The sequence below is a fragment of the Microcebus murinus genome, chromosome 18, assembly GCF_040939455.1.
Source record: "Microcebus murinus isolate Inina chromosome 18, M.murinus_Inina_mat1.0, whole genome shotgun sequence".
In the NCBI taxonomy this organism is placed as follows: domain Eukaryota; kingdom Metazoa; phylum Chordata; class Mammalia; order Primates; family Cheirogaleidae; genus Microcebus; species Microcebus murinus.
The window spans coordinates 22,514,321-22,617,957 of NC_134121.1; the positions used below are offsets into that span (position 1 = coordinate 22,514,321).

The 103,637-nt window shown below is 50.4% G+C and overlaps 9 protein-coding genes, 2 non-coding genes and 1 pseudogene across 21 annotated transcripts; 8 read left to right on the forward strand and 4 right to left on the reverse strand.

Moving 5' to 3' along the window:
* The first annotated feature begins 344 nt into the window (after positions 1-344).
* Positions 345-1,499, forward strand: LOC105857864 (large ribosomal subunit protein uL30-like; annotated as a pseudogene).
* A 6,114-nt stretch (positions 1,500-7,613) lies between these two features.
* On the forward strand, positions 7,614-28,906 carry SLC46A1 (solute carrier family 46 member 1). Of its 5 annotated transcripts, none has more exons than XM_075994321.1 (6): positions 7,614-7,928; positions 22,092-22,202; positions 22,571-23,423; positions 26,016-26,099; positions 27,560-27,716; positions 28,286-28,906. In XM_075994321.1, the coding sequence occupies exons 3-6, from the start codon at positions 22,607-22,609 to the stop codon at positions 28,341-28,343; spliced, it is 1,116 nt and encodes a 371-aa protein (XP_075850436.1). In that variant the 5' UTR covers positions 7,614-7,928; positions 22,092-22,202; positions 22,571-22,606; the 3' UTR covers positions 28,344-28,906. The 5 variants fall into 5 exon arrangements, with proteins under 5 accessions (XP_075850436.1, XP_075850435.1, XP_012596261.2 ...); XM_012740807.3 differs by lacking the exon at positions 7,614-7,928 and adding an exon at positions 21,723-21,822; XM_075994320.1 differs by lacking the exons at positions 7,614-7,928; positions 27,560-27,716 and adding an exon at positions 21,718-21,822.
* A 2,030-nt stretch (positions 28,907-30,936) lies between these two features.
* On the reverse strand, positions 30,937-49,732 carry SARM1 (sterile alpha and TIR motif containing 1). The gene is made up of 9 exons (XM_012740670.3): positions 48,890-49,732; positions 42,323-42,941; positions 39,381-39,593; positions 39,028-39,119; positions 38,682-38,917; positions 36,837-36,939; positions 36,575-36,764; positions 32,752-32,873; positions 30,937-32,645 (listed from the first exon to the last, which is right to left on the reverse strand). The coding sequence occupies exons 1-9, from the start codon at positions 49,357-49,359 to the stop codon at positions 32,516-32,518; spliced, it is 2,175 nt and encodes a 724-aa protein (XP_012596124.1). The 5' UTR covers positions 49,360-49,732; the 3' UTR covers positions 30,937-32,515.
* A 1,668-nt stretch (positions 49,733-51,400) lies between these two features.
* Positions 51,401-54,182, forward strand: VTN (vitronectin). Its single transcript, XM_012740671.3, has 8 exons — positions 51,401-51,534; positions 51,622-51,741; positions 51,819-52,124; positions 52,204-52,343; positions 52,526-52,682; positions 52,867-53,019; positions 53,426-53,770; positions 53,997-54,182. The coding sequence occupies exons 1-8, from the start codon at positions 51,471-51,473 to the stop codon at positions 54,107-54,109; spliced, it is 1,398 nt and encodes a 465-aa protein (XP_012596125.1). The 5' UTR covers positions 51,401-51,470; the 3' UTR covers positions 54,110-54,182.
* Positions 54,183-54,201: 19 nt separating this feature from the next.
* On the forward strand, positions 54,202-54,300 carry LOC142862356 (small nucleolar RNA U13). Its single transcript, XR_012913418.1, has one exon. It is a non-coding gene; the product is annotated as a small nucleolar RNA U13 (small nucleolar RNA).
* Positions 54,301-55,541: 1,241 nt separating this feature from the next.
* Positions 55,542-57,543, forward strand: SEBOX (SEBOX homeobox). The gene is made up of 3 exons (XM_012740681.3): positions 55,542-55,638; positions 55,802-55,962; positions 56,126-57,543. Exons 1-3 carry the CDS (start codon positions 55,542-55,544, stop codon positions 56,504-56,506), a joined length of 639 nt encoding a protein of 212 aa, XP_012596135.1. The 3' UTR covers positions 56,507-57,543.
* A 762-nt stretch (positions 57,544-58,305) lies between these two features.
* On the reverse strand, positions 58,306-63,292 carry VMA12 (vacuolar ATPase assembly factor VMA12). 3 transcript variants are annotated; one of them, XM_075994322.1, is made up of 6 exons: positions 63,041-63,292; positions 61,548-61,603; positions 60,768-60,857; positions 60,221-60,263; positions 59,886-59,998; positions 58,306-59,574 (listed from the first exon to the last, which is right to left on the reverse strand). In XM_075994322.1, the coding sequence occupies exons 1-6, from the start codon at positions 63,258-63,260 to the stop codon at positions 59,479-59,481; spliced, it is 618 nt and encodes a 205-aa protein (XP_075850437.1). In that variant the 5' UTR covers positions 63,261-63,292; the 3' UTR covers positions 58,306-59,478. The 3 variants fall into 3 exon arrangements, with proteins under 3 accessions (XP_075850437.1, XP_012596137.1, XP_012596136.1); XM_012740683.3 differs by having other exon boundaries at positions 59,886-59,947; positions 61,530-61,603; XM_012740682.3 differs by having other exon boundaries at positions 61,530-61,603.
* Positions 63,293-63,376: 84 nt separating this feature from the next.
* On the forward strand, positions 63,377-71,976 carry POLDIP2 (DNA polymerase delta interacting protein 2). The gene is made up of 11 exons (XM_012740672.3): positions 63,377-63,632; positions 65,399-65,480; positions 66,662-66,759; positions 67,454-67,550; positions 67,715-67,790; positions 67,994-68,101; positions 68,558-68,694; positions 69,523-69,549; positions 69,756-69,881; positions 70,892-70,971; positions 71,518-71,976. The coding sequence occupies exons 1-11, from the start codon at positions 63,472-63,474 to the stop codon at positions 71,630-71,632; spliced, it is 1,107 nt and encodes a 368-aa protein (XP_012596126.1). The 5' UTR covers positions 63,377-63,471; the 3' UTR covers positions 71,633-71,976.
* Positions 71,977-74,860: 2,884 nt separating this feature from the next.
* On the reverse strand, positions 74,861-82,663 carry TNFAIP1 (TNF alpha induced protein 1). Its single transcript, XM_012740673.2, has 7 exons — positions 82,532-82,663; positions 79,408-79,726; positions 78,651-78,820; positions 78,138-78,227; positions 78,010-78,062; positions 77,009-77,204; positions 74,861-75,387 (listed from the first exon to the last, which is right to left on the reverse strand). Exons 2-7 carry the CDS (start codon positions 79,610-79,612, stop codon positions 75,151-75,153), a joined length of 951 nt encoding a protein of 316 aa, XP_012596127.1. The 5' UTR covers positions 79,613-79,726; positions 82,532-82,663; the 3' UTR covers positions 74,861-75,150.
* Positions 82,169-89,248, forward strand: IFT20 (intraflagellar transport 20). 5 transcript variants are annotated; one of them, XM_012740679.3, is made up of 7 exons: positions 82,169-82,283; positions 82,952-83,064; positions 86,192-86,427; positions 86,586-86,714; positions 87,740-87,825; positions 88,315-88,418; positions 88,851-89,248. In XM_012740679.3, exons 4-7 carry the CDS (start codon positions 86,588-86,590, stop codon positions 88,930-88,932), a joined length of 399 nt encoding a protein of 132 aa, XP_012596133.1. In that variant the 5' UTR covers positions 82,169-82,283; positions 82,952-83,064; positions 86,192-86,427; positions 86,586-86,587; the 3' UTR covers positions 88,933-89,248. The 5 variants fall into 5 exon arrangements, with proteins under 5 accessions (XP_012596133.1, XP_075850438.1, XP_012596134.1 ...); XM_075994323.1 differs by lacking the exon at positions 86,192-86,427 and having other exon boundaries at positions 82,170-82,283; XM_012740680.2 differs by lacking the exon at positions 82,169-82,283 and having other exon boundaries at positions 82,866-83,064; positions 86,399-86,427.
* Positions 89,249-89,334: 86 nt separating this feature from the next.
* On the reverse strand, positions 89,335-97,163 carry TMEM97 (transmembrane protein 97). Its single transcript, XM_012740684.3, has 3 exons — positions 96,934-97,163; positions 91,560-91,704; positions 89,335-90,642 (listed from the first exon to the last, which is right to left on the reverse strand). Exons 1-3 carry the CDS (start codon positions 97,057-97,059, stop codon positions 90,392-90,394), a joined length of 522 nt encoding a protein of 173 aa, XP_012596138.1. The 5' UTR covers positions 97,060-97,163; the 3' UTR covers positions 89,335-90,391.
* A 6,091-nt stretch (positions 97,164-103,254) lies between these two features.
* Positions 103,255-103,395, forward strand: LOC142862220 (U4 spliceosomal RNA). The gene has a single exon (XR_012913303.1). It is a non-coding gene; the product is annotated as a U4 spliceosomal RNA (small nuclear RNA).
* Positions 103,396-103,637: the final 242 nt, after the last annotated feature.

Sequence of the window (103,637 nt, forward strand, 5' to 3'; positions counted from 1 at the left end):
TACTATAAATAGAAAGAAATTAATTGGCCAACTGATATGTATATAAAAAATTAGCCGGGCATGGTGGCGCATGCCTGTAGTCCCAGCTACTCGGGAGGCTGAGGCAGGAGGATCGCTCGAGCCCAGGAGTTTGAGGTTGCTGTGAGCTAGGCTGACGCCACGGCACTCACTCTAGCCTGGACAACAAAGCGAGACTCTGTCTCAAAAAAAAAAAAAAAAAAAAAGAATACAGTAGATAATACATATAACAGACAAAATATGCATTGACTGTTTATGTTATTGGTAAGGCTGCCAGTCAACAAGTGGGCTTAAGTTTTTGGTAATCAAAAGTTATACATGGCTCTTTTCCGGCTGGAACCATGGAGGGTGCCGAAGAGAAGAAAAAGAAGGTCCCTGCTGTGTCGGAAACCCTTAAGAAAACGTGAAGAGGCCGGGCGCGGTGGGTCACACCTGTAATCCTAGCACTCTAGAGGCCAAGGCAGGCGGATTGCTCGAGGTCAGAAGTTCGAAACCAGCCTAAGCAAGAGCGAGACCCCATCCCTACTATAAATAGAAAGAAATTAATTGGCCAACTAATATATATAGAAAAAATGAGCCGGGCATGGTGGTGCATGCCTGTAGTCCCAGCTACTCAGGAGGCTGAGGCAGAAGGATTGCTTGAGCCCAGGAGTGTGAGGTTGCTGTGAGCTAGGCTGACGCCATGGCACTCACTCCAGCCTGGGCAACAAAGCGAAGTGTCAAAGTGTCTCCAAAAAGAAAAAAGAAAGAAAGAAAAAGCGAAGAAATTTCGCGGAGCTGAAGATCAAATGCAAGAGAGAGAAATTTGGCCAAAAGATGCTTCGAAAAGCAAGGAGGAAGCTTATCTATGAAAAAGCTAAGCGTTATCACAAGAATACAGGTAGATGTACAGAACTGAGATTCAAATGGCTAGGACAGCAAGAAAAGCAGGCAACTTTTATGTACCTGCAGAACCCAAATTGGCATCTGTCATCAGGATTCGAGGTATCAATGGTGTGAGCCCAAAGATTGAAAGGTGTTGCAGCCTCTTCACCTTCGCCAGATCTTCAGTGGAACCTTTGTTAAGCTCAACAAGGCTTTAATTAACCTGCCGAGGATTGTAGAACCATATATTGCATGGGGGTACACAAACCTAAAGTCAGTAAATGAACTAATCTACAAGCGTGGTTATGGCAAAATCAATAAGAAACGAAATGCGTTGACAGATAACGATTTGATTGCTCGATCTCTTGGTAAATATGGAATCATCTTCATGGAGGATCTGATTCATGAGATCTATACTGTTGGGAAACGCTTCGAAGAAGCAAATAATTTCCTGTGGCCCTTCAAGTTATCATCTCCACGGGGTGGAATGAAGAAAAAGACAACCCATTTTGTAGAAGGTGGAGATGCTGGCAACAGGGAGGACCAGATCAACAGGCTTATTAGAAGAATGAACTAAGGTGTCTACCATGATTATTTTTGTAATCTGGTCAGTTAATAAACAGTGGCTGCTTTCAAAAAAAAAAAAAGTTATACACGGATGGTTTTGGGGTGTCAAAAGTTAAACATGGATTTTCATGTATAACTTTTTAAGTTAAGTAGTTAAATTTCTGGGAATCAAAAGTTATACAAGGATTTTCAACTGTGCAGGAGGTTGGTGCCCCTAACCCCTGCATTGATAGGGGTGAATTGTAATAACAACAAATTCCTGGGACACTGAAATTAAAACTATAATACCACTTACAATCACCCAAAAAAAGAAATTCTTAGGTATAAATCTAACAAAACACATACATCACTTACATGCTGAAAAGTATAAAATAATGATGAAAGAAATCAGAGACCATCTAAATAAATGGAGAAACATACAATGTTCTTAGAAAGACAACCTAGTAATGATGTCATTTCTCCCCAAATTAATATACAGGTGTCACGCAGTCCCTATCAAAATCATAGTAAGAGTTTTTGTGGATATATATGTGTCTATATCCACAATAATTATAGATTATTATAAATAATAATCTATAATATAGATTATTATAAAATTTAAGTGGAAAGACAAAGAAACTAGAATGGCTAAAACAATTTTGAAAAAGAAAAATAAAGTGGCAGGAATGAGTGCCCCTACTTTCAAGAGTTATAATATAGTGACATTAAGACTGTGTGGTACTAGTGGAGGGATAGACCCATAGATCAGAATAGAGAACCCATGGGAATAGAAAATGCAAAAAAAGAAAAGAAAAAAAAAAAGAATAGAGAACCCAGAAATAGACCCACACAAATATGCCCAAAGGAGTAAAAACAACTCAACAAAGGAAAGACAGCCTTTTCAACGAATTGTTCAGAGCAATTGGGCATTCATAAGCAAAACAAAAGAAAACAAAAAAACCTCTACCTAAACCTTACATTTTTGTATGAAAATTAAATTGGATCATAGACTAAAATGTAAAACTATACAACTTTTAGAAAAAAAGTGGGAGAAAATCTTTGGGATCTAGAGCCAGGTAAAGAGTTCCTGGACTTGACATCAGAGGCATGATTTTATAAAAGTTTTTTTCCTAATTTAATTTTGTTTATTTATTTAGTTTTTTAGAGATGGGGTCTGGCTGTGTCACCCAGGCTGGACTGCAGTGGCGTAATCATAGCTCACTGTCAGCTCCAACTCCTGGGCTCAAGCAATCTTCCTGCCTCAGCCTCTTGAATCGCTGGGACTATAGGCATGCGTTAGCATACCCAGATAATTTAAAAACATTTTTTGTAGAGATGGGACTGACTGTTGCCCCAGGCTGCTCTTGAATTCCTGGCCTCAAGTGATCCTCCCAGCTTGGCCTCCCGAAGTGCTAGGATTGCAGACGTGAGCCACTGTGCCTGGCCTAGAAACATGATTCATAAGAGCAAAGATTGATGAAAGATTTTCATCAAAAGGAAAAACTTGCCGGGCATGGTGGCTCACGCCTGTAATCCTAGCACTTTGGGAGGCTGAGGCGGGCAGATTGCTCAAGGTCAGGAGTTCGAAACCAGCCTGAGCGAGACCCCGTCTCTACCAAAAATAGAAATAAATTAATTGACCAACTAAAAATATATATACAAAAAATTAGCCGGGCATGGTGGCGCATGCCTGTAGTCCCAGCTACTCGGGAGGCTGAGGCAGGAGGATCGCTGAGGCCCAGAGATTGAGGTTGCTGTGAGCCAGGCTGGCGCCACGGCACTCACTCTAGCCTAGGCAACAAAGTGAGACTCTGTCTCAAAAAAAAAAAAAAAAAAAAAAAAAAAAAACGAAAAACTTGGTCCATGAAAGACCCTGTTATGAGGATGCAAGACAAGCTACAGACAGAAATATTTGCAAACCACATATCCAATAAAGGACTAACACTTAGAATATATAAAGAACTCTCAAAACTAAACATTAAAAATAACAATCCTGGCTGGGCGCAGTGGCTCACGCCTGTAATCCCAGCACTCTGGGAGGCCAAGCTGGGAGGATCACTTGCTGCCAGGAATTCAAGAGCAGCCTGAGCAAGCGTGAGACCCGTCCCTACTATAAATAGAAAGAAATTAATTGGCCAACTAATATATATAGAAAAAATTAGCCAGGCATGGTGGCACATGCCTGTAGTCCCAGCCACTTGGGAGGCTGAGGCAGGAGGATTGCTTGAGCCCAGGAGTTTGAGGTTGCTGTGAGCTAGGCTGACGCCATGCCATTCACTCTAGCCTGGGCAACAAGCGAGACTCTGTCTCAAAAAAAAGAAAATAAATAACAATCCAATCATAAAATGGGCAAAACATATGAAAAGAAATTTCAGAGAAGAGAATATAGAAAGGGAAAATAATCGCATGAAAAGATGATCGACATCATTAGCTATTAGGGAAATATAAATGAAGACCACAATGAGATATCACTACACACCTACCAGCATGGCTAAATTAAAAACTAGTGACGGCTGGGCACGGTGGCTCACGCCTGTAATCCTAACACTCTGGGAGGCCGAGGTGGGCGGATTGCTCAAGGTCAGGAGCTCGAAACCAACCTGAGCAAAAGCGAGACCCCGTCTCTACTAATAAAAATAAATTAATTGGCCAACTAAAAATATATAGAAAAAATTAGCCAGGCATGGTGGCGCATGCCTGTAGTCCCAGCTACTCAGGAGGCTGAGGCAGCAGGATCGCTTGAGCCCAGGAGTTTGAGGTTGCTGTGAGCTAGGCTGACGCCACGGCACTCTAGTCCAGGCAACAGAGTGAGAGTCTGTCTCAAAAAAATAAAAATTAGTGACAACACCAAATGAGGATATAGAGAAACTGTATCATTTATATATTGTTAGTGGAAATGTGAAATGCTACAGCCACTCTGCAAAACAATTTGGCAATTTCATAAAAACTATAATACATGCAAAACAAAAGGAAAAAGTAATAATTTTTAAAACTACGTATGATTATCATACAGCCTAGCAATTGCTCTCCTTGAGCATATATATCTGGAAAAATTAAAACTTGTGTTTACATAAAAACCTGTTTATGAATGTTCATAGCAGCTAGCAGCTCTATTTGTAATAACCCAAAACTGGAAACCACCCAGATGTCCTTCAACGGATGAAAAGTTTAAACAAACTGTGATCCATCTATACGTTGGAATTCTCAGCAATAAAAAGAACTACGGATCTATCCATACATGAAACAACTTGGATGAATTTCCAGAGAATTATGGTGAATTTTTAAAAATCAATGTCAAAAGTCCCAACCTCTCAGGAGGCTGAGGTGGGAGGATCCCTTCAGCCTAGGAGTTTGAGGCTGCAGCTATGATCGCACCACGTGCACTCCAGCCTGGGTGACAGAGCAAGAACCTGTCTCTACAAACGAAAGAGAGAAAAGGTTACATACTGTATGATTACATTCATTCATTCATTCATTCATTCATTCATTTATTTATTTATTTATTTATTTATTTATTTATTTATTTATTTAGAGACAGAGTCTCACTCTGTTGCCCGGGCTAGAGTGAGTGCCGTGGCGTCAGCCTAGCTCACAGCAACCTCAAACTCCTGGGCTCAAGCAATCCTCCTGCCTCAGCCTCCCGAGTAGCTGGGACTACAGGCATGCACCACCATGCCTGGTTAATTTTTTCTATATATATTAGTTGGCCAATTAATTTCTTTCTAATTTTAGTAGAGATGGGGTCTCGCTCTTGCTCAGGCTGGTTTCGAACTCCTGACCTCGAGCAATCCGCCCGCCTCAGCCTCCCAGAGTGCTAGGATTACAGGCGTGAGTCACTGTGCCCAGCCTAATATACATTTAAATAACACTCTTTTTTGGGGGGAGGGGGAACACAAGGTTTTGCTGTTGTCAAGGCTGAACTTAAACTCATGGGCTCAAGCAATTTTCCCTCCTCAGTCTCCCAAGTAGCTGGGACTACAGGCACATGCCACCGCACCTGGCTAATACAACATTCTTTTTATTTATTTAGAGACAGAACCTCACTCTGTTGCCAGGACTAGAGTGCTGTGGTGTCAGCCTAGCTCACAGCAACCTCAAACTCCGGGACTCAAGCCATCCTCTTGCCTCAGCCTTCTGAGAGTAGCTGGGACTATAGGCACATGCCACCATGCCCAGCTAATTTATATATATATATATTTTTTAATATAGTATATATATACTATATATATAATATAGTATATATATACTATATATAGTATATATATACTATATAATATAATATAATATAGTATATATATACTATATATATTATATAGTATATATATACTATATATATAGTATATATATATATTTTTTGTTTTAGTTGTCCAGCTAATTTCTTTCTTTTTTTTTTTTTTGAGACAGAGTCTCGCTTTGTTGCCCAGGCTAGAGTGAGTGCTATGGCATCAGCCTAGCTCACAGCAACCTCAAACTCCTGGGCTCAAGCGATCCTCCTGCCTCAGCCTCCTGAGTAGCTGGGACTACAGGCATACACCACCATGCCTGGGTAATTTTTTCTATATATATTAGTTGGCCAATTAATTTATTTCTATTTATAGTAGAGACGGGGTCTTGCTCTTGCTCAGGCTGGTTTTGAACTCCTGACCTTGAGACGGGGTCTTGCTCTTGCTCAGGCTGGTTTTGAACTCCTGACCTTGAGCAATCCGCCTGCCTCAGCCTCCCAGAGTGCTAGGTTTACAGTCTTTCTATTTTTTAGTAGAGATGGGGTCTTGCTCTTGCTCAGGCTGGTCTTGAACTCCTGAGCTGAAACAATCCTCCTGCCTCAGCCTCCCAGAGTGCTAGGATTGCAGGCGGGAGCCACCACATCGGGCCTCTTTTTAAAATTGTAAGCATTCATTTTATTCACTTTATTTATAAAACAGGCACCAAGCAGTACATACTCTCAGACATAAATTTAAGGTTCTATTTAACATCAAAAAAAGTATGGGATGCCAGGAGTGGTGGCTCATGCCTATTATCCTAGCACTCTGGGAGGCCAAGATGGGAGGATCGCTCATGGTTGGGAGTTCAAAACCAGCCTGAGCAAGAGCAAGACTCTGCCTCTACTAAAAATAGAAATAAATTAATTGGCCAACTAAAAATATATAGAAAAAATTAGCCGGGCATGGCGGCGCATGCCTGTAGTCCCAGCTACTCAGGAGGCTGAGGCAGGAGGATCGCTTGAGCCCTGGGAGTTTGAGGTTGCTGCGAGCTAGGCTGACACCACAGCACTCTAGTCCAGGCAACAGAGTAAGACTCTGCCTCAAAAAAACTCCCAAAAACCTTAAGTCACTATGGAGCACTGAAGCCGATAAGTACTTTCCAATGCACCATCTTTCCTTTGTGTCAAAAGTGGTTCTCCAGTTATTTGAAGGATCTCTCCCAAGCCTTTGTTTTCTGGTTCAAGTTGAAATCTCCGTTCCTGTTCCTTGCAGCCCTGTTGCTCTGCAGTTTCCACAGCTTCCCTCATTCCTGCTGCCAGTTCTGACACCTGGTCCACAGGTGCTTCTACTTCATTCTGATTCGCCTCCAGGGCCTCCGCGCCAGTCCCTGTGCTTCAGGAACATGTGATGGGTCAAGGAGGAATCCTCCCAAGTCCTTAGGATGTACCATGTCAGTCTCGGCCTGCTGCCCTTTTAACTTGGTTATTATACCTGGATCATCTTTCTTGCTAGGCATTAGCGATCTAAACACACACACACACAGGACTCCATTGATAAAAACATTCTGGCCAATTAACTCTTTCTTAATTAATCACCATTTTCAATGAGGATTCCCAACCCAAAAGCCTTAAAATCTCAGAGGAATGACTCTCATGGTGAGATTTGAGGCACTAAATCTGTGCTTCTACTCTCTTCTATGTAGATGACTTAGAACGTGGCTTGCCAGATGTAACTGCTCATTCACACCTTTACAGGACTCGTCATTACATAAATCAATCCATCAAGAAAAAAATCTGCTTTGGCAAGTCTTTGGAAAATATGCTGGCTTAATCCCCTGGCTTGCTTTCAAGGTATTAATCAGTAGCTGGGTCCCTAACGCAGGTTGAGACTGAGAGCAATGTGATACCAGACATGGCCACAAGGGGACAAGCAAGAGCAGCTTGGGCCAGGTCTGGCGAGGAATAAGACCGGAAGAGAGAAGGAAGCAGGGAAGGAAGACCCGGGAAGCCTCCCAAGCTATGGAGGTTGGAAGTGGTCTTGCTGGAGCCGGGTCCCTGGCATTAACTGCGGGTGGTGAGCACCGAGCCTGTGTACACTGCGTAAGTCCTAGCTTGTCCTGAGTGGGGTCCGCTCTGAACACACTCAGGTGCACAGCTGCCTTCAGGACCACCTGGCGCAGGGCTCCACTGCTCCGAACAGAGCCACGCATGGACCCGCTGGCGCCTGACCCGAGGTTACTCTGCGCATTGCACTGACTCTTCCCATCCTGGCTTCCTTAATCTCCAGGATTTGCCCAAGGTATGACAAAAGAGAAGTGGATTTCAGTATTTTTCCCAACTTGCCTTCTGAAAACAGCATCTTTTTTTAATTTTTTTTTTTTTGAGACAGAGTCTCACTTTGTTGCCCAGGCTAGAGTGAGTGCCATGGCATCAGCCTAGCTCACAGCAACCTCAAACTCCTGGGCTCAAGCGATCCTGCTGCCTCAGCCTCCTGAGTAGCTGGGACTACAGGCATGTGCCACCATGCCTGGCTAATTTTTTCTATATATATTAGTTGGCCAATTAATTTCTTTCTATTTATAGTAGAGACAGGGTCTCGCTCTTGCTCAGGCTGATTTCGAACTCCTGACTTCGAGCAATCCACCTGCCTCGGCCTCCCAGAGTGCTAGGATTACAGGCGTGAGCCACCACACTGGGCCTGATAACAGCATCTTGCTTTGCCTGCCCCAAGGGCTGCAGCTTTGGGGGAGCTGTTGGGCAACATGCCTCCCTCCTTGCCTAGGGCTAGGCATGCGACTCAGGCCAGCGTCTCTATTTCCTAGGCGCTGGAATCTTGAGCATGGTGATAAAATAGGATCACAGCCCATGTCTCCTGATAGTATGGTCTCATAAAGTGTGTTGGGTGGTTCCTGCTGCCTAGGTCTCCAGAACTCTCCTGCTTCCTGTCCTACTTGAGTCCTGGTTGTTCAGCATTCCTTGTATTCTGAGAGTTACCCCTTCCAGAACCTTCAAATTCCTTTTGAAAAATACAGTCAGAATTTGTTTCTGCTCCTTGCAACTAGAGAAGGCTAAGTGATCCAGACAGGCTGGACCTAAGATGGTGACATCACATGTAAGGAATGCTCATGTGGGTCTGAAAATGGATCCCAAACCACCTGCACGTGGGTCCCATGGTGAAGTGAGTTTGGGAGCAGTGGGAGGCGGGAGCTGGGGCATTCCCGGAATGACACAAGTGGGTGCCAGCAAGGCAGGGAAAGTGCTCTCCTGCCCCAGTTACAGCTTCATCGAAGGGGACACAAAGCCTTGACAAGCTGCATCCTGCAGGAAAGGCCGTGGTGAGGAAGAATATGGAAATTCCATCAAAGGAGGGGTAGTTGAAGGGGAAAGTTGTTCAGCCTGCAGCAGAGAAGGTATGCTGTCTTTTTTTTTTCTTCTCTGCAATTTATTTATTTATTTTTCAAGCATATTGTGAGGGTACAAATGTTAAGGTTACGTATATTACCCTTGCCCCCCTCCTCGAGTCAGAGCTTCGAGCATGTCCATCCCCCACGTGGTGCACATCGCATTCATTATGTATGTATATACCCATCCCCTCCCCCCCACCTGCCCGACACCCGATAAATGTTATTCCTATGTGTCCACTTAGGTGTTGATCAGTTAATACTAATTTGCTGGTGAGTACATGGGGTGCTTATTTTTCCATTCTTGGGATATTTCGCCTAGTAGAATGGGTTCCAGCTCTAGCCAGGAAAATACAAGAGGTGCTATATCACCGTTGTTTCTTATAGCTGGATAGTACTCCATGGTGTACATATACCACATTTTATTAATCCACTCGTGTATTGATGGGCACTTCGGTTGTTTCCACAAGGCATGCTGTCTTAAAAGATCACTTTTGCAATCATCCAGTAATTATTCACGGCATGCCAGGCACTGCTAGATGAGATGAGACATGGCTTCCTTCAGGGAACTAACGGCCCAGCACTGCGGCGGGGGGCACAGGGCTCTGTCGCAGTGCCCGCTCCGCAGGGGGAACGCGCTTCCTGCAGCAGGGGGTGTCTGAGGTGAGTGGAGAAGGCGGGTAGGGATGAGTTACTCCAGCACCCAGGCAGGTGGACTGGGCAGGAGAGAAGGGCTTTCCGGCAGGGGCGGCACAGGTGACTGTAGGGGGAGGGGCACAGTGGTGTGGAGTGGGGGCAGAGTGGGAGGGAGCTGGCACCAGATGGGAAACAACCTCAGGTGTCATGCCAAGGGAGCCACTTAAGATTTTTAAGTAAGGGAATGATAAAATGAGATTTGCATTTTAAAAGATCACTGTGGAAAAAGACTTGGAAGCAGAGCAAGGCTAGAATATGTGAGACATGTTAGGAGTTAGTTGGAATAGTCCAGGGATAGCGGGTTGTCTGGGCTGGTAAAGGGACAGTGGGGACAGGGAGGGCATCAATGAGAGGGCCATGGGTTGACAGAATAAGGGTGAGGAGAGGCGGAGAAGAGGTCCCGGAAGGCCTCACCCACCGGGCTGAGATGTTTAGTTGGGGGGGGGGTGGGCAGCTGGTCTTCCAGAAGAGCCATTCTGGCCATGGCAGCAGAACCCTGGGCAGCCACTCAGGTCGAGGGCCCCAAATGCCATTTTGTCAAGAGAGCCAGACTGTGTGTGGTTTCTGGAGGCTGACACACAGTAACCAAACTCATAAGGGACTGCCTGGCACGTGCAAATACCAATGTGTTAACACCCAGCAGGGAATCAAAATTTTAAAAGTCTAAATATAATAGATTTTCCCAGGAAATTGCATATATGTGCCAGTCAGCAGGTACCTCTACCCACTCCGCAAGGGCCCTGGAGTCTGGAAGGTCATCAGAGGTCACCAAGGAAGGAGGAAAAGGAAGGTACATGGAGGGTGGATGGAGAGGCAGTAGGGACATCACGAAGAGAGTAAGCAACCTGTGACAAGGACCGTCTTGCCCACCGTGGCGCACCGATGCATCCATGGTGGCTGGGAAATGGATGCTCCCGTCTGCCCGATAGAATGGGCGAATTTCCAAATTCCTTCTTTCCCTTCAATCTCCATTTCCCGAACACCTCCTATTTTTGTGCCACTCTTTTTGGTTGACACGTTTTCCCACCACCGGCAGTGCATTTATTTCTTACATATCGTGGAAGTCAAGGATATAAAAGTTAACCAGTAGATTTACATGTGATAGGAGCTGGAGCTCATACATTCCTGGAGCTCAAAAATGCTATAGATCCCTGTTTATGACATCAATGTTTATGGGTATTTTTTTACACCTATGTATTATTCGTTGTACTTATAGTTTGGGGGGGTGAACATGAAAACAGATTATGTCTGCAACAAGTCAATGGCATGGAAAAAAAGCAAACGGGGAGGAGGGTTGGGGAACAGGGGATGATGGCGAATGGAGAGACTGTTCCAGAACAAAAGAGATTGAAAACCCTTCACATGCTCTTAACATGCAACGTGTGGGCTCCTTTGAAGTCTAATACACAATGTCAGTCATAAAAAGGTATATTTTAAAATAGTTATTGAGTACCCAGTATCCAATCATGGCAGAGAATTGTTAAATTTGCATTGTGTTTATGTGATAAAATGTATATATATATACACACATATATATATATATATATATTTTTTTTTTTTTTTTGAGACAGAGTCTCGCTTTGTTGCCCAGGCTAGAGTGAGTGCCGTGGCATCGGCCTAGCTCACAGCAACCTCAAATTCCTGAGCTCAAGTGATCCTCTTGCCTCAGCCTCCCAAGTAGCTGGGACTACAGGCATGCGCCACCATGCCTGGCTAATTTTTTCTATATATATTAGTTGGTCAATTAATTTCTTTCTACTTATAGTAGAGACGGGGTCTCGCTCTTGCTCAGGCTGGTTTGAACTACTGACCTCGAGCAATCTGCCCGCCTTGGCCTCCCAGAGTGCTAGGATTACAGGCGTGAACCACCACGCCCGGCCAAAATGTGTATATATTTTAGAGATGCATGCTAAAACACGCAGGGGTGAAATGATATCATACCATGACACCTGGAGTTTATCTTAAAATACTTCAGCAAAGGAAAAAAAATAGATGAATCTATGGCACGATTTAGATCATTGGTTTTTGTTTGTTTGTTTTTGAGACAGAGTCTCACTCTGTTGCCCAGGCTAGAGTGCCGTGGTGTCAGCCTAGCTCACAGCAACCTCAATCTCCTGGGCTCAAGCAATCCTCCTGCCTCAGCCTCCCGAGTAGCTGGGAATACAGGCATGCGCCACCATGCCCAGCTAATTTTTTCTATATATTTTTAGTTGTCCAATTAATATCTTTCTATTTATTATAGTAGAGACGGGGTCTCGCTCTTGCTCAGGTTGGTTTCGAACTCCTGACCTTGAGCAATCCTCTCCTACCTCGGCCTCCCAGAGTGCTAGGATTACAGGCGTGAGCCACCGCGCCTGGCTTAGATCTTTGTTGAATGTAAGTGATGTATGTATGAGGGATCACTGCACTGCTCTACTTGGTGTATGTTTTCAAATTTTCATAATCAAGCTGGGTGCAGTGGCTCACGCCTATAATCCTAGCACTCTGGGAGGCCGAGGTGGGTGGATCGCTCAAGGTCAGGAGTTCGAAATCAGCCTGAGCAAGAGCGAGACTGCATCTACTAAAAATAGAAATTAATTTGCCAACTAAAAATATATGGAAAAATTAGCCGGGCATCGTGGCACATGCTTGTAGTCCCAGCTACTCGGGAGGCTGAGGCAGGAAGATCGTTTGAGCCCAGGATTTGGAGGTTGCTGTGAGCTAGGCTGATGCCACGGCACTCTAGCTCGGGCAACAGAGTGAGACTTTGTCTCAAAAAAAAAAAAAAAAAAGAAAAGAAAAGAAAAGAAAAGAAAAGAAAAGAAAAGAAAAGAAAAGAAAGAAAGGATTCTGACTGGACGTGGTGGTTCATGCCTGTAATCCTAACACTCTGGGAGGCCAAGGTGGGAGGATTGCTTGAGGCCAGGAGTTCAAGATCAGACTGAGCAAGAGTGAGATCCCGTCTGTACTAAAAATAGTAAAAATTAGTCAGGCGTGGTGGCAAGCACCTGTAGTCCCAGCTACTGGGGAGTCTGAGGCAGGAGGATTGCTTGAGCCCAGGAGGTTTGAGGTTGCTGTGAACTAGGCTGACGCCAGGGCACTCTAGGCCGGGCAACAGAGTGAGACTGTCTCAAAAAAAAAAAAAAAAAAAATGACAGAAAGGATTCTATAATCACTGGCTGTCACCCCAACAGCTGCCCAGGCCTAGGAGGCAGCAGAGGGCAGGAGTGAGAAATCTGGCTCTTGAAGCAGACAGACCGGGGTCCAGTCCTACCTTGGACCCTTCATTAGCCATAGGACCTTTGATAAGTCACTCAGCCTCCATGAGCCTCAGTCTCCCCTCTATAAATGGGAACGATAATAACCACCTTGTAAGGTTTCATAAGGATAAGTTGCGATATTTCTGTGCTTACCACATGGTAAATACTCATTAACCATAGGCTACTATTATTATTCTTGTTGCATTTGGGTCACATATTTCTTTGTTGTTAATTTTCTTGTCACGAGACTTTTGCAGTCTCCTAAAAAATATGTATGCAGGAAAAATTAAGAGGAGATTCCACTATCCAGAGCTGGGTGGCTGCTCACATCAGGATTTCAGGTTCTCTTTGATTTGTGGGGTTCACTCTGCTCTCTCTGCACCACCTTCAGGATCCATGGTGGAGACAGTCCTTGCACTCACAATGAACATTCTTAGAGTGCATATCTGGAAAGCGATTAAAGTAGCTATACTTTGAAAATAGCGGAAGGAAGGAAAATATACATTGAAAAAGAGATTCAAATATACATCTTGAAAACAAGGGGTATCATAGCAAAGAGGTAAAGCATACATCTGAATGGAGATGCAGATATACATTGAAAAAGAAAAGGGGTCTCAGTATTGGTTCAGTGTTAATTTTTAGAACATCTGACATAATGTGTTTTATTTATTTATTTTTTGAGACAGTCTCACTCTGTTGCCTGGCTAGAGTGCTGTGGCGTCAGCCTAGCTCACAGCAACCTCAAACTCCTGGGCTCAAGCAATCCTACAGCCTCAGCCTCCCAAGTAGCTGGGACTATAGGCATGTGCCACCATGCCCGGCTAATTTTTTCTATATATTTCTAGTTGGCCGATTAATTTCTTTCTAATTTTAGTAGAGACGGGGTCTTGCTCTTGCTCAGGCTGGTTTCGAACTCCTGACCTTGAGGGATCCTCCGCCTCAGCCTCCCAGAGTGCTAGGATTACAGGCGTGAGCCACCTCGCCCAGCCCATAATGTGCTTTTGATTATGAGAGGCTCATTCCACTCTCTGAGGATGTATAATCCATACATTTATACTTCCTTAGGCTCTAAAGACACTGTAGGCCGGGTGTGGTGGCTCACACCTGTAATCCCAGAATTTTGGGAGGCCAAGGTGGGAAGATAGCTTGAGTTCAGGAGTTTGAGACCAGCCTGGGCAACATAGTGAGACCCTGTCTCTGCAAAAAGTAAGAAAAATTAGCCAGGCATGGTGGTGCCTACCTGCAGTCCCAGCTACTTGCGAGGCGGAAGCAAGAGGATCATTTGAGCCCAGGAGTTTGAGGCTGCAGTGAGCTATGATCAGGCCACTGCACTCCTGTCTGGGTGACAAAGTGAGATTCTCTCTCTCTCTCTCAAAAAAAAAAAAAAGACACAGTTTTGTGGGGTGGGGCTCTCACACCATAGGGAGAGGGACAAGGTGCAAGGTGGGGGAAGGAGGGCCAAACACTGGCAGGGACGAACTGCAACTGCAAACACAGTCAAGAATTAGGAATGTGGCCAGGCGTGGTGGCTCATGCCTGTCATCCTAGCACTCTGGGAGGCCGAGGCAGGAGGATTGCTCGAGGTCAGGAGTTCGAAACCAGCCCGAGAAAGAGCGAGACCCCGTCTCTACTATAAATAGAAAGAAATTAATTGGCCAACTAATATATATAGAAAAAATTAGCCGGGCATGGTGGCACATGCCTGTAGTCCCAGCTACTCAGGAGGCTGAGGCAGCAGGATTGCTTGAGCCGAGGAGTTTGAGGTTGCTGTGAGCTAGGCTGATGCCACAGCACTCACTCTAGCCTGGGCAACAAAGTGAGACTCTGTCTCAAAAAATAATAATAATAATAATAATTAGGAATGCACTGAAAATCTGACATCAGCATTCACTTATCTGTGTTTCAGTTCATACCAGCAGCCCCGAGGGGATTTGTTCTGTGTTTCTGGAAGATGTTTGTGATCCTTAATCCATCATTTTAGAGATCTCCCATTTCTTTGTATTTTATTTATTCATTTATTTTAGAGACGGCGTCTTGCTGTGTTGCCCAGGCTGGAATGCAGTGACTATTGGCTCAAACGATCCTCCTGCCTCAACCTCCCAAGTGGCTGGGACTACAGGTGCAGCTATAGACTTCATATGTTAGACACACTCTTGGATACAAAAGTCCCATCATTTCCTACGTGTTTCCTAAGTTCAACCTTGCCCTTCGCCATTGAACACCTGTCACTACCCTCAGTGCAGTAAGCACTCTCCTGTGGCCCAAACCCATGGCCTTCGGGGGCCTGGTGATTTTCCATCTTTCTCTGAAGTATATCAGCACTAGTTTTTCACTCGGTCTTATGAAATAAGGGCAAATGTCAGCCAAATGTCAAAATAACTGAGAAGCTAAAAGCGGAGAAGGCACCACAGCACAGCGTGATGTGTCGGTTCTGCAGGCCTGTGAAGGTGTCCCAGTTCAGCCTCTGCAAAGGGACTAGTTAGCATTAAAGTATGAAAGGGTCAGTTCCGGGACTACGGAGAGCAGCTGGCCCCCTGGGCAGGTTGACGCCTGCAGATCACATCCTCGGCAGCTGTGCACCCAACCAGCTAGGGCTGGGCAGGTTGCACCTTTTGCCTTCCCGCTACCCCTGACTAGGTTTCAGCCTCAGATATGCTTCCCTGAGATTGCACGGGCCACCAAGATTAGGCCTGCCTGTCCCTAATGCACCTCAGTCCCTTCTTTGAGAGAGGATCTCACCTTACCTTAGACTGTGTCGCATCTTGCTTGCTGGATTCCCTAAGAGCGACCTTACCAAGAAGCACTTTTGCTTCATTCCTCAGTATTAAATGTACAGCTGATCCTTACTTAACCCGCCGTGATCCTATTTCCATCTTTCTCTTCCCTCATCTCACCTGCTGAAACTTCTGGAGTGCCCTCTGTTGACCCCTAATTACCAACATTTCCCTAGACCCCTCTGTGGTCACTCCCATCAGCAAATCCTCTTTTCTTGGCTTACTGCAGTCTCTTCTGCTTCTCGTCCCTGTCTGTCTGCTCCTCCTGCCTCCGTCCATCCGGAATTGGTTGTGCCCGTCACTGACCTCTACCCCGCTCCTCGTCACTTGTTGAGTCCCCTCAGGATGGTCTGTCCCCTCTCATGACTCTATCGCCCCTGTGCAGATGTCCTTCCTCATGAGCTCTGGGCACAGCTGCCTTGTGGAGCCCCCTCCAGCAAGATGTCACACGGGGTCCTCGGACTCAGTAAGACCCAAGCCGAACTCCTTAGAGACATCACCTGGCCCTGCCGACTTCTAGAATTCTCAGCCTCCCACTCCGTCCCCACTGCCATGCAGTACAGCAATGCCAGATTGTGGTGGGCTGCTTGCTAAGGTGTTCCTTACCACTAATTAGATCGACCTAAAATGGGAGAAAACAGAATATTTTTCAGGCCCTTGGAGTAGCAGCTTGGCAAAGTGACACAGTGACTCCACTTGCTTTATGTTCGGAAAGCTTGGTCCATGTCCTCTAGAAAACCCCGGATCCTTCTCTCCACGAGTGGAGGTGGGCGTGGGGCGGTGGTGAAGTGGAGAACACATGCCCCACCTAAAAAGAGGGGACAGTCCCTTCCCAGCTTCAGCCAGGTATTGCCTGTGTAAATGTTGCCACAATTTCTGAGTTTTTAAGAGAATCCAAAAATCTGGATTTTACATGTGAATCTCCCAATTGTTAGATGTTGGCAACTTATTCGAGTTTTAAAATGTGAGCCAATTAATTTTTTAAAAATGAGCTGTGACTCAAACAAAACACATCTTTTTTTTTTAATTTTTGAAATTTTTAATTTCTTTCTTTTTTTTTTTTTCCACTTAACAACAGGGGTGTATTCTGAGAAAACAAAACACATCCGTGGGCCACATAAAACCCACAGGCTGCATATCTGTGGACTACAGAGAATAGAAAGTGTGGGGGCTTTGGAGACAGACGGGGGCTGAAATATCAACTCTGCCACTCTTTAGATGTGTGTCTATGGGCAAGTCACATAACCTTTCTGATTTCCTCATCTATAAAACAGAGATAATAATATTTACCTTACTGAATTACAATGCGATAGGAGATCATATACATAAAGTGACTGGCACACAGCAGTTCCCTAACTGGCATCTGATTATTACTCAATCAGCACTATTGACACATCTATAAAAAGAATATTTACACGGTCAACACAGGAAAACATGCTACAGAACCACCACGAAGGAAGGAGAGCGCAAGCCTGGCTCACAGTGCTGCCACTGGCACTTCTGTCCCCAGGGAGCAATTCTCAGTGGTGGCTTCCCCTGTGCCTGGAGGAAACAGCCCCCCAGACCATCCTCCTTCCTTTGGCTCTGATTCCTGGCTCATCTAGCACCTTTCCCGATTAGTACTTCCATTTTCCACGTCCCTGGGACTGGGGATGGGCAGCTCGAGATGAAGAATGGGGCCATTACTGTCTTGCACTGCAGTCTTGCTTGAGTTTCGTTCTCTGGTGCACTAAGGAAATCCAGGTGTTCCAGGCCTTTGTAGCTGGGGTTCTGAGCCTGGGACTGGAGGCAGGTCTTGGCCAGAAGACATCCATCCTGAGACCAATCGGAACCCCTGGACATTACCCTCAGTGTCACCCCCATTACCCTGTGTCAGTAATGAGGAGCTCCTGCAGGGTCTCCCAGAGATCAAGAAGCCTGGGCCACAACCCCTATTTGAGGATCCAGACAAATTTAAAACGAAGACTTGCCAGGACAGGTTTCTATAGCATACTTTATGAAATATTTATTTATTTTAGAGACAGTCTCTGTCACCCAGGCTGGAGTGCAGTCGTATGATCATAGCTCACTGCAGCCTCAAACTCCTGGGCTCAAGCGATCCTCCCACCTCAGCCCACTGAGTAGCTGGGACTACAGGTGTGCACCACCACAGCTGGCTATTTTTTTAATTCTTTGAAGTGATAGGGTCTTGCTATGTTGCCCAGGCTGGTCTCAAACTCCTGGGCTCAAGTGATCCTCCTGCCTTGGCCTCTCAAAGTGCTAGGATTACAGGCATGAGCTATTGTACCAGCCAGAAAAGAAAATCATCTTCTTTTTTTTTGAGACAGAGTCTCACTCTGTTGCCTGGGCTAGAGTGAGTGCTATGGCGTCAGCCTAGCTCACAGCAACCTCAAACTCCCGGGCTCAAGCAATCCTTCTGCCTCAGCCTCCCAAGTAGCTAGGACTACAGGCATGCGCCACAATGCCCGGCTAATTTTTTCTATATATTTTTAGCCGTCCAAGTAATTTCTTTCTATTTTTAGTAGAGACGAGGGTCTTGCTCTTGCTCAGTCTGGTCTCAAACTCCTGAGCTCAAACAATCCACCCGCTTTGGCCTCCCACTCCCAGAGTGCTAGGATTAAGGCGTGAGCCACCGCTCCTGGCCTGGTTTTAATTTCCGATGGAATTAAATCTACAGATCTTTTGTGATTGCTGCTTCTCTCCTCTGGGAGTTTCAAAGGGCAGGCCCTGTTAACTCAGTCAGTGTTAGTCATCTTTCCCTCTGGACCTCAGTTTCCCTGTCTTTTCCAACGGGCCCCAACCTTTTTGGCACCAGGGACCAGTTCCATGGAAGACAATTTTTCCATGGCCAGGGTGGGGGGATAGGTGGAGCTCAGGCGGTGATGCGAGCTGTGGGGTGCGGAGCAGCTATAAACACAGAGGAAGCTTCGCTGCCTGCCTGCACTCACCTCTTGCTGTGCCCTCCTCACACTAAGTTTCATGGAAGACAATTTTCCACAGACTGGGGTGGGAATGGGGAGGAGCAGGGGTGCACTGAGGCTCTTTGGCCTGGTCCCTAACAAGCCACAGACAGTACCCATCCTTGGCCGGGTGCTTGGAGACTGCAGATTTAAATGGTTGGATAGGCAGAGATGTAATTTCTCAGCTTCCCCCTAGGAAGGAAGGTTCTTAGACTTAGACTCTGGACTCCATGGTGCAGCTCGATACTGGCAACCCTCTCCACGTGCTCCGGGGCTCCAGCTGGGGAATCTCTTCTCTTTGAGAACAAGAGGAGTTCATTTATTCATTCAAGTCACATCTTCGGAGCATCTGCCACGTGCCAGGAACAATTCTAGGTGCCGGAGAGACAGCAGAGACGAAAACACAGCCCTTGCCATCATGACCTCTAGTAAAGGGAGACAACAAAGAAACCAGAAAGTCGTAAGAATTCAGATGGTGATGAATATCATGGAAAAACACAAAACAGGATAAAAGGTTAGGGAGGGTCAGGAGATGGGTGAGGCGAGTTACTATTATATTATAGGAGGGTCAGGTGACATTTTAGCTGAGACCTGAAGGAAGTGGAGAGCCACTCAGGTGGATATTTGCAAGAAGAGCATTCTGGGTAGAGGGAACAACACGTACAAAGACCCTGAGGCAGGAGCCTGCTGGAAAAATTGGAAGGGTACCCTGGAGGCCAGCGTGGCTGGGGCAAAAGGGAGTGAAGGAGATGGAGTAGGGGAGGGGGGCAGAGAAGGAACAGATGGCCTTAGGGTCCTCATAGTGATTTGGCTTTCACTCAGTGAAATGGAAACCACTGGAGGGTTTCAAGAAGAGCAGTGACCTGATCATGGCTATTTTCCAGTTAGAAGAGGCCTCTAGGCTGGGCGCGGTGGCTCACGCCTGTAATCCTAGCACTCTGGGAGGATGAGGCAGGAGGACTGCTTGAGGTCAGGAGTTTGAGACCAGCCTGAACATGAGCAAGACCCCATCTCTACTAAAAAATAGAAAAATCAGCCGGGTGGGTGGTGTGCGCTTATAATCCCAGCTACTCAGGTGGCTGAGGCAGGAGAATCGCTTGAGCCCAGGAGTTTGAGGTTGCTGTGAGCTAGGCTGATGCCACGGCACTCTAGCCCAGGTGACAGCAAGACTTGGTCTCAAAATATATATATATATATATTAAAATTTAATAAAATAGAAGAGGCCTTTAGTGGGCACTACAGGCTCTGGTTCTGGAATGAGCCACACCCTGTCCTATTCCTCACCGTAGGGACCTTGGCCTCTCCTAACCTTAGATCCTTATCTACAAAATAACTCCTAGGTTTCAGCTGGGCACCCCTTGCTCACTGCAGCTGACCTAACTGGGCCAAGCTTTTGTGTAAGTGGTGGGGAGGGGAGGAGCTCAAATGAATGCTTAATGTGGAATTTCCTCTTTCTAGGAAAACCACAGGTAGGGGGTGACTGGGGGAAGGGGACATCATTCAACCACTAGTATCTAGCCAGCACTTACCTATTCTGAGCCTCGAACTCCTTCTGGCTCAGGGGAGGTGGGGAATGGGCAATAAGCCCCAACAAGCCCAGGCAGGGTCATGGTGGCCAGAAATGAAGCCCCTCACCACCCCAAGAGTCAGGCCTGTGGGTCTTGGCACAGGAAATCCACTCTGCTGCCCTGTTCTCAGTGAGGGCAGCCTTTCCCAATTCCGCTCCCCCCACCCCCGTGAGGCCAGGCCCCTAACTAGCACACTTGGAGCCCTGTGATCCTCTCCTTTAAAGCATTTTTCTCAGTTGGAACTTTACATAGATTAGTAAGATTCTTTGATTATCTCTCCCGCACCATTCTAGAAACGACTAGGTTTGGTGAGGCCTTTGTCCATTTCCTTCACTGTTGTGGTCCCAGACCCCCCTCCCCAGCACAGTGCCTGGCATATAAGGGGCACTCAGTAAATGCGTGGAATGAGTGAATGGATGAATGATAGGAGAGTAAGGCAAGTAATGCTGTTCCCTTTTACAGCCTATAAAACATGTCCAGACCAGAAGTGTGCGCTGCTCAGCAGCAGAGCAGGTGACTGCCTTCTGGCCTAATTCCTACAGTGGGAGCACCCAAGAGCATAGGGCACACCCAAGGGCCTCCCAGACCCTCCACCATCTTTTCCTCCCTATCTGCTTCTCTAAGGGAACTGCAGAATCAGACCCTGGCCCCAGAAACAAAACTAGTTTCCCAGGGAAGGAACTTAGGGCAGAAGTGGGCAAGTGACAGCCTGTCAGTAACAATAATAGTACTCTCAATGTACCGGACACTTTTTATTTTTTCTTTAAGGAGTGGGGGACAAAGTTTGTCCCCCAGTCTGGAGTGCAGTGGCCTGATCATAGCTCACTGTAGCCTCAAACTTCCAGGCCCTAATCAACCTCCTGCCTCAGCCTCCCAAGTAGCTGGTACTACAGGTATGTGCCACCACTGTCAGCTAATTTTTCTATTTTCTTGTAGAGACTAGACTTGCTATGTTGCTCAGGCTGGTCTGGAACTCCTGGCCTCAAGCGATCCTCTCTCTGGGCCTCCCAAAGTACTGGGATTACACAAGAGCCACCGCACTTGGCCTCGGACAGTTTTTCCTCAACTCTTTGAGGCAAGTTCTGTTAGCAACCCCATTTTCCAGATGAAGAAACAGGAACGGCGAAGTTAGTGGCATGCCCAAGATAGTGGCAGAGCCCAGGTGTTCCCAGCCAGGCAGCTGGGTTCAGCCTGTACTCTTACCCATTCCGAGTTGTCTCGGTTACATCAGCGCAGGTATCTGGAGTCATGCGTTCTAGCTCTGCCCGGTGACCCGGTTTTTTTCATCTGCAGATTGGCATTGTTAACAGTGGCTAGCCTCTAGCCTACGCTGTTGTCGGCAGACTAATGCACAAAAAAAACGGTTCAATACCTTGCCCAGCAGATAGTAAGCGCTCAACACATGTTAATTATTGATACTCTTGTTATTGTTAGGAGTGTTTCTGGGTCCAGGAGGGAGAGAGGCAGGGCGGGGTCTCTGCACACTTTACAGATGAGGTCACCTTTCGGGGCGCTGGGCCCCTCGCCCGCCCACACCCAGCGCAGAGCACGCGAGGTAAGAGTTTAGGGGGCCCGAGGTCCCAAGCCCCGCCCCTCCGTGCTTTTAAGGAGGGACGCTGGGCGCAGGCGCAGACACCGCAGTCCCGCGCGGCGAGCTGCGCCCGAGCCCCACCGCCCGCCCCGGCGCCGGCCGCGACGCGCGCGCACATGGAGGAGGACGCGACGCCCCCGGGCAGGCCCCGCGCCCGCCCCGCAGTGGCCGTGCTGTGCCGCGGCCCCGTGGAGCCGCTCGTCTTCCTGGCTAACTTTGCCTTGGTCCTGCAGGGCCCCCTCACCACGCAGTACCTGTGGCACCGCTTCAGCGCCGACCTCGGCTACAACGGCACCCGCGACAGGGGGGGCTGCAGCAACCACAGCGCGGACCCCACCTTGCAGGTAGCGGGGGCGGCGGGGCGGGGGCGGGCCCTGGGCTGCGGGGCGGGGCCTGGGGGGGTGAGCGTTTTGGGTGGCGGCGGAGTGGAGGGGACTGACCGGGAACTGCTGCGTCAGGGATGCAGAAAGTTGGTCTAGATAAAGCGAGTCTGGAGGGTTCAGGAAAGAGGGGAAAGGTAAGGGAATGAAGTCTTGGTCCCCTTGCCGCCCCACCTCCAGTGTCAGGTTTCAAGAGTTGCCACCAAGATTCTCTGCGGTTAAGGGCTCCAAACAAAGTCCCGTCCCAGTCCCCGTAGTTCTCAGGATGGCGACGTTTTAGGGGGTGGGCAGCGCAGGGTGAGGAACAGCACCCTGGTAATTATGCCCCACAGGAAGTGGAGACCCTCACCTCGCACTGGACCCTCTACATGAACGTGGGCGGCTTCCTGGTGGGGCTCTTCACGTCCACCCTGCTGGGAGCCTGGAGTGACCGTGTGGGCCGCCGCCCGCTGCTGGTGCTGGCCTCGCTCGGCCTGCTGCTCCAGGCCGTGGTGTCCGTCTTTGTGGTGCAGCTGCAGCTCCACGTTGGCTACTTCGTGCTGGGCCGCATCCTTTGTGCCCTCCTCGGCGACTTCAATGGCCTCCTGGCTGCTAGCTTTGCGTCCGTGGCAGACGTCAGCTCCAGCCGCAACCGTACCTTCCGAATGGCTCTGCTGGAAGCCTGCATCGGCGTGGCCGGGACGCTGGCCAGCCTCCTGGGGGGCCACTGGCTCCGGGCCCAGGGTTATGCCAACCCCTTCTGGCTGGCCTTGGCCTTGCTGATAGTCATGGCTCTCTATGCAGCTTTCTGCTTTGGGGAGACGGTGAAGGAGCCAGAGTCCACCCGGCTCTTCACACTCTCTCACCACCGAGCCATTGTCCAGCTCTATGTGGCTCCAGCTCCGGAGAAGTCCAGGAAACATTTAGCCCTGTACTCATTGGCCATCTTCGTGGTGGTCACTGTGCACTTTGGGGCCCAGGACATCCTGACCATCTATGAGATGAGTACACCACTCTGCTGGGACTCCAGGCTGATCGGCTACGGTTCTGCAGCTCAGCACCTCCCCTACCTCACCAGCCTGCTGGGGCTGCGGCTCCTGCAGTGCTGCCTGGCCGATGCCTGGGTGGCCGAGATCGGCCTAGCCTTCAACATCCTGGGCATGGTGGTCTTTGCGTTTGCTACCGTCACACCCCTCATGTTCACAGGTAAAGTGTGTGGGCTCAGGGACAGCTTGTTCCGAAGGTACAGGGTGAGAACTGGGGGCCAACCACTCACTGCTACCAAACGTGGTTCATGCTTGTGTCTTTGGAAATGTGGTTATGTCCCTAGCCTGCACTAGGGGCACAGACAACTAAGAAACACCAGAAAAATGCCACCTTTGGGATTTGGAAAATACAGACCTTTAATGGCCAAAGTAATTAATCTACTTTATCAACCATAAATATTGTTAATAATATAGAGCAAAAGACTAAAGTATGGCTCATACACTAATTGCTTCACCCCTTGTCCTCTGTTCATGATGTTCTTAAACAAAGTCCATGCCATTAATGCCTTGATACTCACTTTTCTGATAAGAATCACAGGACCTACCTCAAATATCCTTGGTCAGCTTGGTTTTTAAAAAAGCCAGTCTTCTCAGCCCACAGATATGAAATTCCTGCTTGCGTTAGTTCTTCTCCTCCTCCTCTTCCTTCCCCTTCCTCTCCCCACTTCTTCCTCTTCTTTTTTTTTGGTGGGAGAGGGGCAGCTGGCCAGGGCATGAGGAAGTTAACTCTTTTAAAGGGACACGTTTATTTTGATAGAGCCCCCAAATATTCTGTGTACATAGTCAGCCCTTCAATAATCACAGATTTCTTCTCTTTTTTTTTCTTTTTTTTTTTTTTGAGACAGAGTCTCACTCTGTTGCCTGGGCTAGAGTGCTATGGCATCAGCCTAGCTCACAGCAACCTCAAACTCCTGGGCTCAAGCGATTCTCCTGCCTCAGCCTCCCGAGTAGCTGGGACTACAGGCATGCACCAACATGCCTGGTTAATTTTTTCTATATATTTTTAGTTGGCCAATTAATTTATTTCTATTTTTTTAGTAGAGACAGGGTCTTGCTCTTGCTCAGGTTGGTTTCAAACTCCTGACCTTGAGTGATCCACCCCCCTAAGCCTCCCAGAGTGCTAGGATTACAGGCGTGAGCCACCGTGCCCAGCCCTAATCACAAATTTCTTAACTCAGCTGCTTGTCTGACATTGTGAAGGACAAGGGGACCAAGTACTTTGCTCTCCTGCCAGTGGCGGGGGGGGGTAGTATGGAGAGGATGCCGTCGTTGGTCTGTGGAGACACAGCAGAGTGGGACTTGAGTGGGACTTGGGGGGCTTCATCATATATCCACTTTGGAGAATCCGCTGTCCTCTAGGAGTTTGCAGTTTTGCTGAGGAGACAGCAGTCACATAGGAGGAGAAATGGTTATGGAGAAAAGTGTAAGCCTGTAAGAGACTGAATGCAAAAGGAAAAGGAGCTCACATTTACCGTGTCCTTACGGTGCTGTGCTGCTCTTCATAGATGTTACCTTTTTTCCTCATGTGTTAGTTTCCTAAGGTTGCTGTAACAAAGTACCACAAACTCAGTGGCTTAAAACAACAGAAGTTTATTTTCCTATGGTTCTGGAGGCCAGAAATCCAAAATCCGTATCCGTGGGCTGAACTCAAGGAGCTGATGGAGCAGTGCTCCAGAGTTTCTCACTTCTTCCAGCTCTGGTGGCTGCTGGCATTTCTTGGCTTGGCAGCATCACCAGTCTCTGTGTGGTCACACTGCCTTCTTCTCTTTGTGCCCTCCCTGTTCTGTCTATATCAGATCCCTCTGCTTTCCTCTTATAAGGGTATGTGTAATTGCATTTAGGGCCCAACCTGATAAGCCAGGATAACCACCCCATCTCAACATCTTAACTTAATCACACCTGCAAAGACCTGTTTTCCAAATAAGGCAACATTTACAGGTTCCAGGGATAGGAACCTGACATCTTTGGGTGCCATTTTCAGCCTCCTATGCCTCAGATCCACCCTGTGCTGAAGGCTTTATTCTCCTCCTTTTACAGACAGGGAGTCAGGCTCAGGGAGGTTAAGTACCCAAGGTCACACAAATGGTAAGTGACAGGGCCTGGCATGGTGGCTCAGGCCTGTGATCCCAGCACTTTGGGAGGCAGAGGTGAAGGATTGCTTGAGGCCAGGAGTTTGAGACCAGCCCGGGCAACATAGTGAGACCATGTCTCTAAAACAAAAATATAGCCAGGCATGGTGGCACGTACCTGTAGTTGCAGTTACTTGGGAAGCTGAGGCAGGAGGAGGATCACTTGAGCCCAAGAGTTCAAGGCTGCATTGAGCTGTTATGCCACTGTATTCCAGTCTAGGCAACAGAGTGAGACCTTGTCTTCCCCCCCAAAAAAGTAACTGATGGCATTAGGTTTTGTACTTGGGGCTGACCCCAAAGCCCATGCTTGTTTTCTGTGCCTGCCATCTTCCCAGTAAGTGCTAAGTGGGTGGGTGATGCCTCTTGTGCCCACAGAGGCATCTGATGAGAAAGCAGTAGGTAGGGATCAGCATTCATTCATGAAAGAGAAGCAGACAGGCCCAGCCTGCAGAACGGCAGTCTCCATTCCTCCTTGGTGGCTGTCTCCCTACTCTCACCATCAAGGAAGTTTTTCCTGGGTCTAACCTAAGTCCCACATGGGCTGTGTATAGGAGCTCTGGTGCCTCTTACTTGGACACCCAGTCCCAACCCCATTTTCCTGATGAGTCTTTATTTCTCCACAGGGTACGGGTTGCTCTTCCTGTCTTTAGTCATCACACCCATCATCCGGGCCAAACTGTCCAAGCTGGTGACCAAGTCAGAGCTGGGTGAGTGTCATGATCAACCTGTGTCTGGTTCTTTATACCCAGCATTGCTGGAACCGGGCAGATGGGCAGCCATGAATGGGGGGGCAACTTACTTTCCTCCCTCCCTCCCCACCCTGCAGAAGAAATGGCCAAGACAAATGCACTTCTGTCAAATTGCCCGGGGCTGGCAGACACCGTGATACCTTGGATTTTCAAACCACAGAGCTGGGATTTGCTGTCAGGAGAGCATGATTATTTCTTTCTTGATAATCAGAGCAGAGGATGTACTCTCTCCAGACCTCAGCTTGTCCATCTGTAAAATGGGCATGATGATGTCAGTTCCCTGCTTTGCTAGGGTCATAGTGCACAATCTCAGAGGGCGTCAGAGGGCGTGAACAGCCTTGTGACATAGTTTCATTGTCCCTAATTGACAGATGAAGAAGCAGAGGTCCAGAAGGTTAAATTCACTCACCCAAGGCCAGTCAGTAAATGGTGGATCTGGGATGCAAACCCAGGTCTGTTTAAAAAGCAGCTGGTCTCAGGCTCTGGGCTTTCGTCTCGGCTCTGTCACAGACCTCAGTTTCCTCATCTGTAAGATGAGTGGTTTGCTTTTGCTGGCATCTGTGGGCCCTTCTAGTGCTGACAGTCTGGCACAGTTTAATGTCAGCTTCTGTTGGGTTGTTGCTCATTTTGCAGACTGTGGGCTCCGCTGGCATATTTATAAAGAACAGCATCTCGGGCCTCGGGGCCTCTTTGCCCCAGTCTGGAAACACCTGGCTCATTCACTTTTCATCTGCCCTGGAAGAAGGCTCTGATGATGACAGAGGCCCTGGTGCCATACGTAGCCCACCAGGCTCTGGTGTCCCCAGCACTCTTGTGCCTTCATTCATTCACTCAGTAAGCTTTTCTCTAGCACTTTCTCTGTGCCCAGAGATGTCAAGAGGAACGGAAGAAAAGGACAGCTCTTACTAAGTAGCTAACTCCAGGGGCCAGACCCTGTGATAGGTGACTTACATGTGAACTTAATGTTGCCGACAATCTGTGAAATGGGTAGTGTCCTTATTCAACAGAAGGGGGAACAGAAACCCAGCAGGAAAAGCAAGTGTTCGGTGATCACACGGCTTTAAGTGTCGGAACTGGAAATCAAACCGGCAGTTAATCCCACACAGGTGATTCTAAAGAGGTTAAACAGAAAAGAAAGGAATTTCCATCAGATTTTCATTAGACAATGTCACATGTCCTGTTCATGTGCATTTAATAGGAGCCTTGTATGTAGCAGTCCCTCTGTGCCAGGTATGTCCCATGCATGACCTCACTGAGTCCTTATCGCAACATGTGATGCGGCAAGATTTGTAGGTGAGGGAGGTGAGACTCAGAGAGGTTAAGTGACTCGCCCTAGGTCACACAGCTGTGAGGTAGTGGTGCCAGGATTTGAACCTGGGTTTTTCAAACTCCAGAATATGGATTTTATTTCCTCACAGGGGCTCTCTTTTCTGCGGTGGCCTGTGTGAATAGCTTGGCCATGCTGATGGCCTCCGGCATCTTCAACTCACTCTACCCAGCTACTTTGAACTTCATGAAGGGGTTCCCCTTCCTCCTGGGAGCTGGCCTCCTCTTCATCCCAGCCATTCTGATTGGGTAATGCAGGGCCCTGAACCCGTGCTCATAACGGAGCCCTTTATACTAAAGGTTTCCTATTCTTCCTCCTCCCAACCAGTAATGGCAGCTTCATTCCCGAGACACTTCCCCTCTGGGCGTCTCATTCCAGGCTCACTCTCCCCTTGCAGATGGCTGCCCAGTCCTCTGGGAGCCGTTTTCCAAGGGCAAGGTAGAGGGGCAGGTCAGGGAGGGATCAGGCCAACATTGCTCCTTGGCACGACTGCCTTCTCTCCTCTGTTCCCATTTTAGAGATGGAACTGTGGCGGCAGAACTGTGTAGATGTGAGGCCCAGAGAGCTTCCTGAGCTAGTTGTGGGACTGGGCCACAGGCTAGCCTGGCCCACTGACTTCATCCCCTGTAGTATTAAGAGTTATCTTCCAGAGCCATCTGCCTCTGGACATTGTCCTCTACCTCTCAGCTTGGGGAGGGAGGGGTTCAGAAGGGAGATACCTGGAAAAGCCCACCCAGGTAAACCCTGTGTCACTTCTCCAAACAGGAGTTGAGGGTTCCCCGTGTCAAACCTGAATCCTCTCTCTGGTCTTTCACAGGATGCTAGAAAGGACAGACCCTCACCTAGAATTCCAGCAGTTCCCCCAGAGCCCCTGATCTGCCTGGACCAGAGGGCAGAAGGCAAGAAGAGCAGAGCAAACATGAGCCGGAATCCTGTGTCTGGGAGCCCAGCCTAGGAGTTCAAGGCTCCTAGCAGTTCTCCTCGAAGGGCAGTGCTCACCTTGCTCAGGGTGGTCAAGCTAGACCAAGGCACTGCCTCATCCATAGCTGAGCCAGCTCTGACTGCAACCTAGAATCATAACCCAAGCCGGGCGTGGTGGCTCACGCCTGTAATCGTAGCCCTCTGGGAGGCCAAGGCAGGAGGATCACTCAAGGTCAGGAGTTTGACACCAGCCTGAGCAAGAGCGAGACCCCGTCTCTACTAAAAACAGAAATTAATTGGCCAACTAAAAATATATAGAAAAAAAAATTAGCTGGGCATGGTGGAGCATGCCTGTAGTCTCAGCTCCTCGGGAAGTTGAGACAGAAGGATTGCTTGAGCCCAGGGGTTTGAGGTTGCTGTGAGCTAGGCTGATGCCACGGCACTCTACCCCGGTCAACAAAGTGAGACTCTGTCTCAAAAATAAATAAATAAATAAAAAATAAAATCATAACCCAGACAGGCTCTCCACTCCAGGGCAGGCGGTGGGGAGCCACTTGGGACGGAGCCTGTTCACCTTTTATTCCATCCATCACTTTGAACCCTCCAGGGCAGAGGAGAGGTCCTGATGGGGGTGACACTTCAGGGACCAGGGAAAGCATGAGGGCTGGCATCTCTCCTTCCAGCTCAAACTGCACAGCCCCCAGTACTAGGTCCCTCATGTGTGCAGTAGGCAGCAGGCACTCCATACTGATGGGTGTGGTGCTGCTTAGTGCCAGCCTTGGGGGGCGGGAGGGCTCGGTGACCCCTGCAGGGAGAGTGCTGCTGTCACTGCGGTTGGCGACTCCTTGGCTCTGGTCTGTCCACCCCTAACCTGAAGAGTGCCAGTCATCCTAATAAATCAGTTTGATCAGACTGACACGAACCTTCTGGTCCACAAGGTATTGCGCTTTGGGACCCTGTCTGCCTGGCGTAGGTCAGGCAACAGAGCTGCTGGGCTGGGCAGGAGCCCGGAGCTCCAGGGGGATTGGTTCCATGCGGGGCCAGCCGAGGCCTCGTCTGAGTCATTCTCTTCTCCGGGGCTGCTGGGAGGTGAAAGGCTGCCGGGCTTGCATGGGGCCAGTGGATAAGCTTGGGGCAGAGCCCTGGGTGCACATTCCTGAGAGTCCGGCAGGTTCACTACCTGAAGGCACCTATCCTGGTCTTCCTGGCTGCACCAGCCCCAGCAGAATGAGGTTTTTTTTTTTTTTTTTTTTCTTCTTTTTGGAAGTAAACAGCGAAGGAACAGAATGAGGTTTTGATCCCACTCGGCACTCCACCTCCCACTGCTGGGCACTGTCAGCAGAGCCACATGCTGAGACCAATCCCTCATTGCATCTGTAAGTCAACAGGAACCTGGGAACTAGACCTGATTCCCCGTAGAATCCAGGGCCCCAACTTCCTGGAGAATGAGGTGCCCATTTCCAGGGCGTCAGGAAGGGCTACACCCGAGGTGGAAAGCCAAATCTTATTTAACAATAAGACACTTGCCTTGATGAAGGCCACAGGTCTCCCAAGCAGACCCAAGCCTGGTAGTACTTGATGCTTCAAACCAGAGTTGCCCATAGGGGCTTGGCCCTGCTGCCATTTCCACCCTCATTTCCTATCAACTGTCCTGCCAGACGGTTTCCTGGCTGGAAATAATGCAGGTGAAATGGGGGCAGCCTGGGCCCCTATTTGCAGACCTGAGCCCTCTGTGCTTGGAGGACCAAAGCAAGGAGAGGGCCCTCCACGGACTCAGCCTTCACAAGGCTCTGGGCTGGCCTCAAGCCCAGGGTCTTTGGACACTACCTCTGACTAGCTGGGTGACCTTGAGCAAGCCCCTCTAGGAAGAACTGGGTCAGCAATGCCCCAGACTGTGTGATTGTGGAGATCACATCCAGCTGGACAAGTTAAACAATTAGCTAATGCTCTGAGATCCTCCCACCTTGTACATTCTAGAATACGATGGCTCTTTTCATGGGCCTGGGTGGGCCAGGGGTGGTGGGGAGGTGGGTGTGGAGGGAAGGATAAATGATTTGTGGCTGGACTTTTGACCTTTGGACGTCCCTGAGCATTCTTGGCCCCTGCAGAGGAGTTGGGGGAGGCCCTAGCTGGCTCTGTCCCAACCAGGGGCGGCAGCTGCAGCCCAGCAAAGCAGAAAACCCTGAGCCTGCAGACCTGTATCAGAGCAGGCTTTGGAGGAAAGGCCACTTCTGAGCCCTGTGTCTCAGGATCAGACCTAGGTGAAAGGGGAGGGCCTACGTGCTTGCCTCGCAGTCAGCAGTGCCTGTCACCCCTGAACACACTGGCCTGGCTTGGGAGAGGCTCATCAGTGGCTAGCAGTGGGGCTAGGGGCTGGGCACTGATTGCCCAGACAGACGGGAGGGAGCAGAGGTCAACCAGAAGGCTAGACAGGGCAGTAGACAGCAGTGGGAGGTATACCAAACAGAACAGAAACCAGGAAACCTCAGAGCTGCCCACGGCCACCTCAGGATGAGTGGGACTGATGGGAGACAGAAAGACAGAGTGTCCCTGGAGATACTCATACACTGTATTGTTACTGTGAGGGCAGTGTCCGATCTGCCCCATTCATTGCATCCACGACCCAGCCCTGGAACCGGCACCGGTGAGCCCTTGTGCTGCACGAGGAAGGTAGGATCAAGTGTAGCCAAAGAGTCAGGGTGGGGGACTGGCTGAGGACAGTACCTTTGGCAGGGAAAGGAGTGGAAGGAAGGAGTCCCAAAGCTGGGGTGAGGCCTCAGCTCTGATGATGTGCCCCGAGAGCTAGGAGTGACCTGGCCAGCATGGCAGGGAGGGGGCTGGGAGCTGAGCCAGCCTTGACATGTGAACCCGCAGCCCTTGGTGGGAAGAGGCAGGGCAGGTTCCAGCTGCCCCGCTGGCTGGAGTCTGGGCTTATCGCAGGGAGGGTACTTTCTTGCCTTCTGACCCCAGTGGAAGGAGGGGCAGAGGGACATTCCTGCTCTGTATGGCCCCTGGTTAGCCTTTCCTTGCAAAATCCTACCCCCCACTGCTGGATTCTTTGGGGCAGGGACGAAGTAATAGCCCTGCCCAGGGCGCAGCCCCCAGGATCTTTCTCGGGAGAGCAGTCCCCCCGCAGTGGACCGGGTGCCAGGAGGCCTCAGTCTGGATCTGGGACTGCCACTAATGACTTGGGAAACGAGGCTTATCACTCAGCCTTTCTGAGCCTCAATGTCTTTATCTGTGGAATGGAGACGATAGTACCGCCAGGGTTGCCCTGGTGACTGCAGGGACCATGGAGTGGAGTGCTTGGGAAATGGCAAAGATTTGCGAGGGATTCATGTTTTAGAGACTTGCTGCTCAAAGCGTTGCTGTCATGGGGGCCACCAGGTCCCTGAGCGAGTGAGTGGGCAGCTGGGGGGGGGCCAGACCAGGCAGGAGCCTGAGGCACGGCACCGAGGCCTGGGGTAGGGTGGGCTTTGAGACAGGGCCTCTCCGTGCCCGGGCCCAGGCCCTGGCCCAAGTTGGAGGCTCTTGTGCACCAGCAAGTTACCGACCAGTCAGAGCAAGGGCCCCTTTGGCCCACCTCTGGCCTCAGATGTGGCTAAGGAGACCACATCAAAGGAAGGCTGGGTGGGGACCCGGGACCTAGCCGGGATGGCTAGGGGCAATAGGTGGTTGTGGGGCAAGGCCACAGAACGGAAGGAGGTGGTGAGCCCAGGACCCAGGCACAGTCCGGGTAGAGAGCCACGTCGGACTCTCTTCCCCGGCTGGCTCCTGGGCCCAGGCTGAGAGGGCCGGGCCCTGCCCTGACTCCTGCTGAAGGCTGCCTGCCTTCCCCTCCTCAAGCTGGCTGCTGTGTCTCCAGAACTGAGCAGGGACCCTCCCCACGCCTGAGACAGAGGCACTGAGGACAGGGCCTGGGAGGTGTAATGCTCCCCACGCCACTGCCCTTCCCTTCCCAGACCCTGAGGAACGTGGGTTTCAGGCAGGCCATGGGGTAGAGACAGGGAGAGCCATTTCTGAGCAGAGCCCAGGTGGTCTCAGCCCGGGGAGGCCGGGTGGAGGAGCTGCTCCCTCAGGATGATGGGAATGGGCGTCACAGCAGGGCTTGGGAGCTGGGGACTGGTTAGGTCGGGCCCATGGGTGCAGCACCCTCCAAACTGGTGTCGGAGCCCGCAGACGAGTCCCGGGAGGAGCGGCCCTGCAGGAAGCGGATGATCTTCTCAATGGTGGCCTCCTGGTACTCGTGGGACCACCTGTGGGCACAGAGACGACGTGGGTCAGAGGGAGCTGTGAGCCCGAATGCTGCCTGCTAGGGTGATTTGTACCAGCCCCCCTCAGTCCCAGGGCCCCGAGGCTCACTTGATGCCATTGAAGGTAAGCACCGCCTGCATGTCCTCAGGCAGGACCTGAGGCTCAGGCCACTCGAAGCCATCAATGACTGGCACAATGTTCTTGCCACAGCTTAAAGCAGTCACAATCTCCTGGAGAAAGAAGAGCATTAAGGAGGAAGATACCCCTGTCCCCATCCAGAGACCCTGGGGCCAGGCAGGCCCTGGGAGGACCACTAGCCTGAGGCTGGGCCCAGGGTGGGACATCAATCCTGAAGTCCACCTCACTTCTCCCTTCCCCCTTGTAGTATCATAAAAAATAAATATTTGGTCTTTGTCCAGGGCTCCTAAAAGCTTTGGAATCTCCTGAGTGATGAATGTCTCATATGCTAATGAGATGACACCTAGCTTGGGGGTGGGGACAGCCTAGAGAGTTTCTGGAAGAGGGCTGGTCACCAGAAAGACCAAGGCATGATTAGAGGGTTGGAACTTTCAGTCCCAACCCATGGCCTCTAGAGAGGGTCTGGAGATTGAGTTCAATCACTAATAGCCAGTGATTGAATCAAATACGCCTATGTAATGAAACCTCCAAAAAAACCCCAAAGCATGGGGTTTGAAGAGCTTCCAGGTTGGTGAACACCTCTGAGTGCTGGAAAGGTGGTGCATGGGGAGAAGGCATGGTATCTGAAGGTGTCTGTTTTCTCTTAATAATCTATAAAAAAGGGTTAATGATAGCTAGTACCTATCTTGTAGGATTGTTGCATGGAATAAACGCAACATTCCATGACAAGTGATTAGAATAGCACTTAATAAATAATAGGTGTTGTTATCATTTCCTCCTCTATAAAGTGGGAATAATAAAACCTACCTCACAAGGCTGATCTGAGGATGTTACTTACTATTAATGGTGCTCTGGTAAGTGCTTATTGAATGGTTTTTTCCTTTCAAGGGGGAACCACAGGGATTGAACTTTCTTGAGTGCAGTTCACTTGTGGTTTTCCATATTGATTACCCACTAAATGTGGCTTCGGGGAAAGGAGTTTTAAAACCAGAAGCAATTAAGCACTAACAACCAAAGAGGGATGACGGAGCCTTTGGGACTGGGCCAAGGCAAAGGCGCCTGCCTCCTCCCTCCTCCTCCCTCCCCACCATCTGCTGGGACAACAATGGGTGCCAAGGACCTGGTGGAGTAAGCCTTCCTGGGGAAATAACATGCATAACTGCAACCCTTTCTGGAAAGCCGCTCCCTTTTACAGATGAAGAGAAAGAAGCCCAGAGAAGGGAAGGGACTTCCTCCCAAGTCACACATATGTCCAGCCCAAGGGGGCCCAGGCCTGTGACTCAAGTGTTCAGAGCCCCGATGCCTCTCTGCTGAGCATTGGGACGAATTCCGACCCTGCAGCAACTTATTATGGAACCTTTAGAAGTTTGTTTCATCCAGAATTACACAGAAAAAAGACAGTACAAATTGTTCATTGCACATTCATAGCGTGGCCTAAAAAAGGATAATGGCTTGTTCAAGATCACTCAGCTAGTTAAGAATGAACACTTGACTGGAGTCAAGACTTCTGACCTGGTAACCCTAGTAGATATGTATGGCTCTGCCAGTCATCTCAGCTTCATCAGAACCATTCATCTGCTTAATCATTGATTCAGTTATTCTGCAAACTGTAAGGCCTCCTTTGGACTATGCACAGGTTCAGGAACTAGGAATACGGCATGAACAAGGCAGGGTCCGAACTCCCATGGAGCTCATAGACACTCCTCTCTTTCTCTCAGAACACTGCCTGCCACCTGCCCTGGGTCGTCGGCCATATTCCTCCATGTGTGTACTGGCCCAGTGCGCCTCCCCAAACCAGGCCCAGTACTCAGCTCCTCCTACATGGGGCTTGACCCTCTCCCCACTGTCAATCAGGACTGCATGCTAGTATCAGCCTTCTTCCTAAAACCCAGTACTCTGCCATTTCCCTGGAAACGGGCCCCCTGTTTCCCAGCGCTTCAGGCAAAGGTCTTCTCCCTGCCTTTAGACACCCCATAAACTGGTTCCATAGTTTTTATCCAGCCACTGGTAGACCAGTAAACTTATAACAATGTGGGGTGCCTCGGGGGAATTCAACCAAACAACCAACCCAACAAACAAAACCCTGATTGGTTGTGGCTGCCAATTTCCTTGGTGTAAATACTCTTACAATGGCCGATTTCAAGCTATCAACAGCTTCTCAATGTGGAGTTGAGACAAGATGCAGACAATCATCTCTAGTGTCAGCAAAATCCAACCCTATCCCCTCCCCTTCCCTCCCACCCCCTCAGATCTGGGCCATGGGATACAGTGTCCTGGGAAAGAGCACAGGCCTTGGAGTCAGATAGAGTCTGAAGCCAAACTTTTCTGATTGCTGCACTAGTAATGTGGCCATGGGAAAATTATTCTGCTTTTCTGAGCCTCAGTCTCTTCATCTGTGAGATGGAGAAGATGACACCAATGACGCACACAGGCTTTCGGCACCTTTCTCGTCCCAGCCTGTATTCCTTTGCTCATGCTGTTCCCCCTGCTCGGGATGCCTTCTTTTCCACTCACCTAAATTCCCAAGACTCTTCTGAAATCATGCTTCCTCCATGATGCCTTCCCTGATTATTCCAGCCCTCAATGCTCTCTCCCTTCCCCACACTCCTGCAGCAAGAGGTTCGCCTGCCCGGCTTAGCATTTACACCAACTTGTATACAATCAAATCACCGCGGGTGTATTCTTGTCTCCTCAGCTCCTGGAGGAAAAGGGCCCTATCTCAGATGCCTACTGCCTCCCTCAGCCCCGATCCCACTTCCCACTGACTGATTAATGATTAATAAGCTGAAGATGTGATATAGATCCATCCATTCAGCCATCCATCCTACAAGTATTCAATAAGTTCCTACAATGTGTCAGGTGCTGAAGATACATTGGTGACTATATCAGATGTAGTAGTCATTATAATTACATTAATAATAATAACTGGTACTATTATTGAGCAGTTTCTATGGGCCAGGCATTCTACTAAGCACTTCACACAAATTTTAGCTCTTTTAATCCTTGTAACAATTTCCTAGGGAGTGAAGTACTATTTTTTTTTTTCAGATGGAGTCTTACTCTGTCACCTGGGCTAGAGTGCTGTGGTGTCGCCTAGCTCACAGCAACCTCAAACTCCTGGGCTCAAGCAATCCTCCTGCCTTAGCCTCCCAAGTAGCTGGGGCTACAGGTACCTGCCACCACACCTGGCTAACTTTTCTATTTTTAGTAGAGATGGGGGTCTTATTCTTGCTCAGGCTGGTCTCGAACTCCTGAGCTCAAGTGATCCTCTCGCCTTGGCCTCCCAGAGTGCTAGGATTACAGGTGAGAGAGCCACTGTACCTGGCCCGAAGTACTACTTTTATCCCCATAATTATCCTCACTTTCTGGTGATAAATATGAAACTAATCAGGGTTAAGTAACTTACTCAAGGCCAGAGCCAGGATTCGAACTCTCAGTTTTGTTCTCTCAACAAGGATTCCATTCTGCCTGTCACTATGCTCTTCTGTCCCTCACGAGTTATTTTTCAAAGCATTTTCATCCCTCTCTGACCCTCACAACAATCCTACAAGGTGAGTAGGACAGGTAAGTTATCTCTACTTTGTGGATAAGAAAACTGAGGCTCAGAAAGCCTAAGTGGCTTGCTAACGTCCTATTACAGTCAGAGCTGTGGCTCCTGACTTCCAGCTGGGCCACGGAGGTACTTCAGGGCTACATGTTGTTGGGGAACACAGACGAGAAGGAATGAAGGGGGACGCTGTCTCCTGGGCCATGGGCTAATACTGGGACTGCAGAGGTGCAGGCCAGCACCTACCTTGTGCACCCAGTCCTTGCAGTCATGGTCGCCTATGCACTTGTCCAGTGCCCCAGCTGACAGCACCAGCACAAAGTTGCGGGCACCCATGACACTCTGGATGAGCTTGTCCTCGAACTTTCCTGCTTCTAGCTTCTCCACATCAATGAAGACACTGAAGCCGTGCAGCTGCAGGTGCACTTTCAGGAGGCTGCAAAGAGGTCGTGTGTCACGGCTGTGGCCTTGCACCAACATCCCCGGCTGCCTGCCTGCCTCTCCTCACCTGGCCAGCTGAGAGCCTGAGTTCCGGCGGTAGCTGATGAAGACATCTGGGGTGTCCCCACTGGGCTTGCAGCTAGTGCAGGGCAGCGGAGAGTGTAGCATTTCTGAGGCAGACGAGACAGCATGGGAGAGTGGCTCCCCATCACTCACCATAGGTGCATCATCCCTTAGGGACTCAGTCCCCTGTCCACCCAGCCCTCTCAGCCCAGCCCAGCCAGGGTGGCTTGCTCCAAAAAGGGTCACTGAGGTGAGCGATGGGGCCTACAGAAGGAAAGTTGTAACTATTGGTGAGTTCCTCCCAGGAGGCAGCATTGTGTTTCAGGGACATTGACATGCACTTTCAGCCCTGCCCTGTCTCTGGAACTCCAGACATGCACAGACAGCTGCCCACGGGTGCTCCAGACCCAAAAGCCAGGCACCATGTTCTGAGGATTCTACCTACTCAACATCCAGCCCAGGGCCCTCCCGCTGCCCAGCCTCTGCAGTGGCTTCCTCCAGCCCAGCTAGGACTGCCCAGTAGAGTCCATTAGCCACAGCTACCAGAGGGTCTTTCTAAAATCCAAATATGACCATGTCATTGCCCCCTACTTAAAAACTGTGCGTGGCTCCCTATTCCCTAGAAAAGCAATTTTTTTTGTTACCTAGTTTTGCCCTACACCTCTCCTACTGTGGAAAACTGAAATCTTGGAGTTTTATCGGGAGCTGTAACATAAAAATGATAAAAGCTGACCTGCTTTGGTTGAAGCATAAGAATGGAGCCAAAGTCTTAGTCCCTTGTCCCTTGTGGGTGCTTAATACGCATTTGCTAAATGAATGGTTAAAATGAAAAGAATTCCTCTTCCTATAATATTCAGACTTAATACCCACAAACATTTGTCTGTTTACAAAGCCGAAAGCCAAGGGCTTGAATCCCAGTTCTACCATCTAATGGCTTTTATAACCTTGGGAAATGTATTTAAATTCTTTAAATCTTAGTTTCCTTATCTTTAAAATTAATACCCACGATGGAAATGCTCTATATCTTTGATTATATTGGAAGTTACACAGATGTTTCTCAAAACTCTTCAAACTGGACACTTTTAAGTTTACCTAGGCCTCTTTATATTCTTTAAAAAGTTTTAAAGTTATTTTTTAAAAAATTGAACACCGGCTGCATAGAATTGATGTAGAGATTAATGAGATAATATCTTAAACGCATAATACAGTACCTGGTATATAGTAATTGATGGTAAATAGTGGCTAAATAGTGAATTAGTAAATTAAAATAAATCAGTAAATAAAAAGGGTCGCTAGAACCCTAGAATTCATCCTAAAACACCTCCAAACCCATACTTTGTAAGCTATTGGCTAAAAGGATAAGCCACGTCCCCAACAACCGTGTGTTCCCACCCATACCCCTCTGCACTCTGTCCTACCCCCACACTTGCCTATGCCGACCCCTCCCCCTCTGCCCAGGCTGCTCTGCATATTGCCACCCCTCCCTCTTCCCCTCCCCCAATACATGCCTCAAGACATGGTCAGGTGTTCCCTCCTCTCTGAAGTTTAGACCCGGGGACAGGGTAGGCTGTGCTTGGTCTCAGCTCCCACTGGAGTCCTGGGCATGCTTCCTGCTGGGGCCACCTGCCTGTCTATATAGCTACCTTCCTCCCACCCTGCCACCCACCTGAGACTGGGAACTTGTTCAGGGCAAAGTGCAATATATTTATCTTTATACCCTGGGAGCCCAGTCTGACAAAGCGTACGTGCGCAATCAATCCACAGGGAGGCTCTGGGATCCACCCGGTGTCTCCCCTCACCCCTCCAGGGCGGGGCCGGGCGGGCTGGGGTCCCAGCTGGGTGGGCTGACCTCTGGCGGCTGTGATGATGCGGGCGCGGTGCACGCCCAGGCGGATGCCACAGTCCTCCAGGAGCTGCTGCTCCGACACGCGGTGCAGCAGGGAGCGGTCCAGGCCACAGCTGACCAGGCCGTAGGTGTACTGGCGGAAGCGCGGGTCCAGGCTGCCCAGCCAGTCGGCCAGGTTGCTGCGGTCGCACATGGCGTAGTTGGCGAAGGTCTTGAGCTCCGTGAGCTCCCTACAGAACCTGCACCCCAAGGAGGAGAAGACGCTGAGGTCCCGACTCCAGATGGGCTGGGGGCGGATGGGGCGGTTCATGAGACCTGGCTGGGGTGGGGCGGGCAGGAGGCCCCGTACCTCTTGCGAGTGATGCCCGACTTCATGCCCAGGTCGTTCTGGAGTTCCTCCTCCGTGAGCCGCAGGAGCAGGTCGCCATCTACCTGCTGCTCCTGGGGCAGGGGTCAGGTGTAAGGAAGGGCTCCCCCCTCAGCCCCTGGACCTCACGTTCAACATGCAAGGGGAGGGAATTGGAGATGGCGGAGCGGAGGATGGGACCCACATGGGACCCAGATTAGAGCCGAGTGACTCCGAGGGTGGCTGAGTACAGGCTCCCCACCCCCAAAAGGCCACGCTGACACCGCAAGCATGGGGTCCTGGGAGGGGACCCGCTTGGACTCGGGGCGCTCTGACTCCGGCCCCCGAGGCTCTACCCGGAAGCTGTCGCAGTACTGGGAGAAGCCGATCTGCTGCAGCCACGTCTGGACCTCCGCCTCCTTCCAGCTGGCCACGCAGGGCAGGATGGGCCGCGGCACCTCCTCGCCCAGCAGGCGCAGCGCGCGCTTGGCCAGCGCCGACTTGGTGCCATTAGTGGAGTAGGAAACGAGGCGTTTCAGGCTCTGGATGGCCCCGATCTCGCAGAACACCTTGGGAAGGGGAGGAGAGAGGGCGCCTAGGTAGCCAGCTGTCCCCAAATGTGCCCAGTCCCTCCTTACTGCTTCTTACCTCTGAAAGACCCACCATCTACCCCAGCCCTGCCTTCAGCCACTAAGTCACCCATTCCTGTGGATTCCGCTCCTGAAGTTCTCTCAACTCTTGACCAGGCCACCTCCCATGCCCCTTCTACAGCTCCCACTGGCCTTGGGATGAAGTCTGGGCTCTCGGTATGGCCTCCAGGCAGGGCACGGCACAGCCCCTGCCCACCACTCCCAGCTCACCTCGCCTTGCACCAACCCACACTTGCCCGACACCCTCCCCCACACCCGCCCACCGAGGCTCTCCCACCTCTGGGTGCCCTGCTGTGTTCCCAAACCCTAAGTTCCTCCAGCCTGCTTGTGGGGATCCAGACTGATTAGCACCTCCTGCAAGCTGCCTGCTGGGATCCCCCCACAGCTTGGCCTGCACCTCCATGTAGGACTTATATTGCACTCTGAAAGCCACTGTCACTAGTTGATAATGCAACTTCAAAAACCAAAACAAAACAAAACAGGACAGCTTTTGATTTAAAGTGAGTAAAAAAAGAAAGATGATGCAATTTCCACTGGAGTATAAACTGAGGACATGTCTTAGTCACCACTGGAGCTCTGCATCTGGCATGATAAAGGACACAAAGTGGGGGCTCCATATGTCTTTCTTGAACTGCACTCGCTTGGCCTTGATGGGAAAGAGGTGACAGGGCTGGTGATCATGGCTGCTGCCCAGATCCAATCTTTGGGCACTCCCTACTTCCCTTCTCTCAAAGCAGAATGACCAGCTTTACAGGGCAAGTCCTCCCATGGCCCTGCTCTGGGGCACAGAGAGAAGAATCAGAAGTTCCTAAAGCATTGGACCGGGAAGAGGCCTCAGAGACCCCCTAACATAGCAGGCTCTTCTTTTTTTTCTTTTTAATTTTTTTTTGTGGGGGGGCTACTAGCAAAGAATTTTTTGGGGGCTTTTTATTTATTTATTTTGCTTTTTTTTTTTTTTTTTTTTGAGACAGAGTCTCGCTTTGTTGCCCAGGCTAGAGTGAGTGCCGTGGCGTCAGCCTAGCTCACTGCAACCTCAAACTCCTAGGCTCAAGCAATCCTGCTCCTCAGCCTCCCAAGTAGCTGGGACTACAGGCATGCGCCACCATGCCCGGCTAATTTTTTCTCTATATATCAGTTGGCCAATTAATTTATTTCTATTTATAGTAGAGACGGAGTCTTGCTCTTGCTCAGGCTGGTTTTGAACTCCTGACCTTGAGCAATCCGCCCGCGTCAGCCTCCCAGAGTGCTAGGATTACAGGCGTGAGCCACCACGCCCGGCCCTAGCAGGCTCTTCTTGATCTGCAGGGACATATATGATGGGTGGCTACCAACTGTGAGACACACTCCTCTGAGCACCCCCAGGTGACAGCTGTGGTGCAGACAGGGTGGGCCATGGGGTATGCACCACTCCCTGTGCATCAAATGTCACCAAACCCCAAGTCCCCTCAGAGTAATGCAAAGGAGAGAGCGTGACATTATAGAGATCATCTTGAATCTGTAATATTTAAGAAACAAAACCCAGCTGGGCACGGTGGCACATGCCTGTAGTACCAGCTACTCGGGAAGCTGAGGCAGGAGGATCACGTAAGCCCGAAGTTGGAGGCCAGCCTGGGCAACATAGTGAGATCCCATTTTAAAAAAGAAAACCCACATATTTTTGGTAATAAAATTAACATTAGTCCCACATCCAGGGTAAGAATTGCTCATAAAAATGAGGCCCAGAGAGGGGATGCCAGGTGCACAAGGTCACACATGTGTCACGCAGGACCCCTTGGGACTCAGGTGGGAGTTATTTGGCTGACACACTGATGTCCTGCCCCAAGCCTCTGTCTTCAGCAGCTATCTTTTATTTTATTTATTTATTTTTTTGAGACAGAGTCTTACTTTGTCACCGCGGGTTGAGTGCAGTGGCGTTATCATAGCTCACTGCAACCTCAGACTCCTGGGCTCAAGGGATCCTCCTATCTCAGCCTCCCAGGTAGCTGGGACTACAGGTAAGCACCACAACGCCAGTGATGCCCAGCTAACTTTTCTATTTTTAGTAGAGATGGGTCTTGCTTTTGTTCGGGTTGGTCTGGAACTCCTGAGCTCAAACAATCCTCCTGCCTTGGCCTCCCAGAGTGCTAGGGTTACAGGTGTGAGCCACCGCACCCAACCTCCAGCAGCTGTCCTCCCAGTCTCCAGACTCCAGCGGCTAAACTATCTGCCGAAGCTCCCCAGCTGGGCATCTCTCACTCTCAAACTCCCTATGTCGCACTGTGCCATCAAGTCCTAATTCCATCTCTTACATACCCCTGCATCTGCCGCTCTCTGCTGCTACCACCACTCCTGCCTCCACCATCTCAAAGCCCCTCCCTCAAGTCACAGCCTCCTATTGGGTCCCCTAGCTTCCAATCTCACCCTCCACACCCCAGCCAGGGTGATCTTTGTTAAACACAAGTGTCTGCATCTTAAAAAGTTCTCAGCACCTTCCTCTTGCCCCCAAAGACTTAAGTCCAAACTTTGGGTCTTGTCTTCAAGGCCAGAATGTCACCTGATCCTTCCTCTCACTTCACCTAATGGTCATGTGAACTTCAAGTCCCAGTGGAATGTCATTTCCTCTGGGGAGCCTTCCCAGATGCTCCCTACTCCCTCCCTCCTGCACCCACCTTGGTCTTGCCTTGCAGGCTCTTGATGGCAGCCTCAGCGCAGAGGTAGAAAGCCCCGATGCACTGCGCCTCCAAGCGCGACGAGTCGAGCAGCGGCACGAGGCGCTGCAGGTCGTCTGGCCCACGGCCCTGGCTTGTGTCGCTGGCGTCTACCAGGCAGCGGGCGAAGCGGCCGGGGTCCAGCGAGGCCACAAGCGGCTCCACGAGCGCCAGCGTGCCCGAACGCTCCACCTCGCGCTCCACCTCCTTGTTGGTTGCCAACACCGCCACCGCGAGGCAGGCGTGCAGCCGCAGCAGCTCGTCCTCCTTGGAGAAGGCGAGCGGGAAGAGCCACTCGGCGGCGCGCTTCTCCACCATGCGCCGCTGCACCGCCTGGCCCCCGTGCAGCGCGCAGTTGGCCAGAGCCAGCGCGCAGTGTCGCAGCAGCGCGGTGTCCGTGCGGCGGCACCAGTACAGCACCGCGTCCAGGCCGCCGGCGGCCACCAGCTGCTGGCACGTCTCCTCCGAGTGCTTGAACATGTGCTCCAAGATGCCTGCCACGCTCCGCGCCAGCTCCAGGGGTTCGCGCTCCTTCGCCAGGTTCAGGATCACGCCCAGCCCGATGCGCGCCACGCGGTCCCTGCCAGGAGAGAGTGGAAGGGGTGGTGGAGTTGCGGCCGCCAGGGAAGCTCAGCTTGCCCGCTGGGTCGCCTAGCCTCTCTGGGCATCCTCAGTGTCACCTGGGGAAGAGCATTATCCTCCCTGCCCCCCTCACATTCACCTCTTGCCATGGGAGAAGCAGACTTCTCAGATTATAGGGATGCTCCATCCTGGCCACACGCATCCCCCCCGCCCCCACACACACACTCTGACCCCCTTGAAAAGCAGCACAGTAGCGGTTAAGAACGCCAGCTCGGGAACAGACCTCCTTGGTCCTGGTTTCTTCTCTGCTATGTTCTATTTTCTGTTTTCTAACTCTGCTATTTTCTCTGCTATTTTCTAAGGTCCTTGGACACTTTCCTTTATCTCTCCACTCCCGTTTTCTCTTCCCATAAATAGGAAAATAAGAATACCTACCTCATAGGATTATTATCAGGACTAATGAGATAATGCATAGAAAGTGCTTGGCAGACTGCCCGACCCATGGTAAAAATGCAACAAAATGTTAACTTATTCTTACTTGAAGTACACCACTCCCAGCCTTGCCTTTGAACTTGTCCTCACTCCATGCCCTGCAGCTGGGGTGTTTTCATTCATTGAACAGATGTTCATTGAGGACCTACCATCTGTCAGTCCCCGTGCTAGGGGCTGAGGTTAAGCTAAGACTGAGCGAGTCATCCTCCGCTACCGTGGGGGCAGACAGTGAGTCAACACCGAGTGAACAAGGTTGTAGTGCCGTGGCTGTGTGCTGGCTGGCCTGGGTGATGTGATGCAGTGTGCCTGGTGGAGGGACGTGTCTAAGGAGGTGATACCTGACAGCTGGATGTCAAGACACCCTCCCCCCCCAATGGAGCATAATAGGGAGAGAGAAGAGCAGGGATGAAGGCCCGAGGGCTGACGAGCTGGCATACATGAGGAATCGAAAAGAGGACAGAGACATTGCAATGTCTAACACCAACATGGAAAAATGTAAAATCAACAAAAGATTCACATATAGAATATATTAATAAAAATTCAAAGATTGGCTGGGTGCAGTGGCTCACGCCTGTAATCCTAGTACTCTGGGAGGCCGAGGCGGACAGATTGCTAGAGGTCAGGAGTTCGAAACCAGCCTGAGCAAGAGCGAGACCCCCATCTCTGCTATAAATAGACAGAAATTAATTGGCCAAGTAATATATGTAGAAAAAATCAGCCAGGCATGGTGGCGCATGCCTGTAGTCCCAGCTACTCGGGAGGCTGAGGCAGCAGGATCGCTTGAGCCCAGGAGTTTGAGGTTGCTGTGAGCTAGGCTGATGCCATGGCACTCACTCTAGCCTGGGCAACAAAGCGAGACTCTGTCTCAAAGAAAACAAAAAAACCCCAAAGATCAATCATGGGGGCCCTTTGAGCCAACTCAGGCCATTTCCACCTTATTGTTATGTCAAATGGAAGCTCTGAGAAGCTCTAGGAAGGAGAGTGACCTGTTTAGGTGTGGGCTTTAGGAAACTCACGCTGGCTGCTATGGGGAGGACAGGTTGGAGAGAGAGCGCCTGGAGGCCAGCTCAGCAGGCAGGAGAGTTGTCACACTCCAGGCAGAGGTGCAGACTTCCTGCCTTACTGACCTCCACAAATGGTGTCCTCCACGGTTAATGTTACCCACAAAGACATAGAGGCCCAGCCCGCCATGGAGTCCTTGCCCTGTGGGCACCACAATGACCAGAGTGCATGTGACTTTGTGTCCACTGCAGGGTCCAGCTGAGTCCAGAACATGCCATAAGGCCAGTGCAGCTTTGCTGAGCTGATCACTCAGCTTCTCTGCAGCCCATCCTTAAAGGAACAAGTAGGTCCCCATCATCCACTGGGGCAGTTGTTCCTTTGACCAATGAGAAAACCAAAGCCCAGAGAGGTTACATGACATGCTCAAGAGCACACAGCTTCTGACAGGCACAGCTGGGATTTGCACCCAGGCCTATTTGTCTCCAGAGTTTAAGGTCCTTCATCTTCACTTTGGGCTTCTAGACATCTGACTACATAAACTTCTAGAATATCACAGCCAAGACATGCTTAAGACATTATCCAATCCAACACCTTTTCAGAGGACTGATAATCTAAGGCCCAGTGCAGGGAAGGGCTTGCTTAGAAGTATCAATTCAGAGCTAAGACTTTATTCTGAGTCTCTTGCTCCCCTGCCCTCGCCTTTCCCTATGCACTTGGCACCTCTACAGAGTTGAACTCCATGCTGTTGTGAGAACTATTAACTCAGATCCCAATTCTTCTGTGGTCTGAGAGGCTATGGGTCTGGTGAAATGGGCATATACTTTGGAGTCACATAGGTCTGGGCTCAAATCCTAGCTCCAAAGGAGGGGAAAACTATATATATAATGAGCATGAATATATACCATATGTGAATATATGCAAATGCTTATATATACATAGACACAGGAAGGACATACAAGAAACTCATTACAGTGATTTGCCTCCAGGGAATCATTTGCAACCAGGGTTCTGTTTGGGAAGAATTTTTTTTTTCTTTTTCCTTTGGTTTTTTTTTTGTTTGAGATAGAGTCTCACTCTGTTGCCTGGGCAAGAGTGCCATGGCATCAGCCTAGCTCACAGCAACTTCAAACTCCTCGGCTCAAGTGATCCTCCTACCTCAGCCTCCCGAGTGGCTGAGACTACAGACATGTGCCACCATGCCCAGCTAATGTTTATATATATATATATTTTTTTTTTTTTTTAGTTGTCCAGCTAATTTCTTTTCTTTTCTTTTCTTTTCTTTTTTTCTTTTTTTTTTTTTTTTTAGACAGAGTCTCGCTTTGTTGCCCAGGCTAGAGTGAGTGCCGTGGCATCAGGCTAGCTCACAGCAACCTCAAACTCCTGAGCTCAAGCAATCCTACTGCCTCAGCCTCCCGAGGAGCTGGGACTACAGGCATGTGCCACCATGCCCGGCTAATTTTTTCTACATATGTTACTTGGCCAATTAATTTCTTTCTATTTATAGTAGAGATGGGGTCTCGCTCTTGCTCAGGCTGGTTTTGAACTCCTGACCTTGAGCAATCCGCCCGCCTCAGCCTCCCAGAGTGCTAGGATTACAGACATCAGCCACCAGGCCCGGCCTGGCTAATTTCTTTCTATTTCTTTAGTAGAGACGGGGTCTCACTCTTGCTCAGGCTGGTCTTGAACTCCTGAGTTCAAACTATCCTTCCACCTCAGCCTCCCAGAGTGCTAGGATTACAGGCATGAACCAACAGGCCCAGCCTGGGAAGAACTTTTAAATGTATGCCTTTTCTTGTACCTTTGCATTTTTTGAACGTATGTAAAATAGCATTCTGTTTTTTAAAAACCTGTCTCCTCCATTTATTCAATGCATTTTCTTTTTTTTCTTTTTCTTTTTTTTTTTTTTGAGACAGAGTCTCGCTTTGTTGCCCAGGCTAGAGTGAGTGCCGTGGCGTCAGCCTAGCTCACAGCAACCTCAAACTCCTGGCTCAAGCAATCCTCCTGCCTCAGCCTCCCAAGTAGCTGGGACTACAGGCATTCGCCACCATGCCCGGCTAATTTTTTTTTTTTTGTATATATTAGTTGGCCAATTAATTTCTTTCTATTTATAGTAGAGATGGGGTCTCGCTCTTGCTCAGGCTGGTTTCGAACTCCTGACCTCGAGCGATCTGCCCGCCTCGGCCTCCCAGAGAGCTAGGATTACAGGCGTGAGCCACTGCGCCCGGCCTATTCAATGCATTTTCTTAGGAAAGCCACTTGCCCTCTCTGAGGATACATTTATTAGGTTTCCTGAGGGTCGTGGGCTTTGAATTTAGAGGGCTAGCAGTCAGATGGGGCCCTCGCTGGGTGTTGTGGTCCCAGGCTCAAAGAACCCTATCCTGTCGGACTTCTCCTGGTAGCTGAGGGTGAGGGAAACTGTGATGTAGGCTCCTGGGCAGTGGGTGCAGCAGCACCCTGGGAAGAAGACAGCAAGAAGGGAAATGGCAAAAAGGGGTTGGCACACTGATGGAAGAGCCTTCTTTAATCAGAGGCAGTGGGGCCTTGACTGGTGAAGGAGGAAAAGGTTTCATAAACAAAAATTCTCAGTGTGTCTCTCCCCTCCTCTCCCTTCCAGCCCCTTTCTCTCCCAGTCTATAGGGGTGGAGAGACTCTGCCTTTCTTTGGAAGGATTTTGATCCACCAGGAGCAATGTGCTCTGTCCTTGGTCCTGAAGCCACACTGGCATCAGCATGATGTTTCTTGGGACCAGGGACACCAGTTAGTGACTCTTCCCTCAGTAACTCTGAACCAGGTGAGGATCCTCATTTTTTCCCCCTGAGACAAGGACTTACTCTGTCACCTGGCTAGAGTGCAGTGGCACCATCATAGGTCACAGCAATCTCAAACTCCTGGGCTCAAGCGATCCTCCTGCCTTAGTTTCCCAAGTAGCTGGGACCACAGGCATGTGCCACCACACCTGGCTAATTTTTTCTATTTGTTGTAGAGATGGGGTCGCACTCTTGCTCAGGCTGGTCTCCAACACACTTGGTCCTCAAGTGATACTCCCACCTCAGCCTCCCACAATGCTAGGATTATAGGTGTGAGCCACCAAGCCTGGCTGAGGATCATCATTTTTAATCTTGAGAAATATCAGTACTGTTTGCATCTTGCAGCCTTCCTCTTTCTAGGGTGCTGCACCATCCTCCAGGGGCTCTAGTTGGAGCTGCCTCACCCCACATATCAAGCCTACAGGGCACACCTGCCAACCGCAGCCCCACCACACCCAGTGACCATGCACTCCATTTGCTAGCTCTCCAGACTCATGGACCGTCCCCATCTGGGCACCTGACATCAGATGGGAGGGTAATGACTTGCTTGAATAAGCACAACCCTATGGGGGTCTTCCAACCTAAATTGTTTAATCCATTCATGCATTTTTGACAATTGTATCATTTCTGGCAATCACAAGGTGAATTTTCTTTTTGAAAATGGTATCACACTTGTGAGAGTTGCATGAGCTGAAAGTGACTCTTCCAAAACTCTTCTAAGTTTGAGGAGCCTGAGACTTCAGCATGAGACTGGAGTGTGGCAGCTTGGTCTGCTCTGGCATCAGAGGGGAGGGAAAGTGAGCCCTCAGGGGTCTTCTTACTCCAGGGGAGATCCCAAGAAGCAGCAAAAGAGTGGCAGCCAGGCCTCGGTTTGACACCACTCAGTGTGTCTTGGTACCATGGGGAGTGGGGGAGAGAACACATTCTGTCTGGCCCTGCTTAGCTCTGCACCTCAGTGTCCTCTTGCCCCACCCAATAAATGTATCCAGCAGAAAACTTTCTGTTCCCTGTCAGCAGCTGCAGAATGAGATCATGTCTGGTCTGTTATGTGGACCAGGATGGAGAAGGATGAAGCAGGAGGTGGGCTGGGGCAGCGCGAAGGGAGTGAGCAGTCTCAGGCCAGCACTCATTTTAGCCTGGGGAGGAGGGGAAGAGAGGTCTCCCTCCCTCTTGGTTCCCTTCCTCTCCTGTTGGGCAGCGGAGGAGGTGGGGAGCATGAGGGGGAGAGAAAATGTCACAGAAGGGCACCCAGGCCTTTAGGGGAGAGGGCTGTGGGTTTAGGCGGGCATTGGCAACAGTACGCCATCTCCATCCATAGAACCAGGGACAGGATCTTGTTCTGCTACTCCGTTCCTCCCCTCCCTGTCTCCATTGCTCTCCCCACTGGCCCTGAGAGTGAATCCTGGCTGCACCATTAGTTCACTGTGTGACGCTGGGAAAGACATTAAACTTTCCCGAGCCTCAGTTTCCTCATTTGTAAAATGGACACACTGATCCCTAACAGAAGCATAGGGCAGGGAGGCAGCGAGGTGAGGCGGGCACAGTGCAGGGCACACAGGAGACCCAAGTACTCGACCGCCCTCGCCGCCCCCCCCCGCCCCCCCCCCCCCCCGCGCGCTCTTCCCTACCGGGCCCGCGCCCTCACCGGTTCTCAGCCACCAGGATCTGCTCCAGCAGGCGCGCGGCCTGCACGCGAGTCTCCAGCTCCGGCGCCTGCAGCAGCCGCAACAGCAGGTCGAGGCCACCGTCCAGGCGGATGGCGTCGCACAGACCCTGGGCCACCTCGCGGCCCACGGCCGGCAGCAGCCAGGCTTCCTCCACCAGCTGGAAGACCTCGGCCAGGCTGGCGCCCACGGCCCGCGCGCCGCCCGCCTGCTTCAGCGCCGACAGCGCCTGCTGCAACTCCGGCAGCGCGCGCTCCAGGGCGCCCTGCACCTCGCAGCCCACCCCAGGCGACACCTCGCGGGGCCCGCGGCCGCCCGCAGCCCACCACGGGCCCGCGCCACCGCCCCCATCCGACCCTGGCACCGCCAGCCGCTCGGCGCCCGGCCGTGGCCCTGACATGGCGAAGAAGCGACACAGCCGGTGGGCGGAGAACAGCAGCGTCAGGACCATGGGCGCGGGCCTGCGGGGGACATCCCCGGCCTGGAGGAGCGGGGCTGGGCGGAGAGGCCTGGACCTTGGGAAAAGCGGGACCCGCGAGGGGACCAGGGGGAAGAAGATGCAGGAGGAGGAGTGCAGAGGAGGATACCAGGCAAGGGCACCGGCCAGAAGTTTGGGGGAGGAGCGAGGGCAGAGTCAGGGCTCAGAGGTTGAGGAAGGGGTGGCGGGCCCAGATGAAGGAAGGGGGCAGGAGGAGGCGGCAGGGAGGCGAGAGAGGGATCCAGACGCCTGGGGCCGGAGGAGGCAGCGGCCGGAACAAAGCCGGGTTGGAGCTCCGGCTCCGCTAGCCACAGGATGCTCGGTGGCAGCCACGCCCCTGAGCGGCACCTCTCCGCCGGCCGCCGCCCCGCCAGTGGGCCCCGCGGGGCCCCGCCCCGGCCGCACAGCCCCACCCCCAAGCCTTTCCTAGCCACGCCCACGCCCTGGCCCCGCCTCCTCCCTCTTGTCGGTCCCCACCCCCAGCGCTGAATGTGGAGGGAAGGGATGGAGAGCAAGAGGACGGCCCCCCCACCCCGTGACACTAGTTCACAGCAGCTACACCGCTGTGTGCCCCCTCCCCTAGCAGTGGCTAAACCTATCATAACGCCTCTGTACAACTCTTAAGGCCCTTTTATGCCTGTTATGTCAGCTAAGCCTCACAACATGCCGATGGGCCAGGCTCCTTGTATAGCTGACTGAAGCCACAGTCACACTCCCCTCTGATTACGGGACAGAAAAAGTCAGCTGAAAACTCAGGATCCCTTCCTTCAGGTGCGGGGGGGATTTCAGAAGGTCTGTGGATGCCTGAAATTGGCCACACAATCAGGCGTTCTGTGCCTGCGGACATTTTCTGGGTAGATGATATTTTTCATGAAAGTCTAAAAGTGTGCTGAACAAGCCCACTCTGTAGATGGGGAGACTGAGGGTGGGGACAGAGTGGTCTACCCAGGATCTGTGAATCAGTGAAAGGCTCAGAAATCAAATCCAGTCTGGTGGGTTAGTAGTCACGGGTTCCTATCTGCCAAGACCAGTTTCGGGAAATGGCTGCACCCAAGGGAAGAACCTACAAATGAAACTTTGTTATTTTAAGATAAAAAAGAAAATTTCCCAGAGTGATCACCATCTCTCCTCCCACTGCCTTTTTGCTGCCCTAAAAAAACAACGGGTGGCTGGGTACCTGGCCAGGGATGTGTGTGATCAAACAAATCATGGATCGATAACCATTCTGGGAGAATGAATTTGGGGCTGCTCCAGCTACTGGGCATTTTGTCTGTGCTAGCTCATGTAATTGCCTAACACCCCATGAGGCAAGGTTTTATTTATTTATTTAATTAATTAATTTTTTTTGAGACAGAGTCTCACTCTGTTGCCCAGGCTAGAGTGCCATGGTGTCAGCCTAGCTTACAGCAACCTCAAACTCCTGGGCTCAAGCAATCCTCCTGCCTCAGCCTCCCGAGTAGCTGGGACTACAGGCATGTGCCACCATGCCCAGCTAAATTTTTTTCTATATATTTTTAGTTGGCCAATTAATTTCTTTGTATTTATAGTAGAGACGAGGTCTTGCTCTCTTGTTCAGGTTGGTTTCAAACTCCTGACCCTGAGTGATCCTCCCGCCTCGGCCTCTCAGAGCGCGCTAGGATTACAGGCATGAGCCACCATGTGAGCCACTGGGCCTGGCCAAGGCAAGGTTTTATTAGTCCCATTTTACTAAAAAGAAAACTAAGGCTGGGAGAGGCAGAGCTGCTGTGAGTGAGTGACAGAGTGGGCCTTCTTTCTGCCCTCCAGACCCACCACACTGTTCTCCCTTCTGATGACCTGAGCTTGGCAAGGGTCCTATTTGCCAGCTCTCCCCAAGGCCCCGTGTTCCTGGAATGTGACCCTTTGCTGCAGCAGCCTCTGGAGTGCACGAACTGGGGGATGGGCTGGGGATTGAGCAAACCCAGCAGCAGAAAGGGCACCTCCTCTTCTCTAGTTCCCTCCCTGCCTCCGCCCCTCCCTCCCTCCCTCCCTCCCTCAGGCGGCAGAGGAGAGGCCTCAGGGAGCGCAGAGCCCAGCTTGCCGGGCACTCAGCTAGAGGACCCACCATGGCACCTCCAGGGCCCCTTCTCATGCTGGCCCTGCTGGGATGGGTCGTGCTGGCTGACCAAGGTGTGGAAGGGTGGCCATCGGGGACACTGTAGGGTGAGTGAGGGTGGCCCCGGCTTGGCTGTGCCAACTGACACCCCTTCCTCATAGAGTCATGCAAGGGCCGCTGCACTGAGGGCTTCAACGTCAACAAGAAGTGTCAGTGCGACGAGCTGTGCTCTTACTACCAGAGCTGCTGCGCCGACTACGTGGCCGAGTGCAAGCCCCAAGGTATGTTCGGAGCCCAGGTGGGTGGTCCTGGGGTCGCTTTGCAGCTGGAGACTCACCCCCACCCGCTGTGTCTGCAGTGACTCGAGGGGACGTGTTCACTCTGCCGGAAGATGAGTACCGGGACTACGAGTACCCTGTCGAGTCCAAGGACAACTCCAGCATGCAGGCACAGACGGATGTGCCGGCCTTGCCCGAGGAGAACACTGAGCAGCCACCTGTTCAGAGCCCTGTAGAAGAGGCCCCCAGGCCCGAGGAGGAGGTCCCAAGGCCTGAGACCCTTGACCCAGGGACCCCTGAGTCCACGGCAGAGGAGGAGGTGTGCAGTGGGAAGCCCTTTGACGCCTTCACGGACCTCAAGAATGGTTCCCTGTTTGCCTTCCGAGGTGACTGCAGGGGCAGGTCTCGAGGGCGGAGGTCTGCCCGGGGAGCGTCCCCTCCCTCACACAGCCTCCCCGCCTCTAGGGCAGTACTGCTATGAGCTCGATGAAACAGCCGTGAGACCCGGGTATCCCAAGCTCATCCGAGACGTCTGGGGCATTGAGGGCCCTATCGATGCCGCCTTCACCCGCATCAACTGCCAGGGGAAGACCTACCTCTTCAAGGTGCTGGGCCCAGGGGCTGCGGGGCAGGGCAGGGGGCTTCGAGGGAAGGTTTGAGAGCTGTTCCCTGGGCCGGGGTGGACATGAAAGCTGGAGCCGGGGCCTTGCAGAACCTGGCTGGGGACTCTGCCTCTGTGCCCAGCCAGCTGTCTCCAATGCCCCTTTTCACCTTCCCTGCCTCTTAGGGTAGTCAGTACTGGCGCTTCGAGGATGGTGTCCTGGACCCTGATTTTCCCCGAAACATTTCTGAAGGCTTCAAAGGCATCCCGGACAACGTAGACGCAGCCTTGGCCCTCCCTGCGCATAGCTACAGCGGCCGGGAGCGGGTCTACTTCTTCAAGGGTACTCAGGGGATGGGTGGGAGGATGGGCAGGGAGTCGAGCTGCCTTGGTTTCCTTCCATGCCTCACTGGGAAAAAGCCTCAGCGTGTGTCCACCCCGTGCCGGGAGCTCCTCACCCCGACAGCCTCTGGGCTCCCCAGCCTTGCTCAGGCCGCCCCTGCTGATGCCCGCGCCCTGCTCCCCAGGGAAACAGTACTGGGAGTACCAGTTCCAGCAGCAGCCCAGCCAGGAGGAGTGTGAAGCCAGCTCCCTGTCGGCCGTGTTTCAGCACTTTGCCCTGCTGCAGCGGGACAGCTGGGAGGACATCTTTGAGCTTCTCTTCTGGGGCAGACCCTCCGGTAGGGAGGGAGGGCAGGAGGGCTGGGATGTCCCCGGTAGGGGTAGGCCTGGGCTGGCTGGAAGGAGCTGTGACTGTGGCGCTATCGATCAAGTGCTGTTTGCTCAGGCCAGACTTTGCTTCTGTTGACCTTTGGGGGAGGCTGGCCTCCCCCTGGACCCCACGCCTTGGACTTTGTCTAGCACAGCCAAGGGCACAGCCAGCAGAGGGAGGGACTGTGGCTGAGGGGTCAGGGACGCCTCGGGGTCAGGGTGGGGACACCAAGGATATGGTGGAGGGAGCACAGGGGAAAGAGCACTGGACAGGGAGTCAGAGGCCTGGGTGCAATCAATGAACTCTAAAGGCCCTGCTGGAGGGGCCAGGGTGAGGGCCCTCAAGGCCCCCCATTAACCCCTTCCCTGTCACAGGTGGTACCAGACCACCCCAGTTCATCAGCCGGGACTGGCATGGCGTGCCTGGGCAGGTGGACGCGGCCATGGCCGGCCACATCTACATCTCGGGCTCGGCACCCCGCTCCTCCTGGGCCAAGAAACAAAAGGCTAGTCGACGCAGCCGCAAACGCTACCGTTCAAGCCGCAGCCGCAGCCGCAGCCGTGGCCAGAACTCCCGCCGGGGGTCCCGTTCGGCCCTGCTGTCCTGGTTCTCCAGTGAGGAGAGCGGGCTGGGCACCTCCAACTACGACGACTACGGGATGGACTGGCTCGTGCCCGCCACCTGCGAGCCCATCCAGAGCGTCTTCTTCTTCTCGGGAGGTGGGAGCCCTTGCCCCCCTGAAGGTGGTCTAGCCTGGGACTTCTCTGCTGGCCCTGGTCCCCACAGGCTAAACACAGCCTGCGGTTGGTGACTCCAGAAGGCCAGGCCAGCTGTGTTGTGGATGTTCACTGTCCCTTCTGGGAGAGACCTAGGCGTTTCTCCTTCAGGCAAGAGGGGGCAGGGCCCGGCTGGGTCTTACACACCTTCTCCTGTCCTCTCTTCCAGACAAGTACTACCGAGTCAACCTTCGCACGCGGCGAGTGGACACTGTGAACCCTCCCTACCCTCGCTCCATCGCCCAGTACTGGCTGGGCTGCCCAGCGCCTGGCGACAAGTAGGAGTCGAGCCCACCCGCCATAGCTTCCCCTTCAGCTTCTTTCTCCCAGCCCAATAAAGGTCCCTTGGCCCACAGTTTAAGACTACTGTCTTGATCTTTTTGTAGTTCGTAAGGGTGATGATTGGGTTTTCACGCTCATGTGTGAGATGTGCCTACCTTAAGCCTTGTTAGGATATTGACACCCATCTGATGTGAAAAAGAAAAAGAAAAAAAGACTACAGTCCTGACTGGGGTGGCCGGACTCCAGCGTGGGGGACAGAGGGAGCTGGGCTCTCCCGATAGGTCAGTGTGGCCCAGGAGAGCCTCGCTGTACTCAGCCGTGTCGGGTCAGGCCCTATGGGCTGGGAGGACCTCACGAGAGCCACCCTTCCTGCTGATCCAAGTAGCCCCCAACAACCCGCCAGCAGCTACGCAAGCATTTGAGCCCCTCCGACGATGACAGAAGTTACCTCCCTGGGCGATGCTTGCTTTGCCCCTTGGAGTTGACTGCAGTGTTGGAGAGCAGAGGAAGAGCAAGAGGTGGTGGGTCCTATCCTAGCTTTTTGTCCACCCTGAGTCTGCAATCCAGTTAGCTCAGGCTCCTGAGCACCCGGGAAACCGGTGACTGAGCCCCCAAAACACTGCTAGGGTGAGCCTTTCTTTGAGGCCTCCGGCTAGGGTCTGGGGTGGGCGACAGTGAGATCAGAAGCAATATGCTAGGGCAGGAACTGAAAGGAAATTCAAATGTAGCCTCTTTTCTTAGAAAAGTACCCTAGAAGACATCCAAGGAAGAGAATATTATAAACATAGACATTTTTCTTGAAGTGCTTCAATCGCACCTGTGGAGCCTTCTCTGGTTCCTGGACTCCAGGAAGCCCATCTGGGCTCTCCAGGGGCCAGAGAGAGAGGGGGTTATACACAGACACAGCTCTAAAGCAGACCCCAGGGTGATCTGGTGGTGACATCTGTTCCCAGCCCTGCTGAGAGCAGGTGGCTCCCGCTCCTCCCACTGTCACCCTATCCTCCTCGTCCTGCCCAGCTTCACTAGCCCAGTCCTCAGCTGTGGGATAGAACGCCACCCACGCTCCCTTGAAGACAGCCAGGACCAGGGCACTAAGGGCTCCAGAAGGGGCAGCTGACACCCTGGGAGCACTGGGGAGATGGCTCTCTTTGGCTTCCTGGAAGGAGCCCGGGGGGGATTTTCATGAAGTGCAGGATTTCAGGTACAGACTGCCGGAGTTTGAGGTTTGAGGAGGGAGGCTGGGACCAGCTTCTTTTGTGAAGCCCTGGAGGGGCAGGGGCCACAAAACTTGCCCTGATCATACCCCCCTAAGCCCCAACCCTGCCCCTGGCCTTCCCTTCTTCCCCGGAGACTTCTCTACCCTGCTTGAACTGGACTCTAAACCTCTCCCCTCCTGAAGCCGGGCCAGACACCCTGAGCAGGATAGACCCCAATGGAGAGGTCTGGTGTGGGCACAGCCCTGGCATGGCCCTCTGGCTCCTCGTCCTCTGCCAGCTCCATGGCCAGCCCAGTGGATGCATCCCCAGCAGGTGACCTGGTGGGCAAAGGGTGGGCAGGGTGAGGATGTGGGGCAGGTGGGCGGGGAAGGTGGAAGAGGTCTGGGAGTAGGGGCTTCATGGTCGGTGGAGGGCTTTGAGGCTGGAGGGAGGCTGTTGCAGGGAGTCCTGGCTTGATCCCCACCCTGGCCTGCAGGCCGTGCCAGTGGGTTGGGTCCCCACCGGAGAAAGCGGACCACTTTCAGCAGGGGGCAGCTGCTGGAGCTGGAGCGGGCGTTTGCAGCACGGCCCTACCCCGACATCGGCACCCGTGAGCGCCTGGCCCAGGTCACCCGCCTTCCTGAAGCCAAGATACAGGTGAGCTGTGACCCCCTCTCCAGGTAGGGCTACCCTCAGACAGCCAGCTTCTGGGTGTGACAGCTCCTTCTCTCTGGGTAACCTGTCTTCAGGTTCTATGTTCCCTGCCCCGGGGTCGAGGGGGTGCCAGAACCAGAACAGACCCCTTCTCCTTCCCTAGCAGGTGTGGTTCCAGAACCGCCGCGCCAAGAGAATCAAGAACAGGAAGCCAGGAGGTCTAAGCTCCAGGCCTGAACCCCCTCTGGGCTCCTGTTCTCTTCCAGACACCCTCCAGCAGCCCTGGGAGTCCCGAGAGCTGGGGCAGCCGCCACCCTCCCCTGGCACACTTCAGCCTGCCTCAGTGTGTCGACATGGCTCTTACCCAGCTGCTAGCTTGGGTCCAGGGCAAGGCTGGGTGGTGGCTAAAGTCACAGCCCCATGGGGACCAGCTGAAGCTTTAGGGGTCCACCCTTCCTTGGAGCGAGCTACTGCCCAAACCTCTTTGGGCAGCCTGTCTGACCTAATCTATGCCTCGGCCATTGTCACCAACGTGGACCACTCCTAATCTCCAGAACTTGCAAGACCCCTCCTCTGGCTCCCGTAGCCCACCCTTTCCCTCCTAGGACTGAAGACATCAGAAGGGGATCCCGTTCTCTCCTTTTACCCAGGGAGTTCTCCCATGGGAAGAGAGTTTAGCTCAGGGCCTCGTCCCTTCCACTGGCCTCCAGGCCAGCCCAGGTGCAGGCCCTGTGCAGACTGGGGCTTGGCTCCCGCTGCCCAGCGCCCTGGCCCCTCCTGGGCACATGCCCATCATTTCAGGAGGTACCTTTGGAAGGATGAGGTAGGAGGCCATGTTTTTCACCTCTCCTGCCAGGCTTGGTCCCCAGTTCTTCTCACGGTAGCTGACAACCTCCTTTCTCCGAAGGGGCAGCCGCCTGTCTCTTGAGGGCTCTTCAGGCCATTAGCTAACTGTTAAGTGAGCTGGGAGAGGAGAGCGCTGTTCCTAATCTAAGCGGCTGGAGACCCACCCTTTCTTGGTTCAGGGCCCCTCTCCAGACTTCCTACCACCTGGACAAATTAATCAGAACTATGGATCTGAAGAGGGGGTGCTATTAAAGTAATAAAGTAAGAATAGGAGCCCAGGGCTTATGTTGATTTAATTTTCACAAAGATCAGATTGATGTGGGGCTCTGCAAACAACCTGACAGATTTAGGGCAGAGGGGGGCACAGCAGCATTGATTGGGTTTTGGTATCACTGTCATCTGTAATACCAACTAATCTCCAAATAAAACCCAAACTCTGCACCTTAATCTGGATTGTTTTGTGCTGCAAATGAATGGGGCTGTGGGCTGTGTGCCTTGGAAATTTATCTCCATCACCTAATCCCTAAACAGGGCCAGGTTCCACACAGATTCTGGGTGGGAGGTATTACCCAGGCTTCTGCTAGGATTAGAGGGATGGTTAATTGAAGGGCTTAGGGATCTGACTGACAGACCCTGGGGAGATGGGAGGCTCTGCTGGCACCCCCTGCTCCTGGTCCCACTGATTCCAGTTGCCTACACTTCTGGGGCCGCTCTGCTTTGGAGACAAAAGCAAACAGTTTGCAGGCTGCACTGGATTCAAATCCTGATGCTATTGCGTAACCATGGCAACTCTGAAATTCTATGTGCCTGAAAAGCAGGGATGAAACTTGTTTCCTGTTTTGGGAATAAGAAAAACTAATGTAGGTAAAGGGCTTCACATGGTGTGTGACTCAATAAATGCTAGTTCCCTCTCCTTCTCCATACTGGAAGCCATGAGAAACTAGGAAGGACCAGTTTGTCCTCTGAGCTCCTGGCAAGCACTCTCTGGACCGAGAGTACACTGGAGAAAGCACAGTACGGTGAGAGGAAGTGGCTGAGGGAAGGGAAGGCACCCTTCTCTGTGCTGAGAACTGGAGGACAGGCTGCTTGGTTCCAGTCTCTAACTCTGCCCATGTAGACAAAACCCACATTGCACAGTGGCCATTTCTTCCTCATTACTCGCTAGGCAGGAACTAGGTATTTTATCTACCCCCAGAAACTAGCACAGTGCCTGGCCCATACAGCAGCTTTCAGTACGTGCTCAGCACTACAGAAGTCTGTTGGCTTGTGAGCAGGGGGTTGGGATCTGGTGAACACCCCATCCTAAGAAATGGTGAGTGGGATGGAATGACCCTGATTTCACTGTGAGATGTCCTGGCATCAGAGTCCGTTTGAGGAGGCCTGCTTTTTACCTGACACTTGGAAGTCTTCCAACCTAAATCCACGTACCTGAGGGATATGGAAGCTTAAGGAGATGTGGCACCCTGGCCCACAGGTTGCAACACAGGTTAAGTACAGCCATGAATTTCCACAAAGCTTTATTCATGGTAGCTTTTTAGCTCAATCTTAAATAGTTCAGTTTATTAGGAACACCGTAAAACACCACCTACTTTTTCTTCTCACAGGTGACTCCTTTTCCCAACTAACAGAAACTGGCAAACATTGTAGAGGAAATGTTTACTGAGCTCATGAGTATAAAATTTGTAAGCACAGAAAAGTGCTTTGGAAAATAAAAAACAAAGTACAGGAATGCATATAGTGAACAAACAAAGACATAGTCTACCATTTGAAGCAGGCCCTGAATAATTATCAAAACTATAGACATCTTTGCATTTTGTGTTATTTGTCACAGGATTTAAAATAAGAATACACTGAATACAATACATATTTATTGAATAAATAACTAAGGTAGATACCCTTGTACATTATACAGTGCATTGTATAGATTCTATCATCACACCATTAACCTAAGTTCTCAGAAGTTAAACATTATAGGTACTTCAGGACAAATAGGAGTCTTTGGCTCCATTTAACCGAGAAAGGACCACAGCTGGTCATTGGATCTTTCTAAGTCTAAGGTTTTATCTTCTGGAAAAGGAGCCTAATACCATTTCCTTTTCCAAAAAGTTAGCTGCCTTGTTTCCATTTCCACTATCCTGTACCAACCCATCTTTCTCTTATTTGCTGTCTGTCCTCTGATCACTTCTTCTTCCCACATAAACTGGAAAAAGGGGATCCTTTCTGCTTTCTTGGAGGCTTCTGATCTCAATTACAGGTCTGGACCAAAGATGTATGGAAAAGGATGGTGACTGATTTGTGCACTTGGACAAGTTCAAGGCAGTGTGGTCTACTTCTGGGAATGCCTGGATTCCATTTACTTCTGATGGAAAAACCCCAGTCCAAGCAGTGCCCAGAAAGGAACGGAGAAGGCAGATGGGCACCAGGTTCAGGAGAAGGTACTGATAGACCAATCCTTTTAGTTTTAAAGATGTGTTGTTGTCTGAATCTTCTCCACTTCTCCCTCTGGAAATTCACAGATGGGGGTGCTCTACCACAGGAAGGCCAGGGGGCCTGGCCGGGTCCTCTAACTGTAGCTGAGTATAAACAGACTGATGGATTGACTAAGAGTCAGTGATAGGCAGTTGGAACCTGAAGCAACCAAGCCTTCTCCAGACTTTGATGCTGAAACACCAGTTATAGCTCTCCCAACTCGCCTTCCATTGCCCGCACCATGACAAAGAGCTCGGCCAGACCCACCACTGAGGCGACGATCAATGCAGCCAGCACCCGCTGCAAAGGGGGAGAACCAGGCTTAGGGGATGCAGGCCAACACCAGCTTTGCAGCCCCCAGCACCTTTAATGAGGATGGAGAGCCCCCCAACCCAGGCCCTAAGTTGGGGGAGGGGAAGAAAAGAGGATCTGGCTTTTCTTGGGGTTATTACCGCACCCCCCCCCAATGCTGGAAAGCTCAAATGCTCCCCTTGCTCACCGCATAAATATCTGTTCAATATCTAACCTGTGCAAGGCACATTCACATTCATCCTCCTTTCCCCATGAATACTCCTACCTGGGGCACATTGTCCTGCCCAGTGCCTACTCACCGGGGCCATTTCTGTGAAGATATACTGGCTTCCAAGGTAAGTGCAGACAAATGCAGCTGCCACTGTGACAATGAAGTTGAAGACGGCAATTACCAGAGCCTTCACTGATCTCACTTAGGGGAGGAGCCCAGAGAAGAAACCTTTAGATCAGTATTCTCCAGGAGGCCGTATCTCGTGGTTGCCTACACATCCCATTCCCCCCACCCCATCAACTGGGTTTCCCTCAAATAGCAAGCCAGAATAGCTCAGCCTTAGAACCAGAGCATTGGGTGCAAAGGAGTGCCACAACCCAGCCTAGGAAGAGGCTTTAGCAGCCTGGTTTCCTAGTACGTCACCTTGCTTTCCCAGGTCACTGAGAGTCCCACCATGCCTTGAATCCTGGGAAAAAGAAAAAGCAGACCTCAGATTGGAAGCAGCCCAGAGAGCACCCATTTTACAGTCTGGCCTTAGCCCTCTCCTCTCTATTTCCCAATATATTAACTCTGCCTTCTCCATGGATTCTTTTGCTTAGGATCAGTTTGGCTTTTTCTGGACTACAGAGTAAGCATTTCAGAAAGAGAACATAGGCTCCCAGTACCCATCTACTCCTCTCCGGCTGCAGGGCAGAAGCATGCCAGAGAATAGTCGGGAGCCCTGACAGAAGAAAGGCTCCAAGGCTCATCCCCACTTCTACGATTTAAGAATTGGTCATCATCTCAGCCCAGAGTCTCAGTGAATGAGTTGGGAAGTATACTTAGTTTGCATGCAACATGGAACTCCTGTGGTTCCTGCATACTATATAGACCAAATTTCCATGTTGTTTCTATCCTCTGTACCTCTTTCCAATGCAGGGCCCTGCTTTCAGGGGCTACTCAATCCATGTATTCAAGAACAGACACTTACTTGACAGGTGACATTGCGGGTGATCCGCTTATATTCCTCATTGGCCAGCTGTATCTTAATCTTCTCCAGCCGGGCAACTAGCTCTGGGTTCTGAACCAGAAAAATCAAATGAGAATGATATTCCCAGCTTGCCAGTAAGTAGGTCACAATCATTGGTTCCAAAGGGAAAACACTGCTAAGGGTGCCAGGAGATCCACATACCCTTTATTTATTTATTTTTATTTTTTTGAGACAAAGTCTCGCTTTGTTGTCCAGGCTAGAGTGAGTGCCATGGCATCAGACTAGCTCACAGCAACCTCAAACTCCTGAGCTCAAGCAATCCTACTGCCTCAGCCTCCCAAGTAGCTGGGACTATAGGCATGTGCCAAAAATGCCCGGCTAATTTTTTCTATATATATTAGTTAGCCAATTAATTTCTTTCTATTTATAGTAGAGACGGGGTCCTGCTCTTGCTCAGGCTGGTTTCGAACTCCTGACCTTGAGCAATCTGCCCGCCTTGGCCTCCCAGAGTGCTAGGATTACAGGCGTGAGCCACCGCGCCCAGCTTAGATACCCTTTATACACTGCTTTAGAAACTGTCTTTTTGTATTTCAGTTTCCCAAGCTGTCCAACAGGAAGGACAATATCTGGTTCTCACATTCTACATCCCAGAGATTTAAAGGACACATTTTTCAAGCCCAAAAGTTGATTCATACATTCAATATATCATGAATAAGCCTAACTCAGCCACTACCCACTCTCACAAATATATCCCTTACATACCCGGGGAGGCTTAACAACCTCTGGGAGATAGATTTCACTGCCTTCCAGGAGCTCATGAAGGTATAGTGTGGAACCTGAGAAGAAAAAGTTTCCACAAATGTAGTGATGCATAGAGCTGAGGCTGAACAGTTAAATCAGAAAGGGTCTAGCCCTTCTTTCTACCAAAATAAATATAGCCATCTCTGTATTAGTCCATCTCCAGGATCATTTTCAATTGGGAAGAATTTAAGATAATTCCACATAAGTATCTCCTAGTGCTAAACAGCTGACTTTAGCTATCAGCTCTCAATTATCTTTCCCACATTACAACTAACACACAAGCCTTTTGTATTTGCCTTTGCATTAGATCGTTTCTGTGGCCACAGGAGTGCTGCCCTAAATAGGTTTAGGTCACAGTGATGTTAATTTTTTTTTTTGAGACAGAGTTTCACTGTGTTGCTCAGGCTAGAGTGCCGAGCTGTCAGCCTAACTCACAGCAACCTCAGTCTCCTGGGCTCAAGCAATTCTGCTGCCTCAGCCTCCCAAGTAGGTGGGACTACAGGCATGCACCACCTGTATGCCTGTAAACATATATAATGAAAAACATATATATATATATAGAAAAACATATAAAATGTTTTTCTATACATATATATTATTTTTTTTAGTTGGCCAATTAATTTCTTTCTATTTATAGTAGAGACGGGGTCTCACTCTTGCTCAGGCTGGTTTCAAACTCCTGACCTTGAGCAATCCGCCCGCCTTGGCCTCCCAGAGTGCTAGGATTACAGGTGTGAGCCACCGTGCCAGGTCCACAGTAATGTTAAATACTCAGGGGACACTGTACTAGGTGATCTCTTTTCAACATCCTTTTAGTTCTAATAGTTGAGCAGTCTACCCTTTGCACTTCTGGCTAGGCTATGTTAATTCTGGCAAAAGACCTTACATGCAGTTTGTCCTTCCCTTTGCAGATAAGGGAACTGAGACCCAGAGAGGAGAAAGGACTCCTTCAAGGGAAGTTAGTGATAGAACTAGGACTAGAACTCAGATGCTACTCCCAGTCCAGATCTTTCAACACAGCTTTCGTCAATAAATAAATAAAAAGAAAGAAGAAGAAGAAGAAAAAGATACTCCATCTCACCACTCTTGCTTTTGAGATAGAAAGAAATCCAGATTCCCAAAAGGTCAAGCTTACTATGCTAAGCTGGTTCCTAATGTGACAAAAATCGAAGAAACTGAACCTGTTAGATGGTACTGAGTTAAACCTGGGCTTCCTGAAGAGTCAGGTGGGCCTAGGTGTGTCTGAAAGTGAAGACGAGACTCTCCAGAGAGCAGAAACGGCGTAAGTAAAATTTGTCACCCAAGAGGAATTCCAATGGGAGTTAAGAAGGGAGTGGGTGGCCTAGGGTTTATGGAACAGCTCTTGGGTTGGCTAGATGAGTGCTCCGCGAGAGGAGAGTGACGGAAAAAGACTTCAGGAGGGAGTAGATATGGAAACAAGAGGTGATCCCGTACTGGAGATTGGGGCTCACCCCTTTCTCTCAGGTGCCGATGTAGATCCCGGATCAGACGGAAGGAAACCAAGCGTTGGGGGCCGCTGGAACTGCTGGAGCTGTCACCTCCCCCGTGCTTCTTCCCCAGCGCGGCCTCAAGCTCGGCCCGCAACTTTCGGGGCAGCTTCTCTGGCTCCAGCTCCCCGCCCGGCCCTAAAGCGCGTATCAATCGCTCGCCCGCCACCAAGGAAGACGCCATGTCTAGCCCACTCTAAGGTCAGGTGACCCGGAACAGGGACTTCCGGCCGCCTTGCGCCGGAAGTAGCTTGCCGCTCACGGGGCGGGGCTAGGCTGGGCATTGAGCCAAGGGGGTGGAGACGCGGCGCGGGGCAGTGTGGGGCGGGGGCGGAACGCCGCCCGGCCGCGGGTCGGGCCCTGTGTCAGCAGCCGAGCAGGCGCTCGGGCGGGACATGGCTGGCTGTGCAGCCCGGCGGGCCCTAGCCGTGGGCAGCCGCTGGTGGTCCCGGTCATTGACCGGGGCCCGGGGGCTGAGACCGCTCTGTGCAGCGGGTGGAGCCGGGGCCTTCCCGCCAGTGGCGACCACGACGACGCGGAGGCACCTCTCGTCCCGGTGAGGGACGGAGCGAGGGGGTGCGGGCGCTGGGCCTGGAGCCCAGGGAGCGTGTTCCCGGCCAGTGAGGAGGCCAGGGGGCTGGGCCGGCTGAGGGTGACTGGAGTTAGACGCGGGAGAGGGTCCCGCCGGAGCAGGGAGCCGACCTGCGCTGCCTGGGACGTGTGCCAGGAGCAGGGAAAGGAGCGCGGCCTAGAGCCCTGGCTGTGCAGGACTGGCTCTGAGGGGCTCTAGTAATCCTCTCCGAGCGAATCCTCCCTCCCTGGCTGGGGTCCCCAGCACCGCTGTCAGTGCACAGTCTTTTAATTCAACGCTAGCCCTTTTGACTTAAACCCTCAGCCTATGGGTTGGATCAAAGCCTCCTCCAGGAAGATGCTAAAGGTGGGAAACAACACTCCTGAGTGTGGATGCTCCTGGGTCCCAGGTTTCATTGTGACCTTGGGGAGACCGGTTTTCTTTATGTGACTTGGGGAAGGGGATTCGAGGCCACGGGATTGGTGTGAATAGTGTCTCTGTGGATGGGACAAGCAGATCAAATTGGGGCCGGTGGATCAGTGGTTGGCAACATGAAGTTCACATCTCCAAAACAGTAAAAATAACTTTTCTTTGAAGGGCCCCTAGAAAGAGCAGCCGTGTTCAGAGAGAGAACTGACAGAGCTGACCTTTTAGTGGCCGAGATTAAACACTGATATTGGGGAGAGATGATAGCTACTTGCAATTTAAGACACCTGTGATAGTGGATGTAAATCTTAACAAAAACTATATTGAGAGACTACTAGGTACAATGTAGGGAAGTACAGGAAGAAATCTAAAGATGATTAAGTCCTTCAAGGGTAGTGTAAGGACTATACTGTAGAGGGGGAGATGGACTTGGAATTATAATACAGGACAAATATATATATATATATATATATATATATATTTTTTTTTTTTTTTTTGAGACAGAGTCTTGCTTTGTTGTCCAGGCTAGAGTGAGTGCTGTGGTGTCAGCCTAGCTCACAGCATCCTCAAACTCCTGGGCTCAAGCAATCCTGCTGTCTCAGCCGCCCAAGTAGCTGGGACTACAGGCATACGCCACCATGCCCGGCTAATTTTTTCTATATATATTAGTTAGCCAATTGATTTCTATTTATAGTAGAGATGGGGTCTCGGTGTTGCTCAGGCTGGTTTTGAACTCCTGACCTTTAGCAATCCGCCCACCTCGGCCTCCCAGAGTGCTAGGATTACAGGCGTGAGCCACTGTGCTCATGGACTGTGCTCGGCCAGGACAAATATTTTTTGAGCACCTCCGTACACTAGGCTATAAGAGGCAGCAGAGGCTAATCAGATACACACATTGCTCCCAGGGAACTTACAGTCTGTAATGGAGATAAGACATGGACATGCACAACTGAAATGCAAAGTGGGCAGAATAGTTAAAATGCTGTGGGAGGTCAGGAGGGTGGGTTAGGGAAGAAACAGGCAAGGGGTACATTTAAGCAGGGTGAGAGGGCATGATATGAGAAATGCTGAGTGAAGAGGGAAGAAAGTGATCTGGGAGCAGTCATATTTAATACTGGGAGGTCTTCACCGAGGAGGAGGAGAGGCAGAAGCTCTGTGTTGTGGTAGCCTGGCAGGACCCCTGTCTGCTGCAGCTGGCCCTACCACCCCAACCCTTCTCTGCTGTCTTTGCCCTGGCCCCTCAGGATCCTAGGAGCTTATTCTGATGGATAAGTTCCATTACCTTCTCAGCTTTTCAGTTGCTTGTTCTTTTCCTTCCTACTTAGAAACCGACCAGAGGGCAAAGTGTTGGAGACAGTTGGTGTGTTTGAGGTGCCAAAACAGAATGGAAAATATGAGACTGGGCAGGTGAGTGTTGGGCTGGGTCATCTTTCATTTTCACGGAGTGCTCTGCTTCTGAAAGGAGCCAGACTTCATCACAGGCTTGAATGGTATGGTTTTCCATTCATTCCACTTTGATGTTTGGTGCTCGACCAGAATCACAAATTTTTAAATATGGGGTTTCTTTTTTCCTAGATTTGAACACATTTAATGTGTCAGTGGGTTCTCTCCAAATTAATGTGGACAGGGATGGTTTGGACTATAGTGAAGAAAGAGCCAGGTTGCTGAGAGTTAGGATTCCTTTAACATAGTGGATGGTGGGAAGCCAGTGGAGGGAGCTTTCAGAAAAGTAAACCTTTGATGCTTTGTCATAATAAAACTGATTACAACGTGGTAAGCTCTGGGTGTGAGGCTCTTTTTCTATATCAGCTTTGTTCTCAGTCCACTGGAATAGATTTAGGATTCTGGTAGGTAAGGAAGACTTTTTGTTTATTCATCGTTTTGGTTTTTTTTGGTATGCCTACAATGGACCAAGCACTGTGCATTACGGTTAAATCAGAAAGCAAGGTAGACATGATTCCTGCCTTCATGGAGTTCACAGTCTAGAAAAGAATTAATGATATATAAATAGTTGATGGCTCTACACTGTGCTAGGTGAAGGGGAGGTTAAGAAAGGCTTCCTGAGGCCAGGCGTAGTGGCTCACACCTGTAATCTTAGCATACTGGGAGGCTGAGGTGGGAGGATCACTTGAACTCAGGAGTTCAAGACCAGCCTGAGCAAGAGCAAGACCTCGTCTGTACTAAAAATAGAAAAAATTAGCCGGGCATGGTGGTGCATGACTGTAGTCCTAGTTACTGGGGAGGCTCAGGCACGAGGATTGCTTGAGCACAGGAGTTTGAGGTTGCTGTGAGCTAGGCTGATGCCACAGTACTCACCTGGGCAACAGAGTGAGACTCTGTCTCAAAATTTAAAAAAAGGAAGGCTTCCTAGAGGCCAGAGCTTTGAACTAAAGGATGAATAGAGTCAGCCAGCTAAAGAAGGGATAAAGAGTGTTCTAGAGTTGGCCTGGGTTGATCACTGAGTTCGTGGGAACAGGTGGCAAGACCTTGTGCTGGAGATACCTTCACTGGAGTTGCTTTGTGGTCTGGGCCTCACTTGGGTGGACTTGCTGTACTGCAGACTCACTGAGGCCTCTCTTTCCTCTCAGCTTTTCCTTCATAGTGTTTTTGGCTACCGCGGTGTCGTCCTGTTTCCCTGGCAGGCCCGACTGTATGATCGGGATGTGGCTTCTGCAGCTCCAGAAAAGTAAGTTTCCCTGGCATTGTGCCTCACAGTATCCTCAGGAGGAGGCCTGACTCATGAAGACATACGTAATCGGAGTCCCAGGGGGGAAGACAGCACCCTCCTGGGCCTTGGAAACAGCTCCAGAGTACTTCTCTGGCAATAAAACTCATGGAGACAAAGTGCTGAGTGCCAGGGACAGTCTTAAGCCAGAGGGTCCCTTGAGGCCCTGCGCAGAATGCTCTTCCAAGCTACTCTCAGTTTTCATTATAAATACCCCAGAGGACATTTGGGGGACCAGTCTTCTTGATTTCTTGATGTTCAGTTGGAATCTTTCCCTTAATCTCACATCAACACTAGAGTACATTAAAAGGTCCAGCTCTATTAAATGTCACACATAGCCCCTGAGGTGTAAGAAGAGGAGGGTTGTCTGGGCCCTGGGGACTGACAATTTGATTTTCTCAAGTTGGCACCCTTCTTCCAAGAGGCATCTGGAGAGCTAAGACATGACTGTGTACCGTAGTTCCTCTGTGCGCCACTGTTTGCCCCTATCTGGGAAGTGGCTGGGCTGGGGTGTTGCTGAGCAGGTGCCCAGAAGTCCTAAAGCCCCTTCAGATCAGGGACCAGCCTGTGTAGGTGAGGAGATGGCAGGGAGCTGAGTCTGGCACAGCCTCCATTTCTCTCGGGGTGATCTTGGCCTTTTCCTCCCACCCCACAGAGCTGAGAACCCTGCCGGCCACGGCTCTAAGGAGGTGAAAGGCAAAACTCACACTTACTATCAGGTGCTGATTGATGCCCGTGACTGCCCACATATAGTAAGTAAGCAAGATGGCTGGGCCTGGGGGCGCTCTTCATAGAAAAAGCCTGTACCCCGATGGGCACAAAGGGAGGGAAAGGGTCAAACAGAACCCACATCAGCCCTGGGTCCCAAGGCCTTGCACAGTGATTAAGAAAGCCCTTGATTCACTTCTTGCCTTAGTCTCAGAGATCTCAGACAGAAGCTGTGACCTTCTTAGCCAACCATGATGACAGCCGGGCCCTCTATGCCATCCCCGGTGAGTAGTACCTGTTGAGAAGGGGTCTGTGTCTCTGGGAGAGGATTCTGATGTCCTGTCATTTGTTGGGAGGGATTATGATGCTGAGAGGTATAGTGCCAGGCTTACCCTCCACTGGGACGAGGCCAGGAAATGTTTGTTTTTAGCTCTGTTTCTCTCTTCTCCTGTGTGAATGTCACCGTCTCTTTGCCTCTGTGTGCCAGGCCTGGACTATGTCAGCCATGAAGACATCCTCCCCTACACCTCCACGGATCAGGTTCCCATCCAACATGAACTCTTTGAAAGATTTCTTCTATATGACCAGACAAAAGGTAATATCTTTTAAGAAGGGAAGCTGGAATGGAAGGGCCCTTTTTTCAAAGAGAATATCATAGAAATAATTCCAAAGCTCTATTTCCACATCCCTTTTCAACCTCCCATTAGGCCTGTCAGGTGGATGGCTATTATCTCCTTACAGATATGGAAACTGAGGCTCAGGGATGCTGAGAAGTTACTTCAAGGTTGTTGGTAGCAGAGCGAGGTCTGGAAACCAGGTCTCTTAACTCCCAGACCAGTTCTCTTCCCATGATATCGCACTGCTCGTGCCTCCTCAGGGCTGATTCTTGGCAGCATTTCTGTTCCTTTTTCCAGCCTGTACTTTTGTTTCACATGTGGGCATCACATTCAACTGGGCCACCACTGGGAAGGATTTTCTAGGAAGGGTGGTTGGAGAGTGGGTGCAACACCCTGCACTCTGGCCTGGACTAACCCGTTGTCTCTTGCCCTAGCACCCCCTTTTGTGGCTCGGGAGACGCTACGGGCCTGGCAAGAGAAGAATCATCCCTGGCTAGAGCTCTCTGATGTCCACCGGGAAACAACGGAGAACATCCGTGTCACTGTCATCCCCTTCTACATGGGCATGAGGGTATGTGCCCAGCCTGGCCTCTTCCCACAGGGCTAGGCCCCAGTTTCTGTGTGCTATCTCCATTGTGACTGCTGGGAGAGGGAGGGTTCTAAATTTAAACCTTGTCCCTGCCTTCCAGGAGCTCATGGTAGTCAGGAAGGCCAACATAAAGTGTTGCTGGAAAGGGGGGCGAGGCGGACACAGAGGAGAGGACAGGTGGCGGGACTGGTGAGGAGGGTGAGAAAGGTCAGACCCCCTGTAGCTGATTATCTGGGCATCCAGCTCTGCTGTTGATCTTGACAGGATGAGGAGAAGGGGATGGACGTGGCAGCCTGCAGCCTCTGGGCTTGTGGGCCACAGCTCAGTCATCATCCTTGTCCCACAGATATTCTTTTTTTTTTTTTTTGAGACAGAGTCTCGCTTTGTTGCCCAGGCTAGAGTGAGTGCCGTGGCGTCAGCCTAGCTCACAGCAACCTCAATCTCCTGGGCTCAAGCGATCCTACTGCCTCAGCCTCCCAAGTACCTGGGACTACAGGCATTCACCACCATGCCCGGCTGATTTTTTCTATATATATTAGTTGGCCAATTAATTTCTTTCTATTTATAGTAGAGACAGGGTCTTGTGCTTGTTCAGGCTGGTTTTGAACTCCTGACCTTGAGCAATCCGCCCGCCTCGGCCTCCTAGAGTACTAGGATTACAGGCAGGCGTGAGCCGCTGCACCCGGCCTGTCCCAGAGATATTCTATCTGTGCGACCTTCCTGGAATATGTGTACTCCATTGGAGAGATGTTGATTGGAACAGACTTAGTCTCGCCCTCTGGGACTTAAATCTTTGTGTTTTTTCCCCAGGAAGCCCAGAATTCCCATGTCTACTGGGTGAGTGTCTCCCTCAGGGGAGAGGGGAGCTCAGGAGGTGTGCCTGGGGGTCAGGCTGGAGGTGAGGGAGCTTACCTGCTGGCGGGGTGCAGCCTGTGCAGTGCGGGTGTCAGCCTTTGGTGCCTTTCTCTCTGCACAGAGTTCTGGGTGGCTGGCCCAAGGTCTGTCCTTTCTTAAACACACATCTCTTCTCCATACCATCACAGTGGCGCTACTGCATCCGCTTGGAGAACCTCGACAGTGACGTGGTACAGCTCCGGGAGCGGCACTGGAGGATATTCAGTCTCTCTGGCACCTTGGAGACAGTGCGAGGCCGAGGGGTAGTGGGCAGGGTGAGCATCACTGGGCCACTAATGCCTGGTTGCTGGTCCTGCCCAGCAGGCCTGGGGGCTTGGCGCATGCTTTCCTCTTCCTGTGTGACTACAGACAGAGGCACACTCTGTGACCACATTGGGTTGCTTTGGATTACAGATCCTACAACAACCCATTTCACAGATGAAGAGAATGAGCCTGAGAAGTTAAATACTAACATGTGGTCCCACAGCTAGTATTGGCAGGGGCTGGATTTAAACCCTAGTGAGTCTGAAGTCCAAGTTTTCATTGTCTGGCATAATGTCTTAAAAACCTGAATTTGAGTGCCCTTAGGTGGGGCATGCATCTCCCACCACTCCCCATGGTCTTGCCTCTGGCTCATTTTACATGTGTACATCCTTTGCTGGGCCTGAAGAGCTTTTATATTCCCTGCCTACCCCATGCTGCCTCCTGAGAACTAAAGTCACAAGTAGTACTGGTTCCTCAGGCCACATTCAACAAGCATTTGTCCAAGTCAGAGAGGACTTGGGGAAGCAGCGTGGCAAAGTGTAAGAACAGTGCTTTGGAATTAAGTAGTCTGGCTTCAAATTCCAGATGTGTCATAACTGCATAACTTTGGGCAAGTTATTTAACCAAAATCTGTTTCTTACTGTTAAAATGAGGAGCATACCTATTACCTTATGATGGCCAGGAGAATTAAATCAGCAAGTTTGCAGTGTACCTGTCACGGTGCCTGGCACTTAGCGCTTGTGAATGGAATTTATGGACTAGCTCCTGTGTCCAGCGTCTTTGCGTGGTGCCCTCAGACATTCGGTCTGAGATTCCTTCCCAGTCAGGATAAAGGGCCCACACCAGTGGCCATGCTGTGGGCAGAGGTACTGGCAGTCATTGTTGTGGCAGTGCCTGCTGTGTGGTGACTGGGGGGGGGGGACAGTCAGTCCTGATGAACTGGCAGTCAGTATGTGGCTCCAGGTTGCAGGGACCATGTCCCTGAGGCTTGGCCTGACCCATTTTGCCTGAATCCTTACAGGAACCAGTATTATCCAAGGAGCAACCAGCGTTCCAGTACAGCAGCCACGTCTCCCTGCAAGCTTCTAGTGGGCACATGTGGTAAGTGAGCGTGTGCTGTGGCAGGGGCCACTTGATTCCACAGACACAGGCTGCAGGGCAAAAAAGTGAGAGCTCATAGCAAGCTCATGGCCAGCAGTTAATGCTGGGCCTAGTTAAGTTCTGAGATGGAGCCTTATCTGCTATTCATTGTGTGGGGCTTGTCTTATTTTTTATTACTGCCTTTTCCCCAGTTCCCTATTTGTGGACTGAAGACTTAGACCAGAGGTCTGGTGATTTGATGTGGTAGAGTTGCTCACGTAGTTGGGGTTTTTTCCGTGGTATTTAACTCTTTAACCTGAAAGTACAGCTGGGTAGCTTATGCAGTGTGCATCTAAAGGCCAGTCTGGACAGCTGTTTCTTCTTTTCACGTGGGGCCAAGACGGGCTTTCGGGTCTCTGGACCAATCATCCCATCATGAGTTTGACAGAAGAGAGCCCAGGCTGGCCTCATCCTCTGTGGCTCTGGAGCTGGGGAAATAGACCCATCCTGATCTTCAGGAGGGCTCAGCCCTGACTCCCTCTAAACTAGCTTCTCTCTGATCCACAGGGGCACGTTCCGCTTTGAGAGACCTGATGGCTCCCACTTTGATGTCCGGATCCCTCCCTTCTCCCTGGAAAGCAATAAAGATGAGAAGACACCACCCTCAGGCCTTCACTGGTAGGCCAGCTGAGGCTGAGTGCCCAGGCCTGGCCCTACGGAGAACAGCTGTCATACCACAATTGCTGCAGAACTCTTTTCTCCTCATCATGAGCCACAGTGGGTCTCTTAATTTGATTGTGGGGTCCTTTTTTGGGGGAGGGGCGGTGTAACTTTTCTTCAGAAGACCCATGTAGGACTCCTCCAAGGATGGCCTCATAACTCTTGCCTACACCGTGTTCCAGTAAACCTTTCACCAAGGAACTGTGTTCAGCTGCCACAGGCCTGGAGGATCTTGGCCTGTCATACAAGTTGTCTGGAATGTGAGGTTTGGTCAATAAACCTGTGCACGCTTGGCCACGCTCGCCATTTCTGCCCAAGTCGCAGGCTCTTTCTACTCCAGTGGGGGCCCTTGATTGCTCTCTGTGCAGCTCTTCCAGAGAGCTGCCCCTCTGCTAGGATGTGTGCCTGTTTCCCTCAGCCTGGAGGCTGGCTGGACACCTCCCAGGGTCACTGTGCCTCTCAGCCGGTGGGTGATACTCGACTGGACTCTCGTGTTCTCTCTTTCACTGCCAAGTGCAGAGAGGGAGGCCAGTGTCAGCATCAGAGTGGCCTGGCTCTTAGTACTGACCAGCCATTGTCATCTTTGGCCTCGCTGGGCCTGGGAGAGGAGTGAAGCAAGCCAGCTGGGTTTCTTGGAGCAATGGGCTTGCCAGCCACGAGTCTGTCGAGCATCCAGACCACAAATGCAGGAATTCGGCCAAGGAACAGCTTTAGGTATGGACGGTGACTAAGCCAAGCTACTCCTGACCTGCTCAGATATCTAAGAGCCAGAAGTGAATTGTGCTGCATTTTGCCCTAATTCTTAGGATTCTTTCTGCCCCACCACTGCAGTGATTGCTAGAGGTCATTTTATTCTTGAACTAGTATTAAATCTCAGTTCCAGCCCTTGTTAGTGTTGTCCTTAATCCTCCACCAGGGGGAGTTTGAGTTGCAGGGCAAGGTCGCATGACCGAGCTGGGACACAAGGTCAGGTGGCGGACAGAAGTACAGGAACTGAGCCTGGAGCAGCGAGCTGGCCGAACCCTACTCAGAGTAAACATGGATCTGTGCCATTGCAGTGTAACACAATTTTATTAGAAATTAGTGTTTACTTCCAGCACTTACGCTGAGCAACAAAGTATTGCGGTTATGTGATAAAGGAAAACTTCTCATGCCCAGGACTGGTGCCATCCTACAGGCCGACCTCGGTCACATACCAGATTCAATAAAACCCAACACCAGTCTGTGCTGTTGACACCAGGCTTCCAGTTTTCTCAGAAACTGATAAGAAAGTCTGACCTTCACACTTTTTGTTTACATAGCCAAGAGCTGCTTCTGAATGGGGCCAGGAAACTTTCAAAGAAAATTCCCCCAAGCCCTTAAGCCACAAAGTCTGATAGAGAAGCCAAGATCACTTCAGTGAGTTCAGTATTAGTAGTTTCCTGAAGACCAAGGAGATATTTTCAGTCAGGGAAGATAAATGCCCAGTCCCAGACACCTGTGCTTTCTCAGGAAGACAGACCAGTCACCACTAAGCCAGCCGAGGATCTAAATGGCAAAGCAGTAAGTAGAGGCTGGTGGGGGGAGGTCAAAGGGCAAGCATGAAAATACCTCAGTGGGGAGCTGGGAATTTCAGTATTAAAGGGCTTCGGGAGGGCAGCTGAGAAAATAGGCCAGTGACCTCAGGCTGAAACATTCCAGTCTCTGTGGGAAGGCCACAAAGCCAAACCCTGACTTGGCCACATAAATTTGTCTTCATCTTGTTACCCCAGTGAGGGCTAGAAGAACTAGTAGCCCATCACCAAGGTACCTGACCTGAGAGTCTTAGAGCTATGTATACATTCAAGATTGCGACTAACATGTAAAATGCCTGATTAAAGTCACATGTCCTCTGCCATCCTGTCACTTCAGGTCCTTGCGAGTGTCTAACCCTGGGCCTGGCACTTGCCCATGGACTCTGGGGTCAGCTGTGAGCAGTTACTTAGCTATCATAAGAGTCACTGAGAGGGATGAACTTGATAACCCACATCCCTTCCTGGGAGAGTGGACACTATCTGTGGTTGTGCTGCTTTGCTAGACTGGCAGAACAGCCCCTCCCTGACGGCATTCCTTTGGAAAGAATTCAGATAAGCTGCTTCCCAAGGGCCAAGCCAAGCAAAAGAAGGGAATGAAAACCAAAGCCCTAAAGAGGAGCTTACCTTTGCTGATGCCTGGCATCTCCATGGCTAAGCTACTCAAAGGAATGGAGGTCTTGTAGGGGCTTGGGTTGCTCTCATCATTCTGTGTTCAGAGACTCACCACTGGGCAGAACCACCAACCCCAGCCAGGACGCAGACCAACAGCACAGATAGAGCAGGGTGGGAGATACATGGCCAAGCACATGCCACCTCTTCACAGGAGCCGCTAGGAGCACAGGGTGCCGAGGTCACTGTCCTCGGCTGATGGTCATGCCAGGCAGCACTATGCAGTGTCTGGGCTCCACAGCCTAACCCTCGGCTTGCGTTTCTGGTGTGAAGTAGCTCCTATAGCCTGTGACAGCTCTTTGGCTTTGTAGTATGTAAGGACATGCCTCAGAGCCAAGGGCACTCAAAGACGAGTGAAGTAAAAAAAAGCAATCATGTTAGACCCTAGGAGCCAGTTATGTGACTCTAACATGCAGGGGTAAAGTGTCTTTTCTCACAGCGACCCTATTAGGACCAGAAGTCCCAACTTAGCATCCTCCCCTCCTCAGTGCTCTGTGGGCTGGCTGTGTGGCCCGGCTGCCAAAGCCAAGGCCAGTCTCTATTTTTATTGCTTTGTCTTCATCCCCTCCCTCAGATTGGTTCTGCAGGGACCAAGGGATGAGGGTCGGAAAAGATGTGGGTCAGGGCAGAATACAAATCTCCTGCATAACAGTACAAAGTGCTTTAAAGACAGATCCCAAAGGCATGGAGAAGGCCAAGGGTTCTGTCACAGCAGGGTCTTGGCACCCTGGAGGGCAACTGAAATGCCCAATCCCCTCATCATTAGACTTAAAACTATTTGTTTCCTAGATTATTTTAAAAAAACCAAACTTGTCAAGCATGTGCTTAAAGACCTTAGAAAAAAGAAGCCCTACCTTCTGTTAAAAATACAGCACCAGTAGCTGCCCTTTCCGTTAGCCACGGCCTCGGCTAAGGCCTCAGGGGTAGTAGGCCTTTGGCAGAGGAAGGGGGCGCTCAGCAAAGGGCCTGGGGGAATGTTCTTAGCAGAACTCACCCCAGAGCAGAAGCGGCTTCCTGTCAGGCAGGAAGGGAGAGGCTGAGCAAGTGGGACAGGGCTCAGCCATCTGGAAGTGCCCAGAGGCAGGGCAAAGGAATGCGGTCCCTCCCCTGCCCAGGCCCTCTGACATCCCAGCAGGGCCTGTCATGCCTCTGGGTGCTGGAGCAGAGACCCAGCTAGCAGCAGCACGGGGTGGCCAATGGGGTGGGCTTCCACAGGACGGGAGATGAGGCCTCCTGTGCCCCGACTTCGAGGGTCTTGTCAGTCGCGATGGGCAGACTGGTGGCTGAGCTGCCGGTCATCGTATGTGCTATAGCGTTTGACGTGGATGCGGCGGACACGGTCCCGCAGTTCAAAGCTCTCCTCATCTTCACTGGGGGAGGCCTGGCTGCGGCTACGGCTTGTGGCCTCCAACAAGGAGTTGTCAGGGACGCGGGGAGTCTCGTACAGTAGGACATTGAGTGTTTCCTCATAGATTCGGGCCTCTGGGAACTCCACCTGGGGTGAGGGGGACAAGAGGACCGAGTGAGGTTTCATCCCAGAGAGGGAGCAGCACGTCAGCGGTCTTGGCCCTGTGCCGCCTCCACAAGGCTTCCTGACTCTCCCGCAAGAGAGTCTGTCTTGAGGGAGGGCAGGCCTCCCTCGGAAGGAGGTGTTGAGGGGAGGCACTCTACAGACATAAGGATACAGAAGACAACCCCTTCCCCTGCCCACAGCCCAAGATCGATGGGCCAGCAGGCAAAGGGGGCGGCTGTGGCCTTGTGGCCAGGCCTAGGGCCAAACACAACTCCACGACTCCTAGCTGTGGGGCCTCCAGCTTAACCTTTCTGGGCTGCAGTTTCCATGTGTGTAAAATGACGGTTCACATCTACCTCTGAGAGTTGTTGACATTACAGGAAAGATATAAATTGCTTAGCAGAGAGCCTGACACACAGTACACAACCAAATACATGACTGAAAGCGGCTGCTCTCAGGAGAGGTTCTATTGCTTCTTTCTGCGTGCCTGACCCAGTGCCCTGCCCTCAAGACAGTCTGGAGGAAAGAAAAAAGGGGTGGTGATCGAGGCACCTGCATTCTAGCCTAACCTTCAACCTGGAGTCTGCTCCCTCACCTGTCAAATGGGGAGAATGGCTCCAGCCCTGCCTGGCTTGCAGGTGTAGAAGTGAGGGGTCAAAGAGCTCATGAAAGAGAAAATACTTAGGAAGGTGACAGGTGCTGTTACCACAGAGAACCACCCTAGAATCCCTTCTCCACCAATATGTTCTGGAGCCTCCTTCCCACAACCACCAAAAACGGCAGGAGGAAGCAGGGCCACCAGTAAGCTGTCCTTTCCCGACCGGCAGCTGATCTCCCAGCCAAGGCACTTCAGCAGTCGGGGGCCCAAGGAGGTGTTCAACGAGCCTGGCTACGGCTACGTGAGTCCCCCCTTGAGCTGCCGTCCCACCCCAGCAAAGCCCTGCTGGCTCCAAGACATATACCCGTGGGAGGAAGCCACTGTGTGGGGAGGACACCTTCTGTTGCAGCCTGGGAGAACAAGGTAGCTGAGTTTGTGTTAACCATCACCTACCAGATGCCTCACGCGTGCCCGGTAGTGGTTAAGTTGACTGACCAGAACACCTAACAGGCGGGGGCCAGAGAGGAGATCTGAACAGCAGCCTGTCTTCCCCCGAAGCCCGAGCTATTTCCACTGCGCCACACTGCTCCTCCTAAGAGCGCTCTCATTTTTATAATATTTCTGTTAAGCTCATATTATCATTCCCATGTCTGCAAATGAGGAAACTGAGGGCTGGGTGGTTAAATAAATGGCTTAGCCAAAGTTAGAAAGTGGTGAAACCAGAATTCAGACCCGAACCATGCCTCCCCCCTACACCAGGCTGTCCCCTGCTGGTCAATGCGGCCCCTGCTCTTCAGCTGCCAGGAACAAATGGTTTCTGTCCATTCCCCAAGCCCCGTGTTCTGGCTTGGTGCTTGCCTAGCACGCCCCCGGCATGTTTGGAAAAGAGCCAAACACAAGTCCCTTTTGCTCCTTGTGGGGAAAGGCTCTGCCGGGGCCGCACTGGTCATGCCCTGACCACTCCTGTGTGTCCTCCCCACCCACGCAGCGTTAAGGCCCCCACACCTTGGTCTGCTTCTTCTCCGTGGCATACACGATGGAAGTGCAGCACACCTCTGCCAGCTTGCGACCCTGGCCATAGAAAGACCAGCAGCAGATCTCATCACCGATCACGTCCTTGATGAAGAGCACTCGGCCATTGAAGCGCAAGGAGAGCTTGTCAAACAGCTCAATGTTCTTCAGCAGGTGGTCGTCGGAGTTGCTGAAAAACCCACAAAGGCCAGCAGGCCTGGGAATGAGGCTCCAGCACCAGGGAGGATGCCAGGGCAAGCTGGGCCTTCCCCTCCCCTGTCCTGCTGCAGTGAACCCAGGATGCCCGGGAGCCAGGAAGAGAAAGGGTCACGGGGCACCCTCTGGGTTCAGGGGACCGTGAGGAAAAGGAATTGAGTTGGTTGTAAGTACAAGCAGAGAGAACTGAGGAAAAGTGGTCTCCTTGCACTAAGCCCAGAAGGAAGGAGGCACGTTGCTATTTCAACAGGAGGTGTTCCTTCCCTTGCTGTGGGGGTGACAGTGGCAACGCGCCTGTCCACGGGGAGTCACGGGGAGGTTTGGGACTCTGAGCCTGCTGCCACCCGTGTATGCCTAACTGTGGCCTGTCGAGAGGACGTGAGGGATCAGGGGTGACCATCAGCCCAGTGTGCAGTACACAGGCTGGCTTAGGAGGACTCCAGCCCCCGCGCCCCCACTTCCCAGTGTCCCTGCTCCACTCGGTAAGATAATGAGCGTGAAACCACCTGGCGCGCTGCCTGACACGACACGTGTAAAGGGTGCATTTCACGCTCCATCATTCCTATCCTGGCTAGGACCCTGCACCAAGTTCCAACCGCCCCCACCCCAATTTCCCTCCTACTCTGGTCTTCCCTCTTGGCACGGCTGACCCAGCCCCCTGCTGGAGCGCAGGTGAGCGCTTCCCCTGGGTCTGCTGCCCAATGTCCGCTCTGGCTGCTCAGCCCTTTCAGCTGCTCCTGCAGCCCTTCCCCGGGTCCCCCGACAGACGCCCACCCTACCTGGTGTAGGAATACTTGTTGTTGCTTCTGTTGTACAGCAGCTTCACCACGGGCTGTGAGGGAGCAGAGAGTGAGGGTGGGGTCGGGGCCCGGTGCGCCCTGCCCATAGCCCCCAGATGTCCCAGTACCTTGGTGGAGGACTCGATGAGCCTCTCCTCCTCCTTCAGGGATGTGATGACGGGGATGTTGCACACAGGCTGGTAGGAGTCCTTCTTGTCCTGGGAGACACACACAGTAGAGAACCTTCTATGGGTTCTTCTGTTTGCTGGGCTCAGCCAGGTACCCCTGGAGCCCCTCTGCTACAGCCAGTTGGTGCTTGGTGAGGAGGCATCACACAGAGGTCATGAGGCCCCTGGCAACAAAAATTGCCAGTGGGCAAGCAGACCCCCATTTCCAGAAAACCTAGGATCCGTATCCCTAGGCGCACGGACTAGAAGCAGGGCCCACTCACACTGCCGAGGGCGGATACCCGGCTGTCAGTTTGCTGGGCTGGGTGGCATCTCCCTGAATCTAATTAGGTTTGGACTCATCCACCCCACCTCCCACACAGCCTGCCAGGAACCAGACCCTCTCGGCCCAGGAGAAAAGGGCGACTCTCGACCTCACCAACCCACGCCGACTCCACCCACCCACCTACCCACCTGCAGAGCCGCCTGGCACATGTTCACCAGCCCCTGAATGAGGTAATATTTTGCTTCTGCCATCAATTCCTTGATTTCTTGCCGGTTTTGAGGGAGAGTGATGGTGTCATCTCGGAGGTAATTCAAAATGGTGCCAAAGTGCTTTCCACATCGGTCTATGAGGATCCAGCCTGGGGATTCAAATGGGCCCCACAGGGTTACTGTTTGCTTCCAGGCACCCAGAAGCAGGCAAAGGCCACCGATGAGCTGGGTGGTGGGTGGCAAGGAAAGGCCCTCCATGGTACAGGGTGACAGGAGTCAGGATGAAGTTCTAGCTCTCAGGTCCCCAGCTGCTCTCCACCTGTCCTCCCTAAAGCCAAGAACTGGCACATCCTATGGGAGACACAGGCCCTGCGGAGGCCACAGAGGCCTCAGCTCAGGAGCTCTCAGGCCCAGCCCTGGCAACACCAGCCGCTGCCAGCCTTCTGCCCAGCGCCCAGGCTTATGGTGACGGTTCTTAAGAGAATCCTGTCCTGTTTGAATATTTAAAAAGTACAGATCTTCTCCTTGCAAAATGCATACATATCTAACATTCTATGTACAATTTGAAAGACTTCTGAAGCTCTCCTAAGGATTCCAGGAAGCCATCCTATTCTAGGTGAAGAGGAAAAGTGAATCTAAATTCTAGATCTCCCAGGCTTAAGCCCTGCCTTGAAGTCATTTCCTCAGGAATCCCTCCTTCCCTCCCCACCCTGCCCCCAAAGCCCTGATGCCTCACCTTCTTTGTCGGTTAGCACCTCCATGCGCCCGCTGAACATGGCCTTGAGCATGGTGTCATGGCGGGTTAGCGCCCGCACGGTGGTGTAGTACAGGGAACCACCCACGTTGAGCTGGACATACTTGTTGCCTAGCCCTCCTCCCTTGAAGCCGCTTAGCTTGGGCTTGGCCCCCGAGGCTGGGCACAGACAGGTATCCCCTGACATCTCCCGCTGCAAGTAGATGACCACACGGCAAGAGGTGGGCTTGGAAGGCTCCGCCGTGGTGGAAGGGGTCACGAGTGAGTGGCCAGGGGAGGCCAGAGCCTCATACTCTCAGTGCTGTGAACAGGAGATGGGAGAGAACACAGAAGTCAGCAGACAGAGCCCCTCAAACCAGGAGGGGATGACAGTAGAAACATGACCAAAGTCCTTCTCTCCCTTGGAAGCCCAACCACTCCCTGGCAAAGGCCAAGTCCCCAGGCAAAGTGAGAAAGGCTTTCCTGCTGTCTTTATTGTCCCAGGAATCAGGGCTAGGAGCATAGTCTCCCAGGACCCTGCCCTGGTCACTGCACCAGACTCCCTGAGACTCAGCTCCACTCTGGGCGGCCACGAAGACAAGCAAACCCTGGGAACTAGTCAGATCACCCTGAGGGGACCAGTCAGATTCCAGTTATTTTCTTTTCAAGGGTTTCAGGATCCCAGACTCCCAGCCAAGCCTACTGGGAATCCAGCCAGCCTAGGAGTTTCCCAGGAGCCAGAGGGACAGGATGCACTTCCTTCCTTTCTGCAGATTCCAGACTCAGGAGCAGCCTGCGCCAGTGCTCACTCTGGGTACAGTCAAGAGTCTGGCTTTAGAAGAAAAGTAAAAGCAGCTTCAGGAGTGAATGCAGTGAGCTGGGTTGGAGGAAGCTGGCTGGTGTTCTTGGCAGAGGTTACTTGGGCTCCAGGTGGGGCTTCATGACCTTCCCCTTTCTTGGCACCAGCCTTGCCCCAAGTTCCTAAAATTGTCACCATTTTTTAGGGTAGAATAACTACAGGATGGCTATTTTTGTTCCTTCTTCCTAAGAGGAACCCCAGCCCTATCTCTTCTCTTCTCTCCCAAGAAGAAAGGAAGAAAGGACTAGAAAAGACCAGATGATAAATCTAAAAACAATGAAGTGAGCTGGGCACATGCCTGTAGTCCCCAGCTACTCAGGATGTTGAGGTGGGAGGATCGCTTGAGCCCAGGAGTTCAAGACCAGCCTGGGCAACATGGCAAGACTCCATCTCTAAATGAATAAAAATAAGGTAAAATAAAACAGTGAAATTGGAAACTAAAACACTAACAGGAGTTGACAGGAGAGAGGAAACAAAGGAGAGCAAAGCCAGGCCATCTCTCCTGATTTAGATTCTGTGTTATGTTTTGATTTCTAAAGAATCACTAAAATTCCTTCATTGAAGAAAAAGCATAATAGCTAACATTCATTGCATACCTACTATGTGCTGAGTTCTATTCTTGGCATTTAATATATATTAGCTTATTTAATTCATTCAGCAATAAAACTATTGAGTGCCTACCATGCTAAGAAGTAGGGAATGATGAAAAGATATTGTCCTAGCCTTCAAGGAGTTCCAAGAAGCATCATAATACAAACAAGAATTTTAAAAAGTTAGCGTTTTTTGTGCCCCTGATATGTGCCAGGCACTAGGAATACATAAGAGAACAAATACAGAACAGTCATGTCCTTATGGAGCTTCCATTCTAGCAGAAGGACACAGACTATAAACCAGTAAATGAGTACATAAGCAGACAATTCCAGAAGATAATAAAATGCAATAAAGATAAATAGTGATAAGAGAATGATTAGGTAGAGGCACTAATTTAGACAGACAGACAGGGAAAGCCTCTTTGGGAAGGTGACGTTTCAGCTCAGCTCTCAAGAGCATTCTAAAAAGATGAAAGAGTAAGTGCAAAGTTCCTGCTATAAACAAGTTTTAGGAACAGAAATAAGGTCATGATGTCTGGTGCACTGAAAGCAGGAGGCAGCTGCTTTCATGTAAAGTCAGGGAAGGCAGGTACTAATTGATATTAAAGAGTTTAGATTTCATACTAATTACCATATAGTATAGGAATCAATTGGAAGGTTTTAAGCAAATTTTCTCTCTCTCTCTCTCATTTTGGTATGTTGCCCAGACTGGACTCGAACTCCTGGACTCAAGTAATCCTCTTGCCTCGGCCTCCCTGAGGCCGAGTATGGATGATGGGGTATATGGATGAGCTGAGCCCTCACCAGGAGACGGCCCAATGAGTAAGAAATATTAGAATGGTATGAGATCACCTTGCCTTTATCCGCCCACTCCAAAGGAATAGATCCACCCTTTAACAGGTTTTAGCAAGTTTCTCATATATTTTGTGTCTAGCCCCAATTTTCCCAGGATCAAAGAAAGCACACATACAAGTTCTCCAAAGCAAAGGAACTCAAAGGCCGGGCTTGCCGAGAGAGGAAGACAAATCCAGAACGAATCCCTTCCTTTCCTACAAAGCAATTGCTTTGAGCCCCTGGATGACGTCAGCTCAGATTCCTTCCAGACCAATGGGTTCCAGGAATTGTATGGCAGGTGACGCCCCAGAAAGTAATTCCAGTGAGAATGAAGTTTCCACTGATAGCCTCAGAGCTCTTCCTTCCGGAGTTTGTGTGTGGGTATCGGGATGCCTGGGGCTAGGGGCGGATCCATGTCTCAATCTGCGAAGCTAATGGGAACCCAAACAGAACAAAGGGCAAACCACCGCGGCAGTGGAAAGGGGTGGGGTCTTAAAGGAAGAAGGACTCAGAAATCTGTCAGGCACCGGAGACGGCGGGGGAAAAGCTGATCTGGGCTAGAGTGGGCGGATCTAGCAGAAATCCTAGATTTACAGGTAAGGCTTCATCCAAAGGGTCTTGGGGATACTTAGCGATGCCTAGCCTCTCTTGTGGCCAGTCTTTCCCAGCCCAGGCCACTCCTCACTACCGAAAACTCCAGACCGGTTCTCACACCCACCCCCAGTGGAGAATCTGAGCTCTCCATCTTCCCTATGCCGTCCCACGCCTTTCCCCAGGACCCAGCAGGGCTTCAGCCGGTGCCTGTCCATCCCTCCCTTACGGCATCGGCAGGCCCGGCTCTCACCGTCCCCGAGGGCGCCTCTCCTCTCAGCTGGGTGGCGAGCTGACTCCGTGCAGCCCCTAGCCTGTGGCCGCCCGCCCGCCCGCCAGCAATCCCGGGCTGTGAGCTCACATCCTGCGCCCGCCGACTCCGCCCGGAGCCGCGTGCGGCCCATCCCAGCCGGCCAGGGAGCCGGAGACTACAAGGCCCGGCATGCATAGCGCCCTGTGGGAGGCGGGGAGGAGGCCTAATCCCCCGAGACTCTTCCGCCGCGGGAGCGCAGCTACTTCCGGCAGCCCTGCTGGCGCAAAGGCCTCTGGGTCTTGTGGACAGCCATTCCCCGCCCCCCCCCCCCACCGCCCCCCTTCAGGCCTCTGCAGACTCTGTGGAATGTTAGTGCTTCCGATGTCAGGTAGTGACGTTATGGGTGAACTGTCTCTGTAGCCGTGGCAGCGGCCGAGACGGGCTGGTCGGGGACCGGCTGCCGCTGACCCGAGTGAAGCTAACTGCTGACATCAGCCGGGGCCGCAGTGTGTCACCGCTACCAGGCCGGGCAGGTAGGCTGTGACTTCGGGTCGGGGGTCGCGGGCGGACCCGGGGCGGAACCTGACAGGCCCATGCCCCCCAAGGCTGAAAGAGACGTGGGAATTCCGGCCGACTTTTAGGGGAGCGCTTTTGCACCCAGCTTAGACCTGGAGTTTGGCGCGTGGTTGCTTGCAACGATCTTATGAGGAAACTGTGGCTCGGATAAGTTCCAGGAATTTACATAGTAAAGGCAGAGCCAGCCCCATCACCCAAGCCTTCCTGATTTCTGCCCAGTGCCCCTTCTACACCCTATGGATGGAGCCTCCTGGTAGCAGTGCCTCGCAGGGGTCGGAGAGAGCCAGGGCGCAGAGACCACCCTCATCCTCAGGGAGCTCAGTCCCAGCTCTTGTGCTGGGTGTTGCTCAGATGCTCAGACACGCGTGTGGTGGGAGTTGATAGAGAATGTGATAGTCAGCTGTGCACCCTCTCCCTACACCCCTTCTTCCGTCTTATCTCATTAAACTATCTCCTCCAATCAGTCGGCCCAGGCCAGCTTCATGGGAATCATGCCTGTCTCTCTCACTCATCCCCAAACCCCCTCATTCAATCAATCCATTGCTAAATGTTAGCAAGTCGACCTACAGAACATGTCAACTCAGAACACTTGTCTTGAGCTGCAAGCCTTGATTGCTGTCATAGCCTGCTGTCTCTTTCCACAGTCATTCATTCCACAAACATTTACTGAGTTCCCGATGTGTGCGGGTACTGTGCTAGGTGCTAGGGTTACAGTGATGAACAAGGTAGGTGTTGCCCTGCCCTTTGGTTCTGTCCAGTCTCTTGTCCAGGCTAAGCCAGATGGAACTTTCTAAATCTGATTATGTCTCTGCTGAGAACCCACTGGCTGCCCATTACTCTTATGATTCAAGCTCATTACTGCAGCTTTCAGAGCCCGCCACAATCTAGCCCTAGTCTACCTGTCTAGCCTCATCCTGTTCCATTCTCCCTCTGTCACTGTATCACACTAGCCTTTCTGTTCTTGGAATGCGTCAGATGTCTTAATTGCCTCAGGATCTTCACATATGCTTTTCCTTCTGCCAGAGTGCCTTGCTTCCTCCTTCACTTGAAAAGCTTTTGGACATCCTTTAGGTCTTGACAGTTTAAGTGTCACTTTTCCAGAAAGATGTTGTTGATATTCCATGCCTGCTCTCATGAATTATGTTCTCTTGCTGCACTTGACATGGCACTATGTGCTTTTCTTTTTACTGTTATCACAATTTGTGATCATTTGTTTACAGTTCAGAGGCATTTTCTTCACTACTCCATCCCCAGAGCTTCACTACTGAGTCCCAGAGCAGGGACTGAGTAGACCTTTCTGAATAAACACATGCTCTCAGGGAAGGGAGTAGAAGTTGAAGCAGATGTTTGCTTCCTCATGTTATTTGACTCTTTCAGGAGCAGCTGATCTGATTAATCACCTGGTAGCTGTTAAATACACTATTTATGTAACTAGAACCAGCAGGAAGACAGATTTTTTTTTTTTTTCCCCACTCTGGTACCCAGGCTAGAGTGCCATGGTGTCATCATAGCTCACTGCAGCCTCGAACTCCTGGGCTCAAGAGATCCTCCTGCCTCAGCCTTCCAAGTAGCTGAGACTACAGGCACTCACCACATGCCTGGCTAATTTTTCTATTTTTCATAGAGATGGGGTCTCACTCTTGCTCAGGCTGGTCTCAAACTCCTGAGCTCAAGCAGTCCTTCCACTTCAGCCTCCCAGAGTGCTAGGATTACAGGTATGAGCCACCGTCCCTGGCCACAAACTCTGTTTTTAATTTTTTGTGTTATATTCTTTTTGTAAAACGAGGGTATTTTCAGTACTTCCATCTGAGAATTGAGGCATTCTTTGGACTAGGAGTGCAGGGTGGCCTAGAAAGGGAGAAAATATCTTTATTGGTTCTCTGTGCCCTACAGAAAAATAAAATCCAAACTCATTAACTTGGCACACAGGGTCTTCCTGATCTGGCTCCAGCCCTTTCTGGCTCTTTCTCTTCTTTCCCTAGGCAGGATAGGCCCTTTTGGTGACTCCAGGCCTTTGTCCATGCTGTTTTCTCTGCTTGAAATGACTTCTGTGGCCTCCTTACTTTGATTCTGGCTGAGGCTTCATTCCTTTCTGTGTTTTCTGTTAGAAAGAGATTGACCCAACTTTGACTCCCAATTCAGGCAAGTGTACAATATCCTGTACATTGTGGGTAATATTTTTACTCCTGGCTTCTTATTTTAAGCCTAATTTTTAATTCACTCAGATTTCTCATTTGCTTTCTGTGTCATTCTAGTATGTGAATTTGAAAAGTCTTTTTGGCCGGGCAGGATGGCTCATGCCTGTAATACTAGCACTCTGGGAGGCCGAGGCAGGGGCATCACTTGAGCTCAGGAGTTTGAGACCAGCCTGAGCAAGAGCAAGACTCCATCTCTACTAAAAATAGGAAAAAAATAACTGGGCGTACTGGCACAAACCTGTAGTCCTAGCTACTTGGGAGGCTGAGGCTGGAGGATCCCTGGAGTCCAGGAGTTTGAGGTTGCTGTGATCTATGATGACACCACTGCACTCTACCCAGGGCAACTGAATGAGACTGTGTCTAAAAAAACAAACCTTTTCATGTCTTTTTGGATACATAATGGCATATATATAAACAAGCTTATGGCTCATAACTTAGTTTAGATGCCACTCCCTCACCCCGGGTTAACTACTCTATCCTCCTCCAGCTATTTAGTGATATTTGTTTTTCTTTTTTAGACAGAGTCTCGCTCTGTTGTCCATGCTCCAGTGCCATGGCATCAGCCTAGCTCACAGCAACCTCAATTTCTGGGCTCAAGCAATCCTCCTGCCTCAGCCTCCTGAGAAGCTGGGACTACAGGCATGCACCACCATGCCCGGCTAATTTTTTCTATATATTTTTAGTGTCCGGCTAATTTATTTCTATTTTTAGTAGAGACAGGGTCTTGCTCTTTCAAATTCCTGACCTTTAGCCGTCCTCCCTCCTCGGCCTCCCAGAGTGCTAGGATTACAGGTGTGAGCCACTGCACCCGGCCTATTTAGTGATATTTCTGAACAAGCACTTAACACGGCATAATTTTTCAGTTTACTTGTCTGTCTTCCTCCAGCTAAACTATGTGCTCCTCCAGGGCGGGCACCATGTTGCATTCATCTTTGTACCCCCGGCATCTAGCAGTATTGGCATATAGTAGGCACTCAAGAAATGTGTGTTGAATGAATGCTGCCTGTGACAAGCAACTGGACTTTATTCTTTCCTGACCCTTGCTCCTATGACACACCTCCTCCTGACTGCCACTGTCACCCCTTCTGAGCAGAACTTCTCTAGGGAACTCAAGGGAAACAGGTGAGGCTCTGAAGGTAGAGGCAGAGGGAAGGGGGATCCTTTGGAACGTCTGGGTTTTTGGCACTGGTGTCTGGGGGCAGGAGTGGGGCTGGGCCGGATGCAGGTGTTTCCCTGGGTAGCTAGGAAGTGGTTAGGGATTGAGGCTGGTTTCTTTGCAGCTATGGCTAAGGACATCCTGGGTGAAGCAGGCCTGCACTTTGATGAGCTGAACAAGCTGCGGGTGTTGGACCCAGAGGTTACCCAGCAGACCATAGAGCTCAAGGAAGAGTGCAAGGACTTTGTGGACAGTGAGTATCATTTGGGGAGCCACTGTGCCCCACCCTCACGCCTGACTGCAGCCCTTGGCCCTGCCAGGATGGAGGTGCTGGCTCCCTGCAGGTTGAGCCTGGCCTCTCTGAGTCCCTTACTATGTGCCACCCACGTTGTCTGCCTGGCCCCTTCTTATGTTGTCATGTAGTCTCAGAGCACCAGTCAAACCAAACACAGGGACAGGATAGGAGGTTGTTTTTATATATGCCATCTTTGGTTTTTTGCCCTCAGAAACCTTAAACTTCTATTGGGCAAAACCATGGCTTGGGGAAAATAGAATTATGTACTCTTGATTTATTTCATGGGAGAAACTGTCTTGTGACAGGTTTCCCTCAGTAAAATGGGGCTCTGTCACATTGAGGACATTGAAAAAAGTGATGGGAGATTAAGCACTTAAATGCTGTTAGCTCTTCATTCACTATCATTACAGATGAGGAGTCCCCACCCCTACCATTCTGTGAACTCTAGTGTTTTATCTGTGGGCTAGTTCAGCAGTGGCACTCATGTCCTGAGTAGTCCTGCTGTGAACAGCACCTCTTCCTGTCACTCCTGGGGGAAGCAGGATTGGGGTCCATCTGGAGGATGGGCCCACCAAGGGCGTGGTGCCTTCATAGCCTGAAGTGACAGCAGCTGGCTAGCTCAGAGGGGATGTAGGCCCAGGTGTGCCCCGGCCCAGCTGGACACTCTAGGTTCAGACCGATGGTGGCAGACTTAGACTACCAGGCACCAAACTGTTTTATGTGATGAGGTCTCACTTCATTACCCAGGCTGGAGTGCAGTGGCATCGCCATAGCTCACTGCAGCCTGGAATTCCTGGGCTCAAGCAATCCTCTCGCCTCAGCCTCCTGAGTACCTGGGACCACAGACACCAGCCATGGAGCCCTACTGGGCTCCAAACTATTTTGACACAAACTAGAAAGGGCAGTTAGCTCTGCCTTCTCATTGCCTCAAGGAGTACTGATATTGAGTAAATAAAACATTTTATTTTTTCTTTCCCTGAAAGAAATTGGCCAGTTTCAGAAAATAGTTGGTGGTTTAATTGAGCTTGTTGACCAACTTGCAAAAGCAGCAGAAAACGAGAAGATGAAGGTAAGATCAGTACGTCTTCTGTCTACGTCTCAGCCTGAGACCTTAGTTCATTAGCCTCTTACTCTTTCCACCCTCTTGATTTGTTTTGAGGGGTGAGTGGGTTCCATGGGTTCTTTAATTAAAACAAGATTTTAATAACTTCTGGTGCTGTTTAACTTACATGCTAGTATACTTTGTCATTATTTCATCTTCACTGAGATAGATCGTTTTATCCTCATAAATGAAGGCTTGCACGGTATAGATGACTTGGTGAAGGGCACAGGGCAAGTGGCACCACCAGATGAGCCATTGAGTACCTGTGTGTCCAGCTCTGGCCTGCTTCAGAGCCACTATTGTATTCTCAGCAGGCACTTGGGGACCAGTAGATTAATCCTTCTGACTTACTCCAAAAGCTTTGGGGCTCCACATTCTCCCTCCCCACTTTGAACACTGAATGCTGTAGCTGGTTTTAACAAAGCCATGGCCTCCTTTGGCCGTCCTGTTTCCTAGGCCATCGGTGCTCGGAACTTGCTCAAATCTATAGCAAAGCAGAGAGAAGCCCAACAGCAGCAACTTCAAGCACTAATAGCAGAAAAGAAAATGCAGCTAGAAAGGTAAGAAGTCTAGATGCAAAGCAAGTTCTTTACTCAACTGAGATTCTACTTTTCCTTCTGGAATGATCACTTCTCATTCACCGTTTCCCCAGGAGTAGCATCTCACTTGTCATCCTGATTTGAAGATTTTTAAAATAAAATTACATTTGAGGGGAAGGAAATAGAAAATTTGCTAATATCAGCCAACCTCTAGTAGCTTGGGCAGGAAAGTTGGGGTAGCAAGGGCCCCCAAGGCTGGCTGGCTCTCTGAAAGACGACTTTCCCAGGGCTGGAGACTTCTAATGGGTAGCACTTTGCTTCTTACTATCTTATTTCTTCTTTCATTCTGAACTCACCATTTCTTGAAATCATTTAAACCTCTCTTTTCTTCTCTAGAATTAAGACTGGTTTATTTCATCCTTTTTCAGGGCTTTTAACAATTTTGTTTTTCAGGTATCGGGTTGAATATGAAGCTTTGTGTAAAGTAGAAGCAGAACAAAATGAATTTATTGACCAATTTATTTTTCAGAAATGAACTGAAAATTGCACTTTTATAGCAGGAAGGCAAACCCCCCTCCCCAAACCAAAAACCCCATGTACCATTCCAGCAACTTGACTAATGATCTAAGCGTGTCACAGTGTGTGCGGAGCACAGCCCTCTGAAGGCAGCACTTCGAGGCTGGGGGGCTCATTTTGAGCATCAGTGCACAGCGGCCACCGATGGCCACGTAGTAGGGTCTCACCTCTTGCATTCTTAGTTTGAACTAAGCAGACTGTAAGCTTTGATCCTTTTTTTGTAAACTTACAAAGCTCTGGAAAGAAAAGCAATAAATTGTTTTCAAATGGCTCAATTTACCTTTTTTCCTTAAAGTTATGTTTAACCATTGTGAGAGAACCCTGGATTCTATAGCCCCTCCATCCACAAAGCAAGCCAGGCAGTGATCAGCAGCTTTTATTTAGACCAGACACACAAATCAGACACCACCACCACCAATCAGAGCAGTACAACCTGTGAGCAAAACAGGGAATTGACGGGGACTTGTTGTGTACCATCTTTTAGTGTTGGCCTTGAGTACAGATTTAAAGAAAGCTAATGGAATACAAAGCACTAATGTGAAGAGACCCTATATGCGCACAGTGGGTATGTCATGCCCAGCTATCATCCTGCTTCCCTTCTTCTGAGAACATGATCACAGTCATCAGGAAGAGTACAGTTGTCCACGAAGGATCAGGCCTGAGATGTCAGACTTCAGAGTAAAGCACTTATGTCAGATGGTCTCTAAAAATAAGGAAGACTAAGATGTGGATACAGGATGACTTTTAAAAAAAATCTCTTCTCCTGGGATGACCTGTTTAAAACAGAAATAAAAACACTTTCTGGTTTGACCCATTTCTGATCGAAAGTCATGCTATGGCTTGAACTGTAAGGAAGAGTTCAAACCTCTTTTGCATAGTCCTCCCCCCCCCCCAGGGATAGAGGTGGGGACAAGAAAACATGATAGAAATTTTGATGAATATTAAAGAGGCATAACTTCAAATTTTAAAATGGCCTCAAACATCCCATTATTCATTTTGCTGATTGGTGATATGCTGCAGAGTCAGAGTCCAGGGTTTAGCCAGATGTGCTGTAGGTCAAATGACTCATGAACTTTTCAAGCAGGCTGTGTTCTTGGAAGCTTATCCAGTTTCTGGTCTGGTTCTGCAGTTAGCAGTTCTGCAGTGGAACTTAGGCACATAAGTGAGGTATTTGGCACCACTTCCCTAAACCCTAGCCCACACCCTCTGCCCACCCTCAGAGCTGATCAGCCTCTTCATCTCAGTGCCTTTGGAGGGGGAGGGTTTGACAGGCTCCTGCCACTATCTTGCTCTTTTGTGTTGCTGCTGGTATGTTTCAAATGCTGCTGAAGACACGGGTTTGGTTCGGAGCTGTTTTCCTTGTAGTGAGTCCAATAGGCAACTGCTCCATGGGCTTCTTCCCTGGGCCAGTGGTGGTTTCATTTTTTTTTTCTTTTCTCATACTTGTAGTAGGGGCTCCGCAACATGAAAAGTAGAAGTATGAAAGGGATGAGTAAGTAGGGGGCATAGACGGTTACAAGGGTTAATCGTTCATGCAAAGTCTCAGGTCCTTTGAAACCACTGGCTTTGGAGAAATTCTCAAATAAAAGCGTGAAGAGAATTGGAACTAAACTTGTCATGGTGTGAACTGAGTAGATGATTGCAGGGGTTCGGATCCACTTGCAGCTTCCTGAAGTAGTTAGAGGAAAAGAAAAGAGCAAGGGTCAGAGGTTTGCTTGGGACTCCAAGGATGTCCATGACATTCTCTACCCTGTTTCTGCTTGCCTGCTCCCCTCAGTCAAATCTTTCTGTCCCCTTCTCCAAGTGGAACGTCAGAACAAATGGAAAACTGGATGTTATACTGCTCAACATGCAAACTTACATGACAGCTGGCACCCCAGCTCACTGCCAAAAAGCCAAGGGTAGGGGCTGGAATGTAATTCGGTAAAACTGCCATTACCAGTTAGACCTAAACCCCTGTCCTGCAGTGTTTGTGCATGAAATAATTACATACAGGTGAGAAGATCAAGAGGCGGACTCAGTGACACTGGGGGACTCCAGTGGGAAATAAACATTTTTCAGCTGCACTAGGTTAGGTATCAAGTACACAGGTATGGCCACCTTCTTTATAAAAGCATTAAGTATATGAATACACTGTAAGAATAAATTTTAAATGAGAAGTTAAGCCCTTTAGGGATTAGCTGGATGCTACTGTTTATAAGTCAGTATGATATACACTTGTGTTTATATATGTAAAAAAAAAAAAAAAATAAGTCAGTATGATACTATACAAAGCAGAAAAGTCAAAGCCAGTGATAACAGAAATCAATTCTGTATGTGTGTGTGGGAAACAAAAGGGAACAAACTCATCCTTTTAGTGGCCTCAGGTGTTATGTGTGTGAGAGACATTGCCATATAACTGAAGCAGCCACGCAACCCACACACAGTCTAGGCCACATTAATGTCCCCTTTACATGATCTATCCTGGCTATTTCCCCCGATCTGATGGCCCCCTCATACAAACTACCGGACCATTCCTCTCTCCCTTGGAGATACATTTCCAAAAGATTTCTGAGCAAAAATGGGACTTTCCTACCATTTACCAACCTTTGAAGAAGGCATATGTTGCAAAGGGAAAGAAAGGCAGCTGAAACAGAAGCTCACAGAACAAGAAGGACTTAAACCACACCGGGGGATCCTGTAGCAGAGGGTCTTTGAACTCCTTGGTGTACCACTTCAGCAGGTTTCTAAACTGGAAAGAGACAATGATCATGATGAATGACAGCCACTTGGCCTGGAGAGGCTCAGCTCCAACTCATGTGAAGATCCACTGGATGAGTCCGTCGTTACTTAGCTCCCTTGGCCAATGGCACACCGGCTTGCTTTTGTGACATGGCCTAAACATAGACATTTAGTAAAATCTTATTAGCCCTAACACAAATGCTACCTTTTCTGAAGTTTCTCTCAATTCTTCTAGCTCCTCCTTTGTGCTACCCAGCATTTGTTCATAGCCCCGTGACATCACATATCCAGGTGTCAAGACACATATCCATTGTCAAGAACCAACAATAACCCAGGAGTCTGAGGCTGCTGTGAGCTAGGCTGACCCCACGGCACTCTAGTCTGGACAACAGAGTGAGACTCTGTCTCAAAAAAACAAAACAAAAACCAACAATAAGTACCTGGCACTTGGTAGGCTCTCGGGATGTTCACTGAATGGAAAAACATGACATTTCTGCCAACAATATCATTCTTTGTTTTTTTAAAAAAGGGAAAACCATCCTGACGTTTTTCCTTTCACAACATGTGCCATTCACCAAAGGCCAGATTCCCTCAAATACAGAAATGAAATGAATTTCCCTCTCCTTTTTTTGGGGGGGAGGGGTAGTGATGGAAAGGGAGGTAAATCTAACCACTGTGGGGATATAATTTTGGACGCTTTAACGCCAGTATCGCAAATAAGTTCCTTATCATTCTTACTTCCCCTAATTCTAAATTGTTTTCTTTGAGGAGACCAGTAGGATATTAGCGGAAGATCAAAGTCTGCCCTAACCTACAAACTTCACATCTTCTAGGCTGTGCAAGTCTTGAGAGTTAGCGGTCTGTTTTAGCTTGGGCCCCACCCTTATAATCACCCCGTCGAATAAAAAGATGCAGATCCACGTAGACGTGGCTACAGGCAGAGGAAGGAGGCAGAGATTGAGGCTGCCCATTTTCTGCTTTTATAGGAGCCCAGCGGCTTGGGCTCTCAGCTTTATGTGGACTACTCAAAGTCTGTCGTGTTTAACCTTCTGGAGGTGGCCTTGTCCTGACACACATGCCTTAATGCCAAGTATGTCTTGACATTAAGACGAATAAAAGCAACTCCAGGGTAAGAATTTATCTTGCGATGGAAAATCCAAGGGCATTTTTCCTGTTAAATTTTAATCAAAAGATAAAGGCTCACTGTTGTGAAATAGAGGCCTCGCCACTGCGAGCGAGCTATAAGCAAACATCCAGAAACAAACGTTCTGTTGGCGTAATATTAATTTCAGAGAGGCTCTGGCTAGATAACCAATTTGTTGACCAATCTCTAATTTATACTCGATTTGAAATGAAAATTCATGGCAATACCCTTTGTTTACTCCTAAGCACTTCTGAGGACAGTAACATGGCAGGAAATACTTGTAAAGGTTAAGCACTGTCCCTCTCCAGGGCTCCATTTTGTCATCTGGAAAATGAGCAACTTGGACTAAATGTTTTTAAGATCCTTTTTTGCTTGTTAGATTACTTTTAAAAATATTGGAGGAAACTACTTGTTTTAAAAGATTTGCTGTATAATTTAAAAGGCATTCTGGTCCATTTGAACTTCATTTTCTATTTAATTCGTATAGAATCTCTCAGATCCACCTTCATAAACGGAGGCAGACTTACACAGTGCTATAATTTATAAGGGCTGCAGAATGAGATTAGCGAACTTCAAAAATATTCTAATCAGCCAGCTCTCATAATCAGTTAGGACCCAGTCACTTGTCCACAGTTATATACCAGCTACCTAATGCCAGGAGGCGGCCCAGGTCCCCAGGAGAGTGGTGGGGAGCGTGGGACCTGGGGCAGAGTGCCTGGCTCTGGGCAAGGCCTTTAATCTTTCTATACTTGCTTCCTCATCTATAAAGCAGGGCCAGTAATAGTGCCCACCTTGCTAACACAGATAGTCTTTGGAACCACGGCTAGCATATAAGATTACTTAATTGAACATATACTGGAAGATGTTTAAATTTAATCGTATTAAAATCACAGCATGTAACTGGCCATTAATAATTACTTAAGATTTTCCAAAAAGGTATTATTAATAAAACTATTTCCATTTATACTCGATTCACATTTGACTCAACTTACCATAGTTATCCATGAAAAGATTCACCTGGCCTGCACACTGGCTTTCTAAACCAGAGGTTGCTTACTGAACAATCTTGCACTTTTCTAATTTAGGATGAGAACACAGACTGATTTCAGATCTAGATAGATGCTCACCTGCTTTTCCTTAGATTAACAGAAGCAATGTTACCCAGCTGCAAATGATAACACAAAATGTTTCCCATCCTCTCCTTCCCATGTTCCAATCCAAACTAAATTATTTTACTGTTTCATAAGTTCTCCAAGTGTTGATTTGGTTTAAACCACAAAAAAATTTTAATTTGCAAATTTCAGCCCAACCATTATGTGATCTCACACTGGCTTTTTTAGTTCTAGGGAAAAATTCCTTCTATTTAGGGAGGAAAAACAACAGATGTTGAATTTTGGTATTTTTCAAAGAGAATCTGAGAATAACTCAAGGCTTGTATTGTTATTTTCCCCCTAGAGAAGCAACAAAATCACCATTCCTTACCTCAAAGCAGCAACTGAACAGTGGCATGGGCCTTCCAAGCCAGGATGACCCTATGCTGAAGCCCTGAAACATCCTCAGACAGACAGACACACACACACATACACACACACAGTTTCTGGCCAGATCCTGCCTGCACTGGCCATTGGGCCTTTTGAAGTAAGACAACATTAAAAAAATAAAGGTGAGAAAGTTTTACCAAATCAAATGTCTTTAAATGGGGTCTTTATGATGCTGGGCACCTTTTCATTGTGTTTTGTGAGTGGTGAACAAGGACTTGTGGGAGAATGGCACATTCAGAAAGGAGAAAGGAACCAGCAGCTGGTAAATCTGGAAGGTCTGTATGGACTAACATGCTACTTACCAAGTATTAAAGGGACCGATAACATCAGAGACTGTAAACAGGCAGCCTAAGATTTTTTGGCTATACAGGTTTCAAAACCACAGATATGTCAATACTACAGTAGGTTCTCCTTTTTTCAAGGAACTAATGGCCAGCACAGAGCTACAATGACCTCTTTAGAAAGAAAATGCACTATTTGGTCTTGTGGTAGGCTGAATGGCCTCCAAAGATATCCATGTCCTAATCCCTGGAACCTGTGACTCTTTCCTTATTTGGCAAGAGGAACTTTACAGATATGATTAAGTTAAGGATGCTAAGATGGGTTATCTGGTGGGCCCTGAATATATGACAAGCATCCTTATAAAAGTGAGGCATAGGCCGGGCACAGTGGCTCATGCCTGTAATCCTAGCACTCTGGGAGGCTGAGATAGGCGATTGGTCGAGGTCAGGAGTTCGAAACCAGCCTGAGCAAGAGCGAGACCCCGTCTCTACTATAAATAGAAAGAAATTAATTGGCCAACTAATATATATAGAAAAAAAAATTAACCGGGCATGGTGGCATATGCCTGTAGTCCCAGATACTTGGGAGGCTGAGGCAGCAGGATTGCTTGAGTCCAGGAGATTGAGGTTGCTGTGAGCTAGGCTGACGCCACAGCACTCACTCTAGCCTGGGCAACAAAGTGAGACGCTGTCTCAAAAAAAAAAAAAAAAAAAAAAAAAAAAGTGAGGCATAAGGAGATTCGACCACAGAAGGGGGTACTGTGACAACCTGAAGCAGAGACTGAAGTGATGCAGCCATAGGCCAAGGAACGTTGATAATCACCAGAAACTTGAAGATGCAAGGAACAGATTCCCCCTTAGAAATCCAAAAAGGAACCAGCCCTGCCGACACCTCCATTCTAGCCCTATAAGGTTCATTTCAAACCTCTGACCAGAACTGTAAAAGAATATCTGTGTTAAGTCACTACATTTGTGGTAACTTATCACAGCAGCAATAGCAAACTAAAACACTCTGTATATATTTGAACTTATAATTTAACCCAAATCTCTTATATGACTATAAGTCATGCATGACTTGTAAGCTGAGGCTATAGAGCCCTGACCTGCCCAAGACAACCACCCAGTTCTTGGAAGAACCAAGTCCCCAGACTGCTATCCAATGCTCTCGCCACACACTACCTAAGCTTTTTTCAAGGAAAAGGTCAGAGGTCTTCCCATTTATTGCTGGTTCTAGAAGCAAACAAAAAGGAGACTTATGGGAGCGGGGGAACATTCTTGAGCAGTGGCTCTTAACCTTTTTGGGAGGATGAGACCCCTAGAAAAGTTGATGGGAGCTACAGACGCTCCTTCCAGGAAACACAAGGCGTGAGCAACTTTTGCACACACTCTTGGGAGTTCATGATTCTCAGATTAAGAACCCCTGTCCTGCAGAGAAAAAACATTTAAGGAGAAACAGAGGCAAAATCGGATCTTTAGGTGAACCAGTCTTGCCCACAGTTCTGCAGACAGGTTGGAGAAACAGACCTGAAGACATGAATTCCATGGAAGAAGGTTACAGTGTCAAGGAAAAAAAAAAAAGGGAGATCTAAAGGAGGAAAAAAAAAGGCAGTAAAGCAAACTTTAGGGTCAAGAATGCTCTCCAGCAACCAGGAAATGGCGCTTTTCACCTTTATTTCGCCTCACGGGATCCTTCTTATTCAAACCAAATATTAAAAGTGATTTAAAAAGGTGTCATTAATTTACTCTTAAGCTTTTGAAGTTGCTGAATCCTGATTTTGAAGCAGTGACGATTTGTGAAGGCCCAAACTGCACCAACGAAGGTGCTAAACTTTTAGACGGACCTAATTCTACCCGGATTTCTTCTGTGGGATTAGACTGGTATTTTATAGCCCTTCCGAAAAACACAACTTTAAAACAAATGCAACACGTGATTTTAGACACTGGCTACTTCCCTCCAACACCGACAACTGATCAGAGGTGGAATCGTGGGAGCCTTCAACATACCCAGGGAAGAAATAAAGGGAACAAAGCATTTGCCCTTGCAGCCTGGGAGAAGGGTGTGGGATAAAGAAAAAGCCCGAGGAAGACGTCCAGGCGAGGTTAGGTAAGGAGTAGGTCGGAGAATGGGAAGGGCCCAGGGAAGGCGGGAGGGGAAAGGGGGCAGAACCGGACCCCTGGACGGGCGAGGTGGGGAGGGAGGGCCCGCGGGACGCACGTGCGGACGGGTCTCGGACTGGCGACCCGCGGGCCGGGACAGACCGGGCGCCCCTCACCTCGTCCGGGTAGAGTTCGCGCGGCAGCACCACCTGCAGGTCCATGAACAGCGTGATGGGGATGTGGCTGAGGAAGTAGACGCCCATCAGCAACTCCACGCAGCGCCTGGCACCCGGAGCCCCCATGGTCCGCCGGCTGGGCCTGGCCCTGCTGGTGTGGGAAGAAGCGCCGCTCCGCGCGCAGTCCCGGGCCCGGCGCCTCGGCCGCCGCCCCGCCCTCCTGGGGGGCTATGCAGGCCTCTCCCATTGGCGGACGGGGAGCCGGGGCGCGTGGGCAGGGGGCGTGGCTCCCAGCAGGAAGTGCCCATTGGCTCATCTGAGTGTAGCGCGTAGAGAAGGCGCCTCACAAACTGTTTCCATTGGCCGCCGGGCGTGCCGCGTGGGCTGGGCCTTAGCCACGTCGGACGGTGAGCATGCGCGGAGTGCTGATCCCCGATGCTGGAAGGGGCGTGACGGCCGGGCGTGTACGCGGGGCGCGTGGCGCTTGGGCTCGGGGCGGCTGCTGTCGGTGGTCGCTTTCGCCCGTGACTCCATTCAGCCACTCCATTTGCGTAGTATGGGCCGGGGCCGCTAGTGCTGGGCCGTGGCGCTCCCAGCGTAGCGGATGGGGCCACAGAGCGGGCCGGCCCACAGGCTTTGTGGTGCGCGGGATCCCGGTGCGGCACGGGTGGTTGGCGGCCTCGAGCGATGTAGTAGGAGGTGAAGTGACAGGACTTGGTGATTGGCGTGGAGGATGAGGGGGATCAAGATTCGTTTACGCATTCAGCAGATACTGATCTTTCACTCTCCGCTGGGCCCGAGTCTGGCTTGGAGCGGGATAGATGGGGCTGTCGTTTGCTGCGAAGAGGGGAAGTGAGTATAGGGGAAGATAATTCGGTTTTGGCCATGCTGACACTGAGCAGTCTGCAGCATATGAGTGGAGGTGGCCAGTAGGTCTTGGGTGCACCTGTCTGGACATGTAGATTTGTGAGGCATCAGCGTTTGATGGAGAGCAGAAGGCCTGGAAGAGATCCTAGACGAGCTCCAGCCGCAGGAGTCATGAGAAGAGGGGACTGAGATAGCGATGGGCCAGAAAGAGTGTGATGTCATGGGGAAGGAGGGAGGGCAAAGCGTGTCAGGTGCCCACCAGTGCCCCTGTGGAGAACACGCGTGGTGTGGTGGGGGCAGGAGCCAGGTTAAGAGCAGGGCAAGGAGTAAGAAAGTGAGGAAATGGAGGCAGGGAGTGTAGACATCTGGTCACGAAGGGAGAAGAGACAAGGGGAAGTTGCTGAAGGGAGTACTCAAGAGATCATGTATTTGTCTTTCAGATGAGAGACTTGAGATTGTTTAGATTCTGTTTGAAGTGTCTGGACATGGGGAGAGGTTGTCCATACAGTAGGAAGAGAGCAAGAAATGTGGTTCAAGGCCCTGGAGGTGGAGGAAATGGAAGGATTGGGGTTAGGTCCCAGGAGGTCTGTGCTCTTGCGTGGGCACCGTGGAACTGAGACAGGGGAGTTGCTGGCAGTGTTGAGGGCCCAGTTGAGGTGGGTGAACATTGATTGATCTCCTAGGCTGTGTGTTTTTCTCTAGTGTGGAGTCTGCTCAGAAAAAGGTGGTTGGAGTCATCCAGAGTTGGGATTCAGAAAGAGAAAGGTGATTTTGAGGCATTGAACAAGAGAGTGGATGAAGTGAGGTATTGTGCAATTCCTGCTGGGTAGGGAGAATGTGAGGCCAGAGGCAGGCTGAGAGAGAGTGGAGAAGTGAGCTGCTGAGAGGCCCTGCTGAGGAAGACGTGCTAATGCGATGAGAGTCACGGACTGGTAGACTGAGAGAGTGGGGGATCATGACAGGGGTGCAATGTCTGAGTTCCTGGTGTCAGGAAGAGGTTCTGCCCATAGGAGGGTGTGGTTGAAATGGAGCGGAGGGGAAGGTCTTTGGGGATGAGGTCAAGGGACAGAGCCCGAAGGCCACCTACGATGGTGGTGGCGATCAGGTTATGAAACGGCTGGTGTATAAGGGGAGTTACCAGGAGGAAGGTGGGCATGGGCTGAGGGTGGAGGGGAAATGGTGTGGACATGGCCTTGGGGAGGAGGGAGGCTGGTGACCCTCACTGTAACCCTGATGAGTGTGGGAAAGTGAGCAGCCCATGCTGGAGAGGGCTGTGGGGAAGCTGAGTTCCAGGGAGAGCCAGGTGCCTGTTACTGCAGGAGGTAACGGCTGAGGGTGTGGAAGGGTTTGGCTGGGGAGGAGGGGATGTCTACTAGAGGAGAACAATCAGAGCAGGGAGTAAGGAGACAGCAGGAGAGGGGCGTGGAGGCTCCTTGGTGTGTGAGGAGCAAGGGATGAACGGCATGGGTGGCTGAGCACTGTGAGAACACCAAGTTCTGATGTGTCCTGGGTTTCTTGGGTCGGCCTTGCCCAGGACCCCAGTGCTGCAGCCAGAGGGAGGGAGAGATGTACAGTGCTGTTCCTCCTGCTCCAGGTGCTCCAAGGGGGAACCCAGGCAGGGAGAACTCAGAACTAGCTGCTGCTTTTTTCCAGAAAAAAACAAGCTGATGCCTGGGGAACCTTAGGTGACCTGAGAAAAGAGGGTTTTTTCCCACGAAGTAAAGCTTTAAGGCAAGTTGCTCCTTCCCAGCCTGTCCTGTAGCCTCCAGGTCTATGTACAGTAGTCCTCCTTTATTCGGTTTCACTTTCTACAGTTTCAGTTACCCATGGTCCCGGAATATTCAATGGAAAATCCCAGAAATAAACAATTCGTAAGTTTTAAATTGTGCACCATCCTACCCTGTCCTGCCCAGGATGTGAACTGTCCTTTGTCCAGCATATTCACACTGTCTCACCACTCCCCCCCCCATTAGTCACTTAGTAGCCATCTCTGTTATCAGATGGACCATCCAGGTGTCAGTGCTTGTGCTCAAGTAACCCTTATTTTACTTACTAATGGCCCCAAAGCACAAGAGTAGTGACGTGGCAATTCAGATATGCCAAACAGAAGCCATAAAGTGCTTCCTTTAAGTGAAAAGGTGAAAGGTCTCAACTTAGTAAGGAAAGAGAAAAGAATGCTGAGGTTGCTAAGATCTATAGTACAAGATATTTTGAGAGACCACATTCATGTACCATTTATAATAGTATTTTTTTATAATTGTCCTATTGTTAATCTCTTACTGTGCCTAATTTATAAATTAAACTTTGTCATAGGCATGTATGTATAGGAAAAAAACAGTATATATTGGGTTCAGTACTATCTTTGGTTCAGGCATCCACTGGGTCTCAGAATGTACTCTTCACAGATGCGGGGGACTACTGTATACAGCTCTCCATTCCCTGTCTCCAAACCATTCACCTGAAAAAGAATATGAAGGGCTGGGAGGGCCCTTACAAATAACCTAGGGCCTAACACTTCATGAAGAAACAGGCACGGAGAGTTATTTGTCCCAGGTCACAAAATGAGTGACAAGGCAGAGACTAGTACCCTGGTGTCCTAACTCCCAGCCCCTGACTCTTACAGGGGTCTGAATGGTGTTTAGTTCAGGTCCCCTATCCCTAGGGCAGAGCTGTGCTCTCCCCTCAGGTCCCTCCAGACCAGGGCCAGAAGAGGCCCGGCCAGGATGGAGCACCCTGTACACAGCTGTACCATGCAGAGGGGCTGGCAACAGTGTGCTCCACCTTCCAGCACCCAGAATGGCTCTACGGCCGTGGGGTACAGATCCCTGGAGAACGATGCTGATGACTGCTTGTTGTAGGGAGGGAACATGGTAGTGTGCAGCTGTCAGTGAGACTGTTCCTCAAGAACAGCTCACCCAGCCAAGTTATCTACAGATAAAGATTTTCAAGGCCAAGCACTTTCACCAAGTTCTCTCCCTCCAAAAAACTCTGTTCAGCTGCTGTCTTACGTTTGAAATTCCTTTAGTAGGGGACCACAGCTTGTAATGTGATGAGGTCAGATACGTCTTAGAACACAAATGGCCCTGGGAGAGGTCACCTGAGGAGGACTGTGGAAAAGTGACTTTCTTGTCCTTAAGAGACAATGTTTAGCACCTTTTGAAAATTATTTGTAATGAGACAAACACCATTAGCCCAACAGTCGACCCCATTGTGGTAGAAAAGGAATTCTAGCATTGTGACCCCAGCTGAAAGATGCCCGAAGCCCCGGCCATACTGGCCACTTTCCTCTTCGGCAGCAACGGTACAAAGCTCTTTCCTCGGCTCTCTACTTAAAATGCACCCACCCTGCTCACCCCACTCTTGCCCCCTCCTTCATCCATATGTATTTCAATGCCCTGTTGAGGGCCACCCAGTTGCCTGTTTTGGTGGCACTGTCTCTAAAAGTCTATTCCTTTCCGCTGTGAGCAGCACTGGTCTGAGTCCGTGTCTGTGGGTGTGTCCCCAGCAGATCGCAGGTGCCTTGAAAACAAGGACTGTGCCTTATGCACCTTCACTTTATCAACACGTAGCTGGGGCTCACTGTTAAGGGAACTAAATGTGAAAGTGGGACTGCTCTGGCACACGCAGGCTGTCACCTAGTGTAACAGTGAGAAGGGGACACTGGCGTAGGGAAAGCCAACCAATGGCGCGATGTAGCTGTATCAGGTTGCAAGAGGTTCTGCTGCAATGGAAAATGATAAGACCTGGAAAGCTGCTGGCGTGTCAGCAGATGGCTTCCCACGGCAAGGCCCAAGTGCAGGTGTTCATTATCGAAAAGGTCACATTCTGTCAGCACTGGAGGCACAGCAGGGGGCTGTGTGGGGAGAGTCAGAGGGCAGCTGGCTAGCTGGCTTGGGCTGTCACCTCCTTTTCGTGTGACCTGGGCAGAGAGGCAGAGTCGGTGGAGGTTAATTTTGAGACAGAAGACTTCATTTAGGTTTTAAAAACACTGCATTATCTTGATTCCTGAGTTTTTTTTAGCACCCACTTAAGTTGTGTGCCTGAGGTGTCTCTCTCAACTCACCTAGTCCTAGCAGGGCCTGATTATGAGCTCTGGGAAGCTAAGAAGCCAACAGATTTGATATTAGGGCAATAAGGAGACAGTGGGAGTTCTTGAGCAAGGCAGTTCAGGACTACAATAGTGTTTTAGGAAGACTTATCTGGCTCCAGTGTGCAAGGTGAACTGGTGGGAGAAGGCTGGAAGAGGTTGGCATTTGTATACTAGATCACATATTTCCAGAAGTTTGGTGCTTAAATAAAGGAACAAGTTGTAGGTGCTAGGGTCAGGTGTCGAGATAGAGGTCTCTCAAATACATCTGGCAGTGGAAGGGGCCTATTTAATGGAAGAGTTAACATTTCTCATTTGTGGAGTGCTTGTTATCTACTAGAGCAAGGGTTGGTAAACCTTTTCTGTAAAAGGCCACACAATAAATATTTTAGGCTTTTTGGGCCAGTATCTGTCCTGACTACTCAACTCTGCTGTTGTGTGAAAGAAGCTATAGACAATATATAAATGAGTGAATGTGGCCACGTTCCCATTAGACTTTATTAACCAAACAGGCAGTGGGCCTGATTTGACCTGTGGCAGTCAGTTTACTGACACCTGCTTTAAGACAGTGGCATCTTTGTTAAGGTTTCCTGGCCGTGGGTTGTAGTTAGCAAGGGGAAAGGAAGCACGGAGGGGATGCCTTCATCGTGCTTAAGCCTAGGCCTGGAAGTGGCACCCAGCCCTTCCAATCACAGGCGCCCACATCTTACCACTAGGGGGTCTGGGAATGTGGACTAGCCATGTGCTTGGGGAGAGGGCAAGATTTCACTGGTGTTATGAGCCAACTTTGCCATAGCTTCCTATAGGAGCAGTCTGAGAACCTTCATGGAAGGTGTGTTCAAATAGAAGAATTTTGGTGAGCCTTCACTATATGGCTCCATCTATTAATATTTGAGGTCTGTAAGAAACCCCACCCCCACCCCCAAGTAGAAGCAGTAGGAAAAACTATTTCCCAACCACTAATATATGGAGCAAGGATCATCAGTAGATACCACTGGCTGAAAATCTGTTGAGGAATAAGATGAGGTCTCAAAATCTCCCTCCCCAGATCACTTATTACCAAGAAGGAGTTTTACAGTGGAGAGATCTGGCAACCACAACCCTGAGCAAATGACACTTAGTATCACCAGAAATTAGACAAACTAACATTTGTGCTTCCTGATTTGATGGGACAGGAAGTACTCCTACACTTCACCTCTCTAATACACTTTCCAAAAATGTTTAACCCGAATCTAACCATCAGAAAATAAGACAAATACAAATCTTAGTGGCACATTCTACATGACAATTGGCCTCACATTTTCGTAAATACCAATGCCAAGAAAGAAGAAAAGGCAAAGGAACTCTCCTATATTAAAGAATACTAGAGCTTTGCGCAGTGGCAGTATCGTAGCCAATGAGGTTTATCCGAGGCGCGATTATTGCTAATTGAAAACTTTTCCCAATACCCCGCCATGACGACTTGCAATATAGTCGGCATTGGCAATTTTTGACGGTCCCCACGGGGACTGGATAAAAAAAAAAAAAAAAAAAAAAAGAATACTAGAAAGCCTTGACAATCAAATGCAAGATGTGATCCTATGTTGGATCCTGAATTGAAAAAACCCCAAATGAAACACTTATAAATGAAATTTTGGATGGGCACGGTGGCTCACGGCTGTAATCCTAGCACTCTGGGAGGCCGAGGCGGGCGGATTACTCAAGGTCAGGAGTTCGAAACCAGCCTGAGCAAGAGTGAGACCCCGTCTCT

Bases quoted from the DNA above. Each gene is read 5' to 3' on its own strand.
- SLC46A1 (XM_012740808.3), top strand. From the start codon at position 21,975: ATGGAGGAGGACGCGACGCCCCCGGGCAGGCCCCGCGCCCGCCCCGCA. The intron at 22,203-22,570 runs GTAGCGGGGGCG...TATGCCCCACAG, and splicing joins GCGCGGACCCCACCTTGCAG to GAAGTGGAGACCCTCACCTC. The intron at 26,100-27,559 runs GTGAGTGTCATG...ATTTCCTCACAG, and splicing joins GGTGACCAAGTCAGAGCTGG to GGGCTCTCTTTTCTGCGGTG.
- SARM1 (XM_012740670.3), bottom strand. From the start codon at position 49,359: ATGGTCCTGACGCTGCTGTTCTCCGCCCACCGGCTGTGTCGCTTCTTC. The intron at 38,918-39,027 runs GTACGGGGCCTC...CTTGGGGTGCAG, and splicing joins TCGGGCATCACTCGCAAGAG to GTTCTGTAGGGAGCTCACGG. The intron at 36,940-38,681 runs GTCAGCCCACCC...CGTCTGCCTCAG, and splicing joins CATCATCACAGCCGCCAGAG to AAATGCTACACTCTCCGCTG.
- VTN (XM_012740671.3), top strand. From the start codon at position 51,471: ATGGCACCTCCAGGGCCCCTTCTCATGCTGGCCCTGCTGGGATGGGTC. The intron at 51,535-51,621 runs GTGTGGAAGGGT...CCTTCCTCATAG, and splicing joins GGTCGTGCTGGCTGACCAAG to AGTCATGCAAGGGCCGCTGC. The intron at 53,020-53,425 runs GTAGGGAGGGAG...TCCCTGTCACAG, and splicing joins CTTCTGGGGCAGACCCTCCG to GTGGTACCAGACCACCCCAG.
- SEBOX (XM_012740681.3), top strand. From the start codon at position 55,542: ATGGAGAGGTCTGGTGTGGGCACAGCCCTGGCATGGCCCTCTGGCTCC. The intron at 55,639-55,801 runs GTGACCTGGTGG...CCTGGCCTGCAG, and splicing joins AGTGGATGCATCCCCAGCAG to GCCGTGCCAGTGGGTTGGGT. The intron at 55,963-56,125 runs GTGAGCTGTGAC...CTTCCCTAGCAG, and splicing joins TTCCTGAAGCCAAGATACAG to GTGTGGTTCCAGAACCGCCG.
- VMA12 (XM_012740682.3), bottom strand. From the start codon at position 63,260: ATGGCGTCTTCCTTGGTGGCGGGCGAGCGATTGATACGCGCTTTAGGG. The intron at 60,858-61,529 runs GTATGTAAGGGA...TTTCTGGTTCAG, and splicing joins AGGTTGTTAAGCCTCCCCGG to AACCCAGAGCTAGTTGCCCG. The intron at 59,575-59,885 runs GTGAGTAGGCAC...CCCCCTTTGCAG, and splicing joins TCTTCACAGAAATGGCCCCG to CGGGTGCTGGCTGCATTGAT.
- POLDIP2 (XM_012740672.3), top strand. From the start codon at position 63,472: ATGGCTGGCTGTGCAGCCCGGCGGGCCCTAGCCGTGGGCAGCCGCTGG. The intron at 66,760-67,453 runs GTAAGTTTCCCT...CCCACCCCACAG, and splicing joins GCTTCTGCAGCTCCAGAAAA to AGCTGAGAACCCTGCCGGCC. The intron at 67,791-67,993 runs GTGAGTAGTACC...TCTGTGTGCCAG, and splicing joins GGCCCTCTATGCCATCCCCG to GCCTGGACTATGTCAGCCAT.
- TNFAIP1 (XM_012740673.2), bottom strand. From the start codon at position 79,612: ATGTCAGGGGATACCTGTCTGTGCCCAGCCTCGGGGGCCAAGCCCAAG. The intron at 78,228-78,650 runs GTGGGTAGGTGG...TGTGTCTCCCAG, and splicing joins TGTGCCAGGCGGCTCTGCAG to GACAAGAAGGACTCCTACCA. The intron at 77,205-78,009 runs GTAGGGTGGGCG...TGGGTTTTTCAG, and splicing joins AACAAGTATTCCTACACCAG to CAACTCCGACGACCACCTGC.
- IFT20 (XM_012740679.3), top strand. From the start codon at position 86,588: ATGGCTAAGGACATCCTGGGTGAAGCAGGCCTGCACTTTGATGAGCTG. The intron at 86,715-87,739 runs GTGAGTATCATT...TTTCCCTGAAAG, and splicing joins GTGCAAGGACTTTGTGGACA to AAATTGGCCAGTTTCAGAAA. The intron at 87,826-88,314 runs GTAAGATCAGTA...CCTGTTTCCTAG, and splicing joins CAGAAAACGAGAAGATGAAG to GCCATCGGTGCTCGGAACTT.
- TMEM97 (XM_012740684.3), bottom strand. From the start codon at position 97,059: ATGGGGGCTCCGGGTGCCAGGCGCTGCGTGGAGTTGCTGATGGGCGTC. The intron at 91,705-96,933 runs GTGAGGGGCGCC...GTCTCTTTCCAG, and splicing joins GCGAACTCTACCCGGACGAG to TTTAGAAACCTGCTGAAGTG. The intron at 90,643-91,559 runs GTTGGTAAATGG...TAACTACTTCAG, and splicing joins AACATATGCCTTCTTCAAAG to GAAGCTGCAAGTGGATCCGA.